This window comes from Anabrus simplex, chromosome 7, assembly GCF_040414725.1.
Source record: "Anabrus simplex isolate iqAnaSimp1 chromosome 7, ASM4041472v1, whole genome shotgun sequence".
NCBI lineage: Eukaryota > Metazoa > Arthropoda > Insecta > Orthoptera > Tettigoniidae > Anabrus > Anabrus simplex.
In genome coordinates, this window is record NC_090271.1 from 168,005,990 (window position 1) to 168,139,204 (window position 133,215).

The 133,215-nt window shown below is 39.1% G+C and overlaps 2 protein-coding genes across 6 annotated transcripts; one reads left to right on the top strand and one right to left on the bottom strand.

Annotated features, from left to right (window-relative positions):
* Positions 1-19,816: 19,816 nt before the first annotated feature.
* ND-ACP (NADH dehydrogenase (ubiquinone) acyl carrier protein) lies at positions 19,817-20,788 on the top strand. 4 transcript variants are annotated; one of them, XM_067150790.2, is made up of 2 exons: positions 19,817-19,973; positions 20,137-20,788. In XM_067150790.2, the coding sequence occupies exon 2, from the start codon at positions 20,141-20,143 to the stop codon at positions 20,591-20,593; it is 453 nt and encodes a 150-aa protein (XP_067006891.1). In that variant the 5' UTR covers positions 19,817-19,973; positions 20,137-20,140; the 3' UTR covers positions 20,594-20,788. The 4 variants fall into 4 exon arrangements, with proteins under 4 accessions (XP_067006891.1, XP_067006892.1, XP_067006889.1 ...); XM_067150791.2 differs by having other exon boundaries at positions 19,840-19,973; positions 20,140-20,788; XM_067150788.2 differs by having other exon boundaries at positions 19,894-20,046.
* A 31,870-nt stretch (positions 20,789-52,658) lies between these two features.
* LOC136877004 (gametocyte-specific factor 1 homolog) lies at positions 52,659-114,121 on the bottom strand. 2 transcript variants are annotated; one of them, XM_067150793.2, is made up of 5 exons: positions 100,044-100,182; positions 83,817-84,069; positions 75,038-75,115; positions 59,591-59,680; positions 52,659-53,719 (listed from the first exon to the last, which is right to left on the bottom strand). In XM_067150793.2, the coding sequence occupies exons 2-5, from the start codon at positions 84,066-84,068 to the stop codon at positions 53,573-53,575; spliced, it is 567 nt and encodes a 188-aa protein (XP_067006894.1). In that variant the 5' UTR covers position 84,069; positions 100,044-100,182; the 3' UTR covers positions 52,659-53,572. The 2 variants fall into 2 exon arrangements, with proteins under 2 accessions (XP_067006894.1, XP_067006893.1); XM_067150792.2 differs by lacking the exon at positions 100,044-100,182 and adding an exon at positions 113,805-114,121 and having other exon boundaries at positions 52,662-53,719.
* Positions 114,122-133,215: the final 19,094 nt, after the last annotated feature.

A 133,215-nucleotide genomic window follows, 5' to 3' on the forward strand; every position in this document is an offset into this window, starting at 1 on the left:
GGAAATTAAACGATTATAATGTGAAGCTGTCTCAATACACTGTTCCTATCAGTTCAAAAATATCATAAAGCAGAAACAGACAAGCCGGGCCCATGGTGTAGGTGTAGCTAGCCTGCCTCTTACCGGAATGCCCCAGGTTCGATTCTCGGCCAGGTCAAGGATTTTTACCTGGATCTGAGAGCTGGTTCAAGATCCACTCAGCCTACGTGAATAGGATTGAGGAGCTATCTGACGGTGAGATAGCGGCCCCAGTCTAGAAAGCCAAGAATAACGGCCGAGAGGATTCGTCCTGCTGACCACACGACACCTCATAATCTGCAGGCCTTCAGGCTGAGCAGCGGTAGCTTGGTAGACCACAGCCCTTCAGGGCTGTAGTGCCATGGGGTTAGGTTTGGTTAGAAACAACCACAATTTCAAGAGAAGTGTCTCAACTGCTCTAGCAACGAGGCTGCTTAATGAAGCTGCTTCGCGGACGAAGTAGAAGCAGATGAAGCTGCTTTAAGAAGAAAGGAAATTTATCCCATCCCTAATTCCCACTATGAATGCGTCAGCCCAATCATCCCGCAGAATACCAATATACTGGAAACCATGAAGAAATGAAGAAATGACGAAGTAGCTGAGAGAAGATCCAGTCCAATGACCGTTCTGTGAAGTCTCAGAGCCAGAAGAAGAAAACAAGAAAAAGTCAGTTTGGAGGAGCAAATGGCAGTTACATCAAGCGTGGCGTGTTGTTTTAGAAAGTTCTCCAAATTCTTTTTATTTTTAGAACTTACTTAACGTCGCACCGACACTGATAAGTTTTATGATGTCGATGGGATGTGAAAGGCCTAGGAGTGGGAACGAAGCGACCGTGACTTTAATTATGATGCATCCCCAGCATTTGCCTGATGTTAAAATGGGAAACTACTGAAAAGCATTTTCAGGGCTGCGGACAGTGCGTTTTGAACCCACTATCTCCCGGAAGCAAGCTCACAGCTATGCGTCCCTAAACGCACGGCCAATTCATCTGGTGAATAAATTCTTACTGTGCCTTTCAAATAACATAAAACCAGCCATAATACATGTAAAATGAACCAGTAAAAATCAGGTGAAGTCCGTGGAGGAGTAGTGCAAGAGGTAAAAAGTACATTGTTACTTTTTGTTATTGGCAGGAACTTGAAAATTATTCAAGATCTTCACAGATGACAGGGGAAGTTTGAGGGCTGAGACATAACAGACATATAGTGAGGAATGTGAAGCATTCAAAACAGCGATATTTAGATGTCCTCTGTTGGAATGTTGTGGTTTTCTCATAAAAATAAAATGGCATGTGTATATAGTTTTAAGGAATACAACATTGAGGTTATGTGTCGGTAACTCAGATAATTGAGTGGAGTGGTTTATCTTCGTTTGCTTTTGTTCTTTGAACGTTTGAATTGCTTGATGTGTGTGATGCTCAGTTGTCAACAGCTCGTAATAAATGGATGTGTGTGAGGACACTGGTGTTTCTATGGTATAATTTGATTACCTAACCCGGTGTAAGCGAGCAGAAATGAAGATATATCAACAGGTTATGGGCGAAAACGCCGCTGTATATTTCGGACAATATAAGTTGAAATATAGTAACGAGAATTAACGGACGAAGCAAGTTGTGACATTATTGACGGGTAAAATGGCGACCTCGTTGACCGGTGAAGAAACACTGAATAGGAATGTGGCCAAGCTTACAGTGGAGAACTATTTTTCGTGGGCATTAAAGGTGAAACAAGAGCTGTTGTTGAAAGGTATATGGGAATCAGTAATAGGGTATGAGGATACGCCAGGTTGTCAGCTGTCTCAGATAGAAACGAGTGCGAAATAATGTGATGGCGTTAGCGGTTATTTTCAAATATGTGGGAGAAGATTTTGAAAGTGACATTGCAGATAATTGAATCAGCAAAAAATGCATGGGAAAACTGGACGAGTTATGTAATGACGGAGGGCCAGTGAATGGTGCTATGACCCTGAAACAGTTAACTCATTGTGTGAAGCCCAAGGACATGAGTGTTCAAGTATACTTCGCAAAAATAAATCAACTGTGGAGGAGAACGAGCAAAGCTGGATACGAGTTCACAGAGTTGCAGGATTGATCATCGGAAATCTTACAGAGGGATATGCAGTTTGTATACCTTCCTTGGAAGCTGATTTGGCGAAACTGACCATCTCGAAGGTGAAGGCGAGATTACTCACGGAGGAAAGCAGTAGGAAAATTCAGCAAAATGGAGGAAAGGCTTACGACACTGGAAAAGGCGAGGAGGATGAAGCTCAAGCCATGATTGTTCATCAGAAGCAAGATATCAACAAAGAAGACGCGAGACGAGGAAAACAGTATTGTTGCTACAATTGCGGTAAACAGGGACATGTATCTATAAATGGTCGCAGAACGCAAAAGTGCTTCAATTGTGGTAAGTCAGGACATTATTCAAAAGTATATCCAACAAAGAAGAGTGACGAGTCATCACAGGAGAGTAAATCAGTGAATGCGTGTGGAAAAGTGGTAAGCTCAGAAATTATACATGTAGTAGATAAAGCAATGGGCATGTTAATTTCTGTAGGAACTGACAAAATTAGAGATTGGCTGTTCGATTCAGGTGCATCCCATCATATGTGTCCAACAAAGGAGATGTTTATAGACATGTTAAAAAATGTAACTGGAAATGTAGAAATAGGAGATAACAGTAAGCTGTATATTAAAGGTATAGGTAAGGTAAAAGTAAAAATGTCCACAGGATGGACAATTACATTTACAGACGTGTTGTATGTACCAAACATAAGTGCAAATTCAATATCAGTTGGTAAGTTAACCAGCAAAGGTTTCAAAGTAGGATTTGCAGGTGAGAAAGCAGTGGTTGTAGATAAGAATGGAGATGAAACATTGTTTATTGCAAACAGGAGGAATCCTGTGTATGTAGTACAGATAGAAGGAAGAAATGATAGTGTAGCTGTGAGTGATTGTGATCAAATAATAGATCAAGAATGTAATAACAATGTAACATTTAAAATTGTTGGGGAGGTGAGGTTGTGGCATGAGAGATATGGACATGCACATTCTGAAGCTTTGTTTAAATTGCCTAGGTTAGATTTGAACAGAAATAATGATATTATTACTTTTTCTCTATGCATTCATGGGAAACTAAGTAACAAGGGAGTACCTCAGTCTTGTGAGGGCAAGGGAGAAAAACCACTTGATGTTGTGCACACTGATGTAATTGGAAAAATTAGTCCACCATTACTTGGGAAAGCTCAATATGTTGTAACAATGATTGACGAATACTCCAGATATAATGTGGCTGTATGTGTGAAAAATAAGGATGAAGTGTTGGAGGTACTTAATAGGTATCAGACAAAGGCAGAAAAGTTACATGGTGTAGGAATTAAGGCATTTCAAGCTGACAATGGTACAGATTATACATGTAGCGGTTTTCAAGCACAATTTCAAAAATGTGGTATTACTCATAGGAGGTATGTACCGTACACTCCACAACAAAATGGATTAGCAGGGAGGCAGAATAGAACGATGTTTGATACTGTTAGATGTCTATTGATCCAATCTGGGTTACCAACGGAATTCTGGGGAGAAGCGGTAATGACTGCAGTGTATTTAAGAAATAGGTGTCCATCCTCAGCAATAAATTTCCAGATAACGTATGAACTGTGGTTTAATAGGAAGTTAGATGAGGAAGAAATAGGTAGATTGAAAGTATTTGGATGTCAGGCGTGGGCTGTGAGAGCAGACAGCAGGAAGTTGGTATGAGGCAGGTACTTAAGATGGATATAGATTATGGAGTCTTGAAAGGAAAAAGGTAATAGTGAGGAGAAGTGTGGTATTTGAGCAGCATATATTTTCGTTTAAGGTGAAAAGTCCTGGAATTGATTTCATGGAAAAGATAATTGTACCAAAGGCAAAGGGTAGTGAAACATACTTTGACATACTGTGCACTGTAGATTCAGAGATAAAATTAGGGACTGAGTTAGACACGGGTGAGGACGGAGAGGAAACGTTGGCTGTTGAGTCAACGACCGGAAAGGAACTAGATGTTGAGTCTATAGCAATACAAGAGCCAGGGAATAATCTGAGAATGTCAACAAGACTGAGCAAATTAAAGACTTGTGCAGACTGTAAGGCACTGATGGAAGTTAGAGATGCGAATTTAGTTGAACCTAAAACAGTTGAGGAGGCTACATCAAGCCAAGAGTCTGCTAACTGGGTGGAAGCCATGAAAGTGGAGATCAATGAGATGAAAAAGAAGGATGTTTGGGAAACTGTAAAAAGACCAGGAAATGCCAAGATAATTAGTCCTAAGTGGGTGTTTTCATTTAAATATGACACTGAGGGTAAGATTCAGAAATATAAAGCCAGGTTGGTTGCTCAAGGTTTTAAGAGGCAGATGAACCTTAGTTTTGATAAAACATTTAGTCGTGTTATAAAGAGGAAAACAATGAGAGTGTTAATAGATATTGCAGTACGTAAAGGTTGGACTGTATAACATCTAGATGTAACTAGTACTTACTTAAATGGTGAAATCAGTTGTACTGTATACATGGAACAACCGGAATTGTTCGTAGAAAAGGATGTCCAAAATTATGTATGTAAATTGAAGAAAAGCATCTATGGACTACCAAATTCAAGTAAAAAATGGAATGCTTGTGTTGATGCTATAATTAGAAGACTAGATTTTACGAAATATGTCAAAGAACCATGTGTGTATGTAAAGGAGTGTTGTATTATTGGCTTGTATGTTGATGACATAATTGCAATAGGTGACAAAGAGGTTGTTAAGTTGGTTACAATAAGGTGGGCAGATGAGTTAGAGATGAAAGATCTAGGGAAAGCAGCAAACCCACTGTCAATAAAAATGGAAGAGACAAAAGAAGGGGTTATGTTGAGTCAAAGTTTGTACATTGACAAATTACTTGCTGATTTTTCCATGAGTGACTGTAAACCGAGTATGACTATTTTACCAAGCTGGTATTCAGCAGCTGAAAATGATGAGCAGGAATTTGATTGTACCATTTATCGCAGTGCAGTAGGGAGTTTGCTATATTTGTCAAATAATACTAGACCTGACATTGCATTTGTGGTAAGTAAAGTTATTCAATATTGTCAAAAACCTAAGATTAAAGATTGGAAAGAAGTGAAGCATATCATGAGAAATCTGTGTGGTACTAGAGATATAAGGTTGTGTTTCAAAAATTGTGAGGATTCAGTACAGGTGTTCTGCGATGCAGATTGGGGAGGGGATACTAAGTCTAGAAGATCAGTGAGTAGGTATGTAACCACAGTGGCAGGGGAAGCAGTATCATGGTATAGAAAAACAGAGTTGTACTGCTAGATCTACCATGGATGCTGAATACATGGCAATGGCAGAGGTATCTCGAGAAGTAACTTGGATGAAAGATTTGTTATCAGAGCTAGGGCTTGAAAGCTTTATGGATATACATGTAAAGTTTTTGCTGACAATGCAGCAGCAATTATATTGAGTAAAAACGATAATGTAAGTGAAAGGTCAAAACATATTGATATCATATACCATGTATGTAGAGAACTAGTAGAAAAGGGGTTCATTGATTTGGTATATGTAGCATCAGAGAGAAATGCTGCAGACTTGTTCACAAATAATTTATCAAGCAACAAGCTTAAGAGTTTGTATAAGCTTATAGGTTTGCAATGCGAGGACAATTGATTGAAGTGTAGTTTTTATTATTTTGAAAAAAGGGGGAGTGTTGGAATATTGTGCTTGTCTCATAAAAATAAAATGTCATGTGTATATAGTTTTAAGGAATACAACATTGAGTGATGTGTCGCTAACTCAGATAATTGAGTGGAGTGGCTTAACTTCGTTTGCTTTTGTTGTTTTAACGTCTGAACTGCTTGATGTGTGTGATGCTCAGTTGTAGTCAACAGCTCGTAATATGTGGGTGTGTGTGAAGAAGCTGGTGTTTCTGTGGTATAATTTTATTACCTAAACCGGTGTAAGCGAGCCGAAATGAAGATATATCAACACCCTCCATACATGTTGTAGTGATCAGGCTAATTTCTGATGAACACTGTCGGTCACAACATTCAGACCTATTGACGCTTTTAACCCGATAATTTGTGCGAATGTCCACAGTATATACTGTACTTCAATAACACGGTCAAAATAGCATTACTTTGTCATACTTTATACACAATGCAAACATTACCATGTTGAATCAGACATCCCTACGTTCGCGCCATTTTCCTCTCAATGGATAGTTGCATATTAAGGTCTGAGACAAGACCAGCTACAATTTACATCAGACCGCAACCCAGGAAAACATGGTGGACGTCAGTGGGTGACATAAGAGGAAACATCACAGGTCGAACATCATGAAATGCAACATATTAACTCAAAATATGAATAATTATGCACCATAATCGACGTTATCATTCAATTCTATTGTACATCTAATTGAAATTTCAGTGGAAAAATAAAGAAGGTAGAATTATTTTATCAACGTCAGGTTAAAACAGACACACACTCTATCAAAATATTTCACATGTGAAACTCAGGACGGAAAATAATAGAAATAGATAACAACGAATAACATTATTAAATTGAGCTTTGACACGTCTTTGTACGACAAATTCGATATTTTGCCTATATTTGCCTAGTATTTTTATATCTCACACCGTGCTCCCCCCTTGCTCAAATTGTTTTGAAAATAAAATACAGCCCATATCCCTCAGGTATAATGAGTTTTACATTAGTAAAATAATTTTTAGAATCGGTCCAATAGTTCCTAAGATTAGCCATTACATACAAACAAACAAACATTACCTCTTTATATATTAGTATAGACTAAGTCGGTGCACCAACATGAATTGTTTTTTACAAAATTTAAACCTTTTTGATTTCGTTTAATTTAAGTGTGGGACGAATATCTAAGGTGGAAGTACGTGAAGGGTTTATATCAATTTATACTGGAGGGATAACATACATTATATAAAACATAAAACATACATCCAAATAAGCAGTCCACGGTAATGAGAGCGTAAGAACCACACTGAAGAAAATATTAAACACATGATAACAGAGCCCCGAATTTTTAAAAATCAATCACAGGTCACACAACCCAAAATCGGAAATAAAATCATATGGATCAGTAAACACAAAACTCAAATCGCCCATGTAATGAAAACAATTAGTAATAATACCAGAACCAGGCGAGTTGGCCTTGCGGTAAGGGGCGCGCGGCTGTGAGTTTGTATCTGGGAGATAGTGGGTTCGAATCCCACTGTCGGCAGCCCTGAAGATGGTTTTCCGTGGTTTCCCATTTCACACTAGGCAAATGCTGGGGCTGTACCTTAATTAAGGCCACGGCCGCTTCCTTCCAACTCTTAGGCCTTTCTATCCCATCGTCGCCATAAGACATATCTGTATCGGTGCGACGTAAAGCTAATAACAAAAAAATAATACCAGACTCAGTAATTCATGGACCATACACACTGAGTATCAGCAACGATCCATTCGCATATCAAAATAAAAACAAATCAGCGTCCCCATGCGAGAAAAATGAAAGAAGATCAAGGACAGGTAACAATGACATAATTACGTCATAGGAAAACAATCGAGGAAAAAATGCTAATAAATTATATTAAAGAAAATAATTTTAACGCTTGAAACACTCCACTAGAAATGTATAAACCCCTACGAAATCATAGATTTTTAAGTTAACCACCACTCCTTGGAATATATTCAATCACAGCTCACACAACCCAAAATCCGAAATAAAATGATTATGATGACGGTAATGTTTGTTGTTTTAAGGGTCCTAACATGAAATAAAATCATATGGATCAGTAAACACACAGCTCAAATCGCCCATGTGGCGAAAACAATTAGTAATAATCCCAGACTCAGTAATTAATGGACCATATCTAGTATCAGCAACGACCTATCCATACATCAAAATAAAAACAAATCAGCGTCCCCACTCGAGAACAAAAGAAAGAAGATCAAGGTCAGGTAACAATGATATAATTACGGCATAGGGCTTCAATGGAGGGAAGAAAATTCTTAGCATTGGAATAAAATATTAACGCTTGAAACACTCCACTAGAAATGTATAAACCGCTAAGAAATCATAGATTCCTAAGTTAATCACCACTCCTTGGAATGTTGGAGTTAAAATGTGGTTTTCCCTCTAATTACAATCTTCAAATTTTTGAAGCGTCCCAAAAGTAATAACAATGCATTTAATTTCTAATGATCTATATATATAAGGATGAAGCGATAAATTAATAATATACATTTTAACATGAGAAATTAACATTTACAAAACCAAAATTAATAATAATAATAATAAAAATAATACATTGTAACCTAAGAAGAAAAAGGTAAAACAAAAATGGTGATTTCACAGCGCATGTGGTCAACACGAGGCAATTACTGAATAAAAATAAACGGAATAAGTTAATAAACCAGAATGGAATGACAAAATGAAAACCCTCAAGAACGGGGGCAAAGAATGCCCTATCTACAAGACGCAAAATTGATAGAAATAGCACGCGCACCAAACGAAATAATACAAGGAATCACAATAAACGAGCCGAAATAATAATAATAAGAGGGGGAAAGTAAAAGTTGTGTTAGCAAAATGAATTTCAAAGTTACCGATCAAACCACGGACATGTCATTTAAAATTTCACCAAAATGGCGCTCAAACGGCGTAATAGAAGGAGATTACAAACCCCAAAACCTCGCCAAAGAGCACATAAAAATAAAACGACCAATAAAATTAAATTACATAACCAAATGAAATATATGAAAATGTACTATTTACATGAGTGGTGAGATTTGCCATAGCAATTTACCGGTGCTGACCTATCCACTGGTAAACCACCGACAAATAAACATTTTGAATTAACTATTAAATCTTACATTCTAAAATTATATTATCATACCAAAGCAATAATTTAATCACTAAATGGGATTCTTAAATCGGAATTAACCGATCCCGGTAGGAGTTTTCTCCGTCTCAGCAGATGAGGACAGAGACACGCCTAGACACGTCCACGCTAAGCTCAGTCTAATGGCAGACAGTCGTATTCAGAAGGCGACCACAAAAGCGTTAGTGTTGGGCGAATAACGTGCGCTCTGGTGAGAGATTCCATACACAAGACTGGTAAGTTAATTCACTGACAGATAGCGTTCGAGACCACACACAGCATATACGGGCTGCAACGAAGGGATCTTTCACAATAAACACGACGACGGCGATATCTCAATATAGACTCTTTTAAAATGAGCAGAAGAAAATGTTGACAATGTTCAATCCATTTTAGAATTTAAGTTAGATGTACCATCCAGTCACATAATTTAGAATACATTTTTAGTGGAAGTGTCTGATTTCCAATACTATTTTTGTTAATGCAATAACGTTACACAGTGTACTCATATTATCTCGAACGTCGCTGATATTCCCTCTCTCTCAGGATAATGAAACAATGGCAGCTTCAATTGAATGGACTTCGTGTCTTTTGTAATTAAGTGAGAAAATACATAGGGAAAATAATTTGAAATGTGAATTTTGATACTTCGTGCATTGGAAGATTATGTAATTTTGTGTACGACTTTCATTACCACTCTGCATACGTTGGTTTCTATGATACTAATGCGGAAAATAATTTCAAGTTTGTAAGCAATGTGGTTATGTCACCGTCTGTGGTGTGCTAATGAAATCCACGGTTTATTCTGTATTTTATTTAGGATAATATTTTGTGGCAAGCGACGCCATTCTTCGCTATTCCATCCCTAATGAACATTTCACAGTGTTCCGATAGATATGTGTCAGGTAATATGATTTATTAATTTAATCCTACTCCCTCAGATGACTCGTTGCTTGTTTGTCTACTTGTATATTGCCCGGATTTCGTGAGTGTCCTGGGACGCAAGTGAAATTTATCCTAAAATTCCTTAAAAATAACTTAGATTTCTTAAATGCGGAATATCCGCTTTTTCCGTTTTTGGCGCTTTCTAATGCCACAATAATACCAACGGAGTATGTCCATATTCAATATTTTGAACTGTGGAGTATTTTATGTAATTAGTTATATCACGGCCTGGGTAACTGCAAATATTTCGGCTGTAGAGAAAGAGAGAGAGAGATTTATTAAATAAATAATCAATCGTCCGTTCCGCAATGAGGGCGACTATTCTGATACGGAATAAGTCAAGGATACGTTTCCAATATAATTTAAAAGCATCCAAAATGTTCCAAAATGGTTTTAAAAATAAATAAATAAATAAATAAATGCAATGAAAATTTTAATTTTATAGCAGTTGTACAGCATTGTTTGAAGTAATTCAACATACTGTATATGAGTTGACTATGCTTGTAATTACAGGAGATATTATAAGTGAATTTTGTAAGCAATATGAATTTATTAAGGATGGGCTGTGTGTTTAATCGAAAAATGTTAGTGTAAATTGTATAATACCGTATTCTAGGGAAATGTCTTCTTCTCTTGTTAATTTAAAATTTAGTGCTTGATAATAATATATTTTAGTATACAATTTGCCACCGAGGTAGACACCTCATTTGCAAATAAACTGATTTTGATTTGATTTGATTTGATTTGATCTTTCTACAAGACTCAGGCGTATTTGAGCACCTTTAAAGTATCACCAGACTGAGCCAGCCCCGAACCTGCCAACTTGGTTTCAGAAAGCCAGCGTCTAACCCAGCGATGACAATATTTTGTCTACTTTACCCCAAAATCTCGCCAACTATTTTAGGCCTAAAACCTCGCAGAGTATGGTTTTCACCACCGGATCTGGAGCAGAGCAAAGCACCACTTACCAAGTACAGAGTGTACATGCAAATTATGTGGAGATTGGTGCAACATATATCATGTAACTTAATGTTGTGTAGGGAGAGACATGTACCTTTGATACAGTTTTACACTTCAAATATCTAACATTCTGTGTGTTTCTCTATTTCAATGCTACAAAGAGCTTCAAACCCAAATCTGAAATGAAGATATTTGTAATTAAGTGCGATTATATGATATATACATTATATTTTCTATGGCCATTGGCTGCAATAAATACTTCATTAGTTTAATGGGTTAACATTTAAGGCAGAATCATTTAATCCCTGAGAGAGCTGTGAAACTGGAAATAAATCCTAGAATTGTTGGGGAATAAGAAGAATTAACAAAGAGGAAAGAAGTTCGAGAATTATAAATATAAGTTATAAAGGATTATTTTATGCTCTGCAAAGCGCGAAATCCTGGTCATATACACAAAAGATAGCGAAATATGCGTGCCCTCCTTCTAAACGTATGTTGTTAGAAGACTTAACATGAACGGTAAATTGATTTTCATTATTATTATTATTATTATTATTATTATTATTATTATTATTATTATTATTATTATTATTATTATTATTATTATTATTATTATTATTATTATTATTATTATAGCGCAGAAATTGTGCATTAATTTAGGACAATGCCTTTGCTGGCAGGACCTAGTGTTTACAGTGCACTATGTCTTCTGGTATGGGCTAGAGCAATTTTGTTACTTTCATTGATCTGTCTCTGTCTCATCCTTGGCTTTGACAAAATGAAGGTGACTGAGGTATGAGTGATGCTAGTAATGCCATTCCTTCTGCAGCCAGTCCCTGCTATGAATGGTGTGAAGATATTGCTCATAGGGTCAGTTGGTGCGAGCATTTCAGTGGGCTTGGCAGACTGATATGTAATAGCAGCTTCTGGTTTGGTGAGGAAAGCAATGGGAAACTGCCTCACTCCTCATTTCCCTAGTACGCCTCTTCAGTGATGCCTAGGCCATCTATGACAGCTGATGGCGGAGCTGTTGAGGATCCAACCAGCCTTCGGGCTGAGGACTAAACATACATATACAATTTAGGATAATCAGACGTACAGAACTCAATGAGCGACTTAGTTTTTTCCAGTTAACAACGTGATAACGATCACAATGATTTTCGCACAGTTCATGCAAGCACATGTTACTTGGGTCGTGGAAAGACTTCAACTTGCAAACCCTGTGATGGAATCTATGTACAGTCATTGAGGTCACAAAGTGTCGCAGCGCCTGGTTTGTACCCGCCCAAGTCTTGTTCACCATGGCCTCAGTGGAGTAAAACTCTAATCAGATTTCTTTCTTCTTCTCTTACCTCTTCTCCCTTAGCCTCTTCCAGCTGCCGTTGGTAGTAGGGGGAACTTTATTCTCAGCGTCTCCATTAGAAAAGTTTCTCTGACAAGTTCGTAGACGAATCTTGATCTTGTGTATTTAGATTCGCCCAAAATTGTCTTTAGATAGCGAGCCTTGACACTTTCCAACGTCCTAAGATCGTTCTTCGTCAACATGTCTCAAATAATCTCTATACCATAAGTAGGAAAGGAATTATTTTTGCGTCAAATAGCCTTATAGCGATCTTCAAGGGTAATCTGGTAAGAAATTTAGTGTCGTATATTGCTTGTATTGCCGTTATTGCTCTTAGTCTTATGTGTATTCTATATAAGAATGTACTGTCGTCTGAAGGGTTAAGCCAAGGTATTTGAAGTTATTTACAACTCGTAAAGGCTCTTGTTTGAAAGTCAATACATCGCGAGGGGAATCCCTCCCTCCTTCCCTAAAGATCATGTGTTCAGTCCTTCCTTCGTTAACTTCTAGTTGATTAGATACTGTTTAATGCTTTTTGTACTTCAGCGATGTCTTGTGAACTTATTACCATGTCATCAGCATATTTGTATATTCTCACATTCTTTGATGATTCTCTTATTGTTTGAACAACGTCATACGTGGCGATGTTAAACAACAGAGGGCTGAGGGGGTCACCTTGCAGCACACCATTGGTCGGGGTAATCTCTTTTGAAGTTGTTATATTGTCTGATATTATGACTGTGTTTCTGCTCAGCATGTTATGGATCAAGTTAATGAGGACTTTATTTTCCTCAACTAGTATATCACGTTTATGAGGGATGATGCTCCGGTTTACAGTTTCGAATGCCTTAGTGAAATCGATGAACACAGCATGAAATTTTCCCTTAGGAAGCCTGACAGAACTTTCTATGTCAACTAGTAAATCACTTATTGCCTGTGTAGTGTTTATACCTCTTCTAAATCCGAACTGTCCTTCTGGAATTTTCTCGTCTATTTCCTTCTTTAGTGCTTCCGTTATAATTTTTGTTAAAAACTTCAGTAGGTTGTTCTCCAAAGCGATCCCTCAGTAAGAGTTAGGATCATGTATATCGCCTTTTCCTTTGTACAACATCTTTATTATGGAAGTTTTCCACGCGTCCGGTATGTCCCCTAATCGTAGACATAGGTTCATGAGATTTGTGAGACATGGTAGGATGATGTCCGCGGCTGTCTTTAGATACTCGCTGTAAATGCCATCTGGCCCTGCAGCATTCCTATCTCGTAGGCTTATTATGGTGTTGTGCACCCCTCTTGTGTAAATAATGCGAAGTAATTGTACTCTGTTTCATTGGGTTTCTTCGAGTAAGCATATGAGGAATTCTGTTGGTTCAGGGTCTTGTTGAAGTGAACCTCCCAGATGTTCATGTATATTTTACTAGCAATTTGTGAATTCCTAGGTTTCAAAGCTATAAGGGTCCTTCGTTTCCTCCGACACCAATCTGGTAGCTTGCAATTCAATGTAAACCTTTCACGTACTCTTTATGAGATCCTTATATTTTTTCCTGAGATGGCTATAATTTTCTATATCTTCAGATTTGTTACTTGCTTTTGCTACATGTAGAGCACGCAGTAGGTACTTGTTTTCTTTGCAAGTAGCAAGCTTGTTTGAATCAATTCTGTGATCTTTTTAAAACTGTTGCAGTTGCAGATTTAAGGAAGATTTCTAATACGAAAGCCATAGAATTTAGATCTTTCTTCTGTATTATGTTACTTAGATCATCAAGGCTGGTATTATCTTGTGATTGATTTTGTGTTACTTAACTGGACCTGAGGCCGGCCCCGTGGTGTATAGGTAGCGTGCTTGCCGGAGGCCCCGGGTTCGATTCCCGGCAATTTCATGGATTTTTACCTGGACCTGAGTGCTGGTTCGAGGTCCACTCAGCCTACGTGATTAGAATTGAGGAGCTATCTGACGGCGAGATAGCGGCCCCGGTCTAGAAAGCCAAGGATAACGACCGAGGGGATTAGGCGTGCTGACCACACGACACCTCGTAATCTGCAGGCCTTCGGGCTGAGCAGCGGTCGCTCGGGAGGCCAAGGCCCTTCAAGGGCTGTCGTGCCATGGGGTTTGGTTTGGTAACTGGACCTGAACACTGTCCTCTTTTATCACGCATTTCTCCTGTATTTATGCTTTTTGGGCTTTCTTTTTTTACTGGAGAGAAGCATCCTCTGTTTACATTGATGAGCACAGCGGAGTGAGCTTCTTGGCAAACAGCTGCGATTTCAACACTATCTGCTCGCTACAGTGATTCTATCTCAGACGGTGGTGCCGCTGCTACCTCTAGTGTATTATTTACTAACTGTGTGGTTCGTTCCACAGTCGCAATTTAGCGCTTGCGGCGACTTCGATATCTTTGAGGCATATAAGTTATGAAATGTATGATTCTAAACCTTGTTCTTTCTCTAACCTTAGTCTCGTCCGCGACATCGTACTGTACGGTTGGTAGTGTTCGAGGTTTCGTGTTCGGTGTCTGAAGTTTCTCGAACTTACTCCTGCATTCGAGTGCTAGCTTGCGTGTGATTGTGAAGTGGTGGCATGAGTTCTGATAGTGGAGGAACTCGGGACTTTCATCCCGCGTCAAATAGTAATGTTGAACGGGAAGAAGAAGTGAAAATGGATACAGACGTGAATGATAGTTCTACTACTACCCCTTCGTTGCAACCTTCGACCCAATGCAATAATAACCCTCCCCTTCCTGTCCAACCTCCTAATACTCTTGCATGTAATTTATACCCATTAAACCACCCGGGACCATATCTTGTTTTTGTTTCATCCAAACAAGGTACTAACATTGGCAACCTGCACCCTATGGCTATTGGGCGTTTACTTCATGAAAGAAACTTTCCTGTTAAATCCATCCAGTATAAAGGCCGTAACAGGATTCAGGTAAAATTTCACTCTCCCAATCATGCTAATGACTTTTTGCAGAATAAGTTCCTTGATACACACAAGTTGCATGCCTTTATTCCTCACTCCAATATCTTCCGAGTAGCCATTATACGCGGTGTTAAGAAAGATCTACCTGAATCCGATATTCTTACTTTACTTTAGAGTGACGTCAAAGTTCATTCTGTTCATCGCCTACGCCGTAAAACCCTCCAAGATGGTCAGGCAGTATATCTACCTACCGGCTCTGTAAAGATTGTTTTTTGCTCCAAAACTTTGCCCAAATATGTTTCAATCTATCACGTAATGTTAGAAGTCAATCCCTTTATATTCTACCCCATTATTTGTTCCAAGTGCCAGCGTTATGGTCACACCATACGCAATTGCCAGTCCACTAACTTTCGCTGTCGCAACTGTGGTTTGAATCATGCTACCTCAGACTGCCTTGCTAATGTCAAATTATGTGTACATTGCAATCGGGAACACGAAACGGGTTCATCAGATTGTGCTGTTCATCAGAAGCAAGTGGAAATCAAAAAACTCATGTGCACTGATAACATCTCCTTCTCAGAAGCTTCTGCTCGACTATTTCCACCTACTTATTCTGAGTATAATAACATTCAACAATTTCCTCCCCTGCCCTCTCAACATCCTTCTCCAATACCAGACATCCCTCGCAAACGCAAATTCACATAAGTGATTGTTAAGGATTTGCCACCTAAGCCTTCTCCCGGATATGATAGAGCTGGCTATCTCCAGCTAGTGTAATCCACTACATCCTCTCGCCCCTCTCAATCTCTGAGTTATCAATACCCCATTCAACCCAGTCAGACAACTCCCTCAACATCGAGCCCGTCAATGCCTCTGCAACCCGCACAGCATCACCAAATAGCTACTGCACTCCCACAGCGAGAACATGTTCAACAGTGTGTTCTCAATCTTCTCATCCAGCTTACTCAACTAATTGGAGAACCCCCCAATATTTTACCAGTTATTAGTCAACTTCGAGAAAGTTTACACCTTATCTTTAATAATGGTAGTACGCATACTTCAATGGAATATTAGGAGCCTACAAAATAAACAATACGAATTCAAAATTCTCATGCACGAAACATCTCCTCATATAGTCGCCTTGCAAGAAACTTGGTTTTCTCATACATCTAACTTTTATTTCCAGGATATTCTATCGAACGCCATGACGGACCAGGATTTGATGGTGTCGCACTTATGATACATAATTCGTTATCGTACACTCCATTACGTCTACAATACATAATACCAAATACCTATTCCCTAGGCCTTACATATCAGAACACATATGTTATAAACTTGTATAATCCCCCTGATAACTACATTTCTTTCGCCCAGTGGTTCAAATTTTTAACCAGTTTCCACCTGATACCCCACTGTTTTTTTGGGAGATGTCAATATTCATCATACTCAGTGGGGAGCCCCGCTCGACACCTCCAAAGGCACACAGTTCTTACATGCTGTAACTCAACATAATCTCTTGCTTCTGAACGATGGTTCCCCTACCAGGCTCACTCCTCCTGGTTCCTTGCCTAGTGCAGTCGATCTATCACTTTGCCGCAACTCTATTGCCTCTATCACCACGTGGCGGGTACTCAGTGACACTCATACAAGTGATCACTTTCCTATCCTCATTACTTATGGCCATGGGTATATTACTAAAAACCCACTTAACGACCATTATATCGCTCCGCTACGTTCCATGAAACAGTTCAATGCTTCGTGCTTTAACTCCTACATGGTCACCCAATTGGAGACCTTCCCTGTAACAGAATTATCCTATCACTCACTTCTCCAAATAATAACACAGTATCTGGACCTATACCATCCTTTTACAACACCATCAAACTCCATGACAACTGGTACCTCTAAATTAAAGTGGTGGGACAGCGAATGTCACCAATTAATCCTTAAACGCAAGAGACTCTTCAAAATTTATCGTAAAACTCTAACCCCTTCACACTACTTTCAGCTCAAACATCATATTGCACATATCAGACGTGTATTCAATCAAAAACGACGACAGGCCTGGAAAACTTTTATATCCTCTTTCCATAACCATATTTCTGCATCTCAATTATGGAATGCTATCCGTGCTCTCACCCGGGCTTCCACTCACGTCCCACGCCCTCAAATCCCGCCGATTATTCTAAATGACTTTCTAAGGTCCCTCACTCCAAATCATGCACTTCCACCTTATACCCCAGCTATCTCTGCTTCCACTAGTCAGTGTTCAGTCCTTTCTCGTCCCATCACTCTCCCTGGGCTCACGTCCGTTCTTAACTCCTGCAAATCATCCACTCCAGGTCCTGATTATATCTCATATGCTATGTTACAACAGTTGCCGACCAAAGCCCTACAAGTGCTTGTTCAGTACTTTAATTTTGTGTTACATACTACGACTCCTCCTCCCGAATGAAATATTTTTTTCCTAGTCCCGGTTCCAAAGCCTCGTCGTCCAATTACCCCCCTCACAATATTAGGGGAATAATTTTGCCATCTTGTATACGCAAACTATTTCTTAAACTCATGCTTCAAAGGTTTCTTTGGTACTTAGAATATTATTCCCTTCTTCCCAAGTATCAGTATGCTTACTGTAAAGGTCGAAATGCTCAGGATGCGATCAATATGCTAATAATAGACATATTATTAGCTAAATCTAGAAAAGAACACACTATTGCTGTCTTCCTCGATATACGAGGTGCCTTTGATTCCGTCCCGCTGAATATGTTATGGGATGTGTTAGCACAGAAAGGCATCCCAACCACTTGCATAACTCTTCTACGTCATCTGTTAACGTCTCGCACTCTAATATTCAAACCTCCTCTCACTACACCATCCCCTCGTCAAGCTACTGTCGGCGTTCCTCAAGGTGATATATTCAGTGGAATACTGTTTGCTTTATATTTATCCGGCCTCGAGCAACTTGCCCTCCAATCTGCCAGAATTCTTATGTATGCCGACGACATAGTTCTCTACTTTTCCCATAAAGATTTCGATGTTGCTCGCGAATGCATAACACGGCTGCTAATTCACGTTCAGTCCTGGTTACACACTCATGGGTTCTCTTTATCATCCGATAAATGCTCTGCCGTAATCTTTACTACCAAGCGGGTTTACAACTCCGAGCCTTTACTGTTCGATACTTATGAAATTCCCATACGTTCGCACCATAAATATCTTGGCATTATCCTTGACCGTAAATTACAATTTTCCCAACATATACAACACCTACGCAACTGTATTGCCACGAATATTAACTTCCTAAAAGCCCTTACACGTCGTTCCTGGGGAGCTGATCCTGCTACAACAAAATTAGTCTACTGCTCCACCATCCGTGCTTGTTTCGACTACTGTGCACATATAATTGATCTTGCATCACCCTCCGCCCTTCAGTCCCTCAATACAACTCAAAATCAAGCACTACGAGTTTGTTTTGGTGCGTTGTCTACCACTCCTACTAATGCCTTATTAGTTGAAACTGGTGACCCTCCTCTTCTCCTTCGACGCCGATTTCTAGCATCTAAGTATCTCCTCAAACGACTTCTAGTACTCTCCAATAACCTTATACCCAAAATACAATTACTCGCTCAATCATTCTCATCACCTATCACACATCCTTGCCGAGCCCCTGCCTTAATTTGGGCATTTGAGTCTGTCTCCCCATTTAAACATACTATTATTCGTAGTCATGTGCTACCATACTATTCTGTGGCATACGACGTGATTCAATATACTCCTACTATTATTCATTCTAAAGAATCTTCTTTTGCTATGCTCCCTTACCGGCTTTCATTTTTTCCTCTCCATTCTAAAAAAGTTCGCATTTCATCCACTAATGCCTGTCCCAATTTTTATACTGATGGATCCAAAAATTCTTGTGGTGTCGGCGCTGCTTTTTTTTACGAACAGACTCAGTATGCTGAATTGTTTCACTTATCGTCCCACTTTTCTATTTTTTTCTGCTGAACTCCTTGCCATACGATAAACATTACTATACATAAAAAATTCATCCATACAATCTGCTAATATATTCACTGACTCTCTCTCCGTGCTCCAAACACTAAAATCTAACAAGTTTACGCTGAACTGGTATGTGTATAATGTCAAACATATCCTCTTCAATTTACACCAATTAGGTGTCCAAGTAACCCACCGATCGCGTGTACATTTTCATTGATGTTCATATCAACACACTGTCGCCCCTCTTAATCTTTTGTTTACGATTTCAATGACATTTTGAGCTCTCTCCATCCCCTATATACGTTGCTCAGATATTTCTTTCCATCTGTCCAAAGTCCCACACTCTCACATATATCCACCCCTCCGTCGTTCCACTGCCCTCTCCTGCTTATCCCTTATATGTTGGCCCGGTGTGTATGTTTTGTAGAAGTCGCTGAGATCGGCCACTCTAGCTTGAAGATTAGTATACCTTGTGTCCCTGCGCTTTTCCTATATCTCCTATAGTCTTGTATACATATTTCCTCACTCTCAGTTGTCTAGGTGATACGTCTTTTCATGAACTACTTCAAGTGCTTTGAAACCATTTTGTGAGTCCGCTGCATGGTCTACGTACTTCCCTCAATCTTCAAGTACTTCGTACTCAGGACAAATTGAGAACTGCATTGGTGTACTACTTTATTGGAATTGTGTCCGCGTGTAGAACTAGTACAAATATAATACAGTATTGTGACTGGGTGAAATAACGAGCCCAACTCAACTTCACGAACAGAACAGAACTTTCTCTAACCGCCCTCTAACAGGATATCTCTGAGCGGGTATAATCAGCTGATACCCGGTGGGCTGCGGATCTTGGCTTTAACCTGACCTCTTTCAAGGTTCTGATCAATAAGTTTTTGTAGTTGTATCTCTGAATGTCCTGCTGAAACTGTATTATTAATGAGATATGTTGTAAGTCTGAACTAGGTGTACTAACCTCTTAGTTACTCGTACTCTCGGGTTCAGAAATACTCTTTTAACCCCGGTTATGTCTTTTTCCAGAAGAATGGCGATGTTGGTGCGTAACTTGAATGCCTTGGCGAAAACAGCACGAGTTATTGTAGGTGTGATACCAAAAGCTACGGTCGCAGGAATTCAAAGGAGGGATATAAGTGTTGGTGCAAGAACTGGAACGGAATGCTTGACGACTTCGGGCTTGCAGCGAAATGTTTTCATTTCGAAAAGATTTTATAGTGCGAAGGAACCCCTGACGATAGAATTTATTCGTGATAGAGTGCTCCTTGTGCTAAGACTGTACGACAAAATCTCCCCCTCCAAGCTGACATTAGATTCACATTTTATAAATGATCTTTGTTTGGACTCACTGGATCATGTTGAGGTTATCATGGCTATGGAAGATGAATTCGGGTTCGAAATACCTGATGGAGATGCTGAGAAACTCATGCGACCACGAGATATAGTGCAGTATATCGCGGACAAGGAGGATATATACGAATAAAGTAATGGCTTCACAGAATTAACATATACAGGTCTCTCGTCGTCCTGCTGGATTCTCCTGTACATTGTTTTCTTAGATGATTTAATTAAGTACTACCTTAGATGGCTAACCATTTACAGTGAAAATGTATCTAATCGTGATTATGTATTTAAACCTATAATGATTAAGAAACTGGCAATGTGAGTTACAATCATATTTATGGTTCTTTATTAATGCATATTAGGAACTATCCTTGATTTCACATGTTCAGAATTGTAGAATCTACGGTAATCTTCATCCTATGTATTTAGTTCTCCCTTTTATTAGGATAACTTATTATTGTTACTGATTGACTACTATTAACATCGCACAGGGCAACAAGTTTTCAAGATTCCTGTGTATTGTACGTGATGTTAAAACAATAACATTAGTTGAATTTTGTCAAGTTAGAAACAAAAATTTCTTGGGGTTTGTTGGTCTTTATAGAGCGTAAAACAATCCTTTATAACTTATATTATTACTTATTTTGAGAGGTGTCTTCATAACTCTCTTTTTTCCTCTTTGTTAATCTTTATTCCCGAACAATTTTAGGATTTATTTCCAATTTCACAGCTCTCTCAAGGATTAAACGTTAACCCGTATTAATTAATGAAGTATTTATTGCAGCCAATAGCATAGAAAATATATTGTATATATCATAATTGCACAGAATTACAAATATTCTTCATTTAATATTACCGAGCTCGATAGCTGCAGTCGCTTAAGTGCGGCCAGTATCCAGTATTCGGGAGATAGTAGGTTCGAACCCCACTGTCAGCAGCCCTGAAAAATGGTTTTCCGTGGTTTCCCATTTTCACACCAGGCAAATGCTTGGGCTGTACCTTAATTAATTCCTTCCCACTTCTAGCCCTTCCTTGTCCCATCGTCGCCATAAGACCTATGTGTGTCGGTGCGACGTAAAGCAAATAGCAAAAAAAAAAAAAAAAAAAAAAAAAAAAAATAGCATTTAATATTTCGGTTTGAAGCTCTTTGCTCCATTGAAATAGAAAAGTGCACTGAATTTTAGATTTCTGAAGTGTAAAACTGTGTCAAAGGTACTTGTCTCTCCCTATGCCACATTAAGTTACACAATATCTGTTGCACCAGTCTCCACATAATTTGCATTTACACTCTGTACCTGAAAGGGGAGTTAGGGATTGGAATAACTTACAAAGGGAGATGTTCAATAAATTTCCAATTTCTTTGAAATCATTTAGGAAAAGGCTAGGAAAACAACGGATAGGGAATCTGCCACCTGGGCGATTGCCCTAAATGCAGATCAGGATTGATTGATTGATTGATTGATTGATTGATTGATTGTAAGTGGTACCTTGCTCTGCTCCAGATCCGGTGGTGAAAACCATGCGCTGCGACTTTGGTCATCAAATGCCTTAGCTCAAAATTTGGTCCATTCCAGTTTTCTAGTATCATCGTATTAGTTGTGAAGAAATCATCTCATATATCTGTTCTCGTTCATTTCTTTCATTATCTGTGAATGTGATGCAGTTAAGCAGACTATCAACCATATTGACATGAAATATGTTACCCCTTGTGGATGGGGGACGCAGACAAAGAATACACCCACAGTATCCCCTGCCTGTCGTAAGAGGAGACTAAAAGGTGCGACCAAGCGATGATCGAATTAGAACCATGAGACTACGTGTAATTAGTACCATCACGCTGGGAACACCATGGGTCGCTTTTACTTGTGCGTAGAACACTATGTTAGTACACAATAGGTTTGTGATTAGTAGCAACGGTATGTGAATCCGGGTGGGTTTTACAGTACCTGTGAATAGAACCAATATGACTGACACAGTGGATCTGCCTTGACTATGATTAGTACCCACTATGTGAGGAACACCACAGGATAGTACGAGGCCCTGTGATTAGTACACGAATGTGAGGAACACCATAGATTTGCTTTGCCTGTAAACAACGCTGCAATGTGAGAAACACCATAGGTCATAAGAGACCTGGGACTCTCAACTTGGGAGCAAGGGGTTGGTGACTATGGCACTCCAAGCCAAGTTTGGCAGTGCTTCATCTTACTTCCCAGACTTCTCATCTTTAATTTTTCCATCCGATCTCCCTCAGTCAAAACATGTTCTCTTCTGAACCTGACTGTATTTGGTTAGCAAAATTTGTTGGTGTCTCTTTTATTTTCATAACCTTCAATTTCTTTTTCTGATACTCTCATTTTTTAAAAGATCAGATCTCCCCATGTTTTTCTCTTCTGATTACTGTTAAGAAACAATGGTTGTCAAGTTGTATTAAAACTTAAGCGAGATCTGAATGTCGAAATTGATACACAAGTTACCCTGGTGTTTTTGACAAATCTCCTGCATTGAACTCATAAGGCCATAGACTTGTTTTATGCTTGGAGGTCACTCCAAGTTTTAGAGCTTACTATCATAGTTTAATAGTCGGCTCTCTAGCCGAGAAGTCAATGGATATGAACAGAATGCCAACATGAATTTTCTGAATGAAGGATGTATATAATAGGTTTCTTTACAGGACAACACAACTGACAAGGGTTCTATGGCTTTTCTCAGTTTCATAAGTCTGCTTACCTCAGTTAGGGAGAGCGAGGAAGCACTTAGAGAGTCCTGTTCACCATCCCCTGGACCCAGAATTATCTATATTTTGGGCTGGCATTATGTATGGACATCGAATTCTGCTGATCATTGAGGGCACTATGACAAGTGTTCAATATCGGAACAGAATTGTCCAGCACATTGTTCGGCCATATCAACAACAGATTTGTTCTGTAAGATGACAATGTATGTACGCACTGCTCCCATTTTGTTAAAGTTTTCCTCAGAGGCCCAAAGCAGTCAGATGGAAAGCCCTGAAATGTTCACCGACATGAATTGGATTGAATGTGCCTAGGACCTGTTTAAATGGACTATGCAAAGTCGCAGGGGCCCATCTATCACTCTGGATGACTGCTGGAGGGCTGCTGTCAAAGTGAGGGACAGAATAGATATGGACAGCCTTAACCGCCTGGTTGATAGTATCCTATAAAAGGATCAGCATATGCCTCAATGCACAGGATGGAGTAACACCATACTGAGCTGCAAGGATTTCACTAAGTGGATACCTTTTGCCAAAGAACATGTTGTTTTTTCATAGTCTTCTGTTTATTCTTCAAAGCAATCAATCAGTACTGATCTGCATTTAGGGCAGTTGCCCAGGTGGCAGATTCCCTATCTGTTGCTTTCCTAGCTTTTTCCTAAATGATTTCAAAGAAATTCAAAATTTATTGAACGTCTCCCTTGGTAAGTTATTCCAATCCCTAACTCCCCTTCCTATAAATGAATATTTGCCTCAGTTTGTCCTCTTGAATTCCAACTTTATCTCCATATTGTGATCTTTCCTACTTTTATAAACGCCATTCAAAATTCGTCTACTAATGTCATTCCACGCCATCTCTCCGCTGACAGCTCGGAACATACCACTTATGGAAATTCTAAGTTCCCATGGAGGGAATTAGATATTTTTCCACCAATAGAGCATATCAAAAATCCCACTCTGAAGAGTCTAGTGTCAGACCTAAGATGAAACGCTGGTTAATAGAGCAAACGCCTGAAAAGCCGTACATCTAATTTTTGACATACCACTTAGTCGAGCAGGTCTTCTTCTTTCTCTCAATTCTTCCCAACCCAAACTTTGCAACATTTTTGTAACGCTACTCTTTTGTCGGAAATCATCCAGAACAAATCGAGCTGCTTTTCTTTGGATTTTTTCCAGTTCTTGAATCGGGTAATCCTGGTGAGGGTCCCATACACTGGAACCATACTGTAGTTGGGGTATTGCTTGTGTTGACATGCAACTCACTTCATTGCCTTACTACACATCGCATCAACCGTTTAGTGTTCATTATAGATTTTGCAACCATGTGCAGAGATCTGTACCCTTTATTTACAATTATATTTATGTGATTACCCCAATGAAGATCTTTCCTTATATTAACATCTAGATACTTACAGTGATCCCCAAAAAGGAACTTTCCCCATCAATGCAGTAATTAAAACTGAGAGGACTTTTCCTATTTGTGAAACTCACAACCTGACTTTTAACCCCGTTTATCAACATACCATTGCCTGCTGATCTCACAACATTTTCGAGGTCACGTTGCAGTTGCTCACAATCTTGTAACTTATTTATCACTCTATAGAGAATAACATCATCCGCAAAAAGCCTTACCTCCGATTCCACTCCTTTACTCATATCATTTATATATATATATATGTATAAGGAAACATAAAGATCCGATAAAACTGCCTTGAGGAATTCCCCTCTTAATTATTACAGGGTCAGATAGAGCTTCACATACTCTAATTCTCTTGAGATCTATTTTCTAGAAATATAGCAACCCATTCACTCACTCTTTTGTCTAGTCCAATTGCACTCATTTTTGCCAGTAGTCTCCCATGATCCACCCTATCAAATGCTTTAGACAGGTCAATCGCGATGTGTTTCATTACAGAAGATATATTGAGAGTATAATCATAAGAGGCCAATCTTCTGGACACATTTCTCACACATAAAAGAAGAAACTGTTATATGGACATGGGTCCTGAAACGCTTTGGAACTTATTTTCTACCTCTCTACGTAGTACATTTATCATTGGTAACACAGTAACAGAATGTACCAACATACTGCATGAAACTTTCTTACATTAACCCGCTATTGCATTGAATCCTGGATGCGCTGATGTATCCCTGGAGTATTGCGCATGGTCTTTTGGTTTTGCCTGGTTAAGTTGTCATTCGCAGGTTCATCACCACTTGTATGTTCCATTCAGCCAAAGATAATTAACAAGCTACTCAAGTCATTGCTTGTGTTGACATGCGACTCACTTCATTGCCTTACTACACATCGCATCAACCGTTTAGTGTTCATTATAGATTTTGCAAGCATGTAACTGTTTATTAGAGTTCACCATTTACTTGATTTCCGATACAGTGCAATGGAAGTGTATTCAAATGCAGAGTTCGCAGATGCCCATTTGTTGTTTGGATTATTATATGGTAATTGTTGTACCGCTCAACAATTTTATCAGGAAAGATTTCCGGAAAGATGTTTGAGGTAATTTAGTCCAGTGGCCTTTCAGGGCTGTGGCACCATGGGGTTTGGTTTTGGTCATCGTCTTACGGAGCATGGGACATTTAAGCCTACCTCTTGCAACTGGCAGGGGCCTAGGATGAAGACACCGCAGCTGAAGGAGGCAATTCTTCTTGCAGTTGATGACGACCCTAGTGTCATATCAAAGTAAGAAAATAAGCTGCAAAAAGTAATGTTGACCACATGACTATCGGGTGAGTGTTACCATTTACAGCATGTACAGGATCAGCAGCTGATTTTCCTGCATGGGTGCACTTTTGCGAATGTACAATGTACAACCATGATTTTAGTGCAACTGTGTTGTTTACGGAGCAGGTATCGCTTCAAAGTGATCAGTTCGTAAATTTTTTGCAGTCTACACATATGGGATGACAAGTCCTCGTGCAACTTTTGAAGCAAGTTTTCCATCCATAAATATTTTCAGTCAGTGTTTGGGCTGGTAATGTTCTTGTTTGTCAGGGCCTCATGTCTTCCATTCAGACTCAACGGAAAAACTTATCATGCTTTCTTAGACAATCTCTACCTGTTCTGCTGGAAGATATGTCTTTACAAGTGCGATGAAACATGTAATTCATGCACGATTGTGCTGCTCCTTATTTCAGTGTTAATGTTCATCGGCTTATAAATAACAGATTCTGTGACTGATAGGTAGAGATAGATCGATTCCCTGGCCTCCATGCTTTCCGGACCTAAACCCACTAGAACTTTATTTGTGGGGGCATTTGAAAGCTCTCATCTAACTCTGGTACATGATGCAGTCCGTATTGTAGAAGGTTGTCAAAACATTTGCAGTACTCCAGGCTACATCAGCAGATCCAGGATTTGGTGTGACAGCAGGTTGATGCATGTATCAGTGCTAAGAGAGCATTTTGAACATTTCCTCAAAGAAGGAGATTCATGTGATCTGGTAACTTATGTTTGTGTGTGTTTCCCATGATTTTTGTACTGCGTAGAGTTGTAGAAGAAAAGTTCTAACATGGAAATAAAGCATTTCCAGACTCATTTCTCTATTACATTTGTTCTGCTACATACGAGGTATGTGTCCTGAAAGTTGGCTGTACTATATTGTTATACCCTCAATATTCTTCCTCTTGGGTCACAAGTAGTCTAGTACCTCATCAGTCCCAAGTGGTGCAAAACATTTTTCTGTTAATTAGGTTTGCCAGTAATAAATAAGGTGGCAATGCTATATGTCTTATAAATGTTGTGTGTTCATGTTAACATTGCATAACCAGTTTTATGCTAGGATTGTTTACTATGCCAGTACATCACAAAAACATAGTGGTCATATTGATATGCAATCTATGGCGTGTCTGGCTTGAATGTATAATAAAATATAAATTAATATCTTGAAAAGTAATACAGATAATCATTGGCAGTTTGGTTCTACAAGTAGAGAAACTCAAAATGTTTCTTTACATACTTAATACACCTTGATATGGGCATCATTAGTGGTTTGACATATGCCAAATCTGTATTACACTTTTCTCCCGTCAGCGTGCATAGTGTTGTGACCGTTATTGATAGTGATCTGCCAATTTCCCGGAGGCATCTGTGTCATTTCATGATTCATACGTATGTGGGGAACATCATCACTTAGTCGCAGTTGACATTCCCGAAAACGACTTTGTACAAACCTAACAGACAGCTAGTGCTATGCGTGCTGTGTTTTGCAGCCATCTGAGCTGCCTAATCTTCAAAGAAGAGACAGATGGGACACTTATCTCACAGGCCAGCTGTATGTTGAGATGCTTCCTTAATTAAAAATTCTCATGTTAAATGCAGTTTTTACATTTAAATGCAGCATTTGAGCACCTATCGCAAAAGCTAAATCTGCATTGTAACAAAACACATGGAGAGAGCTGGAATACAGCTACAAATACAAGAAAAAGATTCCAGTTCAGAAGAGTCTGCTGATGAAGAGGAGCAAGTTGAGTGCCAAAAACCCCATTACATTGGAAAAGACAACCTAACAACATGAGCATGTACATATCGAGGTACATTTCACATAGTGGTTTTTGCAGCTGCAATGACGATATATTTTCTAAAGGCACCCCTTCCCGTAAATGCCTCGTGCTTTTGATCAGTGATCAAATACTCACTCACAGAGAAGCTAGTCTTGCATTTCTCGACAACATTTTCAAAACTGTCTCAAATGGGGTGCCTAATCTTCGTCACTGCCCACATGTTGTGGCGCCATCAAATATTATCGTTCTTATTAGAAATTGAAATTGTTTTAAGTTCATGGTGATTCTGAAAAACTCAATCCCAAACGTGTCAGTTCCCTATAAATCCATCAGGTTCAAATGAGATGCATTGTAGACCCCTGCCAAATACATAAGGCCAATAAATGCCTCTCTCACTCCTCCTTGTGCCTTGGGAGTCACTTTGCTTAGTTAGTAAATTGGTTAGTAAATCTTACAGTGTCATCCACGACTTCATCCGTAACTAATATTTTCCATGCTTCTAGTGGAGAGTTTGGTTTATGACATGTCACCCCTGGTGAGCGTCTCACTATTTCATGCAGGTATTCTCGTATTTATATTCCATGGGGGACAGTAGATAGCTCATGTTGTTATGTTGTCTTTTCCAATGTACTGGGGTTTTTGGCACTCAACTTGCTCCTCTTCATCAGCAGACTCTTCTGAATTGGAATCTTTTTCTTGTATTTGTAGCTCATCTTCCATGTCATCCGATGCAGGTTCATCAGTTGCTTCAACAGTAGGTTCATCGATAAACAATTGGTGCCTAACTGTTCCTGAATTTTCAGTTCTCTCCCTTTGCCATTACCTTCTCAACACTTTCTAAAAGTTCTTTGATTTCTCGATTCCTATTTCTATCCAGGATGTGTTTGGCTTTATTAGTATGTACGAAGGTACTACTTACGTGAAAATAAAACAAAACTGACATATTCTTACTACATTAACTAAAAAGTAATAATAACTAAACTCATAAACATGCTTACATCATAGTGAGCATCAGGAGGTTTAGACGTGGTCTGTCAAACAATGCACTCAAGCTGAAACTAAGGAGCAGGAGGGATGAACTGTTTACACACACTGATAGTGGAAGAGCCGAATGTAAGGTACTGAGGGGGTGGAAGCCAGTGGTCTGCTACTTTAAGAACTGTAAACGTTTATCTCTCAACCTGATCAAAAATAACGTGATGCCCTCTCCAGGGTTAATCTAAATTATTAATTTAAGTAGTAGTTCAATTCAAGTTTATAGGAAGTAAAAATTAAGAACAAAAACCGTACGAACTTCGAATCAAAGGAATACAACAGTAATTGCAATAACAACAAAATAGTTTAATTAAAGTTCGTGGAAAGTAACTGTTCCATTCTGTTCTAAGTTTGCAGTTGAAGTGGTTGACAAACACTATGGAGCAATTGTACTTACCTGGCAAAGACAACTTCTTTATGAGCACTTTGTTCTTTTATTATTTTTTCAATACATTTCTAAACAAAATTCTGAATGATTCATTTGGATGATCAACAAGGCTTTACCACATCGTGTCATTGATGATTTGTCTGATTACCACAAATTATTGATGTTTGAAAATGCCCATTCTGCAGAAACATTGGTTCCAGGAAGTGACGAAACAAATTCACACATTTTCTTCTAATTGACATGTTTGTATCTTGCTTATTCAGGTCCTTGAAAACAGATAACCTCCTTTGTTCGGTTGTCAGTTCTAGTTTAGCTCCCTGCGCTAGGATAGCGTATGAGTTCAGCACATACAGCTTGAACATATCGTCAAGTAAGACTGCCAGTAGTGTATTTTCTTAAAGTGTCCAACTCTGTTCCAATTCCCTCCATTTAGGTTGCTGTTTAAGTTCAGCCCATGACAGTTTGTGTAAGCCGTCCAGATTAAATTTCCACAGATCCAAGTATCTGATGCAGTTTTTGTAAAAGCAGTAAACAGTCTGCTTCAACAGCTGCAAATCACATGGATGTCCCATCTGAGAAATCTTATTCTGAAGTGCAGATGTTCACTTTCTGCCTCTGGTGCTGACACTGTATCTCCTTCCATCTTCTTCTCAGTCTCATGAAAAATAGCTATAACAATGTGTAGGAACCACAATTCACCATTAAAGTCATCGAAAAACTTTTCAGAAGTGCAGGGGAATTTTCTACAGACGAAAAACAAGCTTTGAGTGCTTCCATTACTTCCAATACTCGCTCAAGTGCAGGCAAATGCCTCAGCCACTGTATGTTAGAGTATGATATTTTTTTTTCCTTTACCATACATCAACACACTCTCAAAAAAAAAACTTTAGTTGTTCTGTATGCACATTGTAGATGTTGAACAGCTTGAATAGCTTCACAATAATCGCCTCACTGTCAACAGGGAGAGCATCTGCTGCATAGTTGATGCAAATATTATTGAAAGTTTGTGCCAATTGAAGGTTTCTTGTAGATGGCTGACAACTTTCAAAATAGATTCTCACCGGGCGAGTTGGCCATGCGATTAGGGGTGCGCAGCTGTGAGCTTGCATCCAGGAGATAGTGGGTTAGAATCCCACTGTCGGCAGTCCGAAGATGGTTTTCCGTGGTTTCCCATTTTCACGCCAGGCAAATGCTGGGGTCGTACCTTAAGGCCATGGCCACTTCCTTCCAACTTCTAGCCCTTTCCTATCCCATCGTCGCTATAAGACCTACCTGTGTTGGTCCAACGCAAAGCCATTAGCAAAAAAAAAAAAATTTCTCAGGCCTGTCCTATCGCCTCGAAATTTAGTGTTCGTGTCCGACTCCATGGCTAAATGGTTAGTGTGCTGGCCTTTGGTCACAGGGGTCCCTGGTTCGATTCCCGGCAGGGTTGGGAATTTTAACCATCATTGGTTAATTTCGCTGGTACTGGGGCTGGGTGTGTGTGTCGTCTTCATAATTTCATCCTCATCATGATGCGCAGGTCGCCTACTTGCGTCAAAACCAAAGACCTGCACCTGGTGAGCCGAACATGTCCTCGGACACTCCCGGCACTAAAAGCCATACGCCATTTCATTTAGTTTAGTCTTCGTATTATCTGCAGACATGCCAATGAATTTTTTGTTTAGTTCTAAAACTTTAACATTAATACTAGCAGTCTCATGAAAATATCTCACCATTATGGGGACCAGTTTAACTGCTCCATGATTAGAAGAGTCTACAGTAAAACATGACTTACAGTTAACTCTTCAAGCTTCTGTATCTGAGCATTAGGAGCTAAAACATTTCTAACAATTTCCTCACTTTTGGATCTCGCTGAAGGAAACTTCAGTTCAAATAAGGATCAAAGAAGTTTGGGGATGCAGTCTAAAGATCTAAAACTATGATTATATATCACAATATGATAATCAATTACAGACTCTTTTGTGTAAGACTTTTGCTCATTGAAGGGATCAAAGTTGTTGCGCTAACTACAGGCTGATGTTTCATAGATTATGGTTGGATTTTGATGTCTGTCTGACCAATGTTAGTGACATTTATTTCACTACTACACTGTGTACAAAAGATTATATGTGGATTGTCACATTTCTTGAGAAAGTGTCATTAAACATACACTTGTTTCTTGTACTTACTGAGTTTATCATCACCCATTTTACACGCTCATCCATAGACACCCAAGATTGACTCGGTTTACTCTGCCAACTAGTACATGTAAAGTAAAATGAAATGTCAAAATTGATGAGCAGGCAACCAGATGGTGTCAAATACAAAATGCCTGCACACGGTAGCTGAGGCCATGTGATTATTATTCTTATTACATTTTCAAAAAACATTACATGACCAAGGAACACATAACGATGTAACCGTAATGACTGTTCACTTTGTCTGTATTGCTCATTACATTCCATCTGGCTGAGTCATTGATGGCCAATACTATCTATCTAGAATCTAATAATTCCCCCACTCCAAGCAGTTGTGAACGTAAAATATAAAGGAGACAAAACACATGGTGCTGCCATTATATGGATCCCTAAGACATAAGATAGAGACAAACATAACACTATGAGCCCGGACAATTCAAGATGTCATTTCTACCTTGTGCTGGTATGAGTTAGACTCTCAGGAGTAAAATAAAGTCTTATCAGTCTTTGGAATATAATTACACAGTTTTGTATACATTTTAAAAACATACTATCACATGAAATCAGTACAGTAATGCGTACCTTCAGCAATGGAAAGAAATTCTGGCTGCAATTTAGGTACATTTTGATATCCTCGTTCACACACTTAAATTTCTAATTCAGTCATATAGTTGGGTAGTTTCCAGTCACTGAACAACAGAATTACACAATGTTATTCCCAGTACCTAGCTTTGGTATGGTAACACTCAAAACATTTTCCTATGCAAAGACCTACATCACATTTACGGCAATATACGGTTGTCATTTTCGTCACAGTGCAGGTGGTGGTGTGCTTTGACTTATCGTAGCAGACCTTGAACATATGTTGCGTGTGCCCTTCCTTCTTCGTGCCCACTGCAGGTATTCTATGTGGAAAATGATCTCTACCTACAAATCTTCCTGCAGTTGATGCTTGTGATTGGTCAGTGATTCCAGCCTCAACACTACTCACCAAAGCATTTGCTAAATGTTCATAAAATTTCGAAAGGGGAAGTTTCTGTGAATAAGTTTTATGGTACAGTAGATAGACATTCACTATGTCAAGATCAAACAGATGGAAGAATAATTCTTTCCACCACTTGATCGACTTCCTTGTGAATGCATAATATGCTGCTCATGGACTTAACACCAATTTTGAAATTGTTATAGTCCACTAATGCTGATGGATTGGATTTCTCATGGCTCCATTCTGCTGTAGCTACTTCATTCAAGACATCATCATGTGCAGTTCTCAGCATATACAGTACACAGCTTGAATTTCTCGCCACTTTGCTGAAAGGTGTCCTCTCCGCAATGACTTTTTTTTTTTCACGAACCCTAACTTTGGCCTTCCTTTCCGATTTGGTATCACAGTCCGAACTGCTGCAGTCTGACAGTCTGAACTGTTGGTTCATTCAGTGTCACTGGTTTCCACTGCACATACACTGACTTGAAAACCATCTGACAATGTACACTATATGCCCCTGATTTTTAACTGGTTCGCACAGGCTGCCCACAACATTGAAGGAAGAGTTGAAATTCCCCTCTGCGATGTGCAGTACACCTCCATGTTGCCCACGTAACCACTCCTCACTTCACATTGTTGAAAGATGTTCATTCCATACTTCTGTGGCTTTCTTTTCATGAGCACATGAAAAAACATACATCCCCGAAATGGACATATTGCTTTGTTGATTGTCATTGATCAAGCTTGTAACAATTCAGAAAAGTTTTTTCAGGCAGTCTAGTATGAATCAGACTTTAAACAAAGTATTGTCGTCTGGTTGGTTCCTTTGTTTCTGCTTATCATCGTCGTTCAAGTGTAACATTGTGAGAATAGTGAGAAATCTGTCTCTCTATATTCCAATGGTCTTCGCATAGTCAACTTTCAGAATTGGTGTTGTCCAGTAGTCCTGAAGGAAAGGTTTACGAATCAAACACTTGTGAATCGTTACTGCAAACACTGTTAGTTCATTCAGTGTCACTGGCTTCCATTGCACATACATTGGCTTAGGTTTCCAAGGTCTTCTTGCTTCTTTAGATTTACTTGCTGTAGGATATATCCGTTACTTTCCTCCCAGGTAACATTCAATACATTACTGTCAAACAATAAACTAAAGAAATATGGAGGTGAAGATTCTGCAGAAATATCAAGCCTTTAGTCCTGGCGTGCCAGGAAAAAACAGGCCTTTTCACAGGAACATTTGTTTCCAATGTGTTCCGATGCCTCGCCTCCTTTCATCATTTTGTGACCAGTTCTTGTGGTGATGAATCTGATGACTCATCATCCTGTGGGGTTTCAAACACTCCATTCTCTTCTTCGCAATCGCTTTCATTCAGATCAGAATCCAAATTGTTTACATGTTCCATAATAATCTGTTCACTTATCCATGGGTAGTATGCATGCATAAGATGGGATTTTCTTTACTTGTACTAGGTATGGGATCATATCTCAACATACTGTATCAGTCGACTACTTGAGAGATTAAGGGTTATAAATTTCATGTTGTTGGTCCGTGTTGAACTAAGAATAACATGAGTAACAACACAGTAAAGGTTTCCACCTATTCAATACAAAATATATTCACAATATTTTAAAATTACATGGAACTAGTTTCGACCCATCTAGGGGTCATCATCAGCCACATCAAAGCAAAGATCACTCTTGACAAAATCCTAAGAACATGTTAATCTTACTGTTAAAATTAACATGTTCTTAGGATTTCGTCAAGAGTGATCTTACTGTTAAAATTAACATGTTCTTAGGATTTCGTCAAGAATGATCTTTGCTTTGATGTGGCTGATGATGACCCCTAGATGGGTCGAAACTAGTTCCATGTAATTTTAAAATATTGTGAATATATTTTGTATTGAATAGGTGGAAACCTTTACTGTGTTGTTACTCATATGTTACTTGAGAGATGGTTGCAGACTGACTTGCTACAGTTTCATTCTAAATCTGCAAAGTCATACAATATATCTTTAGAACAAATGCACATGAATTCAATCTTATCTGGCCGGAGTGCACAAGGTGTACATATGTCAGCATTTAGGTAACATCCAGCTGATCACACATGGCTACAAAACATTGTCCCTAAGCTGCACCACCAATCACTAACTGTAGTAAAGGAAATTGACAACATGTTAAGCCAACAACAAATTCGATAATGTGAATAGCATTCGGGGAGCTGAATCTCAAAGTTTCTGGTAGTAGTATTAAGGTGCACAAAGTGGGGTAGTAATATTACTACCGCCAGGCGCATAGTGTTAAATACAGATCTTGCAACTCTAATAGTGTTCCTCTGGAAGTCATGCTTAACATCAAGGACCAGTAAAACAAAACTTATTTTTTCCCACCTAGACAATAGACAAGCATGTACTAAACTTGATGTTTCATTCAGTGGTATTCTTCTTCCTCACACCACCAATCCCAGGTACTTTGGAATAACTTTTCACAGGGCATTGTCTTTCAACAAGCATTTCTCCAAAACCGCTGATAAGTTATAAGAAACAGCACATTACATAAACTTGCTGGTTCTGCATCCATACTACATACATCAGTTTTGGCTTTGGTATAATCCTCAGCAGAATATTGCTCTTCAGTCTGGCTGAACAGCCCCCATGTTATGAAAATTGATATATTCTTGAACCAGGTCACACGCATCATCCAGTAACACTATTAACTCCACCTCTCTCCACTGGCTGCCTGTACTGTATCACATAGTACCTCCCAGATTGAGGAGACAAACCAGTCTGTTGTGGGGGTACAGTAAAATATCATTGAATCAGGCTCTTCCAGTCCACAGTGATACAGCTGTAGTATTTCAGTGACTGAAATTGAGATCTCCAGCAGTCAAAACGGCACAAGAATTGATCTCCAGAGATTTCAGTGCGACATCTGAGCGGTGCTTGGAGTGTCAATCTCTGTTTAATGTCCAGCACCCTCCAAAGGGATTTGATCTACCATGGAGAACGTGGTTTGCCCTTGGCAGAGTCCAAACAAGTCATGGACGATGTGGCTTGATGGTGCATGCGACCTTCCCTTGCGTTTGATTGTGGTATCTCAAATCAGACAATCCAACGTATTACTAGGGATTGTCCAAAGAGGTAACTTTCAGGATTTACAGAGGACATTGTGAGAGCTTCTCAACAGCCAGTATATAACTGGACACCTTAGATCTTACGTGTCCCCTCCCCAGTGCTTTGCTGACCATCAATTTATGACATACCTGTTTATGTAGATCTATGAGGGGCCATAAGCTAAATAAATAATTGGGAGGACAGCAGCTTTCTAATATATTTGTAGTGAGACACCAGTCTTTGTTTAAACTAGTGAAGGGCAATGCTCTCGCTTGACACTCTCAAGACTGACGTCACAGATCTCGAGCCCATTAATGCCATTAACAAAAGTATAACAGAATGTCAGTTTCTTAAACGGTTCATGAGTTATTTGAGATGGATATCTTAGGTGAATAACCCTGTATCATTTGTTAATAAGTGCAGATAGGATGTACACCCACATGGATACCTCGCAATTGTTGTCAACAGGGTAGCTTCCTGTAATGCAGACTGGGCTGGAGGTGTTCCCTGTGATGATTCCTCTTCAATGATATGTGTTTTTAAGTGCGGTATCATCCCAGAAGTATTTCTGCTAACATATTTTACTTCTTTTGAACAAACAACAGTGCACTATAGTATGTGGCATCTCTTCAGAATAATCCCATGTCAACGACTTGCCTTACCTTTCGGACATCATCTTAAAGTTCTCGCATACAATTAGACATAATTACACTTGCACAGTCATATAACGAAGTACCTAATTATGGCACAAATACTCTTATAACGGTGTAAGGAGTTTTTTGCTTTATCACCATGTCTGTAAATACAAGCACTGATCAAATGGATATTGAATGTAGGGTGTGAAAAATTATGAGTGATAACTATATACACCTACAATAACTGTCATTTTCTGTACTTAGCCTACTCATTTGTGTACTTAATGCTGCATACAGTGCTAGAATGCATAACCTTTATAATTATGTTAAACCTACTGCCTCAGTAATAGACCTCTGTAAAAATGAGTGGCCTAGTCGCTTGTTGACACGTATTTACGGAATGGAGTAGGTCCGTGGTTGGCTCTTCACATATTTGGCACCGAGCTCGATAGCTGCAGTCGCTTAAGTGCGGCCAGTATCCAGTATTCGGGGGATAGTAGGTTCGAATCCCACTGTCGGCAGCCCTGAAAATGGTTTTCCGTGGTTTCCCGTTTTCACACCAGGCAAATGCTGGGGCTGTACCTTAAGGCCACGGCTGCTTCCTTCCCACTCCTAGCCCTTTCCTGTCCCATCGTCGCCGTAAGACCTATCTGTGTCGGTGCGACGTTAAACAACTAGCACATATTTGGCACAAACAACATTCAGCTCTGTCTACCTGTAGGCCTATGACACGCTGCTCACCTCGGAATGCAGCAACAACTGTCTCAAGATCTCTCAACATTTCTCGTAAGAAACAGGTGCTTGCGCTAGTCTCGAGAAATATCGAGACCTCGTCTCAGACTGTTCATCACTAGTTTAAACTTTTGTATGATGATCCTATATTGTGTTTCTGTGAAAAGGACAGGAATCTTCTTCCTCCACATTGTAATAAGTAGTCATACAAATGTCATGAGCGAGAGATCCCCATTCTGTAATTATTCAATATGATATAACTACACTTTTTCTGAAAATTGCAACACCATAAAGGAGTCTTGAGAGCAGAATGGATTTATTCTACATATTACTAATACTGATATACATGAATGGTCGAAGTTTAACCCTCGTAGTCGCAAGCCTTTTTACATTGACTATGCTAAGAATGCCACCTTATTTGTAAGGCAGAAAATGAACCATAATTCCTCAAATTATGAAGCCTGGTATTTGAACATTACACCAAATTGTTCAGAAAGGTTGCCTGTATTGATATTTATGATGAATAATGTCAACTAATATACAATTGGGGAAACTACAAACATTGGAAAACTAACATGAAGCGGATTATTATTTTTCAAATTCGGACCTGTACAAGTTACCTAATGAATTTATGCACTTACCTAAGGAAGTTGCCTTTGCTGGCAAGACCTGTTGTTTACAGTGTACTATGTCTTCTGGCATGGGCTAGAATAAAAGTATTACTTTCAGTGACCTGTTGTTTGTTTCATCTTTGAGTTTGACATAATGAAAGTGGCTGAGGTATGAGTGATGTTAATAACACCAATCCTTATGAAGCTAGTCCCTGCTATGAACAGTGTGAAAATGTCACCCATAGGGACGGTTTCTGCATTCATTTCATTGGACTTGGCAGACTGATACATAATAGCACCTTCCGGCTTGGTGATAAATGTAACGGGAAACTACCTCACTCCTCATTTCTCTTATAAGCATCTTCAGTGATGCCTAGACCCTCTATGACAGCTGATGGCATAGCTGTTAAAGATCCAAACCAACCTTAGGGCTGAGTACTCAACAAGGATGATGTGCTAGGATGTCTTATAATGTGTACTTTTAATCAGACATTAAAAAAATCTTGTTACCCTTTCACATGTTAGCCAGACACACTTTGTAAAGTATATAACAAGTTCAAGTACCGTACTGATAACTCCACAACAACAACAACAACAATGCGTAGTGGCAAGTATAAGCAGTAACAATAGTCACTAGTTAGTGTTTAATTATGAACCTGCAATAAGAGTGCAGTTGCGCTCCTGGCAGTTTTAGCAAGAACATTTTTTTAATTCTCTTTTTATAATTTGCTTTACATCACACCGGCACAGATAGGTCTTATGGTGACAATGGGATAGGAAAGGCCTAGGAGTGGGAAGTAAGCAGCCTGGCCTTAATTAAGGTACACCAGGTGAGCTGGGAAACTACCTCACTCCTCATTTCCCTAGTACGCCTTTTCAGTGATGCCTAGCCTATCTACGACAGATGATGGCGGAGCTGTTGAGGATCCAACCAGCCTTAGGGGTGAGGACTCAACATACATGTGAGTTGGCCGTGCAGTTAGGGGTGCGCAGCTGTGAGCTTGCATGAGGGAGATAGTGGGTTCACAGCCGCTTCCTTCCCAGTCCTTTCCTATCCCATCGTCGCCATAAGACCTATCTGTGTCGGTGCAACGTAAAGCAAAATAACAAATTAAGGTACAGCCCCAGCATTTTGTCTGGTGTGAAAATGGGAAACCACGGAAAACCATCTTCAGGGTTGCCGACTGAGATTTTCAGACATTGTAGCTAGAGATGTCACTGGTCAAGGAATCTGTCTCAGTCAGTCCTCTCTGAAGCAGCCTTCTTCAAACAGTGGAAAAAGACAATGCCACACCTGTTACAGTGCTCCACAGTTGTACTAACACTTATAATGAAGCTGTAAGATCTGTCGCTGCCATGCGAATGAGACGTGTCATCTTGTGGTGTCATGATGGGCCGTGCCCATTGCTGGATTTTTTAAGTGCCCGCTTTTCTTCATTCGATTACTACTGAACACACAACACCATTGTGGCATTTTGTCCCATACAAGCAGCAATATTTTCACTCAGGCCGATCATTGGTCCCTGTTCAAATTCTGTTGTTTATCATGAACCCTTTTAGCACGAGACATACTGACTCTTGGAGAAAGGTTTACAGTATACTAGCTGATGTACCCGTGCTTCGCTACGGGATTCTCAGAAAGACTGACTTGGTGGTTTTCCTAACTGAATTCAACATAGGTCATTACAAAAACGTCAGTAGGAATGTAGCGATTGAAAGCAATGTTATCATATAAAATACTCGATCAAATGAAAAACCGCACACTTTCTCACTTTCAACGAACAGTACTACGGTGCCGATCTAAGAGTCCAAAGTTCCAGAGCTGGAATAACCAGGTCGCAGACTGCCGTGAACACTCCTCTGTCATTATTCCGTTAAATATGCACACATCTCATTCCAATCAGTGCCTCAGAAGAGGGATTGTATAGCTCGAATACTATGATGAACCAGTGTGTTATGTACCAGATATATCAAAAAATGTATGAACCAGAGGAATGGCATGCTAAAGAAGACAGTTATCTTACACCCCAACTACTTCCCACCAATATACAGGCAGGCTGTTACAGTCGTTACGACCAGGTGAGTTGGCCGTGTGGTTAGGAGCGCGCAGCTGTGAGCTTGCATCCAGGAGATAGTGGATTCGAACCCCACTGCCGGCAACCCTGAAGATGGTATTCGGGAGATAGTGGGTTCGAGCCCCACTGTCGGCAGCCCTGACGATGGTTTTCCGTGGTTTCCTCATTTTCACACCAGGAAAATGCCGGGACTGTACCTTAATTAAAGCCACGGCCGCTTCCTTCCACTTCCTAGACCTTTCCTATCCCATCGTTGCCATAAGACATATCTGTGTCAGTGCGACATTAAGCAAAAAAAAAATAAAAATGGTATTCCGTGGTTTCCCATTTTCAACTAGTCACACCAGGCTGTACCTTAAAGCCAAGGCCGCTTCCTTCACACCACTATTCATTTCCTATCCCATCGTCGCCATAAGACATACCTGTGTCGGTTCGACGTCAAGCAAATTTTTAAAAAAACCTCGGTGCACTGCAGTAATCCTATCTATCGGGGATGAGAGAGAACAGAAGACAAAAAGCACATCACAACAAACAATGGTCAATGTAATGTTATTGTTGATAAAGTTTATGAGCTTTCTATATTGCAGGCCTTCACATTAGTTTTCTTTTGACTCTGTGATATTAGGGTGTCTTACAAAATTATTTATATCGTAGACTGTAGTTTCTTATTCTCAGACTTTACAAACCGATTTTCACTAAATTCTGTTTACCCATTTTCTCGTGACTCGGCGCTGATATGGACTTAGTAACAAAAATCGAAATTCATTAATATCTCCGATTATATGCGGTACAGTAACAATGTATGAGACATAAGCGGAAATTTAATAACTTCTTACATAACTACTACTAACTTACGACATAACTAAAGTTATGTTAGTTATGTAGTATTTATCGATACGACCACTAATAACATAAATAACTTATTTGAGAATTACATTTCAGACCTTCCCCTAAACTACCATTTCACTCAGCGTGAATAAAATAATTTATAGCTGAGCTTGTAGTGGTTCATCACCCGTCATTACATACCGATTTTAATTAAATTCTCTTCAGCCGTTTTCTATTGATGCATGTACAATCATACATACAGATAGAAATTACGGAAAAGTAAAAAATGCATTTCCTTGTTACTGTGGACATGAGATACAGAAATACCATTCATTTCAAATTCTGAGCAATGTACAGGCAAAACACTTATTTTATATATAGATTACATTTCAGGCCTTCCCCTAAACTACCATTTCACTCAGTGTGAATAACAGGGAGAAAAGGGAGGAGGAAGTAGCTTCTGCAGCTATCAGGAAAGATAGGGTTGACCAGGAGGGGAGGGGATCAAATGAGGTGGGTAGGGTTGAGGCTCTGGTCATGGGGGATTCCATCGTTAGACACGTGGGGAAAGTGTGTGGAGGAAAGGGAACCAGGGTAGAATGTTATCCAGGAATTAGGTTGAGGCAGATGTTGAGGAAAGTAGAAGAGAGGGAGGAGGGGAAGGAGAAGGTGGTAGTGTTTCACGTTGGTACCAACAACGTAAGGCAAGCTGATATAAGTACCAACATAGTTGGAGATGTGTGGGATCTGGTAAATGCAGCACGGGTGAAGTTTAAGAAAGCGGAGATTGTTATTAGTGGAATACTGTGTAGGAGGGATACTGACTGAAGGGTGTTTGGGGATTTAAATGAGACTATGGAGTGGGTATGTGGGAAACTGGGAGTGAAATTTCTAGATCCTAATGGGTGGGTGGGAGATAGGGATCTGCGCTCGGATGGCCTTCATTTAAACCGCAGTGGTACGTATAAGTTAGGAAATTTGTTTGGAAGGGTAATAGGGAGGTACATTCAGGGAAACGGGATGGCCTAGGGAGCGGTGATAAGGGAACAGGGAACTGGAAATCAAGTAGGGATGACATAAAATTGTTAGTGCTGAACTGTAGAAGTATTGTAAAGAAAGGAATAGAATTAAGTAATTTAATAGATATATATTTACCAGATATTGTAATAGGAGTTGAATCATGGCTGAGAAATGATATAATGGATGCAGAAATTTTCTCACCGCACTGGAGTGTGTATCGTAGAGATAGGATAGGAAAGGTGGGAGGGGGAGTTTTCATTCTGGTGAAAGAAGAATTTGTAAGCTACGAAAAAGTTAAAGATGAGACACATGAAATTCTAGGTGTAAGGCTCATTTCTAAAGATAATAGGCAACTTGATATATTTGGAGTGTACAGATCGGGAAAGGGTAGCACTGATGCGGATTCGGAATTATTTGATAGGATAGTCAGCTATGTGGGGAACGACATGGAAAGAAATGTGATTGTAGCGGGAGATCTGAATTTGCCAGATGTAAATTGGGAAGGAAATGTGAACGACAGAAAGCATGACCAACAAATGGCAAATAAGTTAATATGGGAAGGACAGCTGATTCAAAAAGTGATGGAACCAACCAGAGGGAAAAATATCCTGGATGTGGTGCTGATAAAACCAGATGAGCTCTATAGGGAAACTGAAGTAATAGATGGTATTAGTGATCATGAAGCTGTTTTTGTGGTAGTTAAAAATAAATTCGATAGAAAGGAAGGTCTTAAAAGTAGGACTGTTAGGCAGTACCATATGGCTGATAAAGCAGGTATGAGGCAGTTTCTAAAAAGTAACTATGATCGGTGGAAAACGGTAAATAAAAATGTAAACAGACTCTGGGATGGGTTTAAAGAAATTGTTGAGGAATGCGAAAACAGGTTTGTACCTTTAAGGGTGGTAAGGAATGGTAAAGACCCACCTTATTATAATAAAGAAATAAAGAGACTAAGAAGGAGGTGCAGACTGGAAAGAAATAGTTAGAAATGGCTGTGGAAGTAAGGAGAAATTGAAGGAACTTACTAGAAAATTGAATCTAGCAAAGAAGGCAGCTAAGGATAACATGATGGCAAGCATAATTGGCAGTCATACAAATTTTAGTGAAAAATGGAAGGGTATGGATAGGTATTTTAAGGCAGAAACAGGTTCCAAGAAGGACATTCCAGGAATAATTAATGAACAAGGGGAGTGTGTATGTGAGGATCTTCAAAAGGCAGAAGTGTTCAGTCAGCAGTATGTAAAGATTGTTGGTTACAAGGATAATGTCGAGATAGAGGAAGAGACTAAAGCCAAAGAAGTAATAAAATTTACATATGATAACAATGACATTTACAATAAGATACAAAAGTTGAAAACTAGAAAAGCGGCTGGAATTGATCAGATTTCTGGGGATATACTAAAGACAATGGGTTGGGATATAGTACCATATCTGAAGTACTTATTTGATTATTGTTTGGTCAAAGGCGCTATACCAGATGAATTGAGAGTTGCTATAGTAGCCCCTGTGTATAAAGGAAAGGGTGATAGACATAAAGCTGAAAATTACAGGCCAGTAAGTTTGACATGCATTGTATGTAAGCTTTGGGAAGGCATTCTTTCTGATTATATTAGACATGTTTGTGAAATTAATAACTGGTTCGATAGAAGGCAATTCGGTTTTAGGAAAGGTTATTCCACCGAAGCTCAACTTGTAGGATTCCAGCAAGATATAGCAGATATCTTGGATTCTGGAGGTCAAATGGACTGTATCGCGATTGACCTGTCTAAAGCATTTGATAGGGTGGATCATGGGAGACTACTGGCAAAAATGAGTGCAATTGGACTAGACAAAAGAGTGACTGAATGGGTTGCTATATTTCTAGAAAATAGATCTCAGAGAGTTAGAGTAGGTGAAGCTTTGTCTGACCCTGTAATAGTTGAGAGGGGAGTTCCTCAGGGCAGTGTTATTGGACCTTTATGTTTTCTTATATATATAAATGATATGAGTAAAGGAGTGGAATCGGAGGTAAGGCTTTTTGCGGATGATGTTATTCTCTATAGAGTGATAAATAAGTTACAAGATTGTGAGCAACTGCAACGTGACCTCGAAAATGTTGTGAGATGGACAGCAGGCAATGGTATGTTGATAAACGGGGCTAAAAGTCAGGTTGTGAGTTTCACAAATAGGAAAAGTCCTCTCAGTTTTAATTACTGCGTTGATGGGGTGAAAGTTCCTTTTGGGGATCATAGTAAGTATCTAGGTGTTAATATAAGGAAAGATCTTCACTGGGGTAATCACATAAATGGGATTGTAAATAAAGGGTACCGATCTCTACACATGGTTATGAGGGTGTTTAGGGGTTGTAGTAAGGATGTAAAGGAGAGTGCATATAAGTCTCTGGTAAGACCCCAACTAGAGTATGGTTCCAGTGTATGGGACCCTCACCAGGATTACCTGATTCAAGAACTGGAAAAAATCCAAAGAAAAGCAGCTCGATTTGTTCTGGGTGATTTCCGACAAAAGAGTAGCGTTACAAAAATGTTGCAATGTTTGGGTTGGGAAGAATTGAGAGAAAGAAGAAGAGCTGCTCGACTAAGTGGTATGTTGATATAGATGTTGACTCCCACAGGGAACCTGAAATATCCGTCCTGAATGAGTAAATTTATAATACCAATACAAATGGTCCGATACTGGACACTATAAATCTTCCAGCCAACCCATTCCCGGTTACCAGCGCTTCGCCCGCGTGTGCCAGGATGAGCCCATTTGTATTGGTATTATAAGTGGTATGTTCCGAGCTGTCAGCGGAGAGATGGCGTGGAATGACATTAGTAGACGAATAGGTTTGAATGGCGTTTATAAAAGTAGGAAAGATCACGATATGACGATAAAGTTGGAATTCAAGAGGACAAACTGGGGCAAATATTCATTTATAGGAAGGGGAGTTAGGGATTGGAATAACTTACCAAGGGAGATGTTCAATAAATTTCCAATTTCTTTGAAATCATTTCGGAAAAGGCTAGGAAGGCAACAGATAGGGAATCTGCCACCTGGGCGACTGCCCTAAATGCAGATCAGTATTGATTGATTTTTGATAGCCTAGATTATAGCGACCTATTCCCAGACTTTGCATACAATTTTCGTGAAGATACGACCACTAATAAAATAAATATTTGACAATTAAATTTTAGGCCTTCCCCTAAACTACCATTTTTCTCAGCGTGTATAGCCTATATTGTAGCGACTTATTTCCCATCTTTGTCTAGCGATTTTCATTAAGACACGATCACTAATAACATAAATATTTGAGAATTAAATTTCAGGCCTTCCCCTAAACTACCATTTCACTCAGTGTGATTAAAATAATTTATAGCCTAGATTGTAGCGGTTCATCACCCGACTTTACATTCCGATTTTCATCAAATTCTCTTTAGCCGTTTTCTCGTGATGCGTGTACATACATACATACAGACAGACAGAAATTACAGAAAAGTAAAAAATGCATTTTCTTGTTACTGTGAGCATGACCGATACAGAAATACCATTCTTTTCAAATTCTGAGCAATGTACAGACAAAACTCTTATTTTATATATATATATAGATTGACTCTATAATACACTACCGTAAACCGGGGTTACTTTGTGACAGGTGCGCGCCAAATAATAATTTCATATTTCGCGGGATATGCTTCGATGGTCTGACAATGAACACTATATGTTTTCACTCCTCAATAATGCTGCTACCTGTGTGTAGAATGATAATGTCCTAAGTGTTGGATTGTTGGCAACAGAGATCCTTTTGTTGTATTGTACTGAGCACGTGATTTTGTGAATAGCGGGAAACTTTTGTCGGCGACAGAAAACGTTAATGAGGTACACACATCAAAGTAAGTGGAAATCTTAATTTCATGTTTCCTGATAAAAATGCACAATTCTCGTGACGCTTTGAGCTTTCTTTCAGTTATTTATGTTAACATAAAATAAAGAGGAGAGGTTTAAGGGGTAACTTTGTGACAACGACTCTGCCACAAAGTAACTCCGGTGATCTAAAATTGCCTTTTTTAGTAATGTGGAGTCTGAAAACGATATTCCACTATACTGAAGCAAGAATGTCCATCTCTTGTTAAGATCTAATTGAGAACTAGTTAAAAATGGTCTGAATATTCTACGTTCTTGATGCAGGAAATGTAGTATTTGCCCTCTAAGCCAGGAAGAAGTGCTGAAGCACATGTATAACAGGGCAATGGATGTAGAAGGTGATGCTATGAAACAAGCTGTAAGTAAGTTTCATTGAGCACTTGAATCTCAAAGGGGGTAAGGTAACAAATAATGGGTGAAGAAAGGGGAGATGTATAGATGTGCCATCTGGAAGAGGTATGACAGCTTCAGATTTTGACACTGTAGATGAGATTCCAAGCTGTAGTGGCACCGACGGGAACTGTCCCTCAAAGAATATTAAAGACACCCGAAATGAGAATTCAAGTAAAAATGACAATGATGAAATCTGCACTGAGTCAAAAGACAACTCATTGCATGAAGAAGAATTTAATTCTGACTCTGTCACTTGACATTGTGACAAGTTCTTCTTGAAATATTAAGTGATTCGTGAAAATCGTATCTCGGAATCCGATGATAAGTTTGTTGGGACACGCATAACTGTACTGTCCAAGAATCGTAACGAAAGTATACAAACAAGGTGCAGTTGTCAGTGCTATGGATAGCACCGTGAAGTGGGTGGATATCAAAGTGCAGTTGTCAGTGCTATGGATAGCACCGTGAAGTGCGCGGATATCAAGGATGAAATATAGTATGCAAATGACAAAATATGGTGTAAAATTAGTCCAACCATACAAAGGAGAAAACTTGAAATCTATGACATTCCAGAACTCACAAAACACAGCGAAAAGTAAATAGTTTGTAAACTATTCACTCTTTAATGATGCAGATATTTCAAGTGGTTATATCTCAGGGTTTAAAAAATATACAGTGTGTTGTATTATCATGGTTATGAAAGAAATTCTCCTTTTATATTCAGCCAGAGTCTTAAGTAATGACTTAATGGGGGTAACTTTGTGACATCTGCACCAAACATGGAAATACAATGGTAAAAAGATTGTGTCACAAAGTAACCCCACCTAACGGGGTAACATTGTGACAAGTTCTTCTTGAATTTTTAAGTGATTAAATGTAAATACACATAAAAATGATTTCAAAACACGAATAAAGGATGGAAGCATACGACAATATAGAAAAACCTTAATACATAATGATATTCTTATTATCCTGAAGAAATCGTCAAAACTGTCACAAAGTAACCCCAGTTTACGGTACTGCAATTGCTTGGCTCATCAACAGCCCTCCAATTATATACCTAACATGACAATTCAGAGAGCACTGCTGAACCCAGGAATGCAAAATCTATCTGCAGTTCTCATCATTTGCATGCAATACCCTGATTTATATTTACAGTGCATTTCTCATGCTTGTGACTGTACCTTAATTAAGGCCACGGCCGCTTCCTTGCCCTTTCCTATCCCATTGTTGCTATAAGACCTATCTGCGTCAGTGCGACATCAACGCATTGTTTTCCAACTGGAAGTGAAATATCACAAGGCAGAAGGCCCTGGTTGACTGAAGGTGAAAATGTATTACTTTTGCAGTGAATCATGTCAGTTTTAGGTTGGTCAAATTGATCATGTAAATCAGAAAAACCTGCGCCACGTTGAGTAGGTGTAAGAAAATTGTTTTGAAAGTGTTGTGCGGGATTAGTTACTTCTTGAATGCGGTGTTCAGCATGCTTTTTGTCAGAAGGCAGATCTTGTGGAGATGCCTAAAATAGATATTGAAAACTGTTAAATAAATATCCAATTATAAACCTTACCATTCCATCCGTTTTAATAGGAATATGAAAAATCTATTTTACCGTTTTCATAACAGTTATTCCTAATGCTTCTAACATCTTCTTTCCTCGTGAAGGATGCATATTTAGAGCTTACTAGGAGATTTGTAAATACTGCAGTAGTTGCTAAACAATACAGAAGTGGGATTATAAAGAAGGAAATATGCAATCTTAGTCACACAAACCTGCCAGAATATACTGCAGCTTCTAAACAATGCACATGCCAAATGCAGTATTAAGTAAAAGAACCTTCATTCTTAAATCAAAAGCCCGCCAGAACTAAGCATCAACATTAAGAACCGAAGCATTTATAGACCAAGTGACAGCCTTGGTCTACAATTGCAGAGTGTTTAGTCGGTTGGTCTACTGTTGCCTTTTAAGATGATACTTGGTCTTCAAATGCGAACACAGTAATAGACTTAAATCGTGTGGCGCCTAGGTTTCTTTATTTTACTGGAAATTTTACTGAAGAAAGTTGCATTTCTTATTTTTATATTGAAGTTTGAAGTCTTAGCCACCAGAATACAGGAAAAGCCTGAAATGAGCAAATTGTCGCTTAGTCTACGAATGCATAACTACATACAATGACAACACAACTGTCTGGCTGCATAGTTGAATGGCTAACATACTTTCCATCCTTGAGACCCGGGTTAGATTCCCGTCCAGGCCAGGGATTATTACATTAACAGGGACTGGGTGATTCTGTCTTCTTCATCACTTGTATGCAGCACACAAGATGCGATATTCACTACCACTACCACATTAAAAAAGAACATTTTTTCTCTAATGGTTGGTGTCAACAAGAAAGGCATCCAGCTGTTAAATTCTGCCAAATCTCTGACAATCCCTGACTTTGCAGGAAAAAAACAGGATAAAATAGGGTGTAATAGAAACAATCCCAGTGGCATCACTGCTCTCTTCTCACCAAGGCAGTCCGGATTTGATTCCCGGCTAATGCGTGTGGAATTTACAAAAGGAAATGTCACATTCTATGGGTCGGATTCCACATAAAAATGGACGTTCTGTAGCTTATGATTACAAAAGTAAAGGTAACATAAAACTCTAAACATAGTGTATCCTTTTAATAGGAAAAAATTAGAACACAACGGCAAAGCATTTGTGTATCTTTTAGAAAGTAATACACTCGACCAGACTGGTTGTGGAAAATGGTGCACATTGTTATAGCAGGTGCTTGAAATGTCCACTGTTGGCAGTAATACATGCTTGTCAGCTTTGGAGAAAATTGTCTTGAACCTACCTTGGTATCTCATAGTTTTGACTAATGTTCGGAGCAGCTTCCAAGGCACATTCCCAGAGCTCTTTCAGGGTTTCCACTTCTCTAGGATACACTTCAAATTTCATGTACCCCCAAAAGAAGTAATCTAAGGGGTTGAGATCGGGGCTTCTTGCTGACTAGCTGATAGGGTCCCAACACCCTATCCATCTCTGCAGATAGGTGCCATCCTTGTGGTAGTGCACTGCGTTGGTAATGTGTCAGGGTGCTGCATCGTGTTGGAATCACATGTGCTGTCAGGTGTGGAGTAGAACATCCTCTAGCAGTAGTGGTAGAGTGCCTTCCAGAAACTGTTTTGTTTTTGTTTAAATTCTGTTTATAATCTTTAATACTTGACAGTTATAACTTGCAGAAGGTCGTTCAGGATCTCTGATGATGAGTTTGAGGGCTGTTGGTGGCGCTGTTATCAACTTGAGCACGTCAAAACACGGAGTGTTGATTCGTGTCAGTACTGAGAACGCCTGTGTAAGTTTTTTGACATTAGCTGCAACAATGCCGAAGAGGATTGACCATTACTGGGAGGGCTACACAACAGCCTTTTCTGATGCTAAATATATCTGTTCTGCAATCCAAGGAATGTACAAGAAGTGTGAATGCTTGACGGCAAAGAATGGGATAAGTGCTGTATTGAATAAGAAAGGTACCGGAAGTGCTTAGGTACATGAAGGCCCTTGTCTCAATTGGTAATCCAGCCCCCCCCCCCCCCCCCAAGGATTAGCACATATAAGTTGGGATGTCCGTTTCAATAGTTTACACCATAATCAACAAGGACCTGCAATTAGAAAAGCGCCATAAGCGCCTAGTTCACAAGCTGTTGCCTCATCATATTTTGGAACGTCGCACTAATGCAAAAAAACTGTACGAGGGCTATCTGACGGGACAGATGGAAAAATGTGGTGACATTAGATGAAGCATATGTGTACCTTAGTGATTGTAAAAAAACCTGTTTGATTTACTGCCGTCCTAAAGACAAAAAAAGAAATAAAGAAAAAAATCAAACATTGTCTGAAGAATGCTAGGAAAGTTTTCTGAGGGGTTTCATAATAATCGTTGGATGCTGCTACAGTAACAAGTTAACCATTTGCCATGTCACTAATAATGTGAAGGTGAACTATGTGTATTATCAGCAAGAGATTTTAACACCCATTTACAACACAGATATCCCAACACTGTATCGGAGGGCAAAAAATCAGGTATGGGTACATCAAGATAAAGCATCCAGCCACACCTCTCGTTCGACTCATCTGTTCTTACAGAGAATGGAGATGGAAACTGGAATCTGTGCAATTCCTTTTACTTACATTCCACTTAAGGCACCCGATGGGTCACCCATGGACTTCTATGCATTTGGACCTCCTAAAAAAAAGGCCTCGGGAAATAGACGTCCACACACTATCAATGGCCTCTGGAGAAAGCCTGTCAGGAGGAGTGGGATAAGATTGACATGCTAGCTCTGCAAAAAGGTCTGCTGTACATTGTCTGGTTAAGCTAGAAATGCTGGCTTTCCAACTGAGCATGATCGTTGGTGGAGACATGGCTTTTCGTAAGTTTCAAACATCGTCCTCGGAGATTGTGAACAACCTGTATTTTAGTGAAGTGCTCAGTGGTGCGTCCTCTCTCCTTACCTGCCTAAGGAGCAAGGGCAGTGCAGAATCTTTCTACTTTTCTGAACAATTTTCATCAATTTATAATAATAATTTTTTAAATAGTTTGATTTGATAAAATCTGCCACTCGGTATGATGTAATACCACAGGTCCTCTGATAATGCCACAAACCTACTACGCTGCCGTAGCAGAGGAACTCCCATGTGGTGTGTCCCAGATGGTGGGTAGGTAGGTCCTAACCGGCTTGCCGGCGGACTTGAGTGAAATAAAATAGCTCTTGTGGACCAAACACACAACTGCTCTGTGGGTGGGGAACGCAGACCAAGAATACACCCTCACTATCCCCTGCCTGTCATAAGAGGCAACGAAAAGGGGTGACCAAGGGATGTTGAATTTTGAACCATGAGATCATCTGTGATTAGTATCATCACGCGAGGAACACCAGGAGTAGACTTTTCTTGCGATTAGTACTAATATGTGAGGAATACCATGGGTCTGTGGGTGCATCACTATAGGTTTACAATACCGGTGTATAGTATCCGCCCCTATGACGGAGGCTCCCCTCTGTCCAGGTTAGGTTGGAACACCCCAAGGAGATAAAAAGAGGCTATACTTGCTGGGATGTTTCAGCATCTAGTTGTGTAGATCATGGGTCTGCATTTCAAGGAACACCACAGGTCTGGGATGAGTACCACTATATGAGCGACACCGTGGGTCTGTGTTTCCTGTGATTAGTACCCACTATGTGAGGAATGCCACAGGATAGTACAGGTTCCTGTGATTAGTACCACAATGTAAGGAACACCGTGAGTCTACTTGTGATGAGTACTGCTACCTGAGAAATACCATGGTTCTACTTTACTAGCAATAAGTACCATTATGAGGAGCCGTTGATCTGGATTTGGGACCCCTTTAGACAAAAAGCATCTTGTTGGTCAGTATATACTATTGTTTCAAGTCAGTTTCTGGGAAGGTGGAGCATTGCAGGTCAGATCCACTGATTGTTTTATGTTCATAATCATTGTTCATCATCGTCTTTTTGAATTCTAGTCAGTGGATAAATTTTGGAATTATTTTTAACTTTTAATGTTGGGAGTTGGATCCACTGGTTATTTTATGTTCATATTCATCCATTTATTTTTGTAAATCAAGTTTTGAATTCTGGTCAGTGGAAGAATTTTAGAATTCTAAATTGTCATTACATTTCATCTCGTTTTTGTAACATTAGGGGCTGATGACCTAGATTTTAGGCCCCTTTAAATAAGCATCATCATCATCAGCTATGATAATCTCTCCCAACATCCCTGTCCAAACATTAATGGAAAACCAAAGCATGGGGATTGTTCTCCAACCACACATGTATGGCGTGAAAATTGAAGATGCCACTCCTTGTAAACAAGGCCTCATCTGTGAACAGAATACGATTTACAAATTCTTCAGGTTAACGATGGACTCATTCACAGATGGCCATGCACGGTGCATAATCTTTCTCCGATAGGTGCAGAGCATGCTGCAGATGGTATGGATGTTACTGGTCTTCCCATAATGTTTGTAGGACGGTCCAATGCAACAGTCCCCACCACTGCTGTGATTTGGCAAGTACTCCTGCGACGGTCCTCTGCATGAAGATCACATCTAGACCCACCAGCTTCAAACCTGGGCATGACATTTTCAGTGTCAGATGTTCTTTGTATAGCTGCTACAAGACAACCTCTCACTAGAAGAGATAAGAATGAAGTGATGCTGTTGATCTAGAGAGGTCAGACTGTGGACCAGGCTAGAAAACCTCTCATTGGAAGAAACAAGAAAAGTTATCGACTATGGACTAGGATAGACAACCTCCCACTGGAAGGGATGAAATCAAGTGCTTCTTTGAAATCGTTTAAAAAAACGGTCAGTAGGCTATCTGCCACCTGGGCCGCAACCCTAAATTCAGTTCATTGGTGACTAATTGATCGTCCTTCTTTGTGGAAATAATTCAGTGGACATCTCTGCAGCTGCATGAGCATTCTGTCCTACTTTGCCATAAGTTAAGATCATGTCTAAATATTCCCTCAGTGTGAACTGTGCTATGGCTAAGTGTTGTATGTTCACTAACAACACACTAGTCTTGTAAACATTATGTCACAGGTTGCTCCTCCCCTCCCAATGAGGCTGCTGACCTTGTGCACAGTTTGCTTCATCGTAGCTGCATTATCACAGGTTCTTTGCTGCCATTCAAGTAATAAATTTTACTGTTCTTGCTGCTAAATGCATTGAGGTACAGGACAAATAACCATTTGTTCTGAAACTTGTTACTAGGTGTTTACACACACTATTGTCTTGTATTTCAAGCCATTAACCCTTTACATCACTGATTTCATTGCAATATTATAGCATAACTGTGCCAGCTACAGACCTGAAACTTGTGACATTGTGATCCACACCCCATGGTCTATAACATGCATTAATTTGCTGCACCTTCCATCCTAAATATACTTGTTAAATTAATCATATTGTCAAATTTCTGCTTTATTTCCGTCCTTCCCCATATACCGTAACAGGGAATGTAATATACTGTGCAGTAACTTAATCGTGTAAGCATGGTTTGATATAGAGTACACATGAAAGACATAGTTCCAAACTTTCGAATGCAGCATTCGTCGGTGGAAGATAGATTCGATCTTAACTTCATCCACATGTACCTATACGGTAAATCACAGCCCTCCATCTATTTTTTATATGTACTGTATATAAATTTTGTTCCTGTTAGTTTTATTCTTTAACTGATATGTGCTCTGGCTCTTGTACTGTCATTCACTTTCTCTAAATGGCATTTCCGCTATAGTTGTACAAGAACCAACCCATCAACAATTGGTCTGGAGCTAGGGATTCAATAAATATTTTAAACAGGGCATGGTGTTATTTTTCATTCTGGGATTGGATTTTCAGAGGATGTACGAAGACAGTATTGTAAGGCCAAAAATTACATAATAATGTAGAACTTTTCAGTGTGACTGTAGTAGCTTTCCCGGTCCTGCATTTTCTCTTATCATCTGGAAAATTTTCAGTTTCTAAGGCTCACAGTACTCCACAATACAGTTCCAGAAAGGTTGAATACAAGTAACAATCCTGTAGGAAACTAATAGTTAAGTAAATGAAATCATCATTGAAAAGTTATGTGGTATCATGTTAAAGTAATTTATTCACTGTATTCAATGTATTAAAATTGTAAACATTTCTTAAGCATGACTGTAAACATTTCTTACTTGTTCACATATTTAAAAAATCTGTTACACAATGTAAAGTATTCTGAATCATAAGTATTACAATCTTACAAGGAAATGACATCCTGGGAGCATACAACTTAAAGAAGTATTAAATTGAATATAAATTTGTAAAGATACTTGTTTAAACATATTTCCTTTCTAGTTTGGATTGAGTAATCTACATTTAATAACATACACAAACTCCAGTGTTTTGACAGCAGGAGCACTGTTTCCTAGGCCGTTGTACGAAACCCATTGGCTAATAAATTGTACCTCATTCTTTCTTCTTGGCGGAACTTCTTCCTTTCAGTCTTAGTTTTCCCTTGGGGTGCACGCAGTACAGGTTTCAGTTCTGATTGCCTCTCTGGATCGTACTTCACCTTGAAGAGGAAGATTTATGTGTTTAGTTTATGAATGCATACACAAATTGAGAGTAAAAAACTAGGAAAGAAACAGTTGTCTCAAACCTCAGTGGAGGTAAAAACCATAACTGTATGCCTATAAATGGAACTACTATCTCTTTTTTTGTAATAGAATTTATAATGGTAAATTTTAGGGTTGATACTTGTGTAAAACGGATCAACTTTATAATTATCCCTCCTTTGATGACAAGCTAACGTTATCAGACTGACAAAGCTTAATAAAGATACATCATTGCCATCTGCTATGTTTGTAACACCACACCACTTTAGCCAAAACCCCATACATCCCCTACGGCTTGGCTCAAAGCACTGCATTGATGTCCCTCACTATCTTTGCAGCTGGTGCAGGAAAATTAAATTCTTGATATCTTCCAACTTAAGATTTTCCATTTAGGTACTTAACATGTTCAAATAGTTATTTTACCTTACGGGACACAAACTTTGTAGCTTCCCACACAAATTGGAAAATTTTCATTATCCACACTATAACACAATTTATCTGAAGCCTCTCTCATATAAACTAAATCTCTCAGTGGGAAACTCGTTTTACTCTTGCTCATCAGCAGAGAGCACAATTTATACAGTCCTTTTCCACCTGTTATACTCTAAAACCTCCCATGTTTATCATTGATGCTTGTTCCTTAGTAATAAATCCAAGACCTGAAATTTAGATAAATGGCAATTACTTGTAAATTATGGTAAACATAATAGAATATGTCATTATTCTCTTTAACTATATACCGTTCACATTTTCTTCTTTTTTTACGTTGCACTGACACATATAGGTCTTATAGTGACGAAGGGATAGGGAAGGGCTAGGAGTGGAACGAAAGTGACTATGGCCATAATTAAGGTACAGCCGCATTTTCCTGGTGTGAAAATGGGGAAACCGAGCTTGAGAGCTGCAGCCGCTTAAGTGCGGCCAGTATCCAGCATTCGGAAGATATTAGATTCGAACCCCACTGTCAGCAGCCCTGAAAATGGTATTCTGTGGTTTCCCATTTTCACAACTAGAAAATGCTGGGGCTGTACCTTAAATAAGGCCACGGCCGATTCCTTCCTACTTCCAGCCCTTTCCTGTCCCATTGTCGCCATAAGACCTATCTGTGTCGATGCAGCGTAAAGCAACTTAGAAAAAAAAAAACACAGAAAACAATTTTTAGGGCTGCTGATAGTGGGGTTCAAACCCACTATCTCCCAAGAAGTTAGCTGTATTTTCATGTTTCATAATCTATTGTAACTTCCTCTTTTTTTTTTTTCCACAGTTCAAATTGCATTTTACAACTGTTCTCCTTCCCAGGATTGTTTTAGGAGTTTTTTTTTTTATGCAGGATCATTTTTTAAATACAGTAGGGAAAAACATTCTTTGATTCTTTTACTTTCAGCTCAGAGCAAAAAAATTAGATTTAACAAAATTCTGCTCGCGTAATAACTTCTACACTCAAAATTGGGTTCAAATGCATCTCTAGGAGCGACATTGAGCCATTTTTGTTTGAGCTCTGAATGGCATGTATATTCTTGAAATTATATTCCCTTCACAGATTGCATATGATTTCACAAATTGCATGCACAATGGATGGCAAAACAGCTCACTTGATAACACAAGACCAAACAAATGGCAGTGCATTGGCCTTTTTCACATAGTATACCAAGGAAGGTGAAAATGTGTTAAATCACATCATTACAGGAGATGAGACATGGTTATCCTACATCAAAAGCAGCAAACCTTGGAGTGGAGTCATTCAATATCAGTAAAGAAGAAATTCAAACAGATTATTTCACCCGGAAGATCATGAGCACAGTTTTCTGGGACCGACAGGGAATTTTGCTTGTTGAATTCTTGCATTGGAATGGAACTATCAACAAAGATGGCTACTATGCGAAGCTACAAAATTTGTATTGTGTGATTCAGAACACATACCGAGCGAGTTGGCCATGCGGTTAGGGTTGCGTAGCAGTGAGTTTGCATTCGGGGGATAGTATTCAAGGTGTCGACCTAAACCTCGGAACACTTACTCACTAGGTGTGATACCGTTCAAAGCAGTATGATTTGTGGCTCCATTTAACAGTCTTTTTTTTTTTTTCACAGCATAGTAGGAATACCCTGTTTATGACTTTTACGTATTTATTGTATTCAAGTATGCAAGGATTTTCCTTTATGGTTACTCCTATACCAAAAATGAATACCACGTTAATTCCTGGAGAAAGGTGGGTAAGCATATAACTAACCACTCTATCCCACTTAGCACAGAGGTTCTAACACACTGATGATGGCCCCGAGCGGAGCCTGCTATCCCATGTTGACCAGATAGGTCAAGCCTCCAAGAAAGATAATTACACTTGCACTCAAACTACAGTGAAACCTCGATTCTCCGTTTTTCGAGGGACCATGAAAATAAAACGTACAACACGGGAAAACGGAACATCCGGGAATGAATGAAAACCATCAACAATTTGGCTAAACATCACAAAAATGAAATATGTATAATTATAATCTTACAAAAACTCCTAAACCAAACCAAACCAAACTACAGCCCCAGTGGGACTTTGCCTGCCAAGCGACCGCTGTTCAGCCCGAAGGCCTGCAGATTACGAGGTGCACATGGTCAGTGCGACGAATCCCCTCGGCCGATATTCCTCGCTCTGTAGATCGGGGTCGCCATCTCACCATTAGATAGCTGCACAATTAAAGGTAATCACGTAGGCTGAGTGGACCTGGAATCACACTTATATCCAGGTAAAATTGCCTGACCTTGTCGCAATCGAACCCGGCCCCTCTGGATGGGAGGCGGGCATGTTAGACCGCGAAACCGCATTAATTACCGATACGCGAGTTCAAAATCTCGAGACTTTATATTCAGTTTTACAGGGGAATCTTCGTCAGTTTCCCGTGAAAACAACTTTCAGTTCAGCAACTTTGATTAGCCTAGCCAAACTCTTCGAAAATTCTAATAACGCCAAGCCAAACGACAATCGACCACAAGTAGTTTTTAATTCTCTCATCTAATAAAATAAAGCACATTAGATACAAAAGCACCCAAAATGATAGCGAAACCCGTTCATTTCTTAATCTTTCATTGTAATTTGGTCCCCGGTATACTGTTCGTAGTCAGTTTCTGAAAATCTCGTACCGCGCAAATTAGGTCTACATCGACTTTTTAAAGGTTATGTTGAACTCGAAAACATGGTTTCAAATGTAAGTATCAATTCTTAAAAGTTCTCGAATGCATTATATTCAATTCTGCGCGTCACAAATCCAATCAAATTGGAAAGATAAAAGAAATATCAAAACTTCAGAAATTACGGTTATTCGTGACCTTGAGGTCATCTGTAAAGCGCGCTCGCTGCACATGTCAGTACGAGTTTGAAATGATACCAACCATTTAAAATGTAACGTGCGCAAATAAAACGACTGCGGTTTTTTGGTATTTTAACACGAAAACGTAAAATTTCCAGTCTTACAGTAATAGGCAATCCCAAAACCTCCCATGGCTTTCTTTTTTTAATTTTTTATGTAAGGTGCAACATCTGTTTTGGTCTCGCTAACATAATCATGTAGGATAATATCAAAAATACTGAATTTGTTTTAAGAAGGAGCAGTTTCGATTCCTGCCTGAAAGCCCAGTTACTCTGCAGTGCCCTGAGCAAAGTGCCGAAAACCTCTTCGGCAGTACGAACGAAAAAAATGTAAAAACATAAACATCTAACCGTGGACATAATATGGACGTTTTATAAGTGCGAACATTCGACGAAACTCGTTCCGTCTTCAAGCAGAGCTGTCGAATGCGCCGTGTCTCCTTGCAATTATTGTTGTGGCCACTTTCTGCTTTATGATTTTCCGAGATTCTCTAAACAATACCACCCGAATGCGATGATAAGGTGGTCCCTTATGCAAGTTCACCGCCGATCGCTTTTCCAGTACGGGTACAGTACTTGCTTTAATTATCGCAGTGACGGGGCGTTAACGCCAAGATCTATAAATATGCCATAGCCGTCCTTTCGTGAGATACAGTTTATTAAAAAACGATTGATCGAGGATTTAGCGTTGATGGGACTGGAATTTCTGGACGGTTGATCCGGGAAATCGTTTCTTCGAGGAACGGATAATGCGGGACTTTTACAACGTGATTTAATTACGATGCTCGCGGGACCACGTAATTTGAACGCATATTCCGGGAAAACGTATTTCCCGGGAACGGATAATCGAGGTTCCACTGTACTCTAATCTGACAGTTGGTCGTTACATGAGACATCATGTACATGTTCATGACCTTCATTTAACATTTGAAACAGTTTTGAATCCCACTGTCGGCAGCCCTGAAGGTGGTTTTCTGTGGTTTCCCATTTTTACACCAGGCAGATGCTGGGGCTGTACCTTAATTAAGGCCACAGCTGCTTCCTTCACACTCCTGTCTTTTCCTGCCTCATCATCGCCATAAGACCTATCTGTCGGTGCGATGTAAAGCAAATTGTAAAAAAAAAAAAAAAAAAAAAAAGAACTGATTCAGAACAAAAAGCATGGGATGTTTTCCTGTGGAATCATCTTGCTTCATGACAATGTTGATCGACACACAGCCAATTTACAAGTAACAACTCTCATTATTGTTCCGTATTGAAGATGACGTTAGGCATAGATATCAAGGATAATTAAATAAAAAACCACCTATTCAATACTTTCCACGTTTAATGTGGTTATTATCTACATGATTTTATGTAGACTTATTTGGTCAGGTACATGTTTCACCCATTATTTTGGGCATCTTCAGCCTGTAAACAACCTTTAGGTCAAGGTTTGGGACCTTTTTAACTAATATAAACATACTAATATATACACTATATACAACATATACATTATATACAAACATAAGTCAATACAGTAAAGTTTTTTGGTCCTAATCTATTTAATATGGAAAATGTCCAAAACTAAAATGGATCTTCTTTTCGGTGAAGAGGATTGCAAATCGGGGTTTATGTGACCCCTATATCATATTAAGTACTTGACGTATCGTGTCTGGTGACACGATACGTCAAGTACTGGTGACACGATACGTCAAGTACTTAATATGATATAGGGGTCACATAAACCCCGATTTGCAATCCTCTTCACCGAAAAGAAGATCCATTTTAGTTTTGGACATTTTCCATATTAAATAGATTAGGACCAAAAAACTTTACTGTATTGACTTATGTTTGTATATAATGTATATGTTGTATATAGTGTATATATTAGTATGTTTATATTAGTTAAAAAGGTCCCAAACCTTGACCTAAAGGTTGTTTACAGGCTGAAGATGCCCAAAATAATGGGTGAAACATGTACCTGACCAAATAAGTCTACATAAAATCATGTGGATAATAACCACATTAAACGTGGAAAGTATTGAATAGATGGTTTTTTATTTAATTATCCTTGATATCTATGCCTAACACAGCCAATTACCGTAAATTCAAGGACCTCATCACATAATTTGGTTGGGAACAATGGCATGTTCGCCCTATAGCCCTGATTTGGTATCAAATGATTTATTTTCCTTAAGATGAAGTAGTTCCTTGGTGGCAAGTATTTTGATGATAATGATCTCAAAGGAGAACTGATATGACTTTCATCACAGGCAGTGGTGTTCTATGATGGTGTACAAAAATTGGTACCCATTTTCACAAATGCCTTAATAATGTGGAGAAGCTGTTTAAGATGTGTAGAATCCAAAGAAAATACATTTTTTCTAAATGTTGTATTACTTTCAAAAGAAAAGTTACTACTTTAAAAAATCACCTTGTACCTTAAAAGTTGAACACACAACACAAAATCATAGCATAAAGAAACTTTACCTTGCCTACAAGATGATCCCAGTTCTCTTCCATTGGTGGGACCTCCTTGGGTGGAAGGCAATCAGGTTTCTCACAGCAGGGATCCTTTAACTACAGAAGAAGGAGTGAGAAATCAACATTCCATTTAACAGCCCTACCTTAAGCATACACTGCAAGCATAGCATGTAGAGAAGTAATACATGAAGCACGAAAGAATGGTCTACTATGTGTACACTTCCTAATACAAAAGGTGATCAGCTGAATATTTGTAAGTTGCTGAGTACAACCACAGCCAAATGGGAGGAGTGCATTATCATAGGGGAAACTGTAGTTTATCTACACTCTGCCAATAAAAGGGGTTCACTTCTTTGTATTTGGAAGGAGTTCAAAGGATAATATTCCCTACTTATTGCCTGAAGTACTGATTGTCTTTACCGTAATCTAATAGAACTATGCAAGTTTATTGGCAAAGTGTGTATCTAACAGTTCTTTTGTTTGTGTTAGAAATTGTACTGTGGCGGCATCAGGAAGAATGAACTCGCCCCACATACAGAATGCACCCTTGTGTCACAGTGCAACATGGATAAAAGCCTTACCCCTAGTGTTACTTGGCATGCGTGCGGTTCTAAAGGAAGATCTGAAAGCTTCCCCCGCCGAACTAGTTTTTGGGGAGCCTCTACGCCTCCCTGGAGAAATGGTTACTTCTTCGCCCAGTTCTCCTACTCCACTTGACCCTTCTGATTTTGTAAATCACCTAAGGAAGGTAATGGCCGAACTAAGACCTGTTCCTGCCTCCCGCCATAGTCAAGAGAAAGTATTCGTCTTCAAAGACTTGGCAACTGCCTCCCATGTTTTCCTGAGAGTTGATCATGCGAAGCCTCCCTTGCAACTCCCATACTCTGGTCCTTACCCTGTAGTCAGCCGTAATGAGAAGACTTTGACGCTAATGATCGGAAACAAGGAAGTAGTAGTGAGTACAGACCATGTGAAACGTGCATACATAGAAACAAACCTTGCTGTTCCTACCCGCACCAACACACCTGACACATCTGCTACCCCCATTTCATTCAGTCAACCTTGCACTTCTTTTACACCTGACTTAGATGCGTCATCACCACCCAGAAAGTACACAACACGATCAGGACGAAGAGTTCGTTTTGCCCGTCCAGGAAGAATGAACTCGCCCCACATACAGAACGCACCCTTGTGCACGATGCAACATTGCATCAGGGTATAGCTTGCTAAACTAGGTTATTCGGCTGCGTGGAGTGAGCATGAGCATCACGCCTGTTTGTGTCTTGTTGGTGTAATCAGTGTAACCTATCTCACATGCAAAGGTGTACTAAAACTGTGTGTGGTGTAAATAAATCTTATTATCCATGAGGGCTGGTTTATTTATGAACTACGTGGAGCCGCCTACAACCAAGACTCCATAGTACAATAGGGATTACACACCAACCTGTTGTTAAAGGAAAAGATAACTCTCAAGGGATTCTTTTCCAACTCACACAAGAACAACACAGAAGTGTATCCAACTTCACAACAATGTACAGTAGAACTCCCAACTATCCGCAACACAATGACCTTTGCACTTGAATGTATGAAACGCCATTATCAACGGCAACTTTTACACAAACTGTTGTCAGCAGATGAAGATGAAATGAAACATTTTGAATGTCTATGAATGAAGAAGGCTTGTATCTCTAATCTTTTGTATCAGATGACTGCATTAAGATAGTCCCTAAATTTGTAGTAGTAAAGCATCATACTCAATCGCTACAAGTCTTGAATTTTACAAAGGGTGAGTTTCACTTCCATTCAACGGTGTATTCGTGCTTTGAGAAGAAATCTGGATCCTGTTTCAGGTGAACTTGTTAAGCTTCATCTTTCCTGAGGTTGGATAAAAGAGGTGAACCCTTTCAATAACTTGGACCTTGTGCCATGGCTTCTATATTACTTTCTTCTTCTAGAGCTAGATAGGTACCCAAATACTTTCAAGAGGGAAACAGTGATGTGTGGAGGCATGATTTTGTTTCGTATTAACGATAAATACGGAAAAAAATATTTTGAAGCAATTTAGAGATATTCTTAACAATTCACATGAAATGAAATGGAAATGGTGTATGGCTTTTAGTGCTGGGAGTGTCCGAGGAGAAGTTTGGCTTGCCAGGTGCAGGTCTTTTTATTTGACTCCCGTAGGCGACCTGCATGTCGTGATGAGGATGAAATGATGATGAAGACAACCCATACACCCAGCCCACATGCCAACGAAATAAATCAATGATGGTTAAAATCCCCGACCCTGCCGGGAATCAAACCCGGGACCCCTGTGACCAAAGGCCAGCTCGCTAAACATTTAGCCATGGAGCCAGACAACAATTCACATGATTCTGGTTAAGAAAAGAGTAATTTTATTTCTGCAAATTACAATGAATAAAAGTGATATGGCCAGTTTAAAATAAATCCTTTGTGGAAGGATGTATTCACTCTTCTGTGTTTCTATGGTCGTTGGTGGTGTGGATATGAAGAGACAAACACAAATCCCAGTCCCAAGTCAGAGGAACAAACCAGTCATGGCTAGAATCCTTGAGCTAACTGGGAATTGAACCCAGGACCCTCTGAACCAAAGGCCTCAATGCCAAGCCAAGGAGCTGAATATCAATTTAATGATTTAACAACATTAGATTCTGTTTTATAATCATGAGACATCTGCCCAGAATCCCAGGTGACCATACAGTCCGGAATACAATTGATAGAGATAAGAATTAGCCCTAATGCACTATCTACTACTCTCAAACAGATGCCATACAACCTCCTCAAAGTTTCAGAATACATTCATCATATTTTGACAGAATTTAAGACTCTGGTATAAGTTAGGACTGGTATTTTAGGACTTTTATACAGCAACATCTTCATTCTTTATGTCAGCATCTTTGATTTATATGCTTTGTTCATGTCAGCATCTTTTGATTCCCCAATAATTTATTACACAACATTATTATTAATAAAATTGATGGCATTTTGTATCTTTCAATGTTATATATGTACTTAACACACAGTAATATTTCAATTATTCAGCAGCACTTTATGAATTTCATTTAATTTACAGAATTGCAAGAGAAAATGGCTCATCCTAGCATGAAAAATACACTTGTGTTCCTAACTAAAGGTTAACTTAGAAAAAGAGGTTAAATACACTTAAAACCACTGTCTAGGATTTTAAATATTTTGTTCTACAGATAAATGGGTGTTATGAAGGGTATATCTCCAGACCTATCTGACCTCCAGTAAAAGATACAACGGCAGTATGGTGAGCAGTGTGTCTAACCTCATCCATTGATTGAATCTACAAATGGATAAAGGCATTTCATATAGTACTCATATCATCAGCTGGTCAAATTGACTACATGAAGCCTTATTCCTCTGCCTGATATCAAATGCAGGTCATTTCAGGTGGGAATCTAACATAATTCCACCAATTCATTGTGGCAAGTTGTCAATGTTATGTTCTCGTTATTCACTGAACTGAACACTACTACAAAATATTTGAATGTCTCAACTCTCTTGGGAAAGAAATATAGAAATATTGTTGACAGCACTAATATGATTCCAGCAGAGCATGTCTGACTCTTGATTTGTCTGCAGAACCCAAGTTCTCTTTTTCACAAAGCTAAACATACAGCCCAAGGACAATGTCCACATCTTCATATACTGCTGGTTGTTTAAACAGATACGGCTCTCCCCTCATCAGTTCCAGTTTATCCACATCCATATTTTCTCAGCAGAGATGGGAATTCTTCCTGAAGACTCTCGAGGCCGACAGCCAAAATACATAATCTTGGAACTCTTCTCAAGTAAAAGTGAACAGTGCCGAGATCTCTGCACATGTGTATGAATGACAATCTCGCAATGTACAGTACTGGAGCTATTTTAAAGGAACACATTTTCCGTTAATTAGTCTTGGGACATCGTAACATCATTTTAGAGTTTCTTGCCTTGAGAATACTAGATAGTGGATTTTCTCTGGAAATACCCTCAACTCTCGATTAACCGAGATAATGTAGTGTTAAGGCTTCCCGGATACGTAAAATTGTGGTAAACCCGTAAAAAGTTAAAAATAGAACAGGCGCACTGAAAGTACAGTTAAAATGATAATAAATTATACTACTGCATTGTTTCTTATTAACTTATCACATACGTAGCAGTAAAGGTAGCACTAAGCACAATTAATAATTTCAAAAATAAACAGTACTCTTCGTTGAAACTAATAAGGCAAAGAAAAATATTCAGATTACCTAACTTTACTGTCTCTGAAAATAATCAGTCATGGTTTTCTGCTTTTGTGCCAAGAAACACTTTTTCTTTATTTTGCTTCTCATGTTTCTTAAAACAAGTTTTTCAGTGTTAAGAGCATCATCCTGGCCAATATTATCCAGACCCTTTGTAATTCTGTATTACTGTAACTCCTAACACTCATGCATTTTTAGTTTTTTTAAAAATATCGCTGTTAAGCTGCAACGCAGTTGATCCGATTACGCTAATCGAGAGTTAAGTATAAAACAAACTGCTAATTTGCAAAAAGGAATAAGACAGAACAAAACCTAGTTTAGGAACTACCAGGCGAGTTGGTTGTGCGGTCAGGGGCGCGCAGCTGTGAGCTTGCATCCGGAAGGTAGTGGGTTCGAACCCCACTGCCGGCAGCCCTGAAGATGGTTTTCTGTGGTTTCCCACTTTCACACCAGGCAAATGCTGGGGTTGTACCTTCATTAAGGCCACTTCCAGCGCTTTCCTATCCCATCATCGCCATAAAACCTATCTGAGTCGGTGCGACGTAAAGTAAATCATGAAAGAAAAAAGAGCATTTAGGAAATCTTTTGAAAACAAACAGAATATTTGGAATTAAACAAAATTGAATGTTGTTATTCCTTTGAATTATGCCTTCTCTTGCTTTTTAAATTTTAAAAATCCTCTGCATTTAACTGTAAAATTGTAATTATTCATACCTAGAAGAAGAAGAAGAAGAAGAAGAAGAAGAAGAAGAAGAAGAAGAAGAAGAAGAAGAAGAAGAAGAAGGAGAAGAAGAAGAACTTAGTTTAAACTACAAACACAACCTGTCATGTAAAAGAACTACTTGCCTCAAATTTATTATTTTAAATTTATATAATGGGGTTCTTCAGGCTGTTGAAACTAATTTATGAATAAATAAAATTTAGAAAATACCTGAAAAAGAAACAACTAAACTAAAATCGAATGAAATGTTTCATTCTTGAAAGATCATCATCATATTTTATCAGATCATTCAATTATATACACATATAACTTATGGATTGATTAATATTATTGAGAAATGTAAACCATTATGGTTCGTGGTGTAGGTTACTGTAGTCACGTCCTAGTTCGTGAACCATGGGCAATGGCTGAGTGTCCTAGTAAGTGGTCTTGGGTGTCAGGATACCAGTTGCTATGGAATGGGAGTAGGCATCTCGGACATATTCTGAGTCATGCCCCTCTTTGTGCTCAGGCGGCTAGGACTATACAATCCACTGTGGCCCCTAACCCGTTAGAGGAGCATCCTGCTTCTTGAATTTACCAAGCTCAGAAACATTTTAAGCAAGCCTCGGACCTATGGTAGTAATGGAGTCCCACTCTCATTTGACAAGCGAGGGACTCCTTGGAAACAACTTGGTGAGCAAAATGGAACTTAATGGGGAGCTATCAATATTAATGGGGTTTATAGAAGAAAGTAGAACTGGCTGAGTCAGCAAAGAGGATGCATCTGGACGTACTAGAAGTAAGTGATATTCGGGTAAGGGGAGATAACGAGGAAAAGATAGGAGATTATAAAGTGTACTTGACGGGTGTTAAAAAGGGAAGGACAGGGTGAGTTGGCCATTCGGTTAGGGGCGCGTGGTTGTGAGCTTGCATCCGGAAGATAGTGGGTTTGAATCCCACTGTCGGCAGCCCTGAAGATGGTTTTCTGTGGTTTCCCATTTTCACACCAAGCCTTAATTAAGGCCACAGCCGCTTCCTTCCAACTCCTAGGCCTTTCCTATCCCATAGTCGCCATAACACCTATCTGTGTTGGTGCGACGTAAAGCCACCAGCAAAAAAATATATATACTTAAAAAAAGGGAAGGGCAGAGTATGGGGTAGGACTGTTTATCAGGAATACTATTGCACGCAACATAGTTTCTGTTAGGCACGTAAATGAGCGAATGATGTGGGTAGCTTTGGCAGTTGGAGGAATTAGGAAGAGAATTGTCTCAGTATATTCACCATGTGAGGGTGCAGGTGAGGATGAAGTTGACAAGTTTTATGAAGCATTGAGTGACACCATAGTCAGAGTCAACAGCAAGGATAGAACAGTGCTAATGGGAAATTTCAATTCGAGAGTTGGAAATAGAACTGAAGGATATGAAAGGGTGATTGGTAAATGTGGGGAAGATATGGAAGCTAATGTGAATGTGAAGCGTTTGCTGGACTTCTGTGCTAGTATGGGTTACGAATACATTCTTCAAGCATAAGGCTATTCACCGCTACACATGGGAGGCTAGGGGTACCAGATCCATAATAGACTACAACTTAACCGACTTCAAATTCAGGAAGTCTGTTAGGAACCTACGGGTTTTCCGGGAATTTCTCGATGATACAGACCGCTATCTCATCTGTAGTGAATTAAGTATCTCTAGGCCTAGGATAGAAACAGCGAAATCTGTCTGCAAATGAATAAGGGTAGAAAATCTCCAGAACGAGGAAATTAGGCAGAAGTACATGGATATCATAAATTTCGAATAGTGGACAGTAAGCAGGTTCACAATATAGAAAGAGAATGGGTGGCATACAGGGATGCTGTAGTGGAAACAGCAAGAGAATGCGTACGAACGACTGTGTGTAAAGATGGGAAAAAGCAAACATCTTGGTGGAATGATGAAGTGAGAGCAGCTAGTAAACGTAAAAAGAGGCTTATCAGAAAATGGCTCCAAACAAAGGCCGATGCAGACAGGGAATTGTACATAGATGAAAGAAACAGAGCGAAACATATAGTTGTTGAATCCAAAAAGAAGTTGTGGGAAGATTTTGGTAATAACCTGGAAAGGCTACGTCAAGCAGCAGGGAAACCTTTCTGGATAGTACTAAAGGATCTTAAGGGGGGGGGGGGAGTGGGGGGGGAGGAAATGAACAATGTTTTGGGTAATTCAGGTGAACTCATAATAGATCCCAGGGAATCACTGGAGAGGTGGAGGGAATATTTTGAACATCTTTGCAAAGTAAAAGGAAAACTTCCTGGTGGTGTCTGGAACAACCAAGCTCATGGGGAGGTGAAAAATAATGTTGGAGAAATTACGCTTGAGGAAGTGGAAAGGATAGTAAACAAACTCCACTGTCATAAAGCAGCAGGAATAGATGAAATTAGACCTGAAATGGTGATAGTGGGAAGGGGTGAAATAGGTTAATAGAGTAGTAAGATTAGCATGGAATGTTGGTAAGGTACCTTCAGATTGGACAAAAGCAGTAACTGCACCTATCTATAAGTAAAGGAACAGGAAGGGCTGCAACAACTATCAAGGTATCTCATTGATTAGTATACCAGGCAAAGTATTCACTGGTATCTTGGAAGGGAGGGTGCGATCAGAGGTTAAGAGGAAGTTGGATGAAAACCAGTGTGGTTTCAGACCACAGAAGTGCTGTCAGGATCAGATTTTCAGTATGTGCCAGGTAAATGAAAAATGTTACGAGAGGAATAGACAGTTGTGTTTATGTTTCCTAGATCTAGAGAAAGCATATGACAGGGTACCGAGGGAAAAGATGTTCGCCATACTGGTGGGCTATGGAATTAAGGGTAGATTATTAAAATCAATCAAAGGCATTTATGTTGACAATTGGCTGCAATAAGAATTGATGGTAGAATGAGTTCTTGGTTCAAGGTACTTACAAGGGTTATACAAGGCTGTAATCTTTCAGATTTGCTGTTCATAGTTTACATGGATCATCTGCTGAAGGTATAAAGTGGCAGGGAGGGATTCAGTAAAGTGGAAATGTAGTAAGCAGTCTGGCCTATGCTGACAACTTGGTCTTAATGGCAGATGGTGCTGAAAGCCTGCAGTCTAATATCTTGGAACTTGAAAACAGGTATGAAAATTAGCCTCTCAAAGACTAAATTGATGTCAGTAGGTAAGAAATTCAACAGAATTGAGTGTCAGATTGATGATACAAAGCTGGAACATGTATATAATTTTAAGTATTTAGGCTGTGTGTTCTCCCAGGATGGTAATATAGTGAGATTGAATTAAGGTGTAGTAAAGCTAATGCAGTGAGCTCGCAGTTGCGATCAGCAGTGTTCTGTAGGAAGTCAGCTCCCAGACGCAACTATCTTTACATCGGTCTGTTTTCAAACCAACTTTGCTTTATGGGAGTGAAAGCTGGATGGACTCAGGATATCTTTTTCATAAGTTAGAAGTACCAGACATGAAAGTAGCAAGAATGATTGCTAGTACAAACAGGTGGGAACAATGGCAGGAGGGTGCGCGTGATGAAGAGATAAAGGCTAATTTAGGAATTAACTCGATGGATCAAGCTGTATGCATAAACCGGCTTCGGTGGTGGGGTCATGTGAGACAAATGGAGGAGGATAGATTACCTACTGTTACGAAGGGAGACCAAGACAACGATGGTTAGACTCAGTTTCTAATGATTTAAAGATAAGAGGTATAGAACTAAATGAGGTCACAGCACTAGTTGCAAATAGAAGATTGTGGCAACGTTCGGTAAAAGCACAGAGGCTTGCAGACTGAGCACTGAAAGGCATAATGGTCTATAATGATAATGTATGTACTGTATATGAAGCATTTACCAGTATGGTTAATACCTATGTCCACTCCTAACAATCACTGAAATGTTATCACTTATACTAATGAAGTACTCCCCATGTGGTTCTTCTCACTTCACTGGTCCACCAAGGAGAGCAATGCTGTGTATGTCAAAATATATAAGGGTTTGGTCTGTGCTTCCTATCTGACTAAAGCTAGACATTTTCTTTTCTTGAATCATGAATCTGTGAAATTCCAAAACCATATCAATGTAATCCTCCGTTAGTGGTCATGTAGGTGTTGTCCTCTTCTTCAAACTAAGCCCACTTTGCCTCATAAAACAGACAGTCCATCCTGTCCCTATTCAAAAGCTCAAAGTATTCATCCTTTCTGTTGCATAATGTACATAGTTCAATGATATAGGTCATTTCAAATTATTGTGACAATTGAACGAGTGGCACGATTGTTGGGCCGGCATAAGGCGACAGTGTGGGAGGAGCCAGTGACAAGCAAAACAGTAGCCCCAGTGAATTTTTGAGGCACACAATAAGGAAGATGGTTGAGTTCCTTCGAAGATGCTGCAAGCTGACTAACAATGTATAGGCAGCCAAATTGATGTGGAAGTGGAAACTGCTAGATCGTTTGTTGAGACTCTTCCTGCTGGCAAAGGCGGGAAGCACAAGTCAGTCTTGAGTTAGTTACAATATGGCTGCGAGTCAGTGATGGGTTATATGGGAGTGCATTTGCAACTAGTGAATGACGGTCTCGGCTATGCAAAATTCAATGCAGGACATGAGCTGAGTTAGCTGTGTTGGGGAATGAACTGCTCTGGGGAAGAAACTGTGTAAGGGAGGTGCTGTTGGAGAGCAGGAGTTTGATGCGCCGGAGGGCTGTGTTGTCAATGAAGTTAGTACAAACTGTGGAAATTGAAAACTCAAACTTGAATGCACTTACAATAACTGTGCAGAGTACTCTTAACCCATAGAGGGTGGAATTTCATATATTTAATCCTATAATAGGTTGCCTGTGAGCAGAATCCAGTATTACTGGCGACCGTAGTAATCTCAACAGATGGCAGTATATGACACTTATACGTCTGGCTGAAAGAGGAATCTTCAAATAAAGTTGCATTATCTCTCTGATGGCTTTTTACGAGTTGTGAGAGGTTATCATGTTCAGTCAAGCATGTGTGGCAAGTTTTGAGACTGGCTTCTTGTGATTTATATAGCTATTTTGCAACATGGTTAGTAAGAAGAGGGTCAGTGAGCAATAGATTGCTTCAATTTTGGACTCTACGAATGTAGATGAAAGTGATTTTTCATTTGGAGAGTCCGAATATGGAAATTCAAATAATGGTCTTCTCAGTATAAGAGTGACTCAAGTGCCCCAGAAAATGAAACAAGTGACGGAAGGACTGAGATGAGTAACTTGGACCCAGGACCTTAGTACCATTCTGATATATATTACAAATGAAGGACTAATTTTACATTCATATTTTGACATGGTGACCGTACCTACAGAGTACTTTTCACTATTTTTTTAAATACTGAAGTTTTGACATAATTCACCAGGATAATTCAGGGAAACAAATGGAAATCACCGGCAACACATCCACTAGAACATGTAGAAGCAAAGACTAGTCATCTCCAACACTATTTGTTATAAGGGCTTTGATTGGTGTAAGAACTTGTTTTTGGAATGACTCTTATGCCTTTTTTGCGCTAACAAGCTGCTGCGAACAAATTCTATAATATCCTACGGACCTCTGCTATGGACTACATCCATTATTCAAGATAAGTCATTAATATTAAGTACATATGCATGTTTATACCTCGTGTTCAATAATTCTGAATAAGTTTTAATTTGCCATATTTTCAGTTCACATACAGACATAAAACACTTCTGCCCATGTAGGGTTAATAAAGTTAGTCAATAATTAAATACGCTACTGCACTGAGCAGACATTTTAGTTTTTAGGGCCCTGATAATCCATAAAGATATTTACAAACTAACATTAGGATCTCGTTTAACAAATAAATGTGGAGAAATTCTAGCACAAATATAGTAGACTACACACCATATTAAGAAACTCGTATGTTTTTAACAACACATTTTCATCATTACTGTACACACATCAGGTAGAAATGAAAAGAGTATAACAGTATTTTATAGGTGTTTGGAATACTCATAAACTAAACAGAAGCAGTGTATTTTAAATGAAAGCTCTGACCTGAAGATTTGGTAGTTTATGATATTTGTGACAGAATTTGATAAAAGATAATATGAAGATGTATCCTGAAATTTGTCAGCCCCATGTAGGTGTAGGCTTTTGCCCTGGTTCAATTTGATTCATATGGTGAAGGACAAAACTGGAAATATGTTCAAGAGTTTGCAAAATGTCATTTCTCTCAGCTTTTGGTCTATATGAATTGTCAGCACTTCACTGAGTGGAAGAAGCATGGTAGAAGAGTGGAATATGTACAGTACAGACAGTAAAGAAGAAAAAGAAAATCATAATTGGTATGCAGGTGCAAAAGGATAAGAAAGCGTTCTCACAAAACTTCCTGGATGATTTTCCAGAACTTCCTTCCCATCATTGTTGAATACTTTCATAAAAAATGTATCTAGAACCAATGTTAAATGTTAAAACCAATTGTATGCAGTACTAAGAAGAGGAATGAAATTTGTAGTGAAAGAGGAGATGTCCCCCTCTGAAGCCTCTGAGTAGGTATTTATTTCATACTGTTGTGGAAAAGCATGAGTGGGTGATGATTACCAGCTTGGAAAATTTTAATGCTGAGGTCATATTTCTTATTTAATTTCCCCAGAAACAGGTTCTTTCTTTGGGAGTTAAATAGTTGATTAACCTAAAGATTACAAAGCATTGTCATTAATTTCTATAGTTCACACTACAGTTCGAGACTAGCAAATCTGAATGGAACAATTTGAATTCCACTTCCAAATGCTGACTTTTAGGACTGAACTGCTCAGTGAACAGAAAGTGTAAAAGACTGGTAAAATGTGAGTTGGGCTGAGTGGCTCAGACGGTTGAGGCGCTGGCCTTCTGACCCCAACTTGGCAGGTTCGATCCTGGCTCAGTCCGGTGGTATTTGAAGGGGCTCAGATACGTCAGTCTCATGTCGGTAGATTTACTGGCACGTAAAAGAACTCCTGCGGCACTAAATTCTGGCACCTCGGGGTCTCCGAAGACCGTAAAAGTAGTTAGTGGGATGTAAATCAAATAACATTATTATTATTATTATTATTATTATTATTATTATTATTATTATTATTATTATTATTATTATTATTGGTAAAATGTGATGTTTTATTTTCATGAAACTACTGTATATATTAAGTATTTGTATAATTACCATTTTTATAGGGGCTGCTTGGCCAAGGCGGTAAAGGCATGCTAGATTCACTCGGAAGGACGTGGGTTTGATTCCCTGTCAGGAAGTCAAGAAATTTAAGAAATGAGATTTCCACTTCTGGAGGTGCGCTTGACCCTGAAGTTTACTCAGCCTACACGAAAAATGAGTAACAGTTAATTCCTGGGGGAAAAGGCAACCGGATGTGAAGCTAACCACTCCACCCCACCAAGTGCCGAGGTTACGGATACCTTCATGGCCTGTATGTACAGTAGATGACAGCTTTCCTTTACCACTTTTATGGAAGAATGACATCAGGCACTATGGCAGTGTTGTTAAAAATCTATTCATTTTACTCTACAATAGCTCCTGTATTACTGTACTTGCATTGCAATATCCTTCCTTAGTTTATGTAAAAAAAAAACAGAAATTTTCTGTCCTTGTAAGTCCATCTCATAGCTGCACTGATTGTTGTGCTGCCTAGCAACAGGTTTTTTGATAAAGCTCTATCATGAATAAAATTCTGTTTTCAAAAACATTATCAGTGTTTCAGTAACAAGTTACATTGTTGATTACACTACAAAGTGTCCAGTTTACAGTTTACTGGGAATGGAGACCTGATGTATTACAATGCTGATACTTATCTTTTACAAGTAGTTTTACATCGCACTGACACAGATAGGTCTTATAGCGATGACGGGATAAGAAAGGGCTTCTAAGTGGGAAGGAAGCGGCCGTGGTCTTAACTAAGGCAAGCTCACAGCTGCATGCCCCTAACCACATGACCAACTAGCTCGGTATTGCTGATACTTTTGACATCACTATGAATATAGTTTTCCTTTTTTCAAAGTACTAAAACATCTTTAACCCCTTAAGCGGGGAGCTCGGTACACACTAGCTCACTCTCAGGTGGGGAGCGATTTCCCTGATTAAAGAAAATATTTAATTACTTGATTAAAAACAATCTTAGACTAAAATGAACTATTGAAGGGCCAACAGAGAAATATTTACTTGAATATAATGTATTTAATTGTTGAAAAATTCGATTATTTTAATTTTTCAATACTTCGTGCAAAAACGTACTAAGTGCTTTCACACTGTGATATCGAGATTGCTTCTTCCTAACAGCAAAGCTCTGGTTTGTGTTTATACAGTAACTTTCACCTGAATATTTTAGGCAGTTTACTATCAATCTCTGTCTGGAAATAAATGATTCTGTATATGTAAATTGTAGATTTACAAAGTTTACATGTGCTTAAAAGATGTACAAAGGAATAAATTATAATATTGACGAAACTTTTGTTATGTTGGTTAGCGCTTTCGAGGGATCAAGTTTATATAGCCTCCCTACAATTACTAAGTGACATAAACGGACTATATTACACTACAATACAGGTAATATTTACATTATTTACAGTCTTCACATTGTTATGTCTTTTACAGCTGTTCATTATATCACGGAAGCAGGTCATCTTATATAACCTGTCTCGCCTTCGCATAATTTATATAATTCCATTCCGAAAAGCGATCGTTTTCTTGTTATGTAAACTTTCCACCCTAGCCACCCTTTCCATAGCAAGAGGTTCTCATCAATTGACATTTTGCCATCAGGGGTATATGCTTCCGAAAATTTTGCTAACGGGTGGTCAAATACTGGATTTATCTCTTATAATTTTGGAAGAAGTTGTGCATTATTCACCTCATTGTCAGAGATATGTATAAAGCTGTGGAGGAAAATATAATAATAATAATAATAATAATAATAATAATAATAATAATAATACTGTTATTGGCTTCACGTCCCACTAACTACTTTCACGGTTTTCGGAGACTCTAAGGTGCCGGAATTTAGTCCCACAGGAGTTCTTTTGCATGCCAGTAAATATACTTACAAGAGGCTGACATATTTGAGCACCTTCAAATACCATCGGTCTGAACCAGAATCGAACCTGCCAAGTTGGGGTCAGGAGGCTGACCAGGCCACTCAATCTGGCGAGGAAAAAATCTCTTCTGTGTCATCAGCTCATCGAAAATAGGTGTAGTGAACAAGCGATTGCGAGAAATAGTGTCCTAATTTAGGTTTCTGTACAATAACCTGCGGCAACAGTATGGCCATAAGAAGCTTCATTTCGTACTTATTTGTTCGGACACGGTCTTGATCTCGATTCCTTCCTTTCGTCTTACTAAACTGGGTTTTGTGTGCGATTTCCTGCTCGGCATCTTTTGTCTGTTCAGCTATGTTCTGGCATATCTCGTCATTAAAAAAAGTAATTAAAATATTTCGCTCAGTTTTGTTTTCCCTAAAAACACTCCTTACATCATGATGGAAATTTGGATCAAAGCACGAATATCTTTGTCCATTTTCAGTATAAGTTGACGAAGAACTTGCAATGGTTGGATTGTAATCAGTATTATCGTCACAACTGTCACTGTCATGATCGCTACTTGAACTGGAATCAAACATGTGTTGTCTCTTTTGCGACTGCTGAACATTAGCATCAGCTACGCCCAAACCCTGTATATTCGAGCCTGCAGTACTTATTCCAGGTAATTTTCTGTCACTTGCGAATTCCCCTTCAGCAGAACTTACTTCACTAATATCACAATTCTCCCCACTAAATTCCAACATTTCGTTTATCATGACCCGTAAATCATCTTCCTCTAACAGCGGGGGCCGGTAATTCATCATAGATATTTTAGCAGGAAAAAGATGTAGGAAAAAAAATCAAATAGAACCCTGGTCTCAGCAGTTTGGACGGAAATCATAAAATATGACTGTATTACGGATGCGTACGATAATAGTTGTGTAACTCGCGATAAACACACACTCCAGTCGTGAAGGAAGAACTCAAGACTGGGGATAATAAATCAGGTCACAGTTCGAAAATGTCATCAGAGAGGTCTATTCAGCGTCATAATCTCTAGAAATCCCTTCTACAGCAATATTATTACATCCAAGGGACGATTAGGCGATGAGCTAAAGCTTCAGTGCGGAGCTATTAGGCCTTAATGTCGTTCTTGCCCGGACTCAGCTGTGTTCTTTATGTTGTAACTCATGGATGACACATTGGTACTGGGAGAACATAGTTGAAAAAATTTACATCAGAGGGCAGACTCATCCGGAATACGCTGCTGAAAAGGAAATATACCTCTGCAGGCAGGCAACTGAGAAAAACAAATTATTTGAATCGGCGGAAATATCCGCATTCTCCACGGAGCAAGCGACTTGTAGCCGCGGATCTCGCCGCATTGCCCACCGAACGGGTTAAGGAAAGAATTATGTAGCATACCTGAGGAGGCAAACCAGTCCAGTGACCATTTTTCAACTTGTCCGGAAGTTTCTTTCCTTGGTTGGGATTCGGTTCAACCTGGAAAAATAAAAGTGCATGATAATGTACAAATTCAACCAAAATATCTGTCACATGTATTTGGCTTATTTCTTAGACCTCCCAATCTCATGTATCGAACTCCAATATTCACGAGACTATAATGTTGTTTCAGCCAATACAGAGGATGACCTACAAACTACTTTAAATGCAGTAATTAAGTATATACTAATATCAGCTTAAAACTTAACATTAACTAACCAAACACAAGTTCTTCACTAAACAAACTCCAACAAGGCAACTCCCTCAAATATCAATCACTTTCCTTTCCTTGGCAGTCATTTTTCAACAAAAATGCACCGTTTGGTCACTTCCTCATACAGGCTTTTGACATTTATGACCTCAGCATCCAAACCAAACTATGTTTACTGATGACGACGTCGTCCAAGACTGTGTCCACATTAGTGAGATGGATTGGAACTCTACGATTTGTGAGTTACCTCAAGATACTGGACTGGCACCTTTGACTGTGCTTCATATTCTGAAGGACCACCTGGTAAGACTTGAACTACTCACAGAGGAGACATAGGATGATTTTTAATAGTGGCAACAATGCTGTAGCACCACTGACAAATGGAGCTAGGCTATGTCAATTGTATCACAGGTAGGTTAAATGCCTAGCCTCCCTCCGAGCAAATGAACATACCCTTCCCCCTCAATGCACATGCGCAGCGACAAGAGGAAAAGAGCAGTTGTGAACTAGCGGTCACAGAATACAGTTGCAATGTTTTTGAAGCAACAGCAAAAGCGCTGGATAAAAATTGAATGTGCTAGAGGTCACAATACAGGACAGCATCACCAAGGACTGCAAGTCACTTGCAGTCTGTCTGCATTACCTTACTGAATAGTAGAAAGGTGGGCAAGAGCCTTCAGAGGTTGCAAAAATGTGTCAGACATGTCTCAGTCTGATCATCCACCACTGATGACGACGTCCAGACTGCGTCCACATTAGTGAGATGGATTGGAACTCCACGATTTGTGAGTTAGCTCAAGATACTGGACTGGCACCTTTGACTGTGCGTCATATCCTGAAGGACCACCTGGTAATGCAAAACAGTCTGCAAGCAGCACCGAGAAGAAACCAACTACACTTCCTTCATGCACAACCCACCCATCATTCTGCACGACTATGCAAGGGCGCATGCAGCAAGAGCAGTATCTGATTTGTTCAGTCACTGGGAAGTGCTCTACCAACCCCATACTCTCTACATTTAAGTCCCTGTGTCTTTGACCTAATCCCTACAATGTAGGAGCCACTGTGTGGGATTCACTTTCAAACAGCTGAAGATCTGCTGGCAATTGATCGCTCCCTTTGCATCATCCAGAGAGAAGTCTCAACAGTATTCAAAGATTTCCACATTGCTGGAAACACATTGTACACAATGCTGGAGGCTACATAAATGGCCTGTAAAACCTAGAAACTTGTATATATGTATCTAGAAAATAAATAGTTGCCACTACTAAAAAATCGACCTATGTTCTTAAAATGTTTGGAAACTACCAACACGAGTTTCATAGGAATATTTACAAGGAACAAACAATGAGCTCAAGTTAAAACCTGCCCTGAAATTTGGCTCAAATAATCTACGTTCTACAGGAAGCTAAATTACCAAAATTTAGTTGAGAGTTTTTAACTGGAAGGTTCCAAAGTTGAACCTGTAATATGTCATAAGAGAGCAGTGAGTTAGAAGCAGTTGGACATCCCTGAACAGTTCCAGATGCTTGAGCAGGTGCTGTGGTACACTTGACTGCAATGTGTGCATATGTTCGTCCAGTAATCAGGGCTGCCCAAACATAGCATCCCATGCAGTTATACTACTATATTCCTCAGGATTCCAATTTCAACTTCGGAACCTTCCATTTTAAACTTGCAGCTAATTTTTGGTAAGTGAGCTTCCAATAGGATGTAGGTGATTTTAGCAAAATTTCAAGGTAGGTTTCAATATGAACTCATTGTTAGTTCGCTTGTTGGAGTAAAAATGGCAAGACTATCAAACAAATATCAGCATCTTAGAAGAAGCTAACACCACAAGCATTGAGGCAACATTTTTTGAACATCAACTTTGATGGACTGGCCAAGTCACTTGCATTAAGAGCTTGCAGTTCTAGAATTAGTCTCTGGAGCCATCTAAGAATCCATAATCAGTGAGCCTCATGAACTCAGAAGACATCTTTATACTTGCCAGCAACTGAATGCTATATTATACAGAAGGGTCCAGAAATATGTAGGCACTTTTTGATAGTCAATATTAATGGAACAAAATGACATACCGTTACAATTCTTGCGCAGGGGAAAGGTTATTTTATGTGTTCAAAGTGACCCCCATTAGGAACCAAACAACTTCGATGCCGCTGAAATGCTGACCGAACTAGGTAGTGAGAGACAGCGCATCTTATTGTAGGTAAATCTTTCATTTCCAAACATCTCTCGGATGGTAAGTAAAATTGAAGTTTGTAGCTTGTGAAGATACACCTCACCAGTTACAGTACCTTCAAGAAGAATGGGCCAGTCAAACCGCCCAATGACAGACCAACCACAAACTGACATCGGGTAGATTAACATGTTTGTCCACATGAATGTGTGGATTTTCAGGAGCCCATTGCACACAGTTATGGTGGTTTACAGTACCATTCAGTTTGAACTGCACCTCATCAGACCAGACAACCCAACCATCCCTGCAAACCGTTCATCCTTGTAAAGCACTATTCCATCCTTTGAGCCAGGTCGTCCTCGTTCATAGCGTGCAGCGATCTTGGAATGTACACTTCTACTTCACAGCCTTCACAATACATCATATGGTCGATCGGTTTACCCCGCTTTCACGTGCACCCAGATTTTTGAGGTGACCTAGTAATATGTTGCAACACTGGAAGCTGGACTTGTTGATGTTTTTTGTCGGCCAGACCTTTTCTTATGCACATCCTGAACAGTACCGTCAGTTTCAAATTTATCCTGAATACGATAAATTGTAATACATGTTGGTGGCTGAGTTCTGTACACATTACGCCATTGCCGTTGTACCTCCAGTACCACTTCAATACGGTCTTGCATTGTCCAAACAACAATCATACTTCATTCATTGCTGAACTGTCATCTGCTGGAAAATGTGTGCCAGGATCTCTCTCTCTCTCTCTTTTTTGAATTGTTGAAACATAGGTAGTTTACATATAACTAAGAATTACAAATTAGGTTTAGATATTGTGTCATATAATTGTTAAAATATTTTTATTTTGAGGAATAATAAGACACATTATTTCAGAAATATAAATTAATAATATAATTTGTACTTATGGTTCTTTTAATATATCACGTTTGCTACATGAGTGTTAAGTCTGCCTTCCTTATGAAACTGAGAAGCAGATACAAGCTTGTTGGTGGCTGAGAAGAATTGCATTTATGAGAGAGTCTATTTATTTGAAGATGTGGAGATTTTCCTTGTCCTTTGTGTTTTCATGTTACCTTTTCTATTACTCCATCTTGCAATGCTGATCTGTCATTTAAAAAAATCCTATTATGATTTCCTATACAAATAAGTTATGACTAAAAATCATTTGTTTCACCATACTGAAAATTAATGGCAACACCTTCTAACTGAAACTGAGTGTACTTGTTTTATATGGCGTGGCTCAGGCTATGAAGCCTGCTGTTATGCCAAACCATCATTGTTTCATTATAAAAGCTAATCATTTCAATGACTACGTTCATGGACGGTCATAGGGGAAAGTCGGAGGGTATCGGACAGTTTAACTTTTCTGCCATAATTTGTTTATGGAATAGGAAAAAATTCATGTAATGCATTTTATAAGCATCTATATTCTTGTATCAACGTACTCACTAGAATATATTTAATCACAATTAAAAACACAGACAATATTAACAAATTAAGGAGGTCATTACACTTTCGTAGGTTTGAAAAATGGAGGGTGGTATCGAACGGTCAATTTTTTTTAACAAAAATTTATTTTTTTCACATTCAAAATAAAACAAATTAATGTTTAGCCATTCTGCAAATATCACACTCATTAGCGTTGAAGATTCTTGATGGACTAAACAAATATTTAGTCACAAGATCATTTAATTTATCAAAAATATGTCCACTTGCTCCTTGTTGAAGCCTACTGCTCGCTGCAAGCTGATAGACTCAGCCGTCCTCAAACAGAGGTCTTAATGACTCTTCATAAAATCATAAAAAGGGTCTTTCCTGCCATCATTTTAGTTTTATTAAACCTATGTTCAGCTCTCAATTCCTCAGCAAATTGATACACAAGTTAAAAATTCTGTTTTGATGAGTGGCATGAGCTGACTGTCGGGGCCTTGATATGCATGTACAGGTCATTCTCTTCTTCACCTGAGAATGTTCTCTGAAAAGTCTCACTGTTCAGCGTACACACTTTTATTGGAATCTCTTTACCAGCTTCAAGATCTTTAATTCTATCATCTAACGTGCTTTTGTGGAACAGAGGAACATTGACTGGCCTGTCTAATACTCATTCTATTGTCCCTGACACTATTCACGGCTAATATTATATTGCTTTCTTCCCATTATCCTCGTATCTTCCCCATGCTTACCCAAAACAAAGGATAGTACTATCATTAACCCGGACGGAACTGCAACCTATGTGTCCGATACCGCACGCCAGTTTCGTGTCCGATACCGCCCGAATGACTCCCTTAAGAAACAACTGGAACTGAACGAGAACGTTCAAAAAGAAACTGATTCTAAACCCACGATATTACAGAGTAAGGAATACTGCTTCTGCTAATGTACTTAAAGTTCAATGCAACTTATCCTTGTTTCTGCTACTTCTTGGTAAAAATAAATCCATGCCGGCCAAAAATCACACAAAGGACAAAAATACACCGTCACTCATAAACGACCCTGCCTTTCGACTGAACAGGCTGTACCCACCCTTCAAACATGCAGGTGGACCTGTGAGTAGCTAAACAGGTTTTGCCACATGCTGCTAACAAAGACATCTGTGAACTGTCCAATACCAGCTGCCGCCCGATACCTCCCGACCTTCCCCTACACATAAAGTATTAATAAGCACTAGAGTACCCAGATGAAAACTTGCATGTGGAAACCCGACCCCGTCTTTCCCTCCACATACGTATGAAGGATAAATGATGTTGGCAAAGCGTGTTTATTTATTTGCATAAAAATTCATAAACTTTAACAGGGTACCCGTTTTATGGAAGAGCAGCATAAACGTAGGGAAATAAAAATATGCAGGGAAATGACATCATCATCATCATCATCATCATCATCATCATCATCATCATCATCATCATTTAACCATCTCCAGTTTCCCAGGTGTGGACTAAAAGCACTCTCCATTTACACAGGTACGTTACTTCCTCTTTAACTTCACACCCTTCTACGCCTCTTTCTAGCAGATCATCTTTTATTTGGTATAGCCATCTTGGCCTTGGCCTGCCTCTAGGTTGCTTACCCTCCAGGTTTTTTGTCAGACTATTCCCTTGATCCTCTCTTTGTATCCATTTTCTTTAAGTGACCAAATCATTTCAATCTTGATGCTGCAAGAGTTGCACAATGTGGTTCCATTTGGACGTCATTTCATATCATTTCATTCTGATCTTATCTCGTCTTGTTTTTGAAACATTGACCTTAGGAATTTCATTTCTGCAGCCTGCAGTCTGTTGTTATCCCTTCTGTTGATGGTGCAATTTTCCAGTCCGTATGTTGTTATTGGTATGAAGTAGGCCTGATAGAGTGTCTTCTTAGATATCAAAGGCACTCACTGTTCTAAAGGCAGTTCTTGACATGGTGGTAAAAATGGGCACCTTTCTAAATTCTGTTTGTGATTTCAGCTGAGTTTTGGCCGTCTTGGGGTTACAATGCTGCCAAGTTATTGGAAATGATTGACTTCTAATTTTTTTCCATCCAGCATAATGTTCATATGTCCTCTTGCCTGCTCTCTTTCAGTGCTACTGTTTTTGTAGGACTGATTTTAAGGCCAAACTCCTTAAATTGGTAGTTCCCAGTGTTTAGTTTCTGCTGTACTAAATCTATCCAACCACATATCGAACGAGATTGGTGTGTGAACATGATGCGAGTCATGCACAGCAAATAGTACTTTGACAAGAGACAGATTGAGCTAACGCAGTAATGAAAAAGATAAGACATACTTGCACTAACCACATCGCGAAGTGTGCGATGTATCTAGTATTGCATTAGTTGGAGTGTGGTGTAGCGTACAATTCACCCTTAATGATACTGTAATTCCCAGGTCTTTACTTTGATAGTAAAATTAAATTTTTGTAGATAATAACTTTCTCCCATTAAATTGTAATTGCTTTGTTCCCACTAAACCAAAACTTACATTGATGAGAAGGTATGAAGGCCTTAATCTTGCCAGGTAAAATAAAACATTACTTAACTAAATTATAATAATACTATAAATTTAAAAGACAATAACTCTTATCTTGTTTATGTTCCTTTTAAAATGCCCAATGTTTTAAAAGCTATCCATGTCATTTACATAATGTAGCTGTGCTAGCTATTATGTATTGCCCATAATTATCATGGATTGTGCCTCACTATTAAGGGAAATTACAGAAAAGCGAAATTGTCACAGGAGAAATTCTACAAAGAAAAGAATGCGTCAGTGGTTGCTTGTTTCTATGCTCACTAGTTGACCAGCATATGTATTCAAACAACACTTCCCTTTGCTACAAGAACGGGGATCTTATTCTTGAGTTTCTGTTATGAGCATGTTTAAAAACTGGCACACTCACTTGGACCAATTTCAAAATAAAGTCCCTGATGAACACAGGCATAAGTTTGAAGAGTAATTGACTGATGGCTTGCTGTGAGCAATGTCGTTCATTTTTATTGGTTGTAGTGTTTCTTATAATGGATGTTTACTATGGGATTACTGAAAACCCACTTCACAGATTGGCACTTTACGATAAGGTGTAGCTTGCTCAACTTATGATACATTTATTTCAAGATCTTTACGCCATTGTAAGTGTTCGTAAAAAGTATGTTTCAAGATGATTGTACATACTCGAGCATCACTCTTACATACCATGTCCCACTAAATTTAATGCAGAAAAATGGGAATATCTCAGAGAAAACAGATTTAGGTTACTAGCAGGCATCCTGTTTACTTTTAATTTATTTATGGAATATAAAATTAAAATCAAATGCAGTACAGTTCATATTTAGCAAAAATGTGTTTTTCACAAAAAAATATTTAGATTATAATTTACTTCAAACAGTTTTTCACAAATGTTTATTTAGTGCAAGAAGAAGAAACCTGGACTAGGACAAAATGATGAAGAGGAATGGTGTAAGGAGAGAGGAAGGTGGAAAAGTGCCACAAATGCACTGACCTGGCAGGAGGTGGATAAGGGGAAAGAAGATGATGATGATTTACAAAAGTTTTTGCAGGTAATAGTTTATAACACTTCCTTAAAAACAACATTGGAAGTAATGATACACTCTTCCCTGAGAGTTAGTTTTTCATTTTCCTTCATAGATACAAAAATATTAGAAAAAAATTTTACTTCAGAGAAAGCTACATTAAGTTGTTTATGCAAGAACACAGGATTGGGCAAGTTTAATTGTGCTCTTTGCAATGTTTAACCTTGTCTGATTTAATAATGGTTATAGCATAGCCAATTTTAATGGGATGAAACACATACCAATAACAAATTAAGATGGCCTAAAATGCCTTCTGTATGACAAATCAACAAGAAGTTTGAAATAATTCCATGGCAAGCAGTAGATGGCATAGGAAAAAAGACCTGCACAATAAGTATTTCCTGCGGCAAAGGTGGAGCCAACTTTAGCGAAAATGGGATGCATTTTTTAACAAATTGTTAATATTTATAAAGTTAAAGTGCACTTCATCACTGTTCCAGGAAATTCCCTTTCTTTTAACACCTCATTTGTTAATATTGGATGGTTGTGAGAATCATAAAATTTATTATAGAGATAATATTTGATACCTGAAAATTTATTATGCATATATCTTCACCTTTCAGCATTCAGTTTGCAAGCCTCTGTGAATGAACTAAGGACTCCCACAATCCCCTATTTGCAACTAGCACTGTGGACTCAGTTAGCTCCACACCTCTATCGTTAAGAACAGAGTCTAACCATTGTCACCTTCCTTTACTTCTCGTACCCTTCATGGCTGAATTGATTATTCTCCTAGGTAGCATACCTTCCTTCATTCACCTTGCATGTCCCCACCACCAAAGGCAATTTATGCATACAGCTTCATACATCAAATTTATTGCTTACGTTCATCCCCTCATTCTGAGTACACCCCTGCCAAAGTATTCTTTTATTCCCTAGATCGAAGAACAAGTAAGACAAAATCTTTTCTCAAAACACACATTTTGAATACACTGTTCTGACTGAAAAAGTATGTGGTTATCAGATTTATTTATTTATTTATTTTGTTACTTATGCATGTCCAGACCACCCATTAATTATAAATAAATAAATAAATAAATAAATAAATAAATAAATAAATAAATAAATAAATAAATAAATAAATAAATAAATAAATATTTAGTCATAGATATACATAATAGAAAGAATATAACTAATCAGTAAATTTAGAGATCATTAAGATGAGCCATGCATGATAATATCCTCAAATCTTGCATCTTGGTTAATAAATGTAATGAACAATGAATACCTACCACATGTCCCTTATTTGTGTTTGGTAGATCACTGGGAAGACAATAGCGGACATATTCCACTAGACGTCGGTTGGGACATGTCTGGAGATGAGGTGCGAACTCTGACTCATCCAAGTGGTGAGTGGCATCAAGTGGACACACACGTTTGGTACCTTTGTGCACTTTACTACATTTAGTCAGGTGAATGGACATTCTTGAGCGGTGGATGTGATGAGACTTATTGTATGGACAAATCAGCAACTCGTCATCCATTCTACAACACACAATAAATTACACAGGTCAAGGCATAGGTTTGGATGTAAATCTTAATAATATCAGGGTAGCTGCTATCCACTGTCTGCGTACTCTTGTTATTAAACAAAGTCATTTTTTTAATTGCCTCATGCCTAGATCTTACAACAAGGAGTTAAATAAGAAAAAAATCCAACAAAATGTACTTTTTGAATACACTGTGGCTGTCAGATTTATTTATTTTTATCTAGAACAACAGTTACAAAGTATGGATATACTAACTTTGCTACGGAATTTGCAAGCAGAATTCCAGATTAGGTAGTGTATACATTGTAAGATTGTATTAAATTGTATAACTCTTAACGTTACTCCAGAAACGTTACGGGGAAGTCACCATACGTCTTTTCTCATGTGAAGACTGGGTTAGGGAAGTTTCATTGTAATGGTAGGCCTTCTTGCGTACCATCAGTCACAGTCAAGTTGAGGAGTTTTCATTGTAATTGCAGACACTCACTCTCCACCTGCCTTTTTACATCCTCATATGAAATCATATGAAATACTCAATCAAATGAAAAAAATGCAGATTTTTCCAACTTTAACGAACAGTACTATGCTGTCAATCTTAACAGTCCAATGTTCCAGAGCTGGAATGACCAGACCGCAGACAGTCGTTAAGTGTGCACGCTGCTCATTCCAATCAGTGCCTCAGAGTAGGGATCGAATAGCTGGAATACTATGATGGACCAGTGTGTTACGTACCAGCAGTATCAGAAACTGTATGAACCAGAGGAATAGCATGCTAAGGAAGAAATTGTCAGTACATTTCGTCTCATTAGGGCCGATGACCTAGTAGATGTTAGGCCCCCTTAAACAACAAGCAGCATCATCATCAAGTTGACATTGTCAGCATCATTCATATCGTCGCCATAAGACCTATCTGTGTCGGTGCGATGTAAAGCAACTAGCAAAAAAAAAAAAAAAAAAATCGTTCATGTTAATCAAAGTGTTGTCTGCATGTTGTAAAAATTCCAAGACACCCATTCAGTAGCAGATATCGCGCGGGCCATCCACACAAAACAATATCATCTCAAGACCAGTATATACGCATAACTGCACATAGGCACCCTACATGCACAACTACTAGTCTACACCACAAGTTTCAAGATGCCACAGGAGTTACTGTAAGTACCCAAACTGTGCACAATACACTCCATGTTAAGAAGTCCCCTCAGGCCTCCTCCACTTTGACATCACATAGTGGCTCACGTTTGATGTGCTAGAGCACATCAGATGTGGACACATGATCAATGGTCCGGAATGTTATTCACTGATAAAGTGCACATATGGAGGACAAGAGGAGAACATTACAGTGAATCTTTCTCAGTACAGTAGACTGTCATCAGCAGCTTGGAGGTTCAGCACTATTCTGGGCAGGTATCATGTTCGGTCACTATATATCACTGGTTCATATCCAAGGAAAAATGCCGGCCACAGTGTACGGACACAACATTCTCCGACCCATAGTAAGTGGTTTTGCAGAGACTGTAGTAGATGGGTTTACTCTACAGGACAATAACGTTCGTCCACATCATGCTGCATCTGTGAATGGATACCTGAAGGGACATGGGATCTGCAGAATCGAGTGGGCAGCATATTCCCTGGACATGAACTGCATCGAGCATGCATGGACCTGTCTTAAAAGATCCTTCAGCATCTACCACTATTGATTCAGGCCCTGCCATTGAGCAGTGGGACCATTTGCCTCAAGAAGTGCTCACTGATTTCGTACTGAGCATGCCTCATTGCATTCAAGAGTACCTCAGAGTTCATGGGGGACCAAGTTATTAATTTGTGTGACAGCTTTGAAAACTGCCTTTAATTTGTGATGTTCTAACTGAGGAGGTTCCTTAATTTGTTTACTTAGTCACATACAGCATGTTTTTCTTATCATCGCAATGACATTAAAAGCATTTCTCCTATGTTTATAAAAACTTACATTCAATCAGCTATTGTAGTGATGGCAACATCACTTCGTGCACCATTGACAGTGTAAAGAAAAGAACTGTTAGTAGAATGGCTGCAGGCAAAAACATCCAGGACGTATGTGTATGACTAAATTAGCCTTATATACTCTGGTAAAACAAAACAAACCCGTTTCACCGAATTATGCAGCCAATGAGGTAGCGAAGGATCAAGTACACAAGATTATTGCCACTGTACCACTGTCACTTCAACCCCATTGAGTTGGTGGGGGGGTGAAGTGAAACATTACGTATGCACTAATAGTATGTCCTTCACAATTACTGAAGTGGAAAGACTGTTATGTGAGAGTATTGCTCGAGTGGATGCAGATTCGTGGAAGAAGAAAGTTAGCCATATCGCAACATTAATTCTCGGCAATGGCAATAGATGGCATCATCAGTGACTGTCAGGAGTTGCAGTGTCCGGCTCCATGGCTACATGGTTAGCCTGCTGGCCTTTGGTCACAGGGGTCCCGGGTTCGATTTCCGGCAGGGTCGGGAATTTTAACCACCATTGGTTAATTTCTCTGGCACGGGGGCTGAGTGTATGTGTAGTCTTCATCATCATTTCATCTTCATCACGACGCGCAGGTCGCCTATGGGTGTCAAATCGAAAGACCTGCACCTGGCGAGCCGAACATGTCCTCGGACACTCCCGGCATTAAAAGCCATACGCCATTTCATTTTCAGGAGTTGCAGTAACAAGAACTTTGTAGTAGATTTATCTATTATCATTTTGTGTGATGATATATCTGTATATATAAAATACAAGTTTTGTCTCTACATTACTCAGAATTTAAAAAGAATGGTATTTCTGTATCGGTCATGTCCTCAGTAACAAGGAACTGCACTTTTTAATTTTCCGTAATTTCTGTCTGTATGTATAGGCTATATGTACATACGCACATCATGAGAAAACTGCCAAAGTAAATTTAATGAAAATCGGTGTGTAAAGTCAGGGAATGAGCCACAACAATGTAGACTATAAATAATTTTATTAATGTTAAGTGAAATGGTAGTTTAGGGGAAGACCTAAAATGTAATTCTCAAATATTTGTATTATTAGCGGTCCAGTTGATAAATGCAGCATAACGAAAGTTATAGAGAATTAAATTTCCAGTCATTTATGTCTCATACATTTTTACTGTAGGCATATGCTGGGATCAAGACATGGGCTACCACTAGACTTAGTTTCCCCCTCGTTTTTTGTTGTTTTTGTTTTTTCCCAAAAGTTGGTTCGGTGAACGTCAAATCTTAAGCGTTTTGAGCCACTGGAGTAGCCTGCTCTGTTGTCAAGGCTGTTTCACAAGCTACTGCTAGGGCTCTGCCACTACCAATTCTCAACGCCTGATCAGTGGAAATGGTAGCATAATGTTTAGCAAATTAAAGCCCGACTTTATGGCTAAATGGATAGAATACTGGCCTTAGGTCCAATGGCCCCAGTACAATTCTTGCGATCAACCTCCTCGTACTCTTAATTCCCCTGATATGGGGATTGGGTATTTATGACGTCTTTTCCATTCATTTCATCCTCATTCGGTCACCACAAAGCCTTTCCAGAGGCTATGCACTGTTATTATTATTATTATCATCAAATTAAAATGTAGAATTTTACAGCATTACCTGCGGTAGTACACAGTTCACTGGTTTATTAGCTTTCTCGGTAGATCGGTGTAGATCTGTGTGAAGTCGGGGAATAAGGAACTACAGTCTAGGCTATAAATAATTTTATTCACAGTGGATGATATGGTAGTTTAGGGGAAGATGCCTAAAATTTAATTTTTAAATACCTAAGTTATTGGTCCTATCGAAAATTACTACGTAACAAAACTTACAGATACAATTTCGAGTCATTTATGTCTTATTCAATTTCACCTTACTGACTATGATAAGAGTAGGCTAGTTGTGGTGGTGGTGTTTGTTGTTTTAAGAGGAAGAACATCTAGGCAACCATCTCTATACAACACTAATCAGAGGAAAAAATGGGAGGAGTCTGACACTTCGAAAAATAAAAGTGTTGACCTAAGAAAGATAAGGCGTCACAAAAGCTGTGAAAATGAAAGACTCCTAGGCCTTCATACGTAATACTGTTGGGATCAGAAAAGACAAAAGTTGACCAAGGGAGCTCGGATAGGATAGATGAAGTGTGGAGCCTGGCACAAGTAGAAGGGATACCAGGACTCAGCTAAGGGCCCCGTGGTCGCCAACCCATGCTCCCAAGTTCAGAGCCTGCTTGGGGCCCAATTTACTCGCTTCTTACGACAGGAAGGGGGATACCGTGGCTGTTATTCTACCGCCCCCACCCACAGGGGCAACTATGATAAGGGAATTCATGAATTTAGACTTTTGTTGCTTAGTCCTTATCAGTATCGGCATGGAAATATTTTTCAATCTTGTTGACTGGCCATGGTTTTTGTCATGATTGTCTTAAGGTTTCAAAACACATGGTCATTGGTTCATATCGACAAGGAAAATTGGGAAGTTTTTTATAAAAATGAGAAAAAAGCGATAAAGGAATGATCGCTTGAAGAATAAGACAAGAAGGAGTTATGAAAGGAAGGATGACTCCCTTTACCTTAGATGCCCTAAAACCACAGAGTTGGAAGAAAACTAAATGTGAAGGCCTTCAATATCGAAAGCTCATAGAATTGATCAACAATAACATTACATTAACCACTGTTTGGTGTGGTGTTCTTTCTCTCTTCTGCTGCCACTCATCTCCTATTGATGAGACTACTGCTGCATACTGAGTATAACAGCCTGCCTGAACATTGGCGGGCAGTAGCTGGGGAATTAAGAGTTTTTCTTAAAATGCCATACCTCTGGTTCATAAATTTTCTGATACTACTGGTACGTAACTCACTGGTTCATCATAGAATTCCAGCTATTTGATACTTACTCTGAGGCGTTGATTGGAATGAGTAGTGTGCACACTTAACAGAATAATAGCAGGGGAGTGTTCACGGCTGTCTGCGGCATGGCAATTCCAGCTCTGGAACTTTGGACTGTAAGATTGGCAGCGTGGTACTAGTACCAATTTAATGATCCGTTATTGGACGTTATAAATATTCCAGCCAACTCATTCTTGGTTGCATACCCATGGCTAGTCGTCTTGGTGGGTGTGCTAAATACCAACTGATGAGCCCAACTTAGCACATAGGGGCAAAACACAGGCAACCAAGAATGAGTTAGCTGGAAAATTTATAACGTCCAATAACGGACCATTAAATTGGTACTATAAATTTACTCATTCAGGACAAATATTTCATATTCCCTGTGGGAATCAACATCTATATCAGCATGGTACTATTCGTTAAAAGTGAAAAAATGTGGGAATTTTCTTCTTCTTTTTTTTTTTGAGTATTTCATATGATAACATTGTTTTTAATCGTGACATTCCCACTGATATCATTATAATGACCTTTGTTGATTTCAGTTGGAAAAACCACAAAGACAGTCTTTCTGAGGATGTAAAAAGGCAGGTGGAGAGCGAGTGTCTACCACTACAATGAAAACTGCTCAATTTGATTGTAACTGATAGTAGGCCAGAGGGCCTGCCATTACAATCAAACTTTCCTAACCCGGTCTTCACATGAAAAAAGAAGTATGGTGACTTCCCCGTCGTATTTCTAGGGTAACGTTAAGAGGAATGCAATTTAATACAATCTTACCCACAACATGTACTCTTAACCTAGAATTCTGTATACAATGTAGAATTCCAAAGCAAACCACGGGTACATCTGCTAGTGTTAATATAAACTTAATCAGTGTGTTGAAAGTGCGATTGTTGTCGGTCAATTTCATTTGTATTGTGTATCATCACGATGACATGAAAGGCATTTCTCTTCTATGTTTCTAAAAACTCACATGTCATGCAATCAGCTATTGTAATGGCAGCAACACCGGTTTGTGTGTACTTGCAGTGTAACCAACATTTTGCGCAGCTGTCATGTGCAACCTTGCGCCGCCCACCTGTAAGTCATATGAAACATATTCACAAAGCATTGCGAGTGTGAAAATACAAACCGCTGAAGAATATATCCACTTGGATATGATTTACAGTCGCCGCCAACTATATCATAATAAAGAAAAACCCATGTGTGAGTCATAGAAAAGAAATACTTTAGTAAGAATGTTATGAAAGTGACAATGCAGATAGAGTTCATATTAGTAATATATCTTATTACATAAATTTATATTAAGAGCTGAAGAGTATACAAGTCACGTTGAACTGCACTGTATTGATAAATTGTATCCTGATAGTTGAAGATTCACGTAAAGTCCGTACACAGAATCTGTGCAGTGGGATCACGTATGTCATCATTCGGAAGAAGGTGGAGCTAATCTCAAAATGGAAGCAGATCGCTTTGAGGGTCACATATACCATTTCATACATAACGTAGATCTGCAAAACACTGGAGTGATACACCTGACTTTTCTCAAGGTATCCTTATTTTAAAATAGTAGTATGCAGATGTTTATTTTCAGTACTGTATGAAACAAGTTTCATTTTCACATTTTTACATGTTTTCAGCTTCAAGATCAACAGCCAAAGATGTAGCGTCATCATGTTTGTTCGCTCTCCTACTTGATTCCTTGGATCAGCCATCTAAGACACCGCCTGAGCAGAAGGCTTGTTTTCTCACTGCCACTTCACAGATGTCATGTACAGACTAGATGGTTATGCATCTGATTAATTTGTTTGAATCAGGAACTGGGTGTTTATACGTTTGTCCCAATACATATCTCTTTATATACACACGCACCCGCGAAGCCACAGATGTGGGAAAACCGGTAGAAGAGAAGAAGATACTCATTTTAAAATATCACCCGCTTTTTCTTTTTAATTTTTCATCCCCTTAAGTGGATTTTCCAGAAAAAGTGCATTCATTTATTTTTAAAAGAGATTCCAAGTACAGCCTACCAATTTTAACGTCTGTAACATGTTCGGTTTCTGAGATATATGTATCCTCATATAAAGAATTCAACTCCTTCCTTGCTTCTTTTGAACTCTTACCCCTTAAGTGGATTTTCTGAAAACAAAAATTTGTGTTCTTTTATTTTAAAGGAGATTCCAAATACCAAATTTGATGTCTGTAACATGTTAGGTTTTTGTGATATATTGTAGATAATCTCGCTGTACTGGAGCTGACGTTGCCATGGTTACGGCAGTTCATTTCTTTAACCAATTCCTAGAGCAGGGGTAGTGTGGTGCCAATATCTCAATAAAAGTCGGTTTTAGGGTCTTAAAACATGGTTTTCAGGCCCGTAGGGCTTACCGAGCTTTGTTCTTTGAATCAAGGGTCTTAAAATGAGCTTTGTCTCGTCCTTGTATGACAAATTTAATATTTCTCCTATATTAGCCTAGTATTTTTATATCTCCCCCACCCCCTTGAATTGTTTTGAAAATAAAATATAGCCTATAGCACTCAGGGATAATGTATCTTTCTATTACCAAAATAATTTTTAGAATTGATCCAGTAGTTCCTGAGATCAGCCATTACATACACACAAACTTTACCTCTCTATATATTAGTATAGATAACACCCTACACTACCATCTGCCATAGAAACATGCAACAGTGAATACATCCCTCCAAATAATGTATCAGGAAGGGCATCTGGCCATAAAACAGGCCCAAGGCCACACAGTTCGTACATGTTACCCCACCCAGCTAAGGGGGAAAACCTGCAGAAGAAGAGTTACACAGATAAGCAATTACAACTACCCTTGCACATTTTGTTATGTCTGCAGCATTTGTTGATTGTAGCAATTCTACTGCTTTCACACAAGTTAACCCTCCAAAAACTGTTGCCTTTATCAAGGGTTAAGAATTGTAGTCCTTGTGCTGTGGCCATTCTTGCCAAAATGAATGTACTTGTCAAGGAATTCAGGACATTTTGGGCCAAATAATTGGGTGTTCAATCTATTTCATCATATCTGTGGTTTTTAAAAATAAGTATTGATTCTCCTTTCCTACTACTGTTGCTATACTATGTATTATGCAACAAAATTCTCCCATAAATCAGAACTAGATCAAATATTGTAGGATTTCTTCCAATTCCAGGCTTGAAAATTGTTAAGCCTCCACAATATGGAGAGAAAGCTTCACTGCTCGGAAGTCTGTAGTTTGAATTCTGGCTATAGCATGGGAAATGTTGGGTTCATTTTTTTATTTCAAGTTCAGAACTATCAATTCTAAACCTTCGTTCAACTAAATTAAAAACAAAACTGAGTCACTTTATATACGCGTGCGCATAGTTGTTTTACCGCCTCAACTTTTTGTCTGCCAAGAATGTTAGACACAATATTCTCCTAATAACCTGTGTACAGGTTATCCTAATGATTCGCACAGGATATTTTAAAGCATTCCTCATGAATTAGACAGTCTTCCTTCAAAAATTTGTTAGCCTGCTTTAATAATTTTTTCTCATTGTTTTTATGTGATTGCACTAATTATGTAACATAGTGGAAGGATGCAAGTGTGATCGCTGGGAAGAAATTACCTTAGAAGCATGAACAACCTAATCTACAACTTCAAAAAATTGCCACACATTCCAGATTTTCCCCGCATGGCATGTATTTCAATAAAACAAATGCTGGAAATGAACAAAGAAAGGAAAACACAGAAATGAAAAATAGAATAAATTCCATGAACTCGAAAACAAACCAGTTCAGTTCTAATTAGAAAGTAAATCTTCATAAAAATATCGCGACTTGACCGTGCATATTTTACTGCTTCCACCTAAACAAGGCGACACAGGCAACTCTTGTATATCATTCGGTCGACTGCTTCTGAACCGCTTGCAGTTCTCTGACCGAGCAGAGACCAGTTCAGTACTGGACAATACCAATAGTAGCATTTCAGTCGTACTACCAGTGCACTCATACGAGCAATTAGTAGTGTTGTTTTTTGCTGATAGTTTAACGTTGCATTAACACATCAAAGGTTTTTGGCAATGCAGGGATGGGAAAGTGGTAGGATTAGGATAGTTGTCTGATGTGAAAATGGGAAACTATGGAAAACCATCTTCAAGCTTGCAACTTGTGCTGGGATCAGTTGGAGCAGAGCAGTTGTTTTCGCTCTTCCTCCAAAGACCTCCGAGTGAAGTCATCGGTGGGTAATTTAAATGTGTTAATCCGTGAGCACTTCTGTAACAGTGCACGTGGGCGAATGTACAATGTAGGTTTCACTATGGCCTTCACAGATGCATGTGATGTATCCTATATCATGCAAATGCTGGTGTCATACTTTTGAAATCTATGTATTTGCAGTTACATATGTTTAAATGATATTGATCTTAATGTGCACTAGTAATATGGACAGAATAATGTAGATTCCATACACCCATATATTGTATTTACTATATTAGCAGTACATATACAATAATACTAATAATGCAAAGATTCTGTCTTGTTGAAACCCTTGCATTCTCTGTTTTCTCATACAGCTGTGAGACCTGAACCGTACAGACTTTGGACAGAAAACTCATTGATGACTTTGAAATGTGGTGCTGGTGTAGAATACTATGTGTGCCTTGGACCGCAAGAAGAACCAATGCATCCACTCTTCAGGATCTGAAGATGTTGAAACGTCTTTCTTCCCGTATCAGTGAAAGAATACTGCAGTTCTTTGGACACATTGCGAGAATACCTGGAGAAAATCTAGAGAAGTTAATCATGGAAGGTATGTTTGAGGGCAGTGGACCACGGGGAAGGACTGTAATCAGATGGATAGGATAAGTGAAGACTATCGCCAGTTTATCTTTCCAGTGTACCCCGAGGAAAACTGAAGATCGTCCGGGATGGCGAAGCTACAACAGAGATATAACAGCAAAGCCAGTGGAGTCGTGACACTCAGAAATGAGAAAATCGGTTTGTAATGATGATGATATAATGACATAGTTTAAGTAATGGTTGTATGCCAGGACAAGTGAAGATGTATTATGTACAATGTTGTTACTCTTACATATATGCACCGCTTAACACAGATGTCTCAAGAGCTATGCAGTTGAATTCCCTGCTAACTGCAAGATGGGCTGTGACTGTCCTGTCTGTTAGACCAACAATCAGCTGTTTATGTGACATGCTTGGCTTTATACAAGCCGTTAGCAATTTTCACCTCTATTTCCGCATAAAGCTGTGATATGTATCTGGAACACATCACAGAGGATATGACATAGTGTTGTTCCAATCTAGATTGTCTCTAACGCAAACATGATGCATTTGCATTACATCTGACAGTCCAACGTGATGGATGTTCCAAGCCTACGAATGTTTTGAACACTTTGTCCTCCACAATTCACAAAGTTTGCTTATCAGTTGCCAGGAATAAAAGCAAAGAGTAGTCTAAGTCTTTCTTTTCCACAGTGTTATGATCATATACTGCAACAGGGACGTTGTTACGACTACAAGCTCGGGAAGTCATTTCAATCAAAATTCTCATTGTGGGCCGTGATCACATGGTCCATTAGTTTAGATATTCCACCACCGTGGAATAAACCTTACCACACAGCTTACATTTCGCAGATTTGTTTTCTTCACATACTTCAAAAAATGCCTGACATCGTACGGCTGTCTTGGCATTGTAATCAGTTTTCTAGTAATCTACATGATGAATGAGTGGTTGCGCGGTTTGGTCACGTAGCTGTCAGTCGGGAGATAGTGGTTTCGAACCCCACTGTCAGCAGCCCTGAAGATGGTTTTTTCATTTTCACGCTAGGAAAATACAGAGACTACATTAATCAAGACCACAGTCGCTTCCTTCCCATTCCTAGGCCGTTCCTATCCCATTGTTGCCATTGGTAAGACGTAAAGCAAATTATTAAAAAAGTAATTGACAAATTAAACAAGTTCACACACAATACCATTCCTCTGTCCTACAACTGGAGCAACCATTGGTTCCTGAGCAACAGTTTCCTACCTGAGAATACCGGATATAGCACTGCACTCACACTACCGATTGCCAATTGCAATCGTCGGAGCAACTGTTCTGCTCCCAGCACTATTCAATCTATATATATAAAATAAGAGTTTTGTCTGTACATTGCTCAGAATTTGAAAAGAATGGTATTTCTGTATCGGTCATGTCTATAGTAACAAGAAAATGTACTTTTTACTTTTCCGTAATTTCTGTCTGTCTGTCTGTCTGTCTGTCTGTCTGTATGTATGTATGTATGTATGTACACGCATCACGAGAAAACGGCTGAAGAGAATTTAATGAAAATCGGTATGTAAAGTCGGGGGGGAAGAGCCACTACAATCTAGGCTATAAATCATTTTATTCACGCTGAGTGAAATGGTAGTTTAGGGGAAGGCCTTAAATTTAATTATCGAATATTTATATTATTAGCGGTCCTATCGATAAATACCATATACCTAAAGTTATATAGAATTCAATTTCCAATCATTTATGTCTTATACATTTTTACCGTACCGGCTCTGATAACACAGATATTAATGAATTTGTGTTTTTGTTGCTAAGTCCATATCAACGCCAAGCTACGAGATAATGGGTTAACAGAATTTAATGAAAACTGCTATATAGAGTCGGGGATAAGAAACTACAGTCTAGGCAGTAAATAATCTTATTTTCCCCGTGATGAAATGGTAGTTTAGGGGAAGGCGCCTAAAATTTAATTTTAAATACCGGTACCTATGTTATTGGTGCTATCAAAAAGTACGGTACTACATAACAAAAGTTATAGACAATACAATTTCCGATCATTTATGTTTCTTTCAGTTTTACTGTACCGACTATGATAAGAGTGGTATTTCAGAAGGCCTACAATATCCAAACCGCTTAACACTGATCAATAGGGGGCGGATTTCTATGACCTAAAAATGTATGAAATATGTATGCACTTATGACCTAAAAAACATAAAAATATGACCTATAAAATTCAAAATATGACGTAATGAATAGCATCTACGTTACATAGAAGCACTTTTATTACGATTGCTACAGGCTGCAATTAATTTAGAGTTTAAAAAATGTTTTAATTCTTCGAAATCTTTAACCCAAAATCAACTAAAATGATGAATATTTCATGAACTCGTTAAGGTTACACTGCATACTCCTAGGCAAGGACGGACTCTGGGGAAGACAAACACTACAGTTAATTTCACTGTTCAATATTCAATCAGTTTTAATTTATACACAAAACATATGTTATTTGAATGAAACATTCATACCTGATCTAGTCTCCATTATCAGAATTGTTGCAATTTATGACCACATGCATCTTAAGATTGTTGAATGAGAATCCCCTCCTGTTGTCGCTGAGTATCATCTTGTAGCGAGAAAAAACTTCTTTCGACATCACATGATGTAACGGGAGCGTACTTGAATAGAGTTAAATCACTTGGAGAAAATTCCTGGAAATCTGCAGATGAAGGGTTTCCACAAAGAATGTCACTTATTCCACGCAGGTACACAAGTCCGCTATTTTTTTCCAGTATATTTTCTAATTTTCTACACACCCTAGATGCTATTGTTCCTTTCGCATGCTTTAATTCCTGTTCAATGCACTTTAGAACATCCAGTGCATCGCTTAGTTCTGCACCTGAAACTTCCAGTTGCGTGATTACTCCAGATAAAGAATTAAAATTGGACTTTATGTAAGCCAGGTCCGCTTTTAATGTAGTGCTTGAAAATAAATCTTGAGTGGTTTTTATGGAGGACGATTCTGCAGGATCAAAAGACTTCACGATCTTCTCCACGACATCTAAGTTGTTGCAATAGTACACTGCGGCATCAAGCCAAGTCCCCCATCGTGTTATAACTGGCTTGGGAGGTAGGGGTAGTGAAGGTGCTTCTTCTTGAAATTTCTGAACCCGAAGCGGAGCTTTGACAAACACTTTCTTACAGTTCGATATTAATTTATCAACTTCAGGGTAGCTACTTCTAACTTCTTCAGCTGCCCTATGCAAGGCATGTGCAAGACATGTCACATGTATCATTTTCGGGTATAGCATTTTAAGTCCCTTGGCTGCCTTCACCATATACGGAGCAGCGTCAGTTACAAATAGAAAAACGTGCTCTCTCTTTGCCCCGTTTGGCCACAACAGATTCATTGAATTGTCGAAGAGAACTGCAATGGTGGAATGGTTTGTCTTCTCTAGCACTTCACATGTCAGGAGGAATGTATCTCCAGGCCGGTCTTCCTTCAGCGTGCCAACGATCACATTTGCTACATATCTTCCATCCACATCTGTAGTCTCATCTATTGAAACCCATATCTTACTGTCTCCCACGCCACGCCTTAATTATATCTAACATCTCTTCATAACAAGGGGTCAGATAGTCCTTCCTGAGAGTAGATTCGTTGGGAACAGGATGCTTTGTATATTTTTCAAGAAACTGTCTGAAGCTTCGGCTGTTAAGTTTCTTTAAAGGGATATTAGAAGAAATCATCATCTTGCAGAGATCTTGTGAAAATTGTGAACTCTGAGAACTTGATGTCGGGGTTTCGAATAGCAGACGTTGCCTATTTTCGAGTGCAGAATATCTAGTTACACAATTCTTATGTTTTACAGTATTACAGTGTTGTTGCACAGAGAAGCGTTTTTCGGCAGTAACTTTTACCTCACACAATTTACAGAATAATACCACTCCATCCGTACTGAATATGTTTTCACCGAACTCGCGAACAAAACTTCGCAACTTTCCACAAATTGAGACTTTCGTTTTAGGCATATTGAAAGGAAATGAATGACTGAAGCTCCCTAATGACCAAGGTCATTCAGTGTGTTGAAGGTGGAAGAGGGAAGGGGAAGGGGAGGGATAAGAACAATGACAAATAACTGCAGAATTACCTCTGCTTCCGTGTAAACGATTGCCCGGTTTCCAGGAATTGACCCAGCTAGCAAACAATAGCTCCTACCTGCTAGAAACATTCCATATACACTACTTTATAATAGTTCTTCAGTAGTATATTCCAGTCTATCCTGAAAAATAATTTCTAGAGCTTATTCTGATTTTTATAATACGAAATTAAAATGAAAATTACCAAAATATGCCGTTATAATGATATTTTGTTGAAAATATGCCATAAAACTTAATAAAGCCTAAATATGCATTTATATGCCCAATAAAACATGTTTAATTTTGATTATCATGCTTGGAAACGTGTTGAAAATGCAAGACTATAAGATATAATGTTAAGGGAAAAAATATGACTGGTCATAGAAATCCGCCCCCTACTGATCAACAATAACTTTACATTGACCATTGTTTGTTGTGATGTTCTTCGTTTCTTATGGTGGTGCTCAACTCCGTTAGATGGGATTACTACTGCGTACCGAGTATAACAGCCTGACTGAACATTGGCGGGAAATAGCTGGGGAGTTGGAAAACTTTCTTCTTTATTAAGCCATTCCTCTGGTTCATACATTTTCTGAGACTGCAGGTACGTTACACACTGGTTCATCATAGCATTCGAGCTATTCAGTCCCTACTCTGAGGCACTGATTGGAATGAGTCGTGTGCATATTTAATGGAATAATGACAGAGAAGTGTTGATGGCAGTCTGCGACCTGGTTGTTCCAGCTCTGGAACTTTGGACTGTTAGATCGGCACCATAGTACTGTTCATTGAAAGTGAGAAAGTGTGCGGTTTTTCATTTGATCGAGTATTTTATATGATAACATTGCTTTCAATCGTTATATTCCTACTGACGTTTTTGTAATGACCTATGTTGAATTCAGTTAGGAAAACCACCCAGTCTTTCTGAGAATCCCGTAGCGAAGCACGGGTACATCAGCTAGTAGTGAATATATCTTCCCCAGATCCTGCCCATGTTGTGGAAAGACACACAGGTGTCATCCCTGGCATCACGGTGTGGGGAGCCCATAGGATATGCATTCAGGTCACCTCTAATAGTGCTTCAGCAGACTTTGAAGGCACAGCTATATGCCATAGACATTCTGCGTCCACACATCCTACTCCTTATGGCACAGCACCCTGAGACAGTGTTCCAATAAGATAATGCAGCATATGTGTCTATGGATTCCCTAGAGCATGTTGAAGTCCTCCCCTGACCAGCTCTCTGGACCTGTCCATTACTGAACACGCATGGGATGACATTGGAAGGGGACTCTGTCCCAGTACCAACCTGCGGGATCTGGAGGGACAGCTGCAACAGCTGTGGACGAATTTGCTTCAGGAGAGGATCCAAAAGCTGTTTGACACCATTCCAAATCACACAAGTGCATGCATTGCGGTGGCCAGGGGTTGCGGTTGCGGGAAAGTAAGTATATAGATAAATATAATATAATTCAATATAATTGAAAATTACTGGATCATCAAGCTATTCTCCATTTTACTTTGGCGTTTGAAACCACAGTGCCTGATGTTAAATATATCGCGCTGATCACCGGGAGCTGGCAAGTCACTTCAATAGATCTACTCATCTTCAACTCCTGCACGATTATGGATCTTCGTATGTGTTCGATTATGATATGACTTTGTGCCTGACAGTGTTTAAAAACTAGCTCTTTTAACCGTTCTCCGCTATTCATAAACATTATAAGACTTTACCTAACACTGCGTGTGCCGTACTGCCGCTCAGAAAATTACGCACTGTTTTCTTTTAAGTGACTTACATTTTACTTCTTCCGAATTTTACAGTGTCTACCCCCGTTCATTTTTATATCACCTCTTCTACTGATCCGGAGTGTACTTGATCTTTTATTTCCTTTTCCTATGCATTGTTTTTCATGTTTTAATTGGCTGATGACCTGGACTAGGGTCGAAACCGGTACCACTTCTACTTATTATTAAATAAGAATGTAATTCACTACATTTCTTATTCTTTTGTATTGAATAGGTTGAATCTCTTTATCAATTATTTCAATTTTAACTGTAATATGTCTTCAATACAGAACAATGAAATTTTTAACTTTAAACTTTAACTGTCAGTTTTTCAATTTAAACAATCCTAGTGACTTGAAATTAATGCACAGTTTACTTACTGATGATAATTTTGACGAAGAGCAACAGAATGAAGAGGACAGTGATACTGACGCTGAAGATCTTCCGGCTGAGAGCAGAGAAGACAACTCAGATACCGAGGAAAGAGGAGCGGTTGATGAACCTCTTTTCAGGGACATCCTGTTTTAAGCAAGGAAGGATGGAAACACAAAATGGGGTAAGCACCCTGAATCTAATCATAGGAAGAAAACACCCCCCACATAATTTGCTCACCAAACTGCTAGGAGTTATTGGTGATGCACATTATGTAAAAGATGAAGGTCAGTGTTGGAAATTGTTTATAACTGACGAAATATTACATAATGTTGTTCGGTATACAAATCAGTATATAGAACACATAACGGGACATTTTCAAAGGGAAAGAGATGCGAAAGTGACTGATATTATTGAAATAAAGGCATTCTTAGGACTTTTATATTTAGCTGGTACTTTACCTGCAAACAAAAAAAATGCTGGAGGACTTGTGGCGCACAGATGGCAATGGAGTCGAAAAATTCTGGCTTGTTATGAATTTGAGGCGTTTTAAATTTTTACTTTGTTGCTTTCGTTTTGACGACAGGGTTACGAGAGAGGAGCGTAAGAAGTTAGACAACTTGGCAGCTATCCGGGAAGTATTTCAATCATTTGTTGACAACTGTAAGAAGAACTATTCCCTTGGGGCATTTGTAACAATAGATGAAAAGCTTGAAGCCTTTCGTGGAAGATGCTGGTTTAAGCAGTATATTGCATCAAAACCAGCCAAATACAGGATAAAAATATATGCCCTAGTGGATGCAAAAGCTTTCTATTGTCATAATTTGAAAATTTACCCATGGAAACAGCCAGAAGGGCCGTTTCATATCAGTAATAAACCATCAGATGTTGTTAAGCGGTTGGCACAGCCTATATATAACACAGGTCATAATATTACGGCAGATAATTGGTTCACAGACTTTGACTTGATAGTTGACTTGAAGAAGAAGTAGAGATTATCTTATGGTGGCACAATTAGAAAGAATAAAAAATGTCTGCCAGCTGAGCTTACGAATGTGAAACAAAGGACAGTAAAGTCATCAATGTTTGGTTTCAATGAGCATGCCACTTTAGTCTCCTATGTTCCTAAGAAAAACAGAATTGTCCTGCTCGTTTCCAGTCATCATTTAGATGACGACTTGATTGATGATGAAACTGGAGAAAATGCCAAACCTATAATTATGACATGCTACAATGGGACAAAGCATGGAGTAGATGTCATGGATAAAATGTGTGGGAGTTACAACGTAGCCTGAAATACCACACATTGGCCACTAGTTATTTTCTTTGCTATGTTGAATGTAGCTGGCATAAATGCTCAAGTAGTGGCTATTGGGAACGGAATGAATGTCGGTAGGAGGAGACTGGTTCTGAGAATATTATCTGAGCAGTTGGTGTCAGAAGACAGTAGGCGAAGGAGCATGAATCCAACAGGTCTCCATTCTACACTGCGTTTCCAACCTGAACAGTATAGACCTGAAGAGCAAGACAAAGAAGCAATAGCCACTGGAACTACCCTTCCTCCACTTGCTTAAAAGAAACGATGTGACATTTGCAAGCTCGCTAAACCAAAGAGGATCACTAGAATGACAAGGCACAGCTGGAGGAACTGTAAGAAACATTTCTGCCTGGAACATGGAAGAATGATTTCTCATGAATGCTTCGAAAATATGGACTTGGGAAAATAAAAGGAAAGATGAACAGTTCATTCTGTATTTTTTCTTTAGTTCTGTACTACATTGCATACTTTTCTGCTTTTACGTTATTATTACCTACATCAAATTCTGTGAACAAGGTTATGGTATATAGTTCTTATTGTTGAGTATATTATTGTGCGTGAAATAAATACAACGTAAGATATATGACACTGAGCATTCTTGTAATATTTTAAAGGAGATAAACCTGCAGGACTTTATTGTTGCTGTTAACAATGGAAATAAGAGTAAAAGGACTGTAAACATTATTTAACTCGGTTATATCCAAACATGTCTACAGGAAATGTATTTTTAAAACTAATAACACAATGGCGCCTCCTAGATGCCATGCTACTTATCGTGTCGAAATTAGAGCACAACCGACGGAGGGTTATTAATAAATACAAGACAAACAATTGATCCACTATTAGGAGAACCACAAAAGAAGATGACTTTAAAATTCAAGTTATGGAATGTGGAAGGCCTCAAAAACCTGATGAACTTAGCACTAGAAGATCTCTGGTTAGGTCAAGACATCGTAATAGCCACTGAGACTTTTCTCACAGAACCAATAGACACCCCATTGTTCTATGCAGCTCACTCTTATGCCACAAAGAAAGATAGAGGGAGACCAGAAAGAGGCATGTCATGCTTCTTTAACCCTCCGCTGGGCGCGTGTGAAGGGGATGAGCGCCATTTTCTTGTTAGCCCGCCTATTCCTCCAGTGGAGTGTGTGCTGTCGTGTGTTGAAGACGTGATTGTTGCAGCTCCATTTGGCGCCACACTAGAAACACATTTCCTATACAATACATTACTGGTCCACTGAGTGCGCCGCGCGCCTGATCATGTAAGTAAAACTATCCAAGTACCTTTGTTACTTTTTTGTCTTTATGTTTATTTCTATCACTGATAAATTGTGTGGCAATACTCTCTGATTCATATTTAATGTTTATATCTAATTAGCATGGCCTATTTGTCATACATTAAGCTCTAAAGCTTGTTAATCACACACATTTGAAATTCTTGCCGTTTCTATGGACTTATTATAAATCTGTTCTGCTTTTCATTATGTAGATGAAAACATGTTTGAGTTATCTCTCTGTAACCATCAACTTGGTGGAGAATTAGGAATATCATACGTATTGTAGTAATTTTTTCAGGTCGGTACTGATTGATGACGAGGCTATCCGCAAAATTCTAAACAACTTGCAAGATGATCAGCTAGTTGATTCAAGCAAAGCAAAGAAGATAGTGACAGTGAATTTTCTGATGCAGAGAATGAAGAAGTTCAATTTAGTGACCACCAAACTGACTCAGAACAGAGTCGCAGAGACGCAAAGGACACAACGAGATGTGAAATGATGGTGGTCTTTGGTGTCTTGTACTTACTAGGCATGAAGAAACTAAGCCACACTAATGTCGATGAACTTTGGACCCCAGATGGAACTGGAATTGAAATTCTCCAAGCTTGCTTGAGTGCAAAGACATTTCTCTTTATTCTTCACTGTATTCAGTTTGATGACAAAGAGACCAGAGCTAAGAGACTGAAAACCGACAAGCTTGCTCCTATCAGGTATGTGCTTGACAGGTTTACTAATAACTGTAAAACAAGCTACTGGTTGAGCGAGTACGTCACTGTAGATGAGAAATTGGAACCGTTTAGAGGACGATGTGGATTCGTACAGTACATTCTGAATAAACCAGCAAAATACGGTTTGAAGATCTTTGCACTCTGTGATGCTAAAACCTTTTACACCAGCAACATAGAAGTATACTGTGGCAAGCAGCCAGATGCCCCTTTCTCTGCAAAAAATATGCCATCTGCAATTGTCCACAGATTAGTGGACCCAATCAAAGGTACTAACCAAAACCTGACTATGGACAACTGGTATACAAGTGTGCCTTTAGCAAAGGAGTTACTTGAAAAGGGCATAACTTTTATTGGAACTCTTAGAAAAAACAAGAAAGAATTACCAGCTGAATTCCTGCCCCCAAAATTAGAGAGGTAGGATCATCAGTATTCAGCTACCAAAAAGATTTGACTCTAGTATCTCAGTTACTAAAAAGAACAAAGTTGTAATATTACTCTCTACCATGCATGACACAGGCACAATCGATGAAGCCTCAAGTAAGTCGCACATCATTCTAGACTATAATGCCACTAAAGAGGGAGTGGATACCGTGGATCAGATGTGTGCGTCATACACAGTGGCAAGGATCACAAAAGGATGGCCTTTGGTGATCTTTTATGCTTTGATGAATATGGTTGGTATAAATTCTCAAATTGTTTTTTAGTTCAATGAGAGCAACCCAAAAGACAGGAGGAGGATTTACCTCAGGAATCTAGCTCTTCAACTGATGAAAGAGCAACTGAGTGTCCGCGCGATGATGCCAAGCATACCCCTAGATATAAAGACATTTCTCATCAGGTACCATGCCGAAATTGTGGAGGAACCTGTGCAATATACCAAGAAAAAACGAGGCAGATGTCAAGCTTGTGGACGAGCAAAGAATGCCAACATGACCATACTGTGTGATCAGTGTAGGAAGTATCTCTCTGAAAGTTGTGTTGTCGCAAGTAACGATATCTAAAGACTAGAACGTTGTCTTGGTAACTTATGTTAATAAATCTGTAAATAATACGATGGCCAAGTTATCATAACATTGTATCAGCAAATAAATAAATAGAGTTTTAAAATTCAAATATATGAATAAACTATTTAAGAACGTCCCTAAATAAAAATATTCAGGTATAAGTAAACAAGAAACCAATATTAAAATGAAAAACCGCATGGCGCACAAAGTGCGCCACGCGCCCTCTCAAGTTACAAGAGAATTTAATTTAAATCTAAGAATTTCATTTTTGTCCGTATTGAACTGAGAATGGAAGATAGGAAACTTAAAAGGGTCCACCTTTTCAATACAAAAATGTTATAGTTTATTTACAACATATATTTACACTTGGAACTAGTTTCGACGCTGTTTGGCGTCATCTTCAGCCAAAATGTGGGAAATAGGCTAGCATGTAGACATTTATATTACACAAGGCGTTATATTAAACAATACACATCTTACAAGGAGATAAAAACAGGGATGAATATAGAAACAAATGAATCGTTGAGAAAGCAAAAGTTATACATATTAAAAATAACCTTAACCACACATCTTGCAGTGCGAAAATATTCGCTTTGAATGATTCCTGAATACAAAACGCACGCGCACACATTTCTGAAGAGCCAGCAGGCAGGAAAAAGTAAAGTGAAACCTTAAGAGTTCTTCTGAGAAGAGTTCATAATTTTTTCTATGTTCCGACTAACTAATGAAGTTTCCCTTGAGTTCCTGATAAACATACACAACAGGAAATTCTCCTTCACTCTCAACAATAGCTATAAAGACCAACGCTAAATTTCATTTTAAATATTGTGCAGAGACGTGAAGGCATGATCTTGAACATGATATAACTTCTTCATTTAACCCAATTTTTTACACAAGGTGTTACATTAAACAATACACATCTTACGAGGAGATAAAAACAGGGACGAATATAGAAACAAATGAATCGTTGAGAAAGCAAAAGTTATACATATTAAAAATAACCTTAACCACATATCTTGCAGTGCGAAAATATTCGCTTTGAATGATTCCTGAATACAAAACGCACGTGCACACATTTCTGAAGAGCCAGCAGGCAGGAAAAAGTAAAGTGAAACCTTAAGAGTTCTTCTGAGAAGAGTTCATCATTTTTTCTATGTTCCGACTAACTAATGAAGTTTCCCTTGAGTTCCTGATAAACATACACAACAGGAAATTCTCCTTCACTCTCAACAATAGCTATAAAGACCAACGCTAAATTTCATTTTAAATATTGTGCAGAGACGTGAAGGCATGATCTTGAACATGATATAACTTCTTCATTTAACCCAATTTTTTACACAAGGTGTTACATTAAACAATACACATCTTACGAGGAGATAAAAACAGGGACGAATATAGAAACAAATGAATCGTTGAGAAAGCAAAAGTTATACATATTAAAAATAACCTTAACCACACATCTTGCAGTGCGAAAATATTTGCCTTGAATGATTCCTGAATACAAAACGCACGCGTACACACTTCTGAAGAGCCAGCAGGCAGGAAAAAGTAAGGTGAAACCTTAAGAGTTCTTCTGAGAAGAGTTCATCATTTTCTTTATGTTCGGACTAACTAATGAAGTCTCCCTTGAGTTGCTGATAAACATACACAACAGGAAAATCTCCTTCACTCTCAACAATAGCTATAAAGACCAACGGTAAATTGTATTTTAAATACTGTGCAGAGACGTGAAAGCATGATCTTGAACATGATATAACTTCTTCATTTAACCACCTTTGAAAGTCTCTCTCTATATTACGTAGCTTCATTAACACCACCCTTCTGTAGATGCACAAAATAATCTTGTAATCTTCACAGGTCCGGTATTCAGCTCGACAAGAATAAAAAATTGGTATTAAGGAATACGTTTTCTGAGAGTTTGGAGGTTGACTGTGCCAGTATTTGTGGTGTATTGTTGCAGCGTTACGTGTAGGGTGGGGGCAGGTTTCTATGATGTTTATTGCGGGACATAAGGCGGTAAAGCTATGGCGCGAGATGAAGAGGAACAGGGCGTGTTGGATAGTTTAGGTCTGGGGAGCGGCCATTGTTGGATTAGGAGGGGAGAGGGAAGGAGCGGTAGGGGAGGAGGAGTGGAAGGAGGGGAAATATGGAGGGTGATGTGGTGAAAGTGTGTGGCGTGACAAAGTATTATGCATAATGTGAAAGACAGATCTGTTTTTCGGGATATTCATGTTTTTGAAAAATTCAATGAGAAAGTCGAATAGGATCTTTGGTTTCTCTGAGATGTCATTTAAGTTTAGGTTGGGATTGAAATATTGGTCTAAATGAATATAGAGGTTTTCAGTGACGTCTAGGAAAGAACCTTTGTTTAGAATATCTAATACCTCAAGATCTTGATTTATTTCAGTAAAGTTGTGCTTAAATTCTTTTATATGTAGGCCGACCGCGGAAAAACGGTTGTGTTTTATGGCATTGACAGGAACTCAAAGGAGACTTCATTAGTTAGTCCGAACATAAAGAAATGATGAACTCTTCTCAGAAGAACTCTTAAGGTTTCACCTTACTTTTTCCTGCCTGCTGGCTCTTCAGAAGTGTGTACGCGTGCGTTTTGTATTCAGGAATCATTCAAGGCAAATATTTTCGCACTGCAAGATGTGTGGTTAAGGTTATTTTTAATATGTATAACTTTTGCTTTCTCAACGATTCATTTGTTTCTATATTCGTCCCTGTTTTTATCTCCTCGTAAGATGTGTATTGTTTAACGTAACACCTTGTATAAAAAATTGGGTTAAATGAAGAAGTTATATCATGTTCAAGATCATGCCTTCACGTCTCTGCACAATATTTAAAATGAAATTTACCGTTGATCTTTATAGCTATTGTTGAGAGTGAAGGAGAATTTCCTGTTGTGTATGTTTATCAGGAACTCAAGGGAAACTTCATTAGTTAGTCGGAACATAGAAAAAATGATGAACTCTTCTCAGAAGAACTCTTAAGGTTTTACTTTACTTTTTCCTGCCTGCTGGCTCTTCATAAATGTGTGCGCGTGCGTTTTGTATTCAGGAATCATTCAAAGCGAATATTTTCGCACTGCAAGATGTGTGGTTAAGGTTATTTTTAATATGTATAACTTTTGCTTTCTCAACGATTCATTTGTTTCTATATTCGTCCCTGTTTTTATCTCCTTGTAAGATGTGTATTGTTTAATATAACGCCTTGTGTAATATAAATGTCTACATGCTAGCCTATTTCCCACATTTTGGCTGAAGATGACGCCAAACAGCGTCGAAACTAGTTCCAAGTGTAAATATATGTTGTAAATAAACTATAACATTTTTGTATTGAAAAGGTGGACCCTTTTAAGTTTCCTATCTTCCGTTACAAGAGAAGGCACGTCCGGCAGAGGGTTAAAGACAGTTTCAGAAAAGTAAAGAACACAAAGAAAGAAGAAAATACTATAATAGTGATAAGAAACAGCATGGCAATTGTTGGCTTATATTTGAAGCCAAATATAACACTAGATGAAGCAGCAAAACAGCTAATAAAAGCACTGTCTGTAGTCAAAGAAGAAGAAAGTGTAATCCTGGCAGGAGACTTCAATATTGCAGAATTGACCAACAATCCAACAAAACGAAAGTTATACTAGAACTCATTCAGGCAGAAGGCTGTCATCTAGTTAACATATATCTCTTACAATGGCTCAAGGTCAATAGACCTAGTCTTTATAGAGGAAATAAACAAATGACTGGTGACAACATGCTCGTGAGAATCGTTGAGACCATACTAGACTACAACCTAATCCAAACTGAAGATGGAGCATCCTCATCCGGGAAAGTAATTCAAACAAATGGGGGTACTCCAAGTAGAACCCCTAAGTCCGCTACTATTCAACGTAGCAATGGCAGATATCACACAAATAATGACGAACTCCCGTGAGACTACTCTAATAATGTACACTGATGACATGGCTCTGGGATCGAGCTCAAAGGCAGAACTACAGTCGACAATGATGAAGTTAGAAGCTTGAGCTTCAGATAAAAAATTTGAAATTAACCAGGAAAAAACAGTACAAATGGTGTTCTGAAAAGGTGGCAAGGTGGCCAAGGACAACACTATATCATTAAATAATAAAACACTAGAAATAGTCAAGAAATTCAAATACGTGGGCATCACGTTCCAAACGAGCATGACATCCTTCAATAACCACGTCATAGACAGAACAACAGCAGCAATCAGAGCCATTCACAATATCAAGAATATATCTATTCTATCCCTTAACACAGCGATGGCTTTATTCAAGACCGCAATAACCCTAATTATCACATACGGACTCAAAATAATATGGGACAACCTGACAATCGGTGACTTGGAGAGGATAGAAAGAGTCAAAGCAAGGTTCCTGAAGAAGGCCCTAGGAGTAAGTAAACTGTCACCCTCCAGACTTGTTTATGTACTGGCACGGGAAACCTATTTCATTGAAGATCTATGACTCAATCTACCACTGCCACCTACCGGCCCATTCCAAGAGCTTCAGAAAAAACTTCTTAAGAAACGTGCGGAAATAGACCCTGAATTCTACGGAAATGACGCCATGATCAATCGTAACTGGACCAAACAACTTCAAGAACAAAGACATGTTATAATAAGATATGCAATACATGGCTTCCACCACAAAATATGCGCAAAGACAAAATTCCACAAACCAACAGATGACTGCGTTTGTACACTGTGTAAGGAAAAGTGCGACCGCTACCATCTGCTAAAGTGCAAAAACAGATTAAAGACTCTAACAGAATACAGCAAAATATAAATTAGCACAACAAAATACTCATTCGAGTGCTCCTTTTATAAATATAAAAAATATAATGTTCAACACATGTATAGAAAGAGGAACAATCCCCAAGGACTGGAGGAAATCCATAATAAAGACATTATATAAAGGAAAAGGGCAAGCCGACAACCCAAACTCATACTGAGGGATTGCTTTAGAGAATAATATATTCAAAGTCTTCTCCAGTATAATAACAAAAATACTAACGAACCTCATTGACCATCAAATACCAGAGCATCAATTCGGATTTAGAAGGAAACGATCAGCCTTACAGGCTATAAAATGTCTACAAGAAGACATTCTGGGCGGCTTAAGACACCCCAAAGGCAAATACTATACAGTCTTCATAGACTTTACAAAGACATTCAACATGTTGGACAGAAACATACTGATGAATAAACTGGACTCCATGACAGAAGACAAAGCCATTGTAAACATCATAGGAAGCCTCTTATCACAAAACAAAGGAGATAAATGACGGGATAAGTACATCAAAAGAAATCCTTCAAACAAATGGAGTACTCCAAGGTGACCCAATTAGTCCTCTCCTGTTTAACATTGCCACATCTGGCGCAGTAAAATCCATCGAAAATCTGAAATCGGTTTCACTCTATGTATGCCGATGACATGGTCCTAGGTTCAAGGACCAAAGCTGACCTTCAAGAAGCCTTAAATAACATTTGGGTTGAAAACAATAAATTCTTCATAAACCAGGAAAAAAGGCACCGATATGGTTTTTCGAAAAGGGGGCAGGGTACCAGGAACAAAACAAAGAGAACTGGTAAATTCATTCAAACACTTAGGACTAACTCTACAGACATCAGGAACATCATACTGGATCCGCATCAAGGAAAGGGCAACTACTGCATTAAGAGCCATGTACGATCTGAAGAATATAACGAAGCTCTCTCTGAATACAGCTATGACTGTGTTCAATGCTAAAATTGTACCAATTATCGCATATGGATTGGAACTGATATGGAAATTCCTATCAAAGATCTAGAGACAATAGAAAAAGCAAAAGCCCGCTTCCTAAAAAGAGCCCTCGGAATAGCAAAAAACGCACCCTCAAGGCTTGCATATGAACTTGCAAGAGAAACCTTCTTCATTGAGGACTTCAGATGTCACGTAACGCTGCCATTGACCAGTCAAGAAAGGAAACTACTGACCCTCCGAGGAGACAAGCGGATGAAAATAGAAGAAAATTTATATTCTACAGACGCCATGATTGATAGAGGATGGACAAAAGAAAACCACGACAAGCGTTCTGTACTGACAAGGCTGGTGATACATGGATTCCACCACAGAATATGCAAGAATACGAAATACCATGAACCCCACAGAGACTGTTTTTGTAGTCTGTGTGATCAGTTCTGTGACAAATATCACTACTCCTCGTGCAAGAATCGCAAGAGAACCCTACTAGATTACAGCAGAGACTAAAACTCACAATTCTCTATGTACATTTGTACGCTCTTAGTAAACTATTATATATCTTCCACATAACTCACATTTAGGCCTGCCGTAGCGCCGATCTCAGATAATGGGGAAACAGCCATGAAAGAAGAGGAATTGGTATTAGTGTCAGCCAGTGGCGGTTCGTGACATTTTATACTAGCAGGGTTGTACCGCCCTCTTTCCCCCACCCCCCACCCCACCCCAATCAGTCCAGTTTTCACTGACCAGTACCACAATATTTTTTAGCTCAAATATAATAATCCGATGAAACTGGCCGAATAGAAATCTGCTTCAGAGACAGAACGATCACGTAGTGAATATCAGATAATTTCTTGAAAACCTGGAAAAAATACCTGGGTTGTGAGATGTATCTGTCTCATCGTGGCCCCTGAACACTAGTTCAGACTGCTCACTTAACTTAGCAACATAGATCAACTTACTGAGAATGTATCGATTCTTTGAAACTCGTTTGTTTGATTATTAAATTTAAAGTCTGTATGCACTGTCTAATTGGCATCAGATACCGGTATCTAATCTACCACGCATAGCAAATTCAACACCATCGTTTACGTGTTTCTTGCTCATTTTAAGCTTTTTTTACCAAGGCGCATTATGTCTGAAACCCTGACTCATGTCCATGCAGAGTAAATTACATACATTGTCAAACAAGAGTAAAAAAATAAAATAACATTTTTTAAAAAAAGCATTCTTATTTCACATCCACAGAGTCAGTGTGTTTATAACGTGAGGGTTTGAATTTCTTAGTTAATGCATTTTCTTATAACCTTCTCTTCTTGTGCAATAGGCCTACTCTTTAAATTCGGTCAAGGCCGTAATTTCTTTAATTCTAGTCTATGTTCAAAACTTAAATTCCTGCCACTACTTATCTGCTACTTACAGAATTCATCTTCGTCGTCTTCTTAAATTAAGACTGTAACATTTAGTTTTCAACTGGGCAGATCGGATAAGCACTGAACATACAAATGAACATGAGACTTAAATATTAAAGGTAGAATTTACACTGTTATTTAAACTAGTATTGTAGTTTTATCCAGGGTGCGAAATCAGAAATAAATGGTGGGGGAGAAGGGACATAGGGTTTAACTACTAGTGTTTTTCAGGCAGTATTTCGTGGGGGGGGGGTTACATTTCTCCTGTAATTTAATTACCCCCCTCCCTCCCCACACAAATGTAAATTGTACATCTTTTTGTTTGAATTCTGTTGTTATAATGAGAATGATAAACATTAGAATATTATTCCAATCAGCTGAGAAGTTTTGAGAGACGAGGCGCGATTTGTCCTGATTTATTGCTTTCATTAGTGGAACCTTCCTCTATCAGGGCTAAGTTTTGAATGAAAAAATTTGTCGGTTTGTACACTGCTTAAGTGAATATTGTCCTATTGACTACTTATCGGAAACACACCCTCTACAAGAAGTACAAGAATGGTGTAAGCTCGAGCTACTTATAGAAATGACAAGGGAGGAGAGCTTCAAGTAATTTATATTTTTCCCGGGTTTCAGATGGACTTATCAGAGTGATATATGAATAATAGGTTGCAGGTCCGAATTGCCACTGCTGCGTTGTTTTATTGCTGAAGGTCTAGCAGTCACTTGAATTATTGCTGATGTTTTCATAAAAATATGTACAGTAAAAATCATTCATTTCAGTCATAAATTATATGTGTTCTACATTTTCTCATAATTTTATAATGAAAGAATCCCCCCCCCCCACCGGGCAATTTTAGTGGAGGGGAACCTTCGAGATAAAATCGTCGGTGGGGAGAAATCCCTCCCTTCCCCCCGCGATTTCGCACCCTGGTTTTATCTACTGAACACTTGCTCTTGCACTACAATTTAACCAACCTACAAATGGTTCCATCACTGTATGGTTACATTTTAAATCTTTATTTTAGCTTCTTTATAGAATTGAATTGTTTCAACGGTTAGTAGGCCATAGGCCTAATGGATTTCATTGTTTTGTAAAATGTTTTAGAATTAAACTCTAAGAACAGTTAATGTAAGACGTGGGGGGAATCAGAGTGGTTGGCGATGTTGCTGAGGGTTCCGCCGGACAGCCTTTACACCCGCCTGCACTCTTCCTTTCCCTGAGAAGTTACACGTCCATCCAGGCTCCTCCCGCTCCCCGCACACTTGCTAACTTTATCGAAACCTACTCAAGTCTCTCCTGCCACAGCCCAAGCACGTCAAGGCTAAAGAGAAAATCGTGCTTGCTGGAAAGCAGCCACGGTCTGAAAGCCTTTGCCATATGCCATATCTTAGAAAATAGAAAAGCGAAATGTTCACACCCAAAATTATGAAGCAACATTGTATAACCGACAAGCACACCACCTTAAGTTCGACTTCGCTACACTTGTCCATCTCTTTATGTAATCGGTTACAGAGTGAAATTATGTAAAGTGTTTTTGAAAAGACCCGGCGCCCAAAAGCCCCTTATGCGCCAACTACCACTGGTGTCAGCCTTATCTATTGCAGTGGAGTAGAAAGCACGAATCATGATCCTACTAAATTTTCAGAAATGTCAGAATGACCTATTTGAGTGAACGTCTTTCATCAGTAAGTAAATAGAATCGATAGGATCTCAATTTTACATGCACCACTTTATATAGTGAAGCTCTTTCTCTTAAAATATCATTTTATTGTATATAAATTCCCCATCCAAATGATCCATATACAGACGTATGCAATCCTATTACGCATAACCCTTGTAAGGAAATAGCTCAGTTAACTGAGTACTAAGAGCTAAGAATAACTTGCACCTCATTTTACATGAGAATCGGTTCAAAGGAAAATCTTTCACTGACACCAGAAAGGAAACTGGAACGAGATCGTGCGTTAAAGCTCGAGGAGAATGACTTTAAAAAAATCTAGAACGTATTCATAACTGACATAGATCGTAGAGATAATTCTGGAGCAAGTCTGGGGATATGACCAGCCTTATCACGAGATCCGGTCTTTAATCCTGGTTAATCATGAAACCATAGACCTATAGTGGAAAAATGTGCATACCGGATACCGGTACCAAGCGGAAAAAAAATGAATTCTTATTACACTAGACTACTCACACTCTAATATAAATAAGTTGGTTTCTCTTGAATAATACCTCAAGAGTAGAATTCAGATGATTCCTACCTTGCTACTTTCTTCCCTTATCTCTGCGGACAAACTGCGCGCTCAACAGTACCACGACCGACAATATACCGTTTCTTCTTGTTGAGAATATCATATTTCCGTATCGTCTAACATGCAGTTGTTGTCAACAATGTCGAGAAAGAAATCGCTGTTTGGACTAAAATATCCCTGTGTTGGGTTCTATCACTTCACTAGTTCTGTAGCTGCCTCTGTGGATCAGTGGTAGAGTGTCGGCCTCCGGATCCCAAGATAGCGGGTTCAAACCCGGCAATGGTTGGATTTTTGAAGGGCGGAAAAAAGTCCATTCGACACTCCATGTCGTACGATGTCGGCATGTAAAAGATCTCTGGTCACACATTTGGTGTTTACCCGACAAAATTAATTAAATCTCAGCCATAGACGCCCAAAAGAGTTTCGGTTGACTCCCATCTAGTGCGCCTAGAGTAAAACGGAACGTCGAAATTGACGAGCAGACAGCCAGATGGCGTCAAATTAAAATGTCTGCACACGGTAGCTGAGGCCATACGATGATTATTATTACTAGTTCTATCAACGAGCTAGAATAACATAGAGGGGCTGTAGGACTGACATCAGCGCTCCCTGCTTGAAGCAAGTTGTCAAAACAAAGCGAATTGGCGCGAGAGCATATGTTGAGGTGATAGGCATCAATTATTGAATTGAAGTGTTTTCATTTATACTAGTGTGTTTACATGCGTAAGCGAGTATTGACTGGGTGAAATGTCGTAGACACAGCCCAATAAGCATCAGCAAGCAAGCAAGCAAGTTGAGGTGACAAGGGAGATCGTGCATGCCAATTTAATTTCCTAAGTTTTAAGAAGTGAAAACATAGATTCTCGCTTTCAAGAATGCCAGCCGTAAGCTCAGCGTATGGTTGTGCTAATCGGAGTAATAAAACCAAGGGTATATCGTACTTTAAGTAAATATTACTGAATTATAGCCGAGATTCCTTTTTGTAATTTCTGCTTGTAATTAAATCCATTTTATTGTTTACTTAGCGAAAGTACGGATAGCCACGGTAATTATTTGTCGAATTTTGTTTTAGATTCCTTTTAAAGAACAAGGAATTAACGGAACAATGCGTTGTGAGGGCGAAAAGAGATAAATGGTACGGTATCCCACTCAATTCAGTTGCTTATGCTCTGTACGTTTCCAGCCCTATTTAATTTTCATTCACATTTACAAATAAAGGAAATGGAGCGCCCACCACCAAGAAAACGTAACCACAAAAAATCATTTATTTCGTTCAAACGTACACCAGTATGGTAAATACAGTACCGGTATTTTACTGCTATTTTTGAAATGTATACAGCCTTTATTGTAGATGTCATTTGCCTTGGTATTTAAAACTATGCCACACTTCATAATGGACAACTTTCAAGCTTACCTTTCAGCTAGTATTCCCAGAATGATATGGTAATGGGAGAAACATGATATCCCTCCTATATTATAATAAATAATTACACTAAACGATTATTGTGGTAAGGTATTCATGGGCCGCCTCTGTGGTGCACTGGTTAGCGTGAGCAGCTGCCACCCCTGGAAGCCCGGGTTCGATTCCCAGCTCCGCCACGAAATTTGAAAAGGGGTACGGGGGCTGGAACGGGATTCTATCAGCTTGCAGAGGTCAACTGAGTAGAAGTGGGTTCGACTCCCACCTCAGCCATCCTCGAAGTGATTTTCCGTGGTTTCCCACTTCTCCAGGCAAATGCCGGGATGGTACCTAACTTAAGCCCGCTGCCGCTTCCTTCTCCCCCCACAAGGCCCCTGTTCAGCGTAGCAGGTGCAGCCCTCCCTCACAGTTGTTTCACCCGACCCAATGTCCCACGCTCCAGAATACTGTCCTTGAGGTGGTAGAAGTGGGATCCGTCACTGAGTCCGTGGGAAAAAACAACCCGGGAGGGTAAACAGACTAAGAAAGGAACACAGTACTCATGAGGATGCAATAATTTTAAAAATATGAACAGAATGAGGTTGTAACCTATTGTAGGTCCCTATGATTTTAAGGCTTCCTGTCATAAATATTTATGTCCATCATTTTTATTTTAATTTACGTTTAACCACAACAGCCAAGCAGGGCAACGCTCTTGTTCCGATTTCGAGGCCTATTCGTATGTCACTGAGCGATGATTTCGAGCTACCCTACAATTAACTGATCGTGATGTTGGCCTCGTGCCGCAATATGACGAAGTGGCGGTATTCGCTTTAATGCTTCAAGCTTTCGGCAACGGTCTTTAATTCTCCCCCAGTGATTCTAAAATGCGTATTTTCTACACTTTTCGTCCTTTAAAGACCATGCCCCCTTGCTTGTGTGACTACAGGAAACATGGCGGACGTTCGTTCTATTAGCTTCACCCAGGCAGCGCTTCCGTCTCTCTATGTTATTCTAGCTCATTGAGTTCTATATAGCGAGTCGGCTTGAGAGGTGACGTAACAATACTTCGTTTGCGTGCGTTGTTACTGGAAATTTACGATAGTGGCAATTTATATATACGGTAACCCCACTCATCATTTCCCTAGTATGCCTCTTAAGTGTTCAGTGACGCCTAGGCTATCTATGACAGCATTTATGTTGAGTAACAAACCAGCCTTCGGGCTTGAAATACCCAATAGCCTATACATACAATAATATACCCTGTCTTCCTTCTCTGGGAAGTTGGTGAATTTCTTGAATGCTACTTCAGAGGCTCTACAATTGATAAATTAATTTGTAGCCGTCTTCTTTTCTTCCCCCCCCCCAACCTCCTTCCATATGTTGTACAATAGTAATGTTTTCAATGCCATAGGTTAAATGAAATAAATTAATTAAGGTTCGCTGGAGTGGGTATGTAGTGTTTCTGCTTTAGTCTTTGCTGTATTCGGACAGGGTTTTCACTCGTTTTGGGCAGGTCATCACACTTGTGCCATAGAAATCTAGTTCTATTTCGTTAATGTTAACTTCTTTGTTTTTATGGTTTTCGGAGACGTCGAAGTACCGGAATTTTGTACCGTAGGAGTTCTTTAACGTGCCAGTAAATCTACCGATACGAAGCTGACTTATTTGAGCACCTTCAAATACCACCAGACTGAGCCAGAATCGAACCGTCCGAGCTACCTACTCAGCCCTGCTTCTACTGTATTTCATTCCTCTTCGAGGTTCTTCTCTTTAGAAGTTCATTGCATGGTCCGGTAGATGGCAATAGCATTTTATATAATAATAATAATAATAATAAAGTACACAATTTATGCACAAAGTTCAAACACTATAAATTAGTGCAAAACTCTTGTACTGGTCTCTCTTGTCTTTTACTCGTGACAACACTGCAGCGGCCGTAGAGTTGGCCACAAAGTTCACAGACGCAGTTGGATTTGGGCACCTGGAAACATTTCGGCATGCCAAAGAATTGTCGAAATGTAGCAGGTCCTGGTTCGCATCTGTCCACGCTCTAATTCATCACAAACTCAGGCCAGATCACCTTTCTTTTCGTTTACAAGGGCTCCCCAACGAGCGTATGTATAATGACACGCCAAGGGTTGCCTTAAAAATAAAAATAATAAACACGCCTTGACTTTTTCCATTGAAATCAGGTCGCTCTTACTTAATTTTTCCCAGATAATCTCTATCCAATAGATGAGAAATAGAGATTATTTTTGCCTTGAATAATGCCATTGCAGTCTTCAGGGATAGTCTGCTTATGGATTTTATATATCGTAGATTGCCTTTGTTGTTGTTGTTGCTGCTGCTGCTGCTGCTGCTGCTGCTCTCAGTCTTATGTACCTACCGTACGTGTATTTATGTTCAACCTTTGTCCCGTTTCTCTTCGTAATGAATTGTTACGACCGAGTGCCCTTCCTGACGTCAACCTCATCAGAGGAGTTAATGAGATGAAATGAATGACATGATACATGGCTCTAGAAAGGGAGAGGATGAAACCTGGAGCCGACACATAGCCTACTTCTGTCGAATAGAAAGGGGAGTTAGGGATTGGAATAACTTACCAAGGGAGATGTCCAATCAATTTCCAATTTCTTTGAAATCGTTTAAGAAAAGACTAGGAAAACAACAGATAGGGAATCTGCCACCTGGGCTCCTGCCCTAAATGCAGATCACTATTGATTGATTGATTGATTGATTGAAGGGGTCTGCTCAAGGCTTCACTTCTCCATCGGACAGACGGACGAATCACCATCAACAGCATCATGCCCTCACTCCGTGACCACTGTAGATAGATTTGGAATTAAATCCAGGCTTTTGGCACGCAATCTAGTAATTGCCGGCCAACAATCTGATAGTGAAAATGTTTTGAACCAACGGGACTCGAACCGGCTAACCACGGTATCAGACGATATATACTTCACACCTTAACGATCATGGCCACCAGGCTTGTTTCCGTCTTATATGGAATCTAAAGATTTTATTGTCGTCTGAAAGGTCATTTTGAAACAGAGATCTTCAATGTAGAATGTTTCTTTGGCTTAGGCAAAGGATTAAACCATAAATATTATTGATAGTAATTATATAAACTAGCAGTTTCCCGCTGGCTCCGCCCGCAATGTACAAAGTAAGGTGTTGTTCGTTACTATCCTCACGGATGTATTTGCAAAGTTTCGAGTTAAAGTTCATGAACTGCTGTGGTAACAGAATGTAATATTATATCAACAAAACACTTGAAAATACATCACACAAAGAAATTGAATCAAACGTTCCTTGGAACAACACTACGCGCCAAACTGTTAAAAAGTCCTTCAGAGATCTTCGTCACAGAGACAAATGTACTCATAACTTTTCTCAGAATCTGCCAATTTAATTAGTTATTACCTCAAAAGAAAGTGCTTGATCCACTGAGTGTTTTTAGACCAAAACGAACTGCATACCTCAATTAGAACGAAAGATATTATTGCTTCAATGAGAAAAACGTTGAAGAAATGAGACGTCAAATTGAATGTGCACTCATAACTTTCCTCAGAATCAAGCAATTTGAATAGTTAAGAGCTGGAGTGAAAGAGCTTGATCCACTGAGTGTTCTTAGGCCAAAACGAACTCCGTACCTCAATTAGAACCAAAGATATGATTGCTTCAAAGAGACAAAAAAATTGAAAAATTCAAATAACTTGAGGAAGGCGGAAGTTAAGTGATTTATAGTACCTGATGACAAATCTGTGCATGAATACCTTTCAGTTAAAGAAAAAATGAAGGAAATTGACCAGATAGAATGGCCGGACTGACTGACTTTAGTTTTCATAAAAAAAAATATATAGTAGTAATTATATAAATTTATATGACATTACGGTTTTTTTTAAATACTAGTAAGTTAATATTATTTCTAAAATGCAAGAAGTAAATTCTTTTCAAATACAGATATTAAGTCAAGGTGTTTGGGTTTTGTTATTTATTGGTAATATCATTCATTTAGTAATTTCATTAATAATACTAATGCAGTATTTACTCATTATAAAATATTAATTCCTGATGCTGGGAGCAAGAATATAAACATTACCGAAACCATCATGAAAATTATTTTGAGGAGGACCTACCCTCCAGTACTGCGAAGGGAGTGGGTTTAAGAAGCTGATGGCAGTTCCTTTAAGATATACAACTAAAGAGCTAATAGATACAAATTATGAAGCTTACCGTATATATTAAAGTTTAAGACTAAAGTAACATGTTCAGATCATGTTGCATTAACAATGGAAATGTGAATGGACAGATGAAAAGATTTTTAGTCATGACGTTTAAACGAAGACACTAAATCCCTACATTTTGAAATTACCTCTGAATTTCGCAGGAAACTTTCGCACACCAGATTCAAGGTATGTACAAAACATCGTAGGCCTATATGATAATCTTTAATGTATTAACTATAGTTTAAACCATATTTCCACCATTGTCTTTAATGACAGCAGCTAGTTTTCTTTCGGAACTCCATAGCCATTCATAACTTCAATCAGTTTCAAGCCTATATAATCTGATGTGTTTGACTCACTCAGCTTATATACCCCAGTATTTACTGAATTTAATTCCTGCTCCTTTGCAAAGGGCAAAGGCGTATCATTTCACAGGTATGTTTATTTGAAATTCATGTTCGTGCGAATAAAATAATACTTTGTGTGACACTTATCGCCATGTAGATTGGCTTACTTGCGCTGGTTTCCCGGTTTCTTTCCCTGCCGGCGTGAATGAGATTCTTTGGACTCGTCGGTAGATGCAGTGTGGGTCTTAGCCCATAAGTGGCCACGGCTGGTCCGTGGTCCAACAGCTCTGCACTCTGACCGGCCAACCGAGCAGAGAAGGGGTGACCACGGCTCTACCGAGGCTCTAGGCCTCTGCATTCCGGAGACGGGGCAGGGCTGGACCTCACGGCTGGCCTCAACCGTCGGATGTCCTGAGAATGGTTTTCCGTGGTTTTCCATTCTCCTGCACTAAGGTGAATTCCGGGACAGTTCCTAGTATAGGCCATGGCCGCCAACCCCTTCACCTTCTCCGTGCGTCTCCTTCACCGTAACAAATATCCCAGCCTGAGAGACGGCGTCATTGTATAAGAGGCCCGCCTCCCCGTTCAGATGTGTGTTCTCGTAGCATAATGCTTAACGCACTCGCTTCGTAATATGAGGTGCGAAGGTTCAAGTCTTCATTATTTGGAAAGGAGGAGTTGGGCAGGAATGGCGACAAGGTGTATGAGGTCGGTTAGCAGGTTGGGGAGGAGAGCGAGGCGGTTCAGTGGGATGATGGTGGCCTAGAAGATGAATTCCGTTGTTGATGAGATGTTGGGCGGTGTCCGGAGTCGGTAGATGAAGGCGAATGAGGTGGGTAGGTCCTGTAGCGTTGAAAATTCAAGTTACTCTGCGAAGTGGTGTTCCGGTCTGGCGGAGGTCTTGAACTATGGCGTCGTTGGATAAAAGCGGGTCCACTCCGCGGATGACGCACGTGCAATTGGTCAATGGTGGCGGCATTATGTCGGTGGTAGTGTCAGTTGCAGGCGTTGGTAGTTGACTCGATGAGGTAGGGGTGGAAGGGTGGTTATAGTAGTGGTCATGGTAGGGATAGGATGGGTTGTTACCGTACTCGTGAGCGAAGCTGCGAGGGAGGTGTGAACTGAGGAGGTTGTGAAGGTGGTACTAGTGGTGGTGGTAGTAATGGTGTAAGGAAAGGGCAAGGGTTGTGGCGGAGGGATGTAAGGAGGTGGCACAGGCAGCTCAGGGGAATAGTCTGGGAGTTGCTCTAATACGTATATGGCTGGGAGTGTTTTCCATGCAATGGAGGCATCAGCGGATTTGCGCACCACTGGCGAGAAGAGCATTAGATTCGGTGGATGTGGCGAAATAAAGAAGGACGTCGGTTGATGGTATGGAGCCTTCGTAGAGCCTTGTAGCACCGTATACACCAAACTTGCGGAGTTCTGAGAGGATGGTTTCTTCAGAGATGGAGTGTTGGACGTCCAGGACAACACAGGTGTAGATGTTGGGAGGCCGACTTCCAACTTGGTGTCTGGCCTATATGCTTTATTGGGTCGCCTGGGTGTGAAGAGATAGTTGAGCTGTCACCCGGCCGAATCAAAAATAAGTCGGGATGATGGAGAAGCCCTCCCTTATCAAGCATTTGCCCTGTATTTCTTCTTTATGGGCTTTCTTTCTACTGGAGAGAAATGTCGCAAGTATACTGTAGTCTCTGAGAATGTTTACGTGTAAGAATTGTAAACCATATAAATATTCTCAGTTTTAAAAGTTCCCTATTTACATTGATTAGCACAGCGGAGCAAGCTTTTTGCCAAACAGCTGAGATTTCAACATACTCCGCTAGCTACAATGATTCTCTTGCAGACGGTGCTGCCGCTGCTACCTCTAGTGTATTATTTACTAACTCTTTGTTTCATCCCGTGGGTACCCAGTACTGTAAGCGGGCGGGCAGGTGATGATAGGCGATGGTACGGTAGCTAAAGAGAGACAAGGTGTCACGTGCAGCCGGCCAGGAACATGTGATGTCAATGGACTCTAATCTGCCAGGACCTGTAACTTACTGGAAATCAGTGTGCTGAGTGCCCGCCCCGCTTATCTTCCTTATGACAAATGACTTACATTTACGTTGTAATATAATATTTTCACATGAAAACCACTAAGATATTGCATAAAACTATAATTCTTATTATTTTGTTTGTATGCTTTCGTAAATATTGCAGACCTACTTTGAAAGCCAGAATAGTGAGACCTTTTTACTAATCTGTTTAAAAGTAATTTTAAAATGTTCCAATATACCAGAAGATTTAGTATTTACGGTTCACAATTGCTTGAAAGAATTTAAAATAAGTACCCGATACACGTACGGATGAAATAAATCAAAGCTTAGGCCTAACAATCAAGAAATAATATTAACCGATAAAGTCTAAATAAAATACATACGATTAAATACTTCATGTTGTTACTTTTCCTGAAAATAGTAAGTACCTACTGTACTAACATTGTTTGTTTTAACTTATTACTAACAAAAAATCTATAATAATAATAATAATAATAATAATAATAATAACTCTACATAACAAAAATAGCACGACTATCAATTTAGGCCTACCTTTCAGTACTTGATTTTGTCCATATTTTCTGTACAGCATCAGCATGCGTATCCATAGTCCAGCTTTCAGTCACTGATCGCTTGAGTGCTCTCTTTTTATTCAAAACTTTCATTCTAACAAATGAACGAGTTGTCACAAAACATGTAACAGTCGATTCGACTTTGCTATACTTACGTCTGATAATATTTATCAGTTCCTTCATCACTGTTGGACACTTCCCTTGACCATTTCCGTGGAACCTTTGAAAATCTTTTTCTAGTTCACAAACAACATCGACCACTGGGGAGATGGATTCATTAGGCCTCTTCTAGACAAAGCCGAGATCGAGTCAGAGTTCCTAATACTAACGCATTTTCCAGTATTTCCTCCGTAGATGAAGATAGTGGTGATTCCTTTTCTCGTAACTTGGAATGCAATATATCCTGCCAACATTTTCAATAAGTCCATATTTTCATTATGTATAAAATTAAAAGTTTATATCTCTTCATCATGTAAGTAATCTTTGAGATTGTGCTGCTCAGTAAACTGCTCTATTAATGAGTCAACTGTACAATTAAAGTCTTCATACTCTGAATCAGTAATTTCCAAGTTAAATAGTTTCGACTGATTCTATCATGGTAAAGTTTTATTTTCTTCGATTGGTGCTCTCAAGTCAGTCTTAAGCCACGTGAAGATTTAGCAACACCACCCCACAAAGCCCATTTGAATTCACCCGCAAAGTGATCTGATTGACTAACTTCAGCAGCTGATAAAATGACAACGGCGCGAGATACTGAATTTTATTTTCAAAATGATTTAATTTTTATTTACAATAGAAACCGTTTATAGCGACATCGCTTTAAACGAGGCATTGGATATAACGGGGAAATCTAACGGCCCTGTCTAAATTCTATATAAACACTGTACTTAAAACATCGCTTAGTACCTGTAGCGACGATTGGGAATTAAAAGTGAGGGGGCAAAAAAATATACAGACAAAAACAGTACCCGGGTTCGTGGGATATAGCGGTAGATGGGGAGGAAAAGCGGGGGGTATATACATCAAAACTAATAAAGGCCAAATAATGGTAAGCGAATTTTGACAGAGAGGTGAAGATTGACAGTTTACCAACTTAAATGTGGTAATAATAGTTTTTTTGAGATTTTGATTCAACACTATATAATAAAACTTTCGCCAAAGGAACAATATTACACATTTATTACAATTAAAAGGAAATATGGCGTGATTATATAATTAAAACCATTCAGTATTTGACTGTACACTAAAAGACTAACACACACTAAAGAGACCACCAGACTGACGAATGCACGCGGCAAGGTGGTGAATCGTAGCTCAGTGTCTATGACCTTAGCAAAAAAAAAAATAGCCCTGGTACCCTTCCTCACAGCACAGGCAAAATCTCCATGATTTGCTGTGGCGCTATACAAATTGGTTAGCCGGGACGAAGAACATTTTGTGCGTATTTTTGGTAATAATTTTGGTAATCATTAAAGAAAATAAAGAAAAGAATTATCTGGGCTTGTTCAAATGGCTTTTTTAACTAATTCCTAGTTTCAGCCAGCTAAAATGGAATAAAAATGTAATATTTTCTCCAAAAAGTTGATGATGATGCTTGTTGTTTAAAGGGGCCTAACATCTAAGGACAACAGCTCTCTCCAAAAAGTGGGGGGTCGACCACCCCCCTCACCCGCCCTAGTCGCCGCTACTGGATTCTATGGTGTCATTAATTGATGTCAGCCTTGAGAAGAGGAATATTTACCTACCAACAATTCCTTACTACAGAGAGAAATACCAGCTAGAGGAAGTCCACATCGTGGGTCTGATGAATGGAATGAGGGGAACAATTCACGTTTTGCCACCAATTTTTGCAAATAGATGTCTCTGCCAGTTACAATGTTAGGGGGAGATTGCCATCTTAGCCTTAAGTGGTTCATTGATAATTCCAAGAAATCATTGTTACAATTAGGTTACCATCAACATTTCTCAAGTAGGCCTACTGTATATATGTTTCTCTTCTAAAAGTGAATGTAAAAGTATACTTTGTCGCAAGGCAGCCTTTGCTTGAGAGGAAGTATTTCATCAAATAAAACAGTCTACTCAGTCAAGGACATCAACAGTTAATGTCTCACACTTTTCCCTGTTGCAGTTTCTAGTTTTGATTAGGTCATATGCACTTTTGCTCAGCAGGAGGGATTTTATTCTCTGGGTAACTGTTGTGGACAGGGGTGGTAAAAAAAAAACCGACATAAGCCCTTGATCATAGAAAAAATATGACTATAAAATATCTTGATTACATTTCGATGCTAGTAGATATTGATATCCTTCAGATCGCAGTCTTGCCTAAGCCACGGACGAAGGAGGTCGCAGTGGGCTGTGGGTCCCGGGAGGGGAGTGGAGTTCGAGAGTGTGGAGTGTTGGAAGGTCGCCGAGAAGTGGGCCGACAATGATTGGTATAGAACAGTACAGAGTGACGATAGGAAGATGGCAGAGGAAAATGAAGAAAGAAGAAAAGAAGCCAGGTGGGTGTAAAATAGATATGGAGAGGAAAGGAGAACTATTGTTATCGGCAGCAGTGATTATAATTTTACTATGTATTGGGGGGGTCGAGTTGAACCCAGGCCCCTCATCTAGTAGAAATGAGGAAAGGGAAAATATGGACGCTATCAAAAGAGCTGTAAGAGAGGTGTTGACAGAAGTTTGCCCTTTCGGGCAAATAAAAGAGATGATTGAAGAACAAACCAGTAAGATTGAAAAAATGGAAGTATGGATAAGAGAAAAAACGGACGATATGTATGCACAGGCGAGAAATAACACCGAGGAAGTGGTAGCATTAAGGGAAAAAGTAGGACGACTTGAAGAGGAGAATTGCAGGCTGAAAGCAGAAGTGGAAGCAAATACTTTATACAGAAGGAAGAAGTGCTTGTTTATTTATGGAGTGCCTGAGGAGTCGAGAGAAGGCAAAGTACTTACAACTTATAAAGTAGTGGATCTAATACAGGGAAAAATGAAAATAAACTTTAGTGAAGTAGATATTGATGATGTGCAGAGAGTGGGGAGAACTAGAGGCAACAGGCCTATAAAGCTACAATTGTTTTCAACGTTGATGGCGGATGTTGTGTTAACAAATGCGGGAAACGTACAGAGGGAGAAAATATGGATAAAGAGAGATGTGGGGAGTGACGCGATCAAAAACGAGAGGATACTCAGAAAACACAGGATACTGGCTGTAAAACAGGGGCTGAAGGCAACTATTAGAGGTCAAAATCTAGTGGTGTCGGACAGAAGCTGGAAGAGGATCTGGTCTGTGGATAGATTGATGGATTTAGAATTGAAGTTAAAACAAGACGAGGAAAAGGAGAGTAGTGCAATAAACTGTAGGCAAATGAGGAGAAATACAAATAACAGTGTGCTGAGGATGGACGTAGGGATGAAGTCAAAGCAGGCCGAAGAAAAAGAGAGTAGTGCAGCGATTAGTGGAGATAATAGGCAAAATACCAGAAGTATCAGTGTACCGTGTGAAGAGAGGCAGGGAGAAGTGCCAAGTGCTAAAGTGACCAATAACAGTGTTCGGAGTGAAGAAGTGCTGGTAGAGAGGAGAAGTGAGAATATGGCTATTTGCAGTGAAGAGGGAAGTAAAGGAAGTGTATGCAGTGAAGTAAGGGAAGCGCAAGGTAAAAAGGTAACGGCAAGGTTAAACTTGGGGAGCCTCGACCAGAGTAGGGCCAGATACAGGAACAGAGATCTGACAGAAATGTGGGGTACAAGTGGATATGAGAGGGGGGTAGTTACTAGAAGTAAAAAACAGTAGTAGGTGGTTTGGTTACTGAAAGTAGAGATGAGAAGCGAGAATGGTTGGTAGGGTTTGGACATTGGTATATAGAGTACTTGTGTAGGGTAAGAAAAGTTGGCTGGGTAGTTAAATTTAGTTGTTATTGATGTAGCATATGTGGAGGGTATGAGGATTATTCAATGCTGATGGGGTGCTCCGGGATCGCATATGGGATATTTTAAGTTTATTATTTACTGTAAGTAAGGCAAACGGTTCATAGAGGGAATCTACCGTTGGCCAGTTGATTATTAATATTATTATTATTACTATTATTATTATGAGTATTACCATTATTTTATTATTATTATTATTATTGATATCACTATTATTATTTTATTTGTGGGTAGGGGGTATTTTATATTTAGTTATTTATTTATTTATTCATCTAATTATTTATTTGACGTGATAGTGTGAGAGAGGTGAGTTCATTATCATTTTGTAAATTTTGGTTTGTTTGTATGGAGAGGAGAAAGAAATATGAGGTTGGAGAGGTGTTGGTATATGCGTGATTGGTATTTGTGTTGTTTGCAGTATTGATTAGGTGTAGGTCAGTAACAATAAAGTGACGAAAGCGCAGAACGAAATAAGGACACTTGATGAGCATGCTTGAATGTTGAGTAAGAGACTGCTACAGCAAATGACTGTTACGAATAATACTCTTATACATAGATTATTATTATTACTATTATTATTACTTTCATTATTATTATTACTATGTTTCTCTTTTTTAGTTTTACTTTATTGATTCTGGGGTGTTAATTCTACGGAATGAGGGGCATGGCACGAGGCTCTGAGGATGACTGCTGTGGTGGCTCTACTTTAGGGGTTTCACGTTTCCGGAGTGTCCAAACGAGCCTTATGACATGCCCAGGGGATACGATAATTTTCGCTTCTTTTTCTTTTTTTTGGTGAACTGAGTGGCTTATTATTATTATTATTATTATTATTATTATTATTATTATTATTATTATTATTATGGTATTTATTTGTGGAGGCTGGTGTCTGGTATGAGTATTTAATTTTTGGAGCTGGAGAGAGGTGAGTTTACTATCATTTTGTAAATTTTGGTTTGTTTGTATGGAGAGGAGGAAGAAATATGAGGTTGGAGAGGTGTTGGTATATGCGTGATTGGTATTTGTTATTCATTGCCGAAACTGTTGGGAGATGGAGAGGTAAATTTTATTATGGAGTGTTATGGCGGAATGAAATGAAAGGAAGCAATGTTAACGTGGATTGGTAAAAGCTGTGGTATGATGGATTGAAATGCAATGACGGAATATGGCTGGTTTGGAATGCAATCTGGTAATGTTGCTGTTGTAGCTTATTCTGGAGTAGGTCAGGGAACAATAGAGGTGATGGAAATGCTGAAGCAAGAAGGTTGCGTAAGTGTGAGTGATAAGGTTTGCGTGATGAGTGGGTACGTGTGAATGATAACAAGCAGAGAGTTGCAACACCAGCAATAGAATGTAAATATAGGCCCGGCTGAGGAGGTCTGGTCTATAACTGTAGCGTTAGGTCTTTTTGTTTTATTGTTCATTTTATTTTGTATATGGTGGAGAGGGGTGGCTTAGGTTGGACTACGTTTATTAATTTTATTAGTTATTGATGTTTTAAGTGTGAATTTAGAATTAGACAGGGGAGTAGCTGGACGTGGCATGAAGAGACGGAGGATGACTACCGTGGTGACCTAACTTTTGAGGTCACGTTTCCGGAGTATCTGACAGGCTTCATGGCACGGCCAAGGTGTACAGTAGCAGTATTTAGTATTTATTTATTTATTATTATTGTGAACATGTACTCGGGGCTGAACGCCTGTTTTGTTCATTAATAAACACACATACTATATTGATATCCTTCAGATGTTAGGTTTTGAAATAATCCCTGCAAACTACTAATGGAAACCATACATCCTATTTGAAAAAGTAGCAATAACTCTTGCTGATGAAAACAGGTTGAACATTTTATTCAGGATAACATCCTGTTCCTCTAAATTTGTTCTGTAAGCACTTTTGAACTTGTTTGTTGGATAATGAGGGATTCTGTGATTAAGAACATCAAATCCATCATTAACAGTTTCAACAAACTGTACTGTAAGTTCATTCTCAAGAAAAATACACAATGTAGCCTTAGCCACAGTGCGAGAGAGAAGTTCAGCAGCTTTTCTTATGTTTTATTGTTCACTACCAGTTACTAGCAAATGTTCAGTTATTTTGTGAGTGAATTTTAAGTCCCCATTTTTCTGGTACCGGTACTGTACTAAGTCTACAAAGATGTCTTTTATAACAGGTTACCAGATGCAAACATGTATCCTTGGTCTAACAGATTGTTTCTTATTAACTTAAAGATGTGAGGAACATCACAAAATGCCCAAATCACATGGTCATCAGTACATGGATTTTTTATGGAAGAATTCTCTGGACTTATTCCCAGGTTGATGTTTAACTTTTGGTTGGAACCACCCATATCACTTATAAAAGCCTTTAGGCAAAATCCTGTTTCCTCAAAAAGTTTTACCGTTTCATAAAATAAATCACTAGAGACGGTCTGGCCAAACTGATAATAAACCGGCTGTTTCCATTTACCAGTTAGACTTCTTATTATAATAACCTGCACATTTACATGGGTCCCTCTAAATACATCTTCGACACTATCGTAGCATATATCAGATTTCACTTTCATCTCGTCAAAGCTTATCACTCAATCTCTTTTAAAACGATCGTTCATAATATTTGCTTGGGTAGCCTCCGTGGCTCAGACGGCAGCGCGTCGGCCTCTCACCGCTGGATACCGTGGTTCAAATCCCGGTCACTCCATGTGAGATTTGTGCTGGACAAAGTGGAGGCGGGACAGGTTTTTCTCCAGGTACTCTGGTTTTCCCTGATATCTTTCATTCCAGCAACATTCTCCATTATCATTTCATAGCATTTATCACTCATTAATAAATCACCTTAGGAGTGGCGACCCCATTGTAATAATAGTCTATATATCTTTCATTCATTACATCCCTGACCCGGACAATGACTGGAAAACAGGTTGTAGGTTTTCATTCATTTTCATTTTCAGTATTTGCTTGACCCTTTGGCAGGTTAAAACTGATATCCAAATACCCAGGTGGAGTTGAAAATTGTGACAACTGCCGTCTTATTGTTGTTTCACTAGGGAAGGGATATTTTAGAGTTTCTCTAACATACGACAAAGCTCTATTTTGGAGATACACTGAATTGTAACTGCTTAAGCTACATCTTCAGGTGACCACTTTGTACACTTTCCCTTTAGTAAACATTGTTTTTTTACAATTAGAAAAAACTCATAGTTTTTAAAATTTCCTCCAGCTTTTTTTGTTTTGGGCTCTTTTTAGATTTTCAGAAAGTAATTTGATTTTTTAAATTCTTCATTTTCGACCATCACACTAGCTAGTTCACACTTTGACATTAACTGTTCCTTAATTTGTCCTTCCTGAGAAAGGTCATCAAGCTCACTTGATTTCTCTACAGATTTGCTTACTAGCGATAGTAGAAATTTTTTTACAATCCCACCTTTCGGCACGTGTATTTCTCCTGAATTGTCGGTTGATGCAGAAAACATGGGAATGTTTTGTGAAGGAACTATTCCTTTTCTCTTTTCTTTAACAAGCGCTTAGGGGAAGGTGTAACAGTTCAGATTGTAAATCTCTTTCAAAATCAGAGGACAGAAACTGTTCGGAGCATATATGTGTGATTTTAGAGTTTAAAACATTTTTTTCTTTTATAAAAATGTACCCATTGTTTGTGCAGAGTTTGGCCTTTTGGGAATTTATAAAAGGACAACTTACATTTCTTTGCGTTGTTGGGATGGTTTTTACAGCCTGCAACTGCACAGCACAGCATTTTAACAGCACAAACACGACATATACACTGGAATTCACTTCACTCACGAATGAGACGCACAAGTTCACAACTTTTAAAACATTCGCAAGCCTTGAAAGTAAATTAAATCATTAAAGAAACGACGTGCAGACCGCAGACGAACAGCAATGCACCGAGCTTCACTGCTTAGAATGAAAACACCGACACCGAAGAGTATATAGACTGATATTAACCCGCCAAACAATGCAACTGCAATGGGAGGGCGAGTCCTGTGATGTCACGACCATGCACATCCGTCTCGTGACACCTACCATCTCTCTTCTAGCTTAGCCGTGAAGGTTGGGCGAAGTTCTCCCAGTCGAGGGCGAGTCCTGTGATGTCACGACCATGCACATCCATCTCGTGACACCTAGCGTCTCTTTTCTAGCTTAGCCGTGAAGGTTGGGCAAAGTTCTCCCAGTCAGTCTCGATCACTGCGGCAATACAAGAGTTTGAAATGGAGGCAGAAAATAATGAAAGAATGAGGATAGAACTCTACTGTACATCATCTTCAATTTACGTTGTAAGAAATAAGTTATTTATGTTCATTGCAGTTTATGTTTTTTGACAGGATACAATAAAAAGGCCTACTACCTTGAATATTTTTGTGATGTACGTAATGAATTTCAGTTTAAGAGGTGCTTTCAAAGAATTTCTAATATAATACAGAGTTAAAGTGAAGAAGCTGTGGCTTGTGGTTGCTTGGGTTTAATTTACCTCATAAACTCATCAACAATCCAATCATGCTTACCGGGAATAACATCAGTTATGTTACTTATTTGAAGGTATAATGTATATCTATTTGCCAGATTAATTTACATTGTTGTTGTACCGTACTTTAATCTTGGATATTAAATATCTGCGTCCCCATTCGTGATGAAATTTCCTCGCCATTTAGAGGCTAGCTATTATCATCGGACACCTGTTAAGTTTTAAATACTATTTTCCAAGTCAGTGAACAGGGAAGTTCAAACAATACTTGGTCTAAAACACTGTGCAAAATCAAACAGTAAAATTGTTGAATTGTGTAAATATATTACTTTTTGCTGAATGAATAACAGGAATGTTACATATGTTTAAGAAATGGATATACTGTCATTCCCATCCAAAGTGGCGTGTGGTGAACACGTTCGTTACCCTAGCTGCATTTTTTTTTCAATTTGCTTTACATCGCACCGACACAGATAGGTGTTACGGCGATAATGGGATAGGAAAAGACTAGGAGTAGGAAGGAAGCAGCTGTGGCCTTAATTAAGGTGCAGCCCCAGCATTTGCCTTGTGTGAAAATGGAAAACCACGGAAAGTCATCTTAAGGGCTGCCGACAGTGGGGTTCGAACCCACCATCTCACGAATGCAAGCTCACAGATGTGCGACCTAACCGCACAGCCACTTGCTCGGTGCATTTTTTGAAACAACCGCAGCCCCACCACTCTCCCTAAAGCGAACATTACTATTTTATAAACTCACTCCATAACTGAGCCGGCCCCTTGGTGTAGGGGTAGCGTGCCTGCCTCTTGCCCGGAGGCCCCAGGTTCGATTCCCGGCCATGTCAGGGATTTTTCTCTGAACCTGAGGGCTGGTTCGAGGTTCACTCAGCCTACATGTTCAGAATTGAGGAGCTATCTGATGGTGAGATGATGGCCCTGGTCTCGAAAGCCAAGGCTAACGGCCGAGAGGATGCGCCGTGCTGACCACACAACCCCTCGTAATCTGCAGGCCTTCAGGCTAAGCAGCGGTCGCATTAAGTGCCATAGGGTTTGGTTTGGAGCTCCATAACTGAGTGAAAATATAATAAGCAACAGATCAGGCAACAAACAAACAAACAAACAAACAAATTAATTTAAGTATTAAGGAAATGACATTATAACTCACTTGAATAAGAATATTTTCATCCACATACTCGCACATAATATTTTGAAATTGGTATTCACGGCAGTGACGGCACCATCATAACTTAAGGTACAGCAGATTTTAAACAGTGTAGGCCTCCTTACAGTTTCTCCCATTGACGCTTCATAATAGTACAGTCACTATTTTCACAAAAATATACTGGGACTAACTTTTTGTTTTCTAACCAAAACAGAATGAGCAAAATTATGCAGGTATTTTCCCGTCGTCAAAGCTTTACAGTTTCACTCACTTACTGAGCATAGGTACAGCAACGACAAATGAGAGAAAATATTCCCCACGACGTATACTGCTGTTATATTCCCAAAGAATGCCACAGAACTCGCAAAAACTTCACCTATAATTCAAGAGGAACGCTACAAAGAAACAATATACCACCATTACAGGCAAAACCACTTGTATACAACAACCAAATACAAAATTATTTTACTTCGTGCTTGGCTCCGTTGTTCATGGTGGGCAATCTTAATATTTTTCCACGAGCATTGAAAAATATACTCTACGCATGCTATCAATGAATCCCTCCCAAAGACTTCATACGTGCCGAAATACAAAAATAAAATAAATACTTTTATTACAATTGATTTAATAAGATCATTATTTTTATTAGCAAGACTATGTGCAAGTGGCTATACTGTATTTTTTTTTTCTTCTAGCATCTGGTGTCTGGTGCTGAAAACTTCAAGTATTAACTAACATGTACCCAAGCTAGCTGCTTCGCCGCCATATTACGCTGGGAATCTCGGGTGAGGCCAATGGCCATCACTCCGCCTCCCCAAGAGAAGGAGACTTGCAGCTCATGCTTCAACCAAGTGACTTGAATTTCGCTGGGGTAGCTCTCTTCTGCGGCGGCAAAGATACCCAGCTCGCTGGAGAGACATGGACTGCGGTAGAGTGAACGTATCATCAAGACAGCTGTACTTGCCTAGACTTAGCTGTTTGTAGTTTGTTTAACTTGATAAAGAAATGTTCTAGGGAATAATAAGGAAATGTAAATACCGTACATAATTATTTGCCCCAGCAGCGCTGGGGTAGCTGGGAATCATTGCACGCCACTACCATCCAAGGAATTGTAAATTGTAGCTTGTACGCTTAAATCCTGTAAAATTGACAGTTTACATTGAATGCAGTATAAATCAAACTGGAATATCTTGAAAGGGTCAGTTTTCTTGCAATTATAGCCGTTTTTCTTCCTTTTAAATACTGTACTCTATTCAGTATTCCGTT

Excerpts from the sequence above, each read along its gene's own strand:
- LOC136877004 (XM_067150793.2), bottom strand. The coding sequence starts at position 84,068 with ATGGATGACGAGTTGCTGATTTGTCCATACAATAAGTCTCATCACATC. Across the intron at positions 59,681-75,037 it reads GGACTGGTTTGCCTCCTCAG|TTAAAGGATCCCTGCTGTGA; the intron begins GTATGCTACATA and ends CTTCTTCTGTAG. Across the intron at positions 53,720-59,590 it reads GGGATCATCTTGTAGGCAAG|GTGAAGTACGATCCAGAGAG; the intron begins GTAAAGTTTCTT and ends TTCCTCTTCAAG.